General features: G+C 43.0%; 2 protein-coding genes across 3 annotated transcripts; both read left to right on the forward strand.

Moving 5' to 3' along the window:
• Positions 1–16,441: 16,441 nt before the first annotated feature.
• On the forward strand, positions 16,442–85,985 carry DNAI4 (dynein axonemal intermediate chain 4). 2 transcript variants are annotated; one of them, XM_054980787.1, is made up of 18 exons: positions 16,442–16,764; positions 20,531–20,714; positions 21,566–21,759; positions 23,985–24,091; positions 24,248–24,404; positions 34,816–34,955; positions 37,230–37,382; positions 42,249–42,446; positions 61,027–61,265; positions 63,204–63,290; positions 64,362–64,513; positions 66,140–66,297; positions 67,351–67,466; positions 70,262–70,360; positions 76,484–76,710; positions 80,999–81,152; positions 83,308–83,343; positions 85,257–85,985. In XM_054980787.1, exons 1-18 carry the CDS (start codon positions 16,694–16,696, stop codon positions 85,275–85,277), a joined length of 2,493 nt encoding a protein of 830 aa, XP_054836762.1. In that variant the 5' UTR covers positions 16,442–16,693; the 3' UTR covers positions 85,278–85,985. The 2 variants fall into 2 exon arrangements, with proteins under 2 accessions (XP_054836762.1, XP_054836763.1); XM_054980788.1 differs by lacking the exons at positions 80,999–81,152; positions 83,308–83,343; positions 85,257–85,985 and adding an exon at positions 79,561–79,639.
• A 16,781-nt stretch (positions 85,986–102,766) lies between these two features.
• On the forward strand, positions 102,767–103,850 carry INSL5 (insulin like 5). The gene is made up of 2 exons (XM_054979732.1): positions 102,767–102,944; positions 103,615–103,850. Exons 1-2 carry the CDS (start codon positions 102,767–102,769, stop codon positions 103,848–103,850), a joined length of 414 nt encoding a protein of 137 aa, XP_054835707.1.
• Positions 103,851–144,179: the final 40,329 nt, after the last annotated feature.

A 144,179-nucleotide genomic window follows, 5' to 3' on the forward strand; every position in this document is an offset into this window, starting at 1 on the left:
TAACAGATAAGGGGCTTCTAAGCAGGAGTAGGTTTGCCATTATGGCCTTCAGGAGAATAGACAACATGGTGATATGGGGAAGTCAGCATGGATTTGTCCTCAACTGGTTCTGCCAGACCAACCTCATCTCCTTCTATGATCAACTGGATCGCAAGAATACTATTGATGTTGTTTATCTGGATTTCAATAAAGCTTTTGACAAGGTTCCTCATAATGTTCTGATTGGTAAACTAGAGGACTGTGGACTGGACTGTAGGATAGGTGGATAGGGAACTGGTTGGAGAACTGCACTCAAAGAGTAGTTGTCAGTGGCATTTCATCTGAATGGAGGGAGGTGTCCAGTGGGCTCAGTTCTGGGTCTTGTACTTTTCAATATTTTAATAAATGATTTGAATGAGGGTGTGGAGGAGCTACTCATGGGTAGCTCAATCCTAAGCCCCAAGTCAATGCCTCCACTTGTGCATCGACGTAAATGCGGTGCCACTCCACCGGTTCCTATGGACTTGTGCAGGAGAGTCCTGCCGGTACCCAAGCGCAGCAAAGGAGCACCTGCCTGCCGTTCCCCTGACAACCCTGCTCACGCCAGCCAATGGGTACACCCCTCCCCTGACAGGCAGGCAAGGGGCAAGTGGCGGCACAACCAGTTGGGACACCATGATTCCCACTGCCCACTAACAGCCCCCCGTCAGGGAGCAGGGGAGGGCAGCAGAGGCAGTGAAGGTCCAGATTGAACACCCACCCTCTTGCCCCTCCAGCCCCCATTTCCGATGAAGACCAGGCCAGTGGCTGCAGCTCAGTGCACCTGTAAATTCCCCCACCACAGGTTCTGCTCCCTGAAAGGTACGACCAAAACGCCTGCAGTGCTTGGGAGCAGCCCCCCAGGATCCGAAGAGGAAGGTGCGGGGGGCGGGTTCTTTAATGAGTGACAGGAATGCCTATTGAAAACCACGCAAGAGGCCAGAAGGGAGTTCAGTGTACCCACAGACTTGCAGCAGCGCCATTTTAACACATCACTGCATACAATGATGTGAGAATGCGGGTTGGAACTCGAGAGCCACACCCCAGTCCAGGGATGACGCCCCCTGTGGACTGACAGCCCACAGGAGCAGAGAAACTGCTCCGAGGACTGCCATTCACCCCATCCCTGTGCTAGATTTCCCAAGTCCATCCCTGCTTCCACAAACAGCAAAATGGAGGGTGGTCCATCCTCCTGGAGGAGAAACCTTGGAGATCTGAAGATGTCGCTCCACATCCCCCACCTCCTGGCAGTAACTTATCCGACACCAGCAGCTCAGTCTGTCATAGAATGAATGTCCTCAGTGGAGCCTTCCCCCGTCCTGCCAGACATTCATGGGCCACACTTCAATTCCCACCCCACTGCCTGAAGTTACATTGAGAGGAGGGAAGGAGGCAGGGAAGCTGCTCAGGGCACCACTTGACACCTGCTCCTCCTGGCAGCAGAGCCCACCCCACTGATCCCAGCCCCAAGCTAGGAAAAATTTGCGGGGATGTGCGAGAAGATATCCTGACAGGGAGTTGGGGGCGGCGGCAGCTACTATCAATGTCAGGGGAGCAAGCAAACAGACAACAGTTTCTTATTTTTCAACACATTTTATTAAACCACATGATGCATGACCTTCTCGCATGACAGCACTCTGTCTTGGGATGATCTTATCTCATAAGAGAGCACCCTCCAGCAACAGGGTGTTACGAACACCCAGTCAACCCAATCACTGGCCACACTTCCTCCTCTGCTGGGAGGAGCCCCATCTGAGGGAATCTGAACAGAGCACCCACATGGGTAGCCACCTCCCCCCCCAACTGGCTGTGTCAAGAGTAGTTTTCTGGGCAACTGCCTCTGTGGCAGGCAGGGGCTGCCGCCCCTCCCCCGCTGAGCCTCACCTGAAGAGGCTGGTGGTCAGGCGAGTTCAGGTGAGGGGGCAACTGGCACAAATCAGCGAGCCGGGTTAGCCACCACCCCATCTCCTTCTTACCTGCCAGTGCTCCTTCGCTCCTTACCAAGCTGGAACTCCAGAGTCAGATAACCTGCAAGGGGACTTGGGTGGTTATTAATAGTAAGGCTGACATTCTGGACTTTGCCCTTCTTCCTTTGAATGAGTGCAAAGTTCTCCCAGTTTTCCTGCTACATCCCTCCAGCACACTCATGGCCCATCACCGTGAGTACCCACTCTCCTGCCTTGCACACAAAGTTCCCGCAGAAGGAAGCTGTCAGCTAGAGCCTCTGGCCACCACCCACTTACCTGAATTCGTGAGTGGCTCAGCCGGAGGTTTTGTAGGGCGCATGGGCAGGTAATTGGGCACGTGGAGGGGGGCTCACCCACCTCGGAAGCACATAAGGATTGTTCCGCCTGATAGTTGCCATCCTATGCCCTGTTCGGGCTCTGGGCGCCTGTGGGCTATGTCTGCTTTTTTTGTGGTGTAACTTTCTGCCACTGCAGGTGGTGTTTCCAGGCCTGGGGAAGCTTAGGAAGCTGACTAAGTTGTGGCCTGTCCCCTGTCCTGCCCCCCCTCCAGCACCAGCACAGGGACTTGTACCTCACTTATATGTTCATACGGCTGCCCAGTGTGGCCACGGGCAGCAGCCCACCTGCGGTAGCGCGCCTCCCCACCTGCCAGCAGGGCATAAGACTTATGCCTGAACAGGGGCATAGGACAAGATGAAGAATTCAAGGTTTAAAGGTGAAACAGGAGAATTATAAGTTAAGAGCCTTTGCGGATGAGGTGTTGGTTTTGGAGGACCCTTTAAAGGGAATTGAACCCTTAATGACAAGATTGAAAGAATTTGGTGTAGTGACAGGTTTTAAAGTTAATAAATAGAAGACCAAAGTGTTAACTAAATGACCAAATGAAACTGGAGAGCAAAACAGGGTTTAAAATTGAGAAAAGGGTAAAATACGTGGGTATTACTCTGTCAAATATGAATTGTATGTTATTCCAAAATAATTATATTAAGACTTGGAATGAAATTAAAAGGGATATGTTAAGATGAGATAAGATTCAATTATCATTGGGAAGAATTGCTACAATTAAAATTAATGTTTTACCTAGAACGTTATTCCAATTTCAGACAATTCCAGTATTGACAACTGAGGCACCATTTAAGCAATGGCAGAATGACATATCGAGAGTTATATGGCAAGGGTTAAACTTAAGGTTCTACAGGATACAAAGGAAAGAGGAGGTTTGGGTCTACCAGATCTGAGGGTATATTTTGCGGCCAACTGTTTGGTTTGGATGAAGGAATGGATAATGTTAAAAAATAGAAGACAATTGGACCTTGAAGGGCACAACTTAAAATTTGGGGGGGGGGCATGGCTATCTATGGTATGACAAAGTTAAGGCCAAGGCAGAGTTTAATAATCATTATGTAAAGTGTGCCATTTTAAAAAAAAATATTCTTATTATTAAGAAAGAACAATCAAATAATAACCATTACATATATAGCATATAAACCTGTAAACAACAGAAAGTAAACATCATATCCTCTTCAATAACCAGGAGGGTGTCTATTCCTTTGCACCTTTGAACTACTAAGTTAATATAAAGCAAGGTATCCATTATTTGTTATAGATTGTAATACTTTTGATGTAGGTTGTAGGCTGTTCTTTTCAATGTACTCCAAAAATGGAAGCTATTTTTCAATAAAACCATTATTTTCTGTAAATTGTTCTGCATTTTGTAAATCGTTGCTTATCTTTTCTAAAATAAAATGATTCCAAACTTTGGAAAGCCAAGTCTCAAGTGCTGGTGGTCTTTCTGATTTCCATACTGTCTCAATGGTACTTTTGGCTGCTATAAAGAGTGAGGCAATAAGCTCCTTTCTAATTTTAGGAATATGTATATTTTCCCACAGGTCTAAAAAAATTATTTTTGGTTCAAAGGGAAGGTCATAGTTAGTGATATCTTTAATTACTCCTATGATTTCCTTCCAAAATTGTCTAATTAATTTACAGTCCCACCAACAGTGAGCAAAAGTTCCCTCCTCACCACATTTTTTCCAACATTTCAGAGATGATTTGGCTGTAATTAATGATAATTTTTTGGGTGTTAAAGCCATCTGTGGATGATTTTGAATGTTTGCAATTTAGTTACAATGACTTTTGATGTAAATATTCTAGTTGACCATATTTTTTCCCAATTGTCCGATGATTGATCTATTTTACACTCTTTCTATATTTGAATTTTGTCGTACTTGTTATAAGTCAGGCTGCTTTCACAGCCTAGATTTTTACTCTTGGGTAGCCTTTTTCCCCCTCTTCCTCTGACGGGGTGGTGAGGTGTCTACCGAGGCTTCCCTTAAGAGTGGTATTGATTGTGATATAGGATTATTTGTAGTATTGATTGTATAATTCACTTTGTAAGACTTGCTTTAAATACACCTTTTGATACTTTCCTAGTTAGTTGGTCACAGCTTATGTTCTTTCGTTTCTATCACGTGGCTCTCTCCTTTGGGCTTATCCTATAGGGAAACCACCAGCAAGCATGCCTTTCTGCTGCTAAGTCCTCTCTTGATTTAATTTTAACTTGGCTTTGAGAAAATTCCAATAAATCATGATAAGTTAACCATTTAGGTGGACTCACCATTTCCCTTCTAAAATGAGCTTCTTGAGATGACAACCAGAGAGGTATTTTTGAACACAACCTAGGTTTGTATTTATTCCATACTCTCAAAATGGCGCACCTTACTGGCTTTAACTATCCAGATCTCCACCTTTGCCATTCAGCAACAAGACTAGTAAATCTCCTACAATTAACCTCGAGACTATCCCTACCAGAATGGGCCTTTATCATACACTCCCCATTAAAACAAAGTAACTTTAATGATAGAATTTGGAGTAAACAGTGTAACAGACCACAGAACATCAAAAACAGTTTATTTATATCATCTATTCTAAAGTTATGGGACCAAGTCAAAGGCAAAATTGTTCCAAAATTATCCAAAATTATCTAGATTTTCTTCCTTCCTTAATCAAGAGTTATTCGGTGGTTTCCCTATATGCAAATCTCGGAGGGATTTAAATTAGACAAGAGTCGCTATGACTTTGAGCAATCTAAAACTGAATTTGAAATTGCCCTCTGTACAAATGATGGACATGTTATTTCTAAAATGTATAAACTTTTTTAAAGGTTTGAGATGGAAGAAGAGCAAGTAAAAATGTATGATTAATGGGCAAAAAATTGTGGACATGACATATTAATGGAGCAATGGGAAAATATGTAGACAAGGGGGTTGAAATTTACATTAAGCTCTAGTATCAAAGAAAAATTTTATAAGATGATAATATATATCGTTGGTATATGACTCCTGAAAAATTGGCTAGAATGTATAAGGGTGCTTCAAATGTATGTTGGAAATGTGCTAAACAAGAAGGGACATTTTTTCATATGTGGTGGACATGTAAGAAAGCCAAGAGTTTTTGGTTGCAGATACAATCATTGATTCAGAAGATTTTGAAGATTAGAATCCAGTTGAAACCAGAGATTTTGTTGGGAATAATGGACAGCCAGTTGAAAAGAAGCTTTAGAACTCTGTATTTATATTTGATTATGGTGGCAAGAGTAGTCTGTGCACAAAAGTGGAAAACTCCAACATTGCCTACAGTGGAAGAATGATGGATAAAAGTATTGGAGTTTGCATCAATGGCAAAACTTACTTCACTGATTAGGGAAAAGATATTAGTTACATTTTTGACTGAATGGAAACCGTTTATAGACTTTTTACATGAAATGGATAATAAGGACTTGATGACATCTGGATGTATGGATTAAGAACCATGAACAATAGAAAAAAGAGGGCTTTTAAATTTAACTTAGAATAAGTGAGATTCTGAAAATGATTTATATTTGTGGCGGAGAAAATCGGAACTCAATCTGTAGTTTAATTTAAGGGTTTCTTTTTCTTTTTTCTTTTTACATTTGTCTGTGTGTTGCTGGTATGTCTTCCTTTTAGAATGTTTTTTGTCCTCTATGTTTGTTGTCTATAGTTTTTATGTTGTTGTTTGTGGTTTAAATAAAGCTATAACAAAAAAATTGCAAGATCTCATAGGCAGACATGATTACTCTCTTTAAGTATTTGAAGGGCTGTCACTTAGAGGAGGTCAGGAAGCTGTTCCTGTTGGCAGCAGAGAATAGGACTCGCAATAATGGGTTTAAAGGAAGGTGCCAGCTGGATATTAGGAAACATAGTAAGATAGGACTCAGAGAGGTATAATGCCACAGGCACTGACCTCCAATGACAGCATTGTCTCCAAGAGAGATTACATTGCCATATGGTGTTCAGTTGTAATGGAAACAGCTCTCCAGGTGCCACATGGAGGTGTTGATAAACCTACTATGGAGGGATCTCTGTGAGGTATAGTGACAAAGAGGCTACTTTCCAAAACATCTGCTGTCAGAGAGAGCTTTAAAATCTCTTGGTGGTCATTGGAGATCTCCAAATGAGTTGGCAACTACTGTAAGGAGGTATTTCAGACACCGCAGTTGCCAATATCCAATGCCAATGTCTCCAATTTAGGTAAAATAGGTCATATGGAGTTCAGTTAAAATGGAAGGAGGTCTCCAGGTGTGGCAACCCTAATATGGAGGATCCTCAGTGGGGTATAATTCCACAGAAACCATACTCCAAAGCCACCTTTCTATTTGAGATAATTAAAGTCTGTCATTTGAAAGTCATTTGTAAATCTGGGAGTTCTCTAGGTGGGTTTGCATCAATTGTCAGGTGGTAACTTAGTGGACTATAATTCCACATAGGCCAGCCTAAGAAGCCTCCATGTCTCTGAGAATGTTAAAATCTGTCATTTGGAGATCAGCTGTAATTTGTGGAGATCTCCAGGAAGGTTGGCAACTACAGTAGTGTCATCAAGCCATAGCATGGACCTGCCTGCTGCCATGCCTGCCACTGTCTCCCAAAGAACCCCAGGAGCAGAGAAGCCTGGTAAGGGCAGAGGCCTGGACCAAGGATGGATTTGGATGAAGGAATAGAGAGAATGCTTATTACATTTGCAGAGGATACTAAATTGGGAGGGGTAGCAAATATGGTAGAAGACAGAGCCAGGATACAGGATGTTCTTGACAGGATGTAGAACTGGGCTAAAACAAATAAAATGAATTTCAACAGAGATAGATGCAAAATTCTGCATTTAGGTAAGAAAAATCAAAGGCATAATTATAGGATGGGGGAGACTTGTCTTGGCAGTAGAATGTGGGAAAAGAATCTAGGGGTCTTAGTAGACCATACACTGAACGTGAGTCAGCAATGTGATATGGTACCTCAAATGGCAAATGCGATTTGGGGCGGTATCAACAGAAACAGTGTCCAAATCATGCAGTGATGATACCACTCTGCTCTGCTCTGGTTACACCTCACCTAGAGTATTGTGTTCAGTTTTGAGCAACACAATTCCAGAAGGATATAGACAAGTTGGAATATGTCCAGAGGAGGGCAATGAAGGTGGTGAGGAGTCTGGAGACCAAGTCTTATGAGGAAAGGTTGAAGGAGCTCGGTATGTTTAGCCTGGAGCGGAGACGACTGAAAGGTGATATGATAACCATCTTCATGTACTTGAAGGGCTGTCATATAGAGGATGGTGCAGAGTTGTTTTCCACTGCCCCAGAAGATCAGACCAGAACCAACAGGTTGAAATTAAATGCAAAGAGTTTTCAACTAAACAGGAAAAACTTCCTGACAGTTAGAGCAGTCCGTCAGTAGAACAGGCTTCCTTGGGAGGTGGTGGGCTCTCCTTCTCCCCTCAGCCCCAGAGAACAGAGGAGAGGAGGTAGCACCTCAGCTGCCATGGTAAAGGTGTCATCTAACTTGACCATGGCACAGAAAGAGCCTGGCAAGAAGGATGACAAGGAGTGGGGAGGAGGATGGAGGGCTGCGCCAGGTGCTCATCGTGCACCCTGACGGCCAGATGAGGAGGAGAAGGCTGTTGCAGTGTTGAAGGAGGCTGGTTGAGCTTTGCCATTGATGAGGCCTCCTTTTTGAGGCCTAAAGTGGCTTTTACAGCCTGAAATGAAGACTTGGCCAAGAACCAGATCTGTCTCAGCAAGCTGAGAGTCTCCATCTTATCTGACACAGGGAATATAATGGGCAGGCAAGTGTCCACTGCCCATGGAAACGCTATCCATCATTCACAGGAACTAGGTACATCTGGGTCGAATCCACATTCACCCATTACCCGCATGTTTATCGGATATCTTCCGTTTGCCTCCAATTCGCAATTTTTTCCTCTTCGTTCACATTCCGGCTTCCAATCCATCTTTCTCACGCATCCCTCCGGTCACACAGCCGCTCGAAAACCGCTTTTTTGGGCGGGACCTTTTTTCTCCGCCCATTTTTTAAAAATTTTTTGAGCGCACTTTTCCGTTATTTCGATCTTTCCTTATAAAGAAACATCATTGAAGATAATTATGCCTCTCTTTCCCCCACTGACAGCACTGATGGCTCTCTCCCGTTTCTTTTTTGGAAATTTGGAAGCATGTGGGAAGCTTCCATGGGCATTTCCTATGCAGGACAGTTCAGTGCCTGAATTTTACTGAAGTTTCACTTCCTTGGAGTGTCATTATTTCGATATTTCATAATTTCGATATTACAGTAATATAAAATAAAAAAATAAAAACAGTTAAAAAGGAAGTTTCGCGAGTCTGTTCTGAGGATGGATTCACCCCAAAATGATTTTTCAAACTACCAGATTTGATTCAGAAACAGCATAATCAATAAATCCAATGCTATGAAGTCAAAAACAGTCTTTTGCAGACCACGGAGCACTTGCAAGTTGAATCAGCCAATAGGAACTCTCGGAACGGCCGGAGAGACAGGAAGGGGGTGGTTTTTAAAAAAAAACCGTGTAAATTGCGCATTGGCCCGTTCATGACCACCATGAAACTCCCGTTGAAAACTTGTGACCACATATTCGGGAGAAATGCGAGTGAAATGCGTCTGTTTAATGAGGTAATGTGACTGGCACTCGGGATTGCGTGGGGAATGCGGGGAACACGCGACTTAGAATGAGTAATGTGGATTTGACCCTGGTGAGCAGCTGATACAAACGGTCATGTGAGTAAGGACAGAGAGCAATGTTATTTATATGCATTCCTTTATTGTACTCAAAAGTTTTAGTAGTAGATGTTTGTTTCATTTGGTTTCATAGATATCTGCCCTTGAAAAAGCTCAGCGAGTGAAACAGACGGGGCTAGTGGTCTGTTAGGCAAAGCCACCGCCAGCAGCATCCCATCGGCAGAATTACAATCTACAAAAGAACAAGAGACTGATTACATTGAGTTTATGATTACAAAGAGACTTTGACTTACCTTGACACCTGTTGGGAGCTCCTAGTGGAATATAGTCTTTGAACCTGAGAAGAATAGATACAAAAGAACTTGTATATGAATCTGCATGGATTGTACTATTTAATGCCATTGTTAATGTACCTTTAAGTAAGTATTTATATGTATTCTATTTATTGGTATTTATGGTATGTTTTATGAACTATTTATAAGTATTTATTATACTGTATGCACTTTGCACTTTGAACACTTGTACTCTTATTAATAGAAATATTGAAAGCTGATGGACGTTGTAATTTACATATAGTGGGACAAGTTTTGTTATAGCTGTTCAGCATTTTCTCCCAATGGAGCCTCTCATTTGTTGTACATTACCGACTCCAAACAGGTATTTAAGTGCATCTTTAAATAGTCTCTCAGGTGTCTTATAGGAAAGTAATTTTCATGTACCTTATTTGTTCACAGGTATTCTTAGCTGAACGCTATGAAATCTTTTTTGTTAGTCTTTGAGTGTGTTTGCTTGCATATTTACAGCTGATTCAAGTTAATAAGCCTATGAACCATTTTGTGTGTGTGTGTGTTTGTTTCTACATCATCATATTATCTGCTCAAATAAACAAAACATTATAGCAATAATGCTCTCTCTGGAGCACTTTCCTTTAAAAGTTGAGTGAGCCTGTAAACATTGCCTTTCTTATGCATTCTGGATTGTAGCTCCTAAGTTTTAGAATAGTCTTCCTGAATGTGTTGTTGCCAAGTAGGCCCCCTCTCCTGCTTTAAGGCCTGCCATGAACTGTGTTAAAGTTTCCTGCGTTACTGTTTCACTGCTGCACAAAGATTGCTTTGCACGTGTGTGCTCTGATACACGTGTCAGTTTTTTGCCTGCGTGTCAATTGCCTTGCTGCTGTTATAGACTGTGTAGTTTACTGACTCCATGTTTGGATAACTGCACAAAGGACTCTCTTTCTGGGCAGCCCTGCCCTGACCTGTATCTGGAATTCCCAGTGTGTGTTTGGACTCTGTTACAAGTGTGCCCCGTGCCTACATTGCCATCTGCCACGGACCGCGCCTGTTCCCTGCTTTGGACTGTGTTTTAAAGTGTTGTTCCCCCTGCCTCCATGGAAGCCTGCCTCATATGGGCCCAAGCCGCTGCTAGCAGCCGGGCGCCTGCCGGGGAAACCTCCAACGAGCCTGGCTAGGCGCTCCCTGGTCAGTTCCCGCCTGGAGCCTCCCGCGGGCCGGTCCCCGAGCTTGCCCTCGCTACCGGGCAACCTGCAAACCAGCCCCAGCTATGCCCAGCCGGCATCCATGTTCTCAGGCAGCCAGAAGACCCTGAGAGGAAGACTGCTTTGGGAAGCCATTTCGGCGAAGCGGGCACACCACGTCCGCAGCGAGAGCACCTCGCCCCGCTCTGCATATCTTAGGAGCCCCCCCTGAGAAGAACTAAGTGCCGACCATCCCAAGCACTTAGAGAATGCATCTCAAAGAAACCTCCGCATTCCAGAGCTGATGACATCAGGACAAGCCCTGTCCGCTGGAACATCCTTTCAGCCCACTTGGATTTCCCCCTCCCTCTTTTGTCCCCTCTTCCTGAGGTGTCACTTATCACAATCTGATTACCAAAGTGGCCCATCCAAGCCATTCAGTAGCCCATTAGAACCTTTGTTTTAGACTGTGAGAACCACCAAGTATAGAACCAGCCCCAGGGTACGTTTTGGGGTATTTAAGCTGGTCTCCCAGACCACTCGGTGCTTAGGCCATTCCTATCCAGACCCCCCCCCCTTGCTGTCCGTGGCTTAGGCCATTCCCATCCAGACTTCCTTGCTGTCCGTCTGTGGTCCCAGTGCTGGCATTGGGCCACCCTCACTGCTGTGTCTCTGCTTCGCTTCAGGATAAGTGAGTATTTCCCCTATCATCGTTGGGAACCCGCTAATGCGAACGTCTCTGTATTTCCTACGCTGTATTTCTTAGATCTTGTATGTTCTCTCGTATGCTTGTGCAAGTATAGGCTTACGCCACACTAAATACACGTGTTTGGAACCTTATTTGTAGTCTGCCTCTTTTTCACTAGAGTGTCTGGGATCGGGACCTCCGTATACATAGGTTATGATCCGCGCTTAATTTTAAGTTACAGACTGCTATAGCTAATTCCCCATTATAATAAAGAGCAGTTCTGGTAACAGTGTTAGGAAGGCCACCTCTTTTCTAGGCTCTCATAAGCTGTGTAAGGATTGAACCATTTAGAAAGGCCTTCCTATTGAGGCTGAAGGTGATGATGAGATGTATAGATTTTAGGATGTTCTGGATTTATATTTTAGTTATTGTTGTATTATATATTTTTTACAGATAACTTGCAATTGTAATATGCTTTCTCTGTGTGTGAGAGGCTGAGTGAAAGTACTTCAAATAAAAGCAATAAAAACAAAGAATCAAACAATAAACAGCAGCAAATAAGACCCTTAAAGTAACATAAGTTTTTTAAAAAACCAGATGCCTAAGCAAATAAAAATCTTTCTAACTGTTAAGACACAGTCAACTTATGGCGATCCCATAGAGTGGTCAGATGTGGGTTACTTTTGTCTACCTCTGTGTAGTGACCTTGGACTTCCTCGGTGGTCTCTGATCCACGTACTAGTCAGGGCCAATGCTGCTTACTTCCCAGACTGGGCTAACCTGGGCCATGCAGCTCAGGGCTTCTGATACCTAAAAGAAGACAAAGTAGGCATCTGACAAATATACCTGAGAAGGGTATTCCAAAATTTGGGTGCAACAACAAAAGGATACATCTCCAGTGTAGTAAAGTAGCTAGAAATTTCAGATGTGGAAAACAAAGTAGAAATTTGGAAGTAAAGTTTATGTCATCTGTGTATCTGTGAGTAATTGAACTGTGACATTTTCTGAAAGGTTCTATTCTTCCCCACCCAATTTTTGAAGTTAATATCTTGGCAGGTAAAGTGATAGGTCACACATCCAAAAGACCCTCTGCACATGCTCAAAGACATTGTTCTCTCATGTTGTAGCAGTTATGTAATATGTATCTGAGCTAAGCAAGTAGGACTTGCCCTGAAAGTTTCCTACATTAGGCAAAAAATGCCTTGAACAGAAAATGCCTCTGTGTAACGAACTCTGACAGGAAGCTTCTTTGGATGCCCTGACTAACAGAAAACATTTCTAACAGAAAACACCTCCCTGTGGATAAATATGACAGGAGGGTTTTTGATGCACTAATTAATAGAAAATGTGTCCATGTAGCAAAATCTCACAACACATTTTAACTCTATGCCAGTAATCTCTCACATTACTTCTTAAAGCAAGAGAATACAGAGCATGGCCTCAGAAGATGCTGAGATGGAAAGAATTGCTTATAGGGTTATCTCTGGAAAAGTTCATTTGAAAAGTAAAAAGCTAGCAAAGCTCACTGTGGGGAAAAGATTTGTTTTCTTATTGTTCTTGGCATTGGAGTTATGAGATAGAGGCAAGATCTGTTCTGGCTTTAGGCTTGTTGAAAAGTTGTATTTCTCCTAGACAGATGCACTGGCTCTTGCTTGCAGGGTTGGAAAGAAGGTAACAAAGAAATACAAGATAGCTTTAAAAAAAAAACACTAAAAACCTCTTTAAAACTTTAAACACAGGCTTGGATCCAGACAGATGTTTTCAGGGGAGCAAGGGCTTTGGCCAATGGAACACATCCCCTCCCTCCCCCTGTCCCATAGAAGCCCCAAATACTGCCTGAAATCCTGTTCCTTGGGGAGAAGGGATACTCGGGAACAAGATTTCTAGGTAGATTTCAGATGTGTGAGATAGGTAGATAATATTTTTGGAGATGTGGTTGCTGCCTCTGGCATCACCCCTGATATGGGATTAGGTGGTCCTTCAGGTCTCCCAGTCTTAGATTGTTGAGGGTTTTCAGGGTAAAAATTTCATATTTGCTAGAAACAAATTGGTAGCAGCTGAGAACATTAAGCACTGGCGAGATATCAGAACTGTGGGATGGTCAGTAACCTGGCTGCTGCATTTTAAACCAGTCAGTGTTTTCCGTCTTAACAGTCTTTCTGCTATATCTGTGGAACTGATCTTAGATTTAGTGTTGAGTATTGCCAGGCTAGTCAATATGAATATGCCGTCCTAGTCAATATCAAACCAAAGACCTTTTATCAAGAGTGGCTCTGGACTTCATGGCTTCCACAATAATCAAGATACTGTAGCAAACAGTTTGCCCTACGTATGTTGTGGGCCATAATTTGATTTTTTTTCTGTGGATCAGGATGTTGATGCTTTGGGAATTGGAAAGTTCTTTTGGGATCCCTGTAGAATAGATTGCTAACATTTTCCCATCAGCCCCGGTGTTACACCTGCTGCAAGTAGTTTGGGGGGGCCATTGTTACAGATGTCATTCATCAAGATGGTGATCACAAATGTCAGCATTTATATGGTTGTAGATGCCCTGACCTGGATAGCCCAGGTGAGCCTGACCTTGTCAGATCTCAGAAGCTAAACAGGGAAGGCCTTGATTAGTAATCGGATGGGAGGCCTCCAAAGAAGACCAGGGTTGCTATGCAGAGACAGTCAATGGCAAACCATCTCTGTTAATTTCTTGCCTTGAAAATGCCAGCAGAGGTTGTTATAAGTCAGCTATGACTTGACAGCACTCTCCACCACATTTAGGAAAAAACTTCACAGAAACTTCTCTCATTGCATTATTTAAACAAAATAACTATTAATCTTAGTAATTGACAGGTGGTGCTTTTTTCTCCTGAAACTTGTCTAGAATATTATACCATATCTTTAGAGACTCAGCAGAGCAATCCTAAGCTGATCTACTGAGAATCATATTCAGGTCTATTCCATGGAGTTTGCTCCCATTGAAGTGTTAGTGTTTTAGATGCAAATTAAATTGGAAATGCCCATAAATAATATTACGTGTGACTATTGACCACAAGTGTCCTGTATGATTACTGTTAAGTGAGGCTGAAATCTCATTAATATTTATTTTGAGTACAGACACATAAAACTGAGATGCATGAAAGGGAATATGATTGAACACATGGGCAGATACAAAGAAGCATATTGTGAAAATTTAAACAGAAAGACAAGTTATCAATGGGAATACTCCTGAAAATGAAATCCTTATAGTGACTCCTGGTGGGGTTTTCATGGCAAGAGACTAACAGAGGTGGTTTGCCATTGCCTGCTTGGGCAACCCTGGTCTCCCATCCAAGAATTAACCAAGGCTGACCCTGCTTAGTTTCTGAGATCTGACAAGCTCTAACCTGGGTTATCCAGGTCAGGGAAAATACTCTTGTGGATAAACAAAAAAGGTAGAGCAGAAAAATGAGAAGGTATTTTCTGGTGGGTAGCTATGTTGGTCTGCAATAGAAGAGCAAGATTTGAGTCCAATGGCAACTTAAAGATCAACTAGATTTCCAGGGTATGGGCTTTTGAGAGTCAAAGGGAGCTCTGACTCGCAAAAGCTCATACCCTGGAAATCTACTAATTCTTTAAGATGCTACTGAACTTGAGAAGGTGTGAGGCTGATAATTCCATCCTCAACAAAAGACAATGCCAATTGCCAACAATGCAAAAAAGAAATCACCCACACCATCACAGCATAGTGTAGAAAATGACCAAGGCCTTCACACTTAGGAGAACAGGAATCACCTTCTACAAGACAGGCTCAGTTGGGGAAACAACATAATGCCACTAGCTGTCACCTACAGTTCAAATATCTTCAGTGCATAATTAGGGATCTATAGCTGCTCCTAGAAGATTGTCTGTCACTCTTACAGGCCTTAGGAGAGAGACTGATCCTTATTTATGGACAGCCCCCCTACCTGAAGCAACTACCTTCTAGCAGCAATGGACTACACAACACCCAGGGATTAATCCTTGCAACAAATACTGGTACCAAATTGGTCCCCATATTCACTTAAGTGAGATTATCACAGAACCCAACAACATCAGTCATGGCATCAAGGCTCAGCTACACATTCTCCAATGTGATACATATGATGTGTCAGCAGTGCCTTTTGCCATTCATATTGGCCAAATTAGACAATTTATACTCTACACAAGATAATAAATGGACATAAAACAGAAATTAAAATGAAAAACATGGGGGAGCATTTTGACCTCCCCGAACATTCAATAATAAAGGTTGCAGTGTGTCAGCAGAAGAGTTTTAGCGGGTGACTCCAGAGAGAAGCTGCTGAGAAGCTGCTGAGATGGAATTCATATCAAGGTTTAATACGATCAGTCTTGGACTCAGGAAAGAGTAGGGGTGGTTAACTCGCTGCAAAATAGTAATTGTTCCTTATTTATGTACACTATTCACATTCATTCTGCTATGCTTATTCAACAACAGCTGGGCATGGCCCATCCCTGCTCTGTTTGAATAATTTATTCTGTTGACTGGATCTTGTTTTCATCTGTATTGTGTAATATAATATAGCATCTCATGTCCTGGAGAACTAGGCTTCTGTTCTGTCTTCGTAACTCACCCCTCCTCACAATCCCATTCTGATGAGTGTAATATGGGTAAAAATCTCTCTTCAAACTGAGTATGACACGGTTCATGCATGGTTCATGAAAGCTTATGCCACCATAAATTTATTAGCTTGAAAGAGTCTTTGTCATTTTGAGAAGGAAAGTCGCTGGGAAGGAAGTTTGGGAAAGCCTAGCAATAGACTCCCTCACTCATTTTTCTGTCATGGTGGGTTTTGATTTAACCAAACATACAACTGTGAGAATCAAACATAACCTTGAAAGAGAAACTGCAGTTATGAGAGTGTGGCAGAATTTTACATCAGAAGTTCAAATTTACAAATAGGATAGACTGCATGTTCCTTTTCATTTGGTGTGTATGGCAATAAAATATCCTGAACTGAAAAGATTCAGACAGGGGCAAGCATTTCCTGCTGCAGCATCCAGTGCAAAGAAAATATAAATCATTCTTCTCCATCAAGGTCTTGGCTGGAAGCTAATAAAGGAGAGCCAATCTCCCCCCTCCCTCCCTCACACACACACTGTCAGCCAATCACCTGACTGCATGCGGAAGAGTAGCTGCCATGGTTACCAAGTAAACAACTTCTTGTTTGAGCCGCTGAGCAAAGCAAAAACTGTTACAAGAGTTTTTTCCTTCTGAGTTTGGATTTTGAATCAGCATCCCAGAGGCACTGAGCTGGTCCCACTTCTCAGAGGTCTGGGACAGAGGCCCCAAACCTCCACAATATTATCCTCTACTTTAGTGGCGGCAACAGTGACTGCTGCTGCTGCTTCTACTGCTTCAAAGGATCAGAAACGGCTTGTCTTCCTGCTGTTTGCTACTTTGAAATACTGTTTGCTACGTGGAAATATTCTAAACTCAGGACCTACTGCCAGTTCTACCATGTCCAGCAATACCATATCTAATGCCGTCCAGGGAACCAAGGGCAAGAAGCACAGCATTGTCATCAATATGTAAGTGTCATTGAACTGCTACAATGTGGCAGAAACTGGGTACGTGTGTGTGTGTGTGAGGATGAGTGTAACAGGAAAGGCAGAAAGAAGGGCATCCCAAACTGATTATTATTTGAGGGGATAATAACCTTTCTGCTTCTCTTGAATTCAGAGGATACTGCTGAAAATTATGTAGAAAAGAGCAAGAGCCCAGTAGCACTTATAAGACTAACAAAATTTGTGGTAGGGTATGAGCTTTCATGAATGACAGCTCACTTCTTCAGATACAGTCTGCAAATTACAGACTTCACAGTGGCTTCTGAGGAAGCATCTGAGTTCTCTGGAATTGTTCATCATGCTGTTCGTGACCAAAACAAAAACAAAGGGGGATATCTGGGGTTTGATGGAGGAGCTTCTAGTCTAACCCTGTGAATAAACTTTAAATGGTGTACAGTAAGTATTGCAGATTTTAACTGGATTGCACTAAATGAAAAGCAGGCTTTAAGGTGTACCAAAGTCTAGCGGGACAGTGAAGCCATTTTTTCCTGAATCTTGAAACCTGTTTATCACCCAGTGCAATCCAATACCACCTGCGGTACATCCTGTGTTCTGTTTCTATTCTGTACAAACTGTAGAGTGGGGATTCCTCCAGCAAATCCCAGATCATCTCCCCACCCCACCCTTTATTGAGTATGGAAGAGTTCTTATGGTAACTTGGAAGCATGCTCACTGCTTTGTGATATTTTGGTTGCTCCTAATAAAGAAAGAGAAAGAAATGCTAAGTTTCCCTGCTTGCATATTAGTAACTTTTGGTAAGTATCCGCTCAACTGGAAGCTGGGATGAGAGGTAGCTCCAAGTGTTAGTTTCACTTGTAACCTGAAATTCCTGTTGTTCTCTTGTCCTAAAACCTTACTTTAAAATGTGGATGCTGAGCTGGCCTCAGGCAGCACACTCAGATGTGAAGTAGAGAAAGTTGACATACATATCATACAGAATTGTTCTCCAATTACGTATCTAAAGAAGTAGCAAATTTTATTTTATTTACTTAGTTCTATACCTTGTTTTATATCACTACATTATTGCTGTTAAACATGTTAATGTTTATGGCGCTATTCTGAAAGCTCACTGTGGGCTTCAGCAAAGGCAAAGCTCAAGTTAAAAGGCTGGTAAAGGTTTTTCTGAATCTTGAAACCTATCACCCAGTGCAATCCAATACCCTGTGCAAACACCAAGTCATTACTGACCCATTGGGGGATGTCACATCACAACATTGTCTTGGCAGACTTTTTACGGATAGTTTGCCATTGCCTTCCCCAGTCATTTACACTTTACCCCCAGGAAACTGACCTTGGAAGGATGGAAGGCTGAGTTAACCTTGAGCCGGCTACCTGAACCCAGCTTCCACCAGGATCGAACTCAGGTCGTGAGCAGAGCTTGAGCTGCAGTACTGCAGCTTACCACTCTGCACCACAGGGCTCAAGTTATCAAACAAATATTATATTGACAATAAATATTATATAATATTATTTACATGATGTACAGAAGAAACAATCGGATTAAAGAAGATGGCCTTTTGATTGCATTGAACCTCCTCGCCAATCCACACACCCCATCCTGCCAACCTCCAATGTTATTACTCATACAGGAAGGAACCAATGCCTTATTCCCAACTCCCTAGTTCAAAACAACACCATTGGAATGGGGATTCCTGGAACACCCCAACATCCTTTCCAGATGCCCACAATGCCATCATATTTACCATTCTATTTAAAACATTTATCCAAGTACTGCTTTGTAACAATCAGTCTGGTTTTTTAAAAAAGGACATACAATACAGAACATCATCAATAAGAACTCTCTCAAACTATATCTCCAAAGAGATATTAAAATGACTGGTAACCTGAATCAGTTACTTATAGGAGAAGCAGTCCAGGTGGTATCCTCTCAGGGTCAGTAAGTTTAATATGCTTCTTCATTTACTGTAACCATATAATAATAAGTCTATGAAGTCAGGGCCCAAGCATTATTTTTCTGCCCCATTACTTGTGAAATGCCCGCACCCAAACCCAGGTGTCCCTTTATGGCAGGCAACAAACACAACAAACATGCAGAAGGCACAAGGTAAATGCCAGGTCCTCCCCTTCCTGCTGGGGAGGGGGGGCGTATAGGAACCTGGCAACCCTATCCCCATATGGGAAGGAAGGGGACATTTTCCTGGGACCTGCAAGTCTAGAGGGGCCCAGCTAGGGTTGCCAGGTCCCTATACCCTCCTGGTGTGGGGGCGAGGCCTGTTTCCCTGCCTTTCCCCCTCACTGGCCAGGTAAGTGATGGCAGGGGCAGTGGGTGGGAGTCGAGGATCCCCCCCCCACCAGCTGGGGACCTGGCAGCCCTACATGTATATATATTTTGGGACTGCAAATCCTACCAAAAGCAGCAGCATTTTCTCCCACAGCCTTAGGGTGCTTTGCTTTGCCCTTCCCATCAGGTGGCCCTCCCTCCTTGCTCCTGCCTATGCAAAAGGAACTCTGGGATTGGTAGTTCTTGACATGATAGACCCAGGAGGACCTGCAGTTCAGCCTGCTGCTTGAGATTGCTGCTCTAACAATGCTTCTGGTTGGCTCTAGCAAATCTCACAAGATTTGGGCAATAGATAGAATAGATACAAGGAAATAAATTTGTACATACATACAATAGATACAAGGAAATAAGTTGCTATAAATGTCCTCGGGCATCATCTACAGTTTATCCTCATTCCCTCATGGCACTGTCAATTGCAGCCTGGGCTGGGCCTAGTGATTCCAGGTGCCCACCAGTAGCAGGCAACATCCTGGTGGTTTGCCTGCTTGCCTGATGGTTGCTGATGACTAGTGGAAGGTTTCAAGCCACCTGGTGATTGCCAGCCACCAGCAGGCACCCTGGGCACAAGTAGGGATGCCAGCTCCAGGTTGGAAAATTCCTGGAGATGTGGGGGGGGGGGACTTGGAGAGGGTGGGGTTTGAAGAGGAGAGGGACTTCAGCAAGGTATAATGCCATAGAGTCCTCCTTCCAAAGCAGCCATTTTCTCCAGGGGAACTGATCTCTGTCACCTGGAGATCAGTTGTAATTCTGGTTGATTTCCAGCCACCACCTGGAGGCTGGCAACCCTAGGCACAAGCGTGATGCATGCACTCCCAGCAGATGCAACAGTATCACGTCTAGAAGTTATATTATTGTGCCCGCTGCGGGAGTGCTCCTGCACTTCGCTTGGGGCTGATTTTGGCCCCTAAGGGGCCGATTCTCAAAAAACTGGCCTGAGCAAAGTGCAGGAGCATTCCTGTGGCCAGCAATCTTCCAGGGGGGGCGGGTTGCCATGTTTCCCACTGATCACTGGAGATTGGCAGGAGGTGGCAATCCCCCTGGAGATTGTCTGCCACCAACAGGCAATCTGGGAAAGTGCACACTGGAGACATCCCTGGCGAGGCACAATGACTTCACTTCCTGAAATGATGTCATTGCACCATCTGCAGGTGTGCTCCTGCACTTCACTGGGGCCAATTTTGGCCCCAAATGGACCAAATTAGCCCTGCGCAAAGTGCAGGAGCACACCTGTGTCTGGTGTGATGGCATCACTTCTCAGGAGGGCAGGGCTTGGAGAGAGGAACTGATCTCTGAAGTCTGGAGATCTTCCTAATATCCTCCCAAGTATTTTAGCAATTTATAATAGGCATCTACTAGTGAAAATTAACGATGTTTCATTTTGAAACTATTGATCTGTGGCATAACCTCAGAAAGACATTGTTTTATCAGGACTGTAAAAGACCAAAATATGGCAAAGAAGTTAACATCATCAGCATCTTCAGCTAGGCGAATGAGTTACACCAGCACTATGCAAGCCAGCAAGATGGGAACATTGGTTCGAAGGAGCATTCTGATTTCTGATGGGAAGAATGTGGATAAGGGAGCACTTGCAAGTAGTAAACATTCTATCCAGGTAATGAGATGTAATCCTAAGCATGTTTTCACTAGAAGATGTACAAGGGAGACAAAGTTTATTGATGTCATTCCTGAAAAGGACTGAACACATAGAGTGGCATTTCGTACTATACTGTGGTACTGAAAATGATTATGCCACACAAGGGAATCTATCTGGCAACTGTTTTTTGTTATGGTATAAGAAGGTCATTGTTAATAATTTGCAGTTGGTCAAATAAACCCCATTTTCAAGCCAGTAACCCAAATTCAAAAGGAACATTCTGAATTCAAAGCGATACAGTAGTTCTCAATAATGGAAAAGTTTGTATTTTTAAAAAATCAGAATTATGTTTAAGCCTAAGGATGCCAAGCATGGAAATGTAGAATCAGCCCAACAGTTGATAGGAAAGGAGGGATGTTTTTTCCACATTTGTTCATCTTGCAGGGGAAAGGAATTACTACTTAAAATCTGCTATTCACTTGGAGCAATAGTTACTTGCAAGGTTGCTTATTTTTTAAAAAAAGCACAAGAATTCAAATTACAATAAAATAACCGAACAAATCAATAGAATAACTTAAAAAAATAAACCAAAACCATCTTTTAGCCATCCTCAAAGGCTTGGTGAAATAAAAATGTGTTACCCTGCTTCATCAAGAACTGCAGACATACAGAGAAACTTCCCAAGTGAGTGTATCATAGCCAAAAAAGCTCAAAAATATGTTCCATTAAATCCAGTGGAACTTATTTCCATATAAGTGATCAGCTTTAGCCTTAGTTAATTAGCTTAGCTACATATCCCTTAGTGTCTGTTATGGTGGAACCAGAAAGGGTTTCTTTAGTATGGTGCTGTTATTTTATTACTTCAACAGGTTTTTGATGAGCTAGGAAGAGATGTGACGCCTCGTTCCCTTTACCAACCAGAAGCAAGTTCTGCCATGCATCGACAAAGCAAAATCTTATCAGGACATGATTTTGCTGGGGTCACTCAGACAGATTTCTTATCTTCTTTCTCTGTACATCAAACATCTGGAACCAGTATTAGTTTAGCAGGACCATTCTCCAGGTACGATCCAGCATCTCATGCAACCTGTCTGGCCAACACCCTATGGACCTTTGTAATGGCTGTATATACAATGTTCAGAAGTGCTAGAAACAGGACTTGGTGGATGTTTTTGTATGTTTGGGTTATATTTATAGTGCAGTTCTATGCAGAGTTACTCCAACCTAAACCCATTGAACCCACTGGACTCAGACTGGATTAACTGTGCATAGGATTGTACTGTCTGAGTCCTAGATTAGCCCAAGAGGGGAAAGACATTTATTGTGGCCCAACATTTCTGCTGCAATAAATTCATTTGTATTTAAGATGTCATAAGATTCTTTGAAAATATAGAAGTTAATATCTTCAGAATGGTTAAACTGGAAATGAAGTTCTAATATAAGTGTTCCTGGAGCTAATTCTACAAACTATCCCTTTTATCCTGTTAAATCCGGAGGAGTAGCCTCGTTAACCTATTGCAGCCAAAGTAACAATCACTTATATAAAGAATCATCTCTGGTGATAAATGTATATGTTACTGGAATGCAGCTCCTTTTCAGTGGTACAGGGCTCCTATGTATCTTACCTGAAACAAGCCCTCTGAATATGCCCCTATTTGCTTGGGGGAAATCCACAGGAAACCCAGAGTTCTGAGGCTGATTGTGTGTATTTGAGTCCATCCTTAATTACCTAATAATGATTACAGTCTTTGATTATTCTGCTTTCCCCCCTTGTCTTATTTATCATTTTTGTACTGTGCCTTTGCTCCAAGGAACATAGGGCTGCAGATATGGGCATCTTTCATTTGCCATAGCAAGGCCAAAAGGCTGAGGGATGGTGAGGCCAATAAATATTATGGATGAGCAGGGATCTGAGCCGGGGTCCACCCAGTGCAACTCCATTCATTTGTTCATTTTAAAGAAAATTCATATGCTATAGCTCAGCTTTAGGGAATGTGTCTCTACTGCAACAGCTATCGTAGAAAGATGTTATAAGATTTTAAAAAATTAAAATCTTTCCCCACAATGCGTAGCATTAATTGTTTACACGGTCCTACTTGGGTAACATGACTTGGGAGTCTATTCACAGCCAAAACTGAGGGTCAAACTAGATAAGATGTTGGAAGACCCAGCATAGTTTTAAAATTGCTCAATAGCAGCTGTGGAGGCTCCAATTTGGATTGGGACCACAGGATAGGGGAAAGGGAGGTTAATTCTTCCCAACCTCATGTGTGTGCGCATGTGTGCATGCATACCTACATGGGTATACACATACATCATTTATTACCTGTGGTGTTTCTATTTGGAATTATGGTTATAGATGAAAATTATTCCTGCATCAGAGCCCAAGAATTAATACACTTCCTACATAAATAAGCCATATTGTATGGTAACGACTTAGAGCAGTGCTGCTACTAGTCCCCTAAGGACATGCGGCAATAGTGTTGGGGGGGGGGTCACCACATGTTATGTGACCTGCCAACCATCCTAAGAGCGCTTTGCAAGGAGTACATGCCATTGAATAAAATTGGTCTTATTTCTGAGTAGATATTCTTAAGTTTGCGTTCTCATAGAGCCAAATCAAGTGTTAAGAAGACTGTGGTATAATCATGATAAAACCGTACCACTTCAAAATCAATGTGGGGGATTACATGTCTGAATTCTCTCCATGCCAAACTCTCACTGCAAATGCAAAGCTTTCATGTTAAGGAGGCATCTAAGCCTGCATTGTGTAGTGGCTAGAGTGTCAGACTAGGATCTGGGAGACCCAGGTTCAAATCCCCACTCTGCCATTGAAGCTTGCCAGATATCCTTGGGCCAGGCTAGGCTGAGAGGCTCAGCCTAGCCTATCTCAAAGGGTTGTTGTGAGGAGCATAAAATGGCGGAGAGGAGCATAATGTAAGCCACTCTGGGTCCCCATTGAGGAGGAAGGTGGGGTATGAAAGAAGTAAATAACTAGTCTCTCTTATGAGGCAGCTTTGCACATTCAAGGAGATTTCAACACAGAGAAATACGAGATCCCCAACCTCAGTTCTGAAGTGACACAGTCACAAGAGAACCATGTAACTTTTTTTATGTCTCATGAAGACATATGGATTCTTAAAGATGCAGAAGTGATTTTCAGTGACAGCTATGGTGCTTTTGGAATGTATTAATTAGCATCAAGTATTCTTGTTCCAAGTACTTTCATTTACATTCTTTATTTTACTTCCAATGCATGCTAACTTAATTATTTTTGTCAAACTACAGGACTTATGGTAGTATCAGTATTACTAAGTCAACCACTTCTACAGAATCAATGGCAGAAGAAATAGTAGAACCTGGATCTAGACGAGAAACAGCTAGTAGTTTAATAGGTAAACTTACACAATTATATTAACTTTGGATTTTTTCAACATAGTCTTGCTCCTAAAATTATCAAAGTCATTAAATACCTAGGACCTAACTACATGTTATGAGGCTGTGTGGTTGCTGCTGATTTGTATCTTTCACATGATGTATTAATCTGGCAGATGTTCAAGTCAGGCGAGAGGAAGTGCAGGAACCACTGACAAAAGAAGAGCTAGAAAAGGTTGTTGATATTTACCTCACAGAGACAGAAACCATTTGGATATTTGATATGCCAACTGTCATGGTATCTTCAGAATCGGAGGAAGCTGACAAAGTGAGGTAAGCATAACTTTTGTACAATGGGGGTACCTAAGATAGTTTGTGGGTTTAGCTTTCAGGGAAATTTGAGATGATTTCCATCATAGTTCTTTTTTCACCATGGGATTTTTGTCCAAATACTCAATAAATTAAAATAAGGTTCAAAAGATTGTTCATCAATTTAGCAAAAATTCAGGAAAACTATCAGAATCTCTGGGGAGATTCTGTCCATTTTCTTTAAAAGAGAAAAGATGTGCAACACATTCCTATACATGTTTACTCAGAAGAAAGACCTATTGAGTTGAACTGGACTTAATCTTTAGTAAATGTGTTAAATATTGTGTCCTATGAGTTGTAATGTATGGTTTTTTCTTTTTTTTTTTTGTAAAATTTTTATTGGGTTAGAACATTAATATTTTTACATTACATTGCATTCAATTATCCCCTAATTTTTCGTTTCTAACCCCCTCCCTTTCCCCCCCTTTTGTTGACTTCCAACAGCTTTCCCACCCTCTGTCCCTTTTCCCTTACTTCTATTAATTTCCTCTATCTAAAACAAATATATATTCTCCATTATATTAAGCAGTACATCTTTAACTCTTTTACTTACTAAACATCCAAACTATACTTCTTTAGATAAACAATTTATCCCATTTTCCAGTTTTGAATATTTCTGTATGTCATAAACCATAAAAATTTCCCACATTTAAATCAAACAATTTGATTTGTTCTCTCTATATTAATCATTTCTTCTTTTTATAGTATTTCTATATAACTCATCACATAGTCAGTCATTTTAACTCTTCTATACATTCAGTTTGGTGCATATAAGTCTTATCAAGTAAAAAAAAATATTGTTAATTACTCAATCCTCATGTTTAAACCGTTAATTATTCTCTATCAATATTCTATCAATTAACCTTTACATATCTATATATATCTCAATCAATTAATTAATCTAACTGCTTATAAATTCACATTTCTCTTCCTCCCCCGGTAAAGTCACCCCTCTCTTTTATACTTTTATTGTACTTCAGTAGTTCTCAAACTGCCACAGTTTTCCTCCCACCTCCCACTTCTTCTCCAGATATTGTTTCAGCTTCTCCCAGTCTGTGTTAAACTGCCCTGAGTCCAGATCTCTCAGTTTTCTTGTCATCTTGTCCATTTCAGCCATATACAGCAATTTGTAGATCCAATCTTCAATAGTTGGCACTTCTTGTACTTTCCATTTCTGCGCATACAAAAGTCTAGCTGCTGCAGTCATATAAAATATCAACGTCCTGTGGTGGGCTGGGATTCCCTCCATTCCCAAGTTTAGCAGCAGGAGTTCTGGGTTCTTATTTATTTGAAACTGTAAAATTTCACTCATTTCTCTTATTATTTCCCCCCAGAACTGCCTAGCTACCTCACACGACCACCACATATGATAGAGGGAGCCCTCATGCTTTCTACATTTCCAGCATTTATTAGAAGTGTTCAAGTTTCCTAGCGCAATCTTCTTTGGTGTCATGTACCAACGATAGATCATTTTGAAAATGTTCTCTTTAATATTAATACATGTCGTTGTCTTCATTGTAGTTTTCCACAAGTATTCCCATGCCTCCATTGTTATTTCTTTATTAAAATTTATAGCCCATTTCACCATTTGTGTTTTAACTGTCTCATCCTCGGTATACCATTTCAACAGTACTTGGTATACCTTGGATATTCTTTTCTTGTCCTCTTTAAAAAGGGTCTGCTCTAGTTCCGAATTCTCTGTTCGTATACCTCCCTTTACAGAGTCCGAGTTATACAAATCTCTGATCTGTCTATACTGGAACCAATCGTAGTTCGGTGATAGTTCCTCTTGCGTCTTTATTCTAAGTTTAGACACTTCAGTTTTAGTTATTTCTTTGTACGTTAAACATTGTTGTTCATTATCAACAGCTCTCGGATCTATCACCTCGTATGGAACCACCCACAAAGGGGTTCCTTCTTGTAGGTAAATTCTGTACTTCTTCCAGATTGTATATAAACTTCTCCTTACAAAATGATGCAGGAACATCGAGTTGACCTTTACTTTGTCATGCCATAGGTATGCGTGCCATCCAAAAAATTTTTTATATCCCTCTAGGGCTAATAGTTTCTTATTCCTTAATGTCATCCACTCTTTTAACCAAACTAGGCAGATTGCATCATGGTAAAGTCTCAGGTTGGGCAGTTGCATTCCGCCTCTTTCCTTTGCATCTTGTAGAACTTTTACTTTCACTCGAGGCTTCTTGCCTGCCCAAACAAAATCTGATATTTTCCTCTGCCATTTTTCAAATTGTTTAGAGTCTCTGATGATTGGTATTGTCTGTAGCAAAAACATTACTCTTGGTAACACATTCATCTTAACTGCTGCAATCCTGCCCAACCATGACAAATTCAGTCTATTCCATTTGATCAAGTCTCTCTCTATCTGAGTCCATAATTTTTCATAATTATTCTTGAACAAATCTATATTTTTTGCAGTCAGCTCAACTCCCAAATATTTCACCTTACTAGTTACTTCACAGTCCGTTGTTTCCATTAACAATTGTTGTTTCTGCTTAGTCATGTTTTTACATAATATCTTTGACTTCTTTTTGTTAATGAAGAAACCTGCCAAGTCACCAAACTCCTTGATCTTGTCTATCACTTTTGGCATGTTCTCCAATGGATCTTCTACAATTAACATTATGTCATCTGCAAATGCTCTAACCTTGTATGAATAGTCCTTTATTTTTATTCCTCGTATTTCCTCGTCTTGTCGTATTTGTATCATCAGAATCTCCAATACTAAAATGAACAACAATGGAGATAACGGGCAACCTTGTCTTGTTCCTTTACTAATCGTCAATTTCTTGGTCAGTTCATCATTCACTACAATTGCTGCAGTCTGGTCTCTATAAATTTCTTTAATTGCTCTGATGAATCTTTCTCCCAATTGTAGCTTTTCCATAGTGGCAAACAAAAAATCCCAGTTTAAATTGTCAAACGCTTTTTCAGCGTCTACAAAGAAGAAACCAACCTCTTTGTCACAACGCTTATCATAATATTCAATAGCATTAATCACTGTCCTTAAATTGTCTCTTATTTGTCTGTCTGGCAAAAAGCCTGCTTGTTCCTCCTCTATGACTTCCGAGAGCCACCCCTTCAGTCTCTCCGCCAATATCTTCGTAAAAATTTTATAATCATTGTTAAGTAGTGATATAGGTCTGTAATTTTTCACGTTAGTCAAATCTTGGCCCTCTTTTGGGATCAATGATATATTCGCTTCGCTCCAAGTGTCTGGAATTCTTTGATCCCTAAAAACTCCGTTCATCACCTCTTTTAGGAATGGTGCCAGTTCGTTGGCCATTGTCTTATAAAATTTAGCCGTAAGTCCATCTGGCCCTGGCGCCTTTCCTAGATTTGCAGATTGTATTGCCTTACTTATTTCCTCATCAGTTACTTCACTATTCAACTTATTTCTCCAAGCTTCCGAGATCTCTGGAAGTTTGGTTTTCTCCAAATATGATGCTATTGATTCTTTGGTTACTTCTTTTTTATTATACAGCTTAGCATAAAATTTATAAAAGGCTCTACTAATGGTAGTCTGCTCCAGGTACGTTTTATTTTCTTCACAGATTTTATTTATTATTTTCTTTTCCCTTTTCTTCTTCAATTGCCATGCCAAATATTTCCCAGGTTTATTAGCACCCTCAAAAGCTTTTTGATTCAGTCTTTTAAGGTTCCACTCCAATTCTTTATTACTCATTGCTGTTAACTGTTCTTGAAGAATTTTAATTTCCTGATGTATTTTCTTTTTCCCTGGTCTCTTTTTTAACTGTATTTCTTTGGCCTTTATTTTCTCCTCAATCTCTTGTCTTTTCTCCTCTTTCTTTTTCCTTGCTCTGTCATTTAAGTCCATTAGTATGCCCCTTACAACCGCCTTGTACGCATCCCAAACTTTACTGGTTGGTACTTCTTTATTCACGTTATATTGTATAAAAAACTTTGTCTCTCTTCTCAATATTTCCATATTTTCACTTTCCTGTAGCAAGTCCTCATTTATTCTCCAGGCTTTCCTTTTTCTCCTTTTTCCAAATTTCCACATAATTGGATTGTGATCTGAGCCTACCATCGGCATTATTTCTACCTCCTTAGTCCATAACGCTAAGTCCTTTGAGGCCCAGATCATATCAATTCTTGATAATGTAAGATGCCTTGCAGAATAAAAAGTAAACTGTTTGGTTTTAGGATATTCTCTCCTCCATACATCTTCGAGAGTCTCTTGTTGAATCAACTCAAAAAAAAGCTTTGGCAATAGTCCTCTTTTCTTTTGTGTTGTTGTAGTCTTTTTATCTAGTTCCAAATCTGTCACTCCATTAAAATCTCCAGCAAGAATTATCTGGTCATATACAAGATCGTCTAAATGCTTCCTTAAATCCTCAAAGAAGCTTTCCTTTGCACCGTTAGGTGCATAAAGTCCGACTACCAACACTCTCTTTAAATTCCAATTACATTCCACCGCTACAAATCTAGCTTCCACATCTCTCATAACAAATTTTGGCTGCAGCTCCTCTTTTATGTACAACACCACTCCTCTTTTTTTCTTATTAGAGGCCGCTACAAATTCTTTGCCCAATTTTCCAGATTTTAAATATTTTACATCCTGTTTTCTAATATGGGTCTCCTGCAAACAAACAATATCACATTTTTGTTTTAGTAGCCAATGAAAAATATTTTTCCTCTTATTCGGTGAGTTTAGTCCATTTACATTCCAAGATAATACATTACACTCCATATTCATGGTTTTGTTGGTAAGTCTTTTTCATTGTCCTTGATAAATCTCTCCATCTCCCGCTCAGATCTGATGCGTTTTTTTGCCCCTCCAAACTCAAAGGACACTCCTTCCGGTAACTCCCATCTGTATCTGATATTCATGTCCTTCAAAGTTTGAATTAGCACTCTATATTTTTTCCTGTCCAGTAACACTGATCTGGGCAGTTCCTTCATTATGATAATCGTCTTGCCATCAATCTCCAATGGATCTTGAAATTGTTTTGTCACAATCCTCTCTTTCATGTTTCTAGTTGTAAACTGCACAATCACATCCCTTGGTAGTTTCCTCTGGGTTGCAATTCTCGAGTTCACACGGTACGCCACATCTAGGATAGCCACAATTTCCTCCTCCTCCTTCCCCAGGTAATCAGCCAACACCTCAGTCATCTGTTCTTGCGCTGACTTCCCTTCCACTTCTGGCAGACCACGAAAACGAAGCTGCTTCTCCATGTGTTTAGTTTCTGCAACTGACATCCTCCCCTTCACCAGTCTCATCTCTGTTTGTTGCGTTTCTATTAAATTCTCCATCGCGTCTTCTACTGTTTTAACTCTCTGCTGCGTTCCTTGTAATTCACTACTAATCGTTTCCACGCCTTTTTTCACTTCTGACAGCTCCGACTTTACTGTCTGTGTAACTTCTTTGACCTCTTTAATAAGCTCCAATTTCGTGTCCTTAAGTTCTTTCATCATGTCTATAAGCTTTTTGTCCAAATTTTCTATTGCCGATTGCCACTCTTTTTTCGACATCGTGGGGCTTGCTTTAGCTCGCTCCCACGAATCTGCTCTCTTCCTTAGCTCCGTGGCGTATGTTTAAACGTTTTCCTTTTTTTCAAATGTCCCAATCTTTGCCAAAATTAATTTTTTGTATCCAAAATGTCGGGCGTCTTTTCTCTATGGTTTCTCTATGTTATTGTAATCCAAGATGGCCTACTTCCTCTTCCGCTGAAGCCGCGACCCTTCCCTTTTCAAAAATGGCGATTCCCTACTTCCTGTCCGTCGGCAAGGGCCGCTTCCCTCCAGCCACTCTATTGTTGTTACGCACTTCCTGTCTCCCGTCTTCCCACAGCAGGTCTCGTGATGGTGTCTTTTTCCCACAGCTCCAAAACCACAGGTATTCAAAACAATAGTCCGATTTTTGCAATAACTTCTTTAAATTTAGTCTCTTTTAAAATACAACTCCTGCCGAGTCTTCACCTCCTTTTCACTAGTCTGTTGCAGTTTAAAAATCTACTTTCTTTCCTCTCTGTTTTTATCAATCTGTCCCGTTTCAAGAGATAGCGATCTTTACCTTCTCTTCAACTTTCTCGGGTTGTAATCGCTGTTTCGATCTTAAATTCTCCTCTCGACTTCCCTCCCCGATCGAAGCTTGGGTATGTAGGTCTTATGCCAGCCGAATTGGCCCCAGAACTGCCGCAGAGATTATAGCCGACCCGTCGCAAGGTGGGACCTCAAGGATTGGGGGGGAGACTCCTTGAGTAGAGCCCCCCCTCATCCGAGATCTAGCTCACCCTAGGGTCTTGAGCGTTCTTTGCCTGCTCCCCGCCTGAGAGCAGTCGGCCGCGGGTTATTTTCACCCCTCCGGCCGGTTAAAACGGCAGTCCGGTCAGCTCCGCAAATGGAGCTGCGTTAGACCTCCATGAATCCCAAACCGGAAGTCATGTATGGTTTTTTCAATGTAGGCTGCTCAAAGGCAAGTGTTTGACATGTCTAGGGCACTGAAAATTGACTTTAGGAGCTCACGGTTTTCTACAAAGAAAATGCATGGTAAAAAGTCTATGACACAGTCATGTAGTCTGAGACTTTATTAATGGATACAACAGTGTGCTTGAAACCTACAATATGAATGAATATGATATGAAACTGTGAGGAAATTTACCTCCTAGCAGTTTCCTTGCTCATAATAGTACAATCTGTTATAGCGCAGGCCTGGACCCTTGTTTGTTGCTGTTCCACTGCTGTGTAACAGTTCCCCCTAAGAGTGGTGAGACAGGCACCTATCCTTAGGACTATAAAACAAAGCTATTTAAGACAGCTTATGCAGTAGCTTGAAATACTCAGGACCTAACTACATGCTATTTAATGATGTTTTAAAATTATTTTTGTATTGTGTTTATTGTTGCTATACCATCAGGGCTGGCCCATCCATTAAGCACACCTATGTGATTGCCTAAGGCACTAGCCATAGTGCCAACCTGTATGCCTGCAGAATCATGGTCTTCATCCCCAGGCGGCAGACCCCTGGTACTAGTGGGTGGCCTGCAGGGAGCCTGGTCCTTCCCACCCTGTGTTGGGGGACAGGCCCTCTTAGTCTTTCCCTGCCCCATCCATCAGAGGGGCAGTGTCCCGTGCTCTGCAAGCAGGCTGGATCTAGGCTCCTCCTCCTCAGGCTTGGCTGGCTAGGCTTTGGAGCAAGGTCTTGCACTGGAGCACAGAGCTTGCAGCTAGTGGGCCAATTGATCTAACAATGCAGCTTTCCCAAGGCCAGCCTAATAGGTTGAGAGTTAATCTGGCTCAGTTGCACTTGCTGGCAGGTGTGGAGGCTTGTGAGACTCAGCTGTGCTTTGGCCAGGATCCTGTGAAACAGCACCACTCTCAGAGCCCTGTTCTGGATCCAGGCGAGGAATGTGTGCTTAGGGTTCGCAGGTGCACGCCAATGGCAGGCAAACTCCCAGGGGTTTGCCCCACTTCCCACTGATCACTGATGATTGGTGGGAGGTTGCAAGCTGCTTGGAAATCGCTTGCCTCCAGCAGGCAATCCTGGCAAGTAAGCGGTGGGTGTGCTTCTGGCAGGGTGCAATGACATCACTTCCTGAAGTGATGTCATTGCGCTTTGTACAGGAGTGCTCCCGTACATCATGGGGGCCGATTTTGGTCCCAAACAGGCTGATTTAGAATCGGCCCCATGAAAAGTACAAGAGCATTCCCATGCAAAGCATGATCTTCTGGATGTGATGTCATCATTGCATCAGGGCCGGGAACCTGCACGGACTTTGCGCGAGCATGAAAATTGTCCTAACAGAGAGTACCAGGCCCCCACTCTCACCAGAAGGTTATGGGGACCTGGCAGCCCTGTCCTTTGCACTGCCTTGTCTGGGGCCTTCCACTGACATTGCTCTTATGGAGTGGGAACCAGTCCTGAGGGGCTACAGGCCCAGATTTGTGTCCTGGCTGGTGGAGGTCTAGTGGTTATCTCAGAGGCTCGTGGCATGGTCTGTCTTGCAGGTTCTGGCAGGGTGGCCTCTGGTGCTGCTTGAGCATGGTCAGTAGGTGCTGCTGCAGCATCAGGCCCTCTTGGTCCCCTGGCCTTGGCTCCTGAGGCTCTTCCTCTAAGACTCCGAGTCAGAGTCACTGGAATAATCAGAGGGGCTCATGACCGGCAGAGCCATTAGTGGGCCAAGATGGAACCCTTTTCCAAGACATATTTGCCTCCCCAACAGCTTCTGTTGGGAGGTGCGGCACCACAGGAAACTACAATCCTGCTCCTAGGGTTCTCAGAAAGTGACATCATTGCACTGGCCATGGGCATGCTCCTGTGCTTTGTAAGGGCCAATTCTAGCCCATATGGGGCCAGCATTGGTCCCAGCAAAACATGGGAGCACGCTCGTGGCTGGTGCAATGATGTCACTTCGGGAAGTAATGTCGTCGTGCTAGGATCACAACTGGTGCATGCTTTCCTGAGTTGCCGGTTGGTAGTGGGCAATCGCTGGGGGGCTTACCATCTTCCAATGATCATTGGCAGGGTAAATCCCCGGGAGATTGCCCACCACTGACGGGCAACTGGGAAGCCTACCTGGCCCCCATGAGGGCAACGTCAGTTCACCATGGTGTGGGGAGGTGGTCAGGCAGTAGTTTTTCTGCAGTCTTGGTGGTGGGAGAGACAATTTGTTTACATAAGGGTGCCAAAAACCCTCCAGCCAGCCCTGTAACCACCTTGGGTCCCGACTCTATGTTAGCAGAAAGGCAGGATATATAAATGCCACGATTAAACAAATGAAAATACCTTATGGAGACTGATATGGCTGATCAGTCACGTATAGAATGACTCTTGGCATCAATCCAACAATTTTTATCATATCATTGCAAGCCAGCAAAAATAATTATTTGAATTATCATGGTGAAATTAAGAGTTACTGGGGCTGATCATAAATTAAATAAAGATGTAACAGAAGCAGCATAAGCCACAGGTTAAAAAGGGGCATTGTAAGAGTGTGTGCATGAATAGTTTTTAAAAAGATGTGATGAATAATCCCACTGTACACAGTCATAGTGCAGTCTCCATGTGCTTTGGATACCAAGAGGCTACCAGGGACAATTTAGGAGCATCAGTCCCTCACTGGTAAGTCTGCAATGATGCCTCAGAGCTGCCTTGTGGCTAGCTTCACAACTGCTCCCTCTGCTGGCCTCCCCCCTGCACTATTTCTCCAAATTCTGCTAGAGTTTTTCTGGTTGCAAGGGCAGCTTAGACATTACATGCATCAGGCATGTACACAGAAACATAAAGTAAGAAATTCAGCACATACCATGACATATACATGGGTGATAGACTGTTGTGACTGGCTGTTGCTTGTTGTTATGTTACTCTCCGTGGCAAGCCTCAATATGTTGTGTGATGTGTGAATGAGCAACACACCCTAAATGTTTAAAGAAGTATGCACACAATATTCCATGGAAGAGGATAACACTTTGTAAAAGAAGAAGCGGAGGGGTTCAGAATAGCCCCAGCACTGGTTTACTCCAAGCAAGCTATCTCCATCACCTCCTGGTCCTGCAAGGCTCAGCCAAGTGTGTGCCCTATGACCCCTTCTAATTTGTAAGAGGATGCTGGGACTCTTTTGAAGAGTCATGCCACAGAAGCCTCCAAAATATTTCAAGGACATGACGTCCTGCACCTCTTGGACTTCGTGTTCCTTCACAGCACTTTTATTAGTATTTCAGCCAACGAGCTGCATTTTATTTATTTATTAAAAATATTTATATGCTGTTTTTGCAGAGTAACTTATATTCGTTTATTGTAACAAAAATATAACCTAATATAGCACAATAAAATAAAACAAACATGTACTTCACAAAAGAATCCAGATCTGCCTGGAAAGAAAAGCCTTTCTAAGTACTTTTATTTGATTCCTAACCTCTTCAAGAGGGAAATTCATAGAGGCTATGACTGTATACTGAGAAAAGTAATAGACTGCTTCTATTACTGATCCCAAATGCTATGAGGAAGAACAGCTCTCAGTATTTATATGGTAATAACCTGTAATTGTTATAGGTCCTGACCCTATTAGCCTTCTGGGCATTCAAGAAGATGGCATTATTTATTCCCTGAAGGGAATCCTAAAATTTACTGTGTCAGAAAGCAATACCTCATTGTTTGTCTAAAGAACATATATCTGCAATGCAGCATTTTTACAATGTGATTAGAGAAAGGCCAATTTTAGATCTACCCCCATATAGTTCTAAAGAGCTCAGATGTTTATCATTTTTTAAGTGCACCAGCTGCATCACTGAATTCCAGAAAAACGCTATAGATGCATGTTTATTTCTAAGGTTCTTGAAGTAAAACAGTCTGTTTTTTTAAAAAAAAACTACCATGTTTTGTTTTTCAAAGGCAACAGAATATAGAATACATGGAACTCTGTAAAAACAGAGTTGGCAATGACCGCTATACTGACAGAATGATGCAAACACTGAATGGTGCACCAAAGACCAAGGAGGTGCAGTGTGACAAAATTGTCATGGCTGACAAAGGTAAACAATAGCTTGAAAAACAGTTTTGGAGATTACTGGAGAATGTGGAAAGAGCCATGGACTAAACTGGAGCTCCTTTTATGTGGGGGTATAAAGTAACAAAGCCATTTTTTCCACTCCTACCCTTAAACATAAAAGGCAAACCATATTGCTGACGACTCTTTTCTTATCCCCATGCAGGTGCAGTATGCGGGGATAAGAAGCGAGTTGGGGATAAAATGGTTTACCTCCCCTCCTCCTCCTCCTAGCGGCCTCCAGAGGCCCGGAAAGGTCTAGCGTGGCTGCAAGAAGGTCTGCCGCCATGGCACTGGGCCTTCCCACTGCCTTGGGGCTTCCAGAGGCCCAGAGGCCTGGGGCACCATTCACTCCTCTGTTCCATCTTGTAAATAAAATTTCGTTTTTGTTTTGTTTAACCCTGGCTGCTTGAAGTTGTTGTCTGAGGGAAATACCCCACAGAGAGACCTCAATGCTCTGGTCATGCTAAATGGGCCTAGTGAAGTAAATGGTGGCAGCATATACAGGGCAAGTTAACTTCAAGTTCCCTTTCCCCAGTAGCCCTAGGCAGTATTAAGCAGGAAGAATAGGATTGAACTTTGCTTGTGTAGTACAGATGGGAAAATATATGCTAGTTAAGCTTAACAATTAATTAATTATTATATCAATCTCTATTTTAATATTGGTAAAGTTTTGGGTTTTTGAATTCTGTATATTTTAGTAAACTTCATAGCACATAGTCATATATTCATTTTGACTTTCCTCCCCTTCTTACCCTCTTTCTTTCTGTACCCCCATTTTGTTTAAATTAAAAAGTAAAAAAATAAAAATAAAGGGAACGGGCTTCCTGTCTGGTGGATTCTCTGGAAAAGGCGAGAGAGGACCCTTTGAGGATTTGGGTCAACGCTCTCTGCCTGCTAAAGTGGAGGCTAGACAGATGGATGGCATATGGTGACCAGGCCTTACCTGCCTGGGAAGCCCCAAACCTGTGAAGGGATGTTTAGGGTGGGTGGTATGGTGCGTGCAAGGTGGGGTCTGCCCTAAAGTTCCTCCCGTGGGACTATTTCTCCTTGGCCTATTTCTGGTTGGGAAAACAGCGGAGGAGAAAGGCTTAAGCTCCCTTTCAGTGCATGCCATGGTCCTAATTCCAGCCAAGGCACCTCACATCTGGGAATTAGGTTCTGAATACAGAAATTGTAGCTCATGTCTGGTCAACAGGATCCAGAGCAGACAGGGTGGGGTATGAGGAGATACAGGGACAACATATTGTGTAGCTAGGCCCTAATGGTGCTGCTAGAAATGGTGTTTTCTCAGTCCCTCTTGTACTATACAAAGAAAAACAACCTATACAAAAGGAAGAAAGTTCATGGAATAAACCTTTGCTGATTCTCTCATTTCCCTGAAGTTCCCTGCTTTCCTCAAAAAGCTATATCTGAAGGTTGGGGGACTCGCAGAAATGGGGCAGGATGTGACACAGGAATGTTGTGGGAAGAGGAACAGGCAGAAATGCCTCCCTTCCTGCTGCTCTTGCATGGTTTCTTGGCAAAAAAAATTTCTAAAGTGAATTCTGCCACCTTGCAGGCCCAGTGCCATGCCATTCTTGAGGGGCTGAGGAGGAGAACAGACAGCTACACAGGAAAGGAATTTTAATGGTAGTTTGAATTCAAACCATTAGCTCCAAACCAAAACTTAACATGGTATAAAAAATGTAGGGAATGTAAAGTTAGGGATTCTTTGGTTACTCTGGACAAGGCTGTCATCATGACTAAGCAATGCTGAATAGCACCTGGGTTAGTGTTTCTGTCCTCCTTTGCATTGCTTCTCTTTTGCCTTTATCAATTCCCCTTGGCACAGTAAGTGATTTCATACTCACTTGAACTTATTTACTTTCTCTTTCACAATGAGAGGTGTGTTTGGTTGGTTTTGCATAATTAAATAAATTTGCAGCATAGGTTTGTGCAGGAACACTTTGTCCATATGGTGGGGTGCTATACAGTTTCCCATCACTTTAGGAGATTATGAAGCACTGACGTTTTTAGAAGACTGTTTGGAATGTTGGCATATATGGAGTGCTGCTGATGACATGCTTTATAATAAGGATATCCATTTGTAACTATGGAAAGCTATGCATGCATTGAAAGGATTTTATAGGTTCTAATTAGGTTTCCTTAATGCATCTGGTTAAGAGAGACTGCATTTGCTACACAAAGTATAATGATCATTTTCGCTTTTTGTGTAATATAAGAACAAGGTCTACCTAACCATGTCCTTTATTTCTAGAGATAATGGCCACCAACTGGGATTTATATGATTCCTTTAGTGCTTTGGAGGCCGTAGTTGCAGAAAAAACTAGCAGACCAGTAACCGTGACTAGCAGTAAATCGGCTGTCAAAGAACATGATAAAACCACTTCTTCAGTTTCTGAGGACAGAGGTATTTTTTCCTACAACAACATTTAGTTCTTAAGCTGCATTTTATGCTAGCCCTGTAACTTAACAAGTATTACTTGCATGCTATGTAAGTAATTATACAAAAGTATCACTTCTCTCCCCCCAGGGTGGATTTGGTTTAAATCAAACTGATTTAAATCACGATTTAAATCACTAGTCAGTAAGGCTTGATTTAAATCATAGTTTTCTACATAAAGACTCATTTGGGCCACCAGGCCTTGTATTTCTTTGTTGCAGTGTTTGCATTTTGCACGCATGCCTGCCTTACCGATAGGTAAAGGAACTTCATTAAAGTATTCCCAAACTGGGTCTCTTTTACGGCCTGCTGCCATTATAGGTTTTTTCCTCCACGGAAAGAATGTGATAAACCTCAGGTCATACACACAAAAGATCCAAAGACTTGTGCAGTATTGTGCTCAAAAAGTTTCACTTTCATTTTGTACTGCTTGCCCCTCCCTCCTCCCACTTAGTTTCTTCTTGTGCAGATCTATTCCACTCCAAACAATCAGAAAAATATTGTTTCTATTCACTGAACTTCTTGAAACTTAGCACTGAAGGGGTTGATTCTGTCTTCATAGGTTTGTAGAACAATAGGATTAAGGTCTTTTTCTCAACTCTGTTCATGTTATAACATTTTTGCTGTGAAGAAGAGGCATGTGATCTCTGCCGAGCTGACACAAATTCAGTTTTGAGAACTGCAAAACCAAGCATCTGTGATAATATCTTGTAGGCAGAGAAACTGCCCAATAATCTTACAAAAACCTCTCGAAGAGCATGACATTGTGAATGGATTAATGGAATTTATTTACCAAAAAAATTAAACATATACAGCCTTATTCTACATAATTAAAAACTAATCTTTATTTCATGATGGAATAACCTTTGGATGGTAATATATTTTCCTCAAAAAGCATTTTATTTAAAAAAATCCAATTTAAATCAAAAAAATCCGATCAAAAAAATCTGATTTAAATAAAAAAAATCTGATTTTTTTGATTTTTTTAAAAAAATCATTGATTTTTATCCACCCTGTCTCCCCCACTACTGCTAGGCTGTGCCCTCAGAGATGGACTATGGCAAACTGATGCTAGTTTAGCACTAGTACAAGATTAAAGACCAAGTACACAGTTCAGTTTTTTCTGGTGATTTTTAAAAGGCTAAGAGCTGCTATGTGGGCCCATGGCAAGGTGGCAAAGGGTTACTCAACCTATCAGTATGATGAGGTTCAGTTGAACCTTTTTGACTCAGTTAAGAGACATGGGGTAATACTGGATCTAACACTTCTACTAGAGAAGCAAGTCAATGTAACTGTAAGAAAGGCCATCTCCCAATTCAGAATAACCTGGAAGATAGCCCCCTACCTTGACACAGCTGTTCTGGCCACCAGGATCCACACCACAGTAACATCAAGTCTAGTCTACTATAAAGCACTCTGTAGGTCTCCTCTCAAAGTCAAACTCAGAGACTCCAGCTGGAGCGGAATGCTGCACCTCAATTATTATCAGGAGCTGGCATGCATATTACTCCCATTCTGCAGTCACTCAGTTGGCTACCCATCAATCACCAGACTCAGTTCAAAGTTTTGTCTGTCACATACAAAGCCCTTCATGACCTTGGCCTCTCAGATCTGCAGGACTGCTTCTCACCCTATGTTTTGCTACAGTAGTTTTGCTTATCTGAACAGGACCTTCTGCAGATACCACCCTGCAAATGGACTAAATCAACAGCTGCCCATACACATGTATTCTCTGTAGTGACCCCTGCCTTCAGGTTTGCCTGAAGATGCCAGAAAAGTTCCCACTCTCCTTGCTTTCTGCAAACTATGCAAAACTGAATTATTCAGGAGGGCTTTCTAGTCAGATTATAGGGCTGTGCTATAAGAAATGGCAAAGTGATACTTTGGTAAAGGGACAGGGCCTGTAGGCTATACTACTGCATACTGTCCATTGATGTAAATATGCTCCTACTGGGTAATTTCTGCATTGTTTAATCTGTTATGTCAAATTATTTTTTTTAAACATTTTTATTCTTTTTAACATCTAAAACAATAAACTACAAAAAACTACAATAGTACAAGGGAAGGGAAAGAAGGGAGAATAAGAAGAGGGGGAAGGGGGTGGAAAAAAGGGGAAGGCAACTTACAAACACTAAACACTACACTTCAGTGCTTTCCCTTCATACTGCCGTAATTAAAAAATAGCTTAATAAGGTAATGATGGAATGGTTGATCTTACAAAATACAAATTACAATTCAAATTAAATCTTTTCCCCCCCTCTGGGCCTCGGACGCAGTTCTCTCTGAGCAGCTACAGCCGCAGCGCTCGTTGCCTCCCCCCTCCCTTCAGGCTTCAAATCTTCTTCTTTTTGCTTGATGTCTGGCCCAAATTCTGGATTTTTGTCCACAAAATCCCTTAGCTGATCTTCCGAATTAATCTTGTAAGCTTGATCTTTATAACTAAACCCGATTCCTTCCGGAAATAGCCATTTGTACTTTATGTCACGTTCCCTCAAAAGAGCAGCCAGCTTTTTATACTTAAATCTTCTCTTCCGAACTAAAAATGGAACGTCCTTCAGTATCTTGACTTTATTTCCCAGAAAGTCCAACTCCGCATTATATGAGTTATATAGGATATTGTCCCGGACCCTCCTGGATGAGAACTCAATAACGATCTTGCGAGGCAGCTGCCGCTTCATTGCATATTTTGAAGATGCCCGACGGACTCCCAAAATGGCGCTTTTTACTTCTTCTTTAGTTGCCCTCGTGGGTGACGCTAAAAGTTCCGAGGCAAGATCCCACAAATCCTCGTTTTCCTCCTCTTTAACATTCTGGAGACGCAAAATGGTCTGTGTTCGTTCCACTTGCAGCCCAATCAGCTGATTTTCCACCAACTTTAGCTCCTTGTTCGTTGCTCTCATAAGTGACGCATTTTCCCGAGCAGACTTCTCTGCCTCCCCCACTACTTCCTTGATGGCTTTCACATCGCTCTCAATTAAGCCCACCCTTTGATCTGTTTCATTCAGCTTGTCAACAAAGGGTTTTATGGCTTCAGTAACCGATCTTTTCACCAGTTCCTCGAGCGACTTGCCTCTTCCCTGCAGGGCAGCCGAAACTGACTTGCCCAAAGCAGGACTCTGTTTTTTTGCTGCCATTTTAGGGGGGGGGGACCGCCAATCTTCCGAGACTCTGCGAGGGGGGAAAAATCCGAATCTTCTAAGCTTCAGATCCCACCACTCCTTCACATGCGCTTGTAGTAACAGAAGGGATTTGCTTACTTACAGGCTTCCGCCTAATCCTGTTCTTTGCCGTTTTCCTTGGCCCGGCAGCACACAAGGCGCCGCGCACGTCTCCCGGCCTCCATAGGGACAAACGGGCAATTTACCCCCTGCCTCGATCTTCCAGAGGGCTCTTCCCGTCGCATCCCGGACCCAGACTCCCTCCCTGGGAGCCCTGGGGGCTAACCTTTGCAGATCCGCCGCCCGGTCAGGGTGCTCGGCCGCTTCTTCTCGGACCTGCCGAGAGGAGCGTCCGACATGGCCGCGAAAACGAAACAGCTGTTATGTCAAATTAATTATGTTTTGTTTCAGTAATGTTTCAGCTGTGTTTGGCTTTATGCACATCTTCAGATTTCTGCAATCCATACTATATTGTATTGTTTATTGAATGCCCTAGCCGTTGATCATATTGACTAACACTGAGTAATCAGCCTTGAGTCTTTGTGAGAAAGGCAGACTATAAATAAATAATTAAAAATGCTAATAGAAATTACCTTCTCTTTGGCTGACTAATAAGGACTAGGACTAATAACAGCACGGGAATGTGTCAGTTTTTAGTGGTAAACCCCCACCGAGATGGAAGAGTTTGTTCCCCTGTGCTGCAGCCCTAGTGTGAATCAGGACCTGGCGCAGCAGCTAGCACAAGTCTTTAAAAATACTAAGAAGAGTTGATCCCATATCATACCATCTCATCTTGTCAGGACTTTTGAGGGAAAAAACTGACCATCCAATAATTTACTAATTTGCTATTTAAATCAAACAGATCTGAATTTAGTATTTTTTAAAAATGCATTTTCTAATTACTACAATTTCATATAAACACTACAAAATGTATTCAGGATTAGGGTTTTTTAGTTCAAGGTTATATAATCATACAGGGCATGGTATCCAGGGCTTTTAATGCCTGTAAATTTCTAGAGGTTCTCACAGATCCCAAAACATTCTAGACTTAGAATTTTGTGCAGAGGCATGGGGCAGCTGCGATTTAAATACAAAACTGCCAGACCAGAGGAAAGACTGCTTCCCTGAGGTCCAGTAGCAAACCCTGCCCCCCAACCCCCCCCCGGCCACCTCTGATTGGGTGGCCAGGATTTGAATCCCATTGGCTGCTGGCTCACCCAGGGAATGCCAGGCAAGCCAACATGGCGGCCGCCATGCCTTGCCTTGCCTCCCCGCCCGCGGCAGCAAACCATCCGCCCAGTAAGTTGGGTGTCCGCGCTTCCCCAATTCATTTTAATTGGAGGTCTAATTAATCCCATGCCTTTTTAGTGAAATCTTCAGATTGAAAAAAAATGCAATTAAAATGTGGTTTCCATAGAGAAAATAACCCATTTACCTATATGATCGAGTAGTACAGATTGGTGTGAGTAGGTTTACATATTTTGAATACCTTTCTGGGGTTAGTTATAACTCCAAATACACAGAATAGTTATATCATCTGAAACCACACTAAATGCAGATGAGGCAAAATTGGAAGCATTCCTAGATTATGAAAAACATGCTTCCAGTAATTCCTCATGAAAAATATACTGGTTTATTCTCTTAAATCTGCCCATTCTAACATTTGTTTTTTCAGCGAGCATCACATCAAGCTCCATCATTGATCTTGAAAGTGTAATACTCTCCCAGATCCATGAAGAGGAAGAGGACCGCTCAGAAGCTATAATGAAATCTGAAAAATTTCAACAAGATTTATTTTATATGGAGAGAGTTCTAATGGAGAATATTTTTCAGCCTAAACTTGCAGCTTATCGGCAGCTTCCTGTCTTCATAGGTATACTTGTTAGCAGATATTTCATTCTAATCCTAAACCGAGCAACAGCTTTTCATGCTGGTTAAAAGAGATTGCAAATGCCTGTAATTTAAATTGCTTGCTTTCAGGAAACAGGTAGGAAGGAAGGATTTCTTAAGTTCACTACCAATAAATGATTCACTTTGGACCATCTGTATATCAACCTATCTCCACATTTATTGAAATTTGGGTTTCCATTAGTTCCTTAAGCTAATTATTTGGATTCTTTAAAATAGGCTTATAGAGCATTATTTTAAATAATCAGAACAAATGCATATGCTTAGGAGGACACAGATCTTCAGTGGGTGGGTCAAGCCATGTTGACAATGTTTCTGCATTTTCTCTACCACCATTTGAAAGGAGGTAGATTTGGGCCAGCCGTGAATCGTAAACAGACTTAAATTCAGGCCTCCTATTGTGAAGTTCCATATCTATTATAGACTCACCTCAGAACCCCATCTATAAACTGGGAATAGTGGTGACCTATTTTACAGCTTAGTGTAGGGTTGCCAACCACCAGGTGGGCCCTGGCATTGTCCTAGAATCACATCTTTTCTCCAGACTGTGGAGATAGGTTCCCTTGGAGAAAATGGCAGTTTGGAAAGGTAGTCATCACATCTGTTCTAAACTCTGTCTTTCCCCCAAACTTCTACTCTTTCCACTTTCTGCCCCCATATCTCCAGGAATTTCCTAACCTGAAGCTGAGTGAACAAATGCAATACAGCTGGTAAAAACACCACTGCAAATTTAAAGTGTTGTATAAAATTAGCTGTAGCGTTCACATACCGTCTCCTTAAATATCACAGTCATGGTGCTTGCACAGCATCATTTCCTCCTGTTGCTTCATTGGTCTCTCCCTTCTCTTGTATCCCTCTTTCCCCCTTTCCTTCTCTTCCTTATCTCCATCTTTTCTTCAACTTTCTACCCCATACTTTTTTGGTTTCTTTCTCTTCTGTTCTCCTTTTTTTACTGCCTCTTAGTCCCTCAGTTAAGGACACCAGCGCCATGGAAAATGATAAGAAATTAGAATTAAATATTTTCCTTGGAAACATAGTGCCAAATACAGGCACAGCTAACCTCTACAGTTCAGCCATCACTGCACCTAGTAATAAAGTGGCTGGTCCCCATGTAGGTAATGAAAACAATTCAATGAGGCTACCTGCAGCAAAGGTAGGAGTCTCTGCCTACTCAAGGGAATTCCCAGAGAGGCAGAAAAGTATGGCTTGGGAGAGTGGCATACTGTATATGGCATCTTACCCCACCAAGGTCCCACCAATCCCCAATCGCCACCTTCCTTAGGCTCTACCCCCAAATTTCCATGAATTTCCCAGAGTTGGGAGTTGGGCCACAATTCTTTGTGGTGTCCCAGCTCATTTGAATGTTAATACTATTCAACTTGGCATCAACAGTTAACATCCCTGTGGATATGATCCAACCATTACAATTTGGTGAGGTGGGAATGTTTTGGACTGGTCATCATTACTCAGTTCTCCTCAAAATGTGTATGCCAGTTCTGTACTAATTCCTAGCTATAGCTGGTAGTTATTATTTAGTAACTCAAAAAGTCAACTGATTCAAAGAACTGAGTATTTAGTAGTAAGTTAAACCTATTTTTTATTTTGATAAAAGTAACTTCATTTCATTTATGGAAATTGATTCTTATCACCTAGTAAGTTATGGATGGTTCCACACTAATCATTTGATTTGTAATTGCCATTGTTTCTTCACTCAGTTTTAACATGCAGACCAGAAAACATCACTGGCAAACCCATTGCATTTAAGTGTTTTGTGTGTTGTTTTCCCATGATCTTTTCAGATCATCATTATGTTGATTAAAAAAAAAACACTTAAAATGTAACTACAGCAAGAGAGCTACTGAAGTTCTCAGTGTTGCTGCCTCTTTAAATTTCCCTCCCTTCTTTTCATTTTACAGCTTAATTAATCACTTCCCAATTGTTTTGAGGAAGGCCAGTTTTCTCTTGGTGTTCATGAAACAGCTGTAAATCATCCATTCTTCTCAAACTACCATTGTTTCACTTTGTAGACAGTCAAAATCACTGTTCATTTTTAAATTTTATTTTTATGACAATTAATTCATAATGATATAATTGTTCATAAAAATAAAAAATGAGCAGCAACCTTGTACTGCTACTTAAGCCTTCTGAGCTCCAGGGACACGAGATCTGCTCAGAGAGAACAAGAGATAAATAACTAATGAGGTTGAAAGCAGAAGAACCAACAAACCAAAAGATCCTGCCGCAGCACAAATTACAGCCAAATTTCCTCCTGTAACCCCCCCCCCCAACTATTTACATTAAATATGGCACCAGTAGGATCTGGATCTGAGTATAGTTGCTGAAGTTGTGGAAGATGTGAGTAGTAAAAGGGTATACCATGAATAATTAATGAGGCATTACGTCACCGGATGTGACGTAAGCAATGGCGCCCTCCTGTGACGTCACCGGAAATGACGCCATCAAGCCCCGCCGCCGGAAATGACGCCATCAAGCCACGCCACCGGAAATGACGTGGGCAAGCTGCGCCACAACCCCTGACGCCATCGGAAGTGACGCCAGCAGACCACTCCCCCTGCCACATCGCCGGAATTGTCGTAAGCTGGCCACCCCCACCCATGACATCATCGGAAGTGACGGGTATACCATGCATATTAATTAGGCATTTTGCATATTTGCTGTATCATCGGAAGTGACGTGTGCAGGCCACCCCTCCCCTATTACCTCAGCGGAAGTGACATGGGAAGGCCACAACCCCTGCAATGTAACTGGATCTCCTTTCGCAAACACCACCCACTTCCACGTCAGTGAACTTCCGCCTGCTGCACCCCACCCCGGAAATGGGGTAACCACCACAGCTATTGGCTGAGTATGGCCGTGTGACCCCTCTATCAACACGCCCATTCACCCCCAACCAATAGGATGCTCTTAGACACACCCATACAAGGTGGTTTTTAGGAAAGAAGCCATTTTGCGCTAGCAGACACGCGGCTGGGCTCTTGCTGATAACATGGATACTCCTGTGAGGCCCCAGGAATTTAAGACACCGTTGGCACCTAAGATGTATTTTGGAGAGCTCCTCCCTATGTATTGTACTTACCGGATTCGCAACGGGAAGATTGAGGCAGGTGAGCAGGCCAAGTCTCCGGAGCTGGATCTAATTCCCCCCACTATCATAGAAAATCCAATGCTACAAACATGGGGAAACCAGCATGGAACACAGACGGGGTTAACCGGCCCCCCTGCAGATGAAATGGATTTTAGGATACCCAACCCTATGTGGTGTGTTTTCCGGACCCCTGCTGAGGAGTTTGAGGATGTGGCAGAGGACCAGGAGGAGGATGGACCTTTAAATGAATCTATGGACATAGAAAGCACAGTTCAACACTCACAGGTACTGAGGTAAATCAATATTTGTGTTTGTGAATGGGGTGGCTAATGAAGTTGGGTGGGGGGTGGCCTCTGAGGGGCCTTTTCACTGAACTATGCCTTTTTTTATTCTGTTACACCAGTTTGATGAGGACGTTATCCAAGCTTTTGAGAATCTGCACATCGGCAGCCATGTGGATATGAACATCTCCTGCGTGTCATGCTTTTGCCTTAATCAGAGTGAAGAGCAGAAGAGGAGTTAGTTTGTCACAATAAAACATTTTATTTTTTACCCTGAATGGTCATAATTGTGTTAAGCGGGGTGGAGGTAGAGATGTCGGGGGAGGAGGCGATATTAAAGAATATATATTATACACCTGGAGAAACAGGTAGTTTTGGTGGGGTGACCCCTCTCTTCCACGCGGCCAAAAAGCAATCTAAAACTCTAACTCGAAATAATGTTGCTGCCTGGCTTTCAGAGCAAGATGCTTACACATTGCACAAGCAGGCCAGGGTTCATTTTAAGAGAAACAAGACCATAGTTTCTGGTCTGGATGCCCAATGGCAGGCTGATTTAGTGGATATGCAGCAGTTTTCCAAATACAATGAGGGGTACAAGTACATTTTAACAGTGGTGGACATCCTGTCTAAATATGCCTGGGCTTCAGTCCTAAAAGACAAAACAGGGGAGGGGGTGTCAAAAGCCTTTAATGATATTTTCAGGCAAGGTAGAAAGCCCGCCAAGCTTCAGACTGATCGTGGCAAAGAGTTTTTAAACAAGTCTGTAAGCAGTGTGTTAAAGAAGCATGGAGTTCACCACTTTGTCACCAACAGTGAAGTCAAAGCAGCCATTGTGGAACGCTTCAACCGAACTTTAAAAACAAAAATGTGGAGGTATTTTACAGCCAACAATACATTCAGGTATATTGACGTGTTACCTCTGCTCATAAAAACGTATAATCACAGCTTTCACAGGACAATTAGGGCCCGGCCTGCAGATGTAAATTCGGCCAATGCTCAGATGGTCTGGAGAATGGTTTATGGAGACTGTTTTGTGACAAAAGAAAAGGAAGGGGAGAATCCTCTGTTTAAAAAAGGAGACCATGTGCGAGTGTCTAAAAGCAAAGGGCTATTTGTAAAAGGTTATGAACAAAGCTACACAGATGAAATATTCATAGTGGAACAGGTCATCCGTAGAGGGAAGAGGCCTGTATACCAGCTCAAAGATTTTGCTGAAGACCCCGTCATAGGGTCATTCTATCCTGAAGAGTTACAGAAAGTTAAGGCAAAAGCAGACAGGGTGTACAGAATTGAGAAAGTTTTAGCATCAAAAGGCAGGGGGAAGAGAAAGTACTATCTAGTAAAGTGGTTAGGCTGGCCTGATAAATTTAACAGCTGGGTGCTTGCTTCCCGCCTTTGCAATCCCATCTACGAAAAAGAAGATGGATAGTGGGTTCTACGTCACCCTCCCTAGCAATGCTTGCGCAGATGTATTCCCACAGAACACCACTGCTGCTTTCACCATCCGACTAGCTCGGCCATTGGAACTTCTTGGTGCTTGGGAGGTGGCGATGGTTGAAATACATTACCCACACAGCTGGAGAACCATCCCCCAAACTACAACATTTGAAATGGCAAAGGATGGGGAGAAATGGGGCTTCCCTCTGAGACAAGGATATTACAAAGACATGTTTAGCTTGGTTGATGCCATGAACATTGCTATAGAAGAACACCCTAAACCCCCAGGGGCGGTGCTGCGCTATGACCTTGTTTCTCAAAAGGTTAAGATTTATGCTCCAGACCCCCATACTATCTCAGCAAGTGGAGAGCTGGCCCACATATTAGGCTTGGTCCCGAATAAACCTGTCCAAAAAATACCATTTACTGCAGATATTACAGGGGGGTTCAACAGCTTGTACGTTTATACAGACATCGTGGAGTATCAGATAGTGGGGGACTACTACGTCCCCCTACTCCGGTGTGTCCCAGTTCGTGGAGAAAGCAATGAGCGTATTAACATTACTTATGACAAGCCTCATTACGTACCTGTCAGTAAGCACCACATAGACACTATCACTATTGAAATTAAGACGGATCAGAACAAGAACGTGCCATTTCGTCTCGGCAAGGTGATCGTGAAGCTTCACTTTCGTCCTCGGAAAGCCCTGGTCTTTTAAGCACATAAAGATGGTCATCTTAAAAAGCTATGGCGACCCAGATGTTTACAGGCATTACTACAGGAACCAAGCTGGAAACGCCCTTCCTGGATTCCAAGGAGCCCCTGTTATGTATGGGGCAGGTGTTGGGGGCATATTCCGGAGCCTTTTCCGAAAAGCCGTCCCTCTTTTGAGAAGAGGATTTGAGCTCATAAAGCCCCATGTAAAAAATGCAGCTCGAAATATTGCTAAAGATGTAGTGGGGCATGTTTCTGAAGCAGTTCTGAATAAAATGAGCCCACTTACACCACAAGAGGGGTCAGGCCTCATGTATCTTAAAAGGCAACGAGGGCTTAAAAGAAAAGCATCACGTGTTCCATTAACTGGCCCTCCACACCCCTTTAAAAGAAAAGCTGTGAAGCGCCGCGGGCCTCAGAAGCGGAAGGCAAAGAGAAGCGCAGGGAGACAGCCTCCGAGCCCTGGAGACATATTTTAAGCAGCAATGGCTTTTATTCACAGCGGCTCAGAAGAATGCACCAAATCAGAACTAGACCTGTTCCAAATAGCCCCTACGCAAACGAGCATCGAGAGGTGTCTATTTATTGAAGTCCCACCCCTGGCGGCTTTGTCAGAATCAGCACCACTGGACTTTTTCATCGCGGGAAATGGTGAAGACTACATGGATTTAAACAACACTCTACTTTACCTGTGTTGCAGGATCGTGAAAGATGATGGTACAGACCTTGATAGAAATGCAAGGGTAAGTTTGGTGAACTACCCGATTGCCTCTATCTTTAGCCAGCTGGACGTGACTCTGGGAGACCGCCTCATCAGCCAGAGTAACAACTGCTATCCTTACAGAGCCTTTATAGAATCAGTGCTCAATTATAGTGAAGACACACTATCCACCCAATTCTCTGCAGGCCTGTTTTACAAAGATACACCTGGACATCATGAATCAACTGCCCTGGATGGAGATAACAAAGGGTTTGTTAAAAGAGCAGCCCTGACTGCTGAAAGCAGAAAAATCGACCTGCTGGGGCGCCTCCACAGTGATCTGTTTTTTCAAGAGAAGCTGCTGGTAAATGGAGTTGATGTCAAAATTAAACTGACACGCAGCAAAGATGCCTTTTGCCTCATGACAGATGGTCCAAATAGGGGGTGCAAATTACAAATCTTGTCTGCTTCCCTTTTTGTGAAAAAAGTAAGAGTAGCTCCTGGTGTCCGTTTAGGCCACGCAGAGGCGCTCTTTACAGCTAATGCCAAATACCCTGTGGATCGCGTGGGCATGAAAGTGTTTAGCATCCCCGCAGGGAGCCGTGTCAGCAACCAAGAGAATTTGTTTTTGGGGCAATTACCCAAGCTTTTAGTTATAGGACTGGTAGATAACGATTCCTTCAGCGGAGCCCATAATAAAAACCCATTTAACTTTAAGCATTATGACATCAATTTTGTGGCACTGTACCTGGACGGCGAGCAAGTACCTGCTAAACCTCTACAACCCAACTTTGAAGATGGAAACTGTGTGCGGGAATACATGCATCTGGTTCAGGCGGCTGGTAAACATATGAAAGACAGATCTTTGTTAGTTAACCGTGAGGAGTTTGCTCAGGGCTACACGCTGTTTGCATTTGACCTGTCTCCAGATCAGGAATGTGCGGACCACTACTCCTTGATTAAAACTGGTAATCTGCGTGCTGAAATACGTTTTGCCAATGCACTGCCTAACACCGTTAACATGATTGTCTATGGGGTTTTTGACAACGTTATTGAGATAAATCATAGAAGAAACGTTTTATTTGACTATATGTAACATGGATACCCTACAGCTGACATCTGTGTTATCTACAAGCCCTCACACCAAAAAGACTTTCCTTGGAGTGTTTCCAGCTGACTGGCTCCCCAAACAGAGACTGCATCGAAGGCCTGTGAGCCTAGTGGTGAATACCCACCCCCACAACCTCCCTGGAGAACACTGGCTTGCCATATACTTGACACTGGATGGGTGTGGTGAATTTTTTGACTCTTATGGACATCCTCCCGACAGCCCCCTGTTTCCCAAAACCATTGTGAATTTTTTGCGAAAAAATGCCAACAAGACGGCGTTCCAACCCAGACAGCTACAGGCTGACGACTCAGTGGTCTGTGGCTATCACTGCATATTTTTTCTACAGCTGCGCAATAAAGGACTTTCCTTTGATCAGATCCAAGAACTGTATTCTGATGACTTAGCTCAAAATGATCTAATGGTGGAAGAGTTTGTAAAAAAGAAGGGCATGCCCAAACTTGTTCCAAACCTCTTTGTGCAACCCCAGGCATGTGTATCTTGCAACGAATTCCACAATATTGAATTTCAATAAAGCGCCCCCATGTGGGCTTAAAATGTGATTTTTGTCTGTCTGTTTTGTTTAAACAAACAAACAAACACGGTATAAATTTTAAAAGGAATTTTTTTATTTTAAAGCATTACAAATTTATCCATGCAGCTGGCAAGCTGCCTCTTCGTTTTGTAGAAGCTCTACGAAAATGGGCCGGCATCTCTTTGGAGGAGACCGGGTTCTTTAGATGCTCGAAAGCTTGGCGATTAATCGGGTTTCCCACCACAGAAGATGGAACATTCAGCTCAGCCATGGCCTTCATGAAAGCATCCCAGCCTGTGGGTATGCGATGGCTAGGCAGGGTGTGTGTTTGAGTAACCCCCTTCACCAAGTCCAGCATATTGGAGCCTTGGATATTTTCTCCTTTGTACACAAAGACTCCACGGTCATCCCAAGAAGAAACACTTTTGTTTTGTCTCATTTTGTTTAACAGCACTTTTGCATGTTTCTTATATCTAACAGGCAAAGTGTCTATTATTTCTTGGAAGATCGCATCAGGAATTTTAGGGGTTTCTACAGAAGAATCCTCTGGCTGAGGCAGAAACAGGCTCAGTTTAGATTTTTCACTTTCCCCCTGTTTCACATGTGTTAAAAATTTTTGAAGCAGGGCATCGTAATGCTTGGCCTTCTCATATTCTGTCAAGTCACGCCTTTGAAGAATCCCCTTCATTTCAGCATCTAAGGTATACATTGTTGCAGTTCTGATGTTTTCCTCCTTAGGAGGAGGGGGGCCCCTTAATTGTGCTAACTGCTGGCTAGGAACCAAATACATTTTTTCTGCATATTCCATTACTGACTTGTTAAAAGCCCTGTTAAGAGAGGAATAGCAAAGCTTAACAGAGGGGCAATAAACCCACCAGACTGTTTCACCAACTGCTTCTTCCTTTTTAGAGATACTCTTTTGTTACTCAGGTTCTTGATGAAACTTCGCCTTTTCCTCAGTATGCACACCTGCCGAGGTGATAGAGGGATGTTGCCTTTTAAAGTGTTGAGGGCGATTTCTGAGATAGCCGCGACCAGATCATCTGATGCTGAACATAAAATGGCTTTCCTCTGCTGTGGAGTAGCTTTAATGAGTAGTTTTAGGAGTGCCAAATTTCTCTTTATACGCCTGGACATGTTGTCCTTTGAAGGCCACGGGGACAACAGGGGGGTTAGAGCGCAGGCTGCTTTCTTTTGTACCCAGAGGAAGCCGGTTTTGTTTTTAAGACATACACTGCAGGCCACTCTGGTGGGAAAAGTCCTGTTCTTAACCTGTGAGAATCTGGTGTAGAGGCATTTAAATCTACAACCAAATACCCATAAGGGTTTTGTGTGGCATCCTCAAAGGCCTCCAGAAAGAACTGGGACTTCCCCGGGTACATTTGACGGGCCAGTGTTGCAATCTGTAACTTGTCTCTGGGGTTTTTAAACAACACTAGATATTTGGTATTTAAACTGATGGTTCTGTTGCTTTTCCCACGAAAGAAAATATTCTGAGTGATAAATAAGATACTCAGATTCCGATGATGCACGTATTTAGTAAAGGCTTTCTCAATTTCTGGATTTTCACAAGCTGAGTTCATCAAATCATCAACTATGATAAGATTTACTTTATTGGTGGGGAGAAGTTGATCATCATTAAGAGTTTCAGGCAGTCCTTCCACAAATTTTACAAAGGGGTATTTACAGAGGATTTCATCATACAGATTCTGCCAGCAGCTATAAAACCACACAATATTTTCAGGCATGACAGACAGTACATGTTGGGCATTTTCCAAAATGTTTTTTACAAAAAAACTTTTCCCGCAGTTGCTAGGACCAGCCACTACTGCAGAAAATGGATGTTTCCAGCGTACATCCATATTAAAAACCGTATGGTAAAGTTTTGAAATCTTCCACTAGGACCCTCTTATCATAAACGACTTTCAATGTTTTTTTCAGTGGCCCTGTATGGATGAGCCACTGATTTTTGTCTCTTATGATGGAGGGCTGCTGGACTCGGATCTCTTTAGTAGTCTGCTCTGAGCCGTAGTCTAGCACCAGGTCCTTCAGCGTGTCAAAGTTTATTTTTACAGAATTGGAAACATTAAGAGTAATCCCCTTGGCTTTCATACACACCTTTCCCCCAGATAATCTGTAGCCGTATGTCTTTGGCCCAGCCGATGTGAATTCGGTAATATATTGATCTGGTGGGATCTCGCTTGTGAGGTCACCTAAGTAGTCTCCTAAAGGGGGATTCCAGTCCCCGTCTCGACTCAAAAATATGACAGAATCGGTATCATGATACAAACAACGATCTTGCAATTTATCTAGCAGCTCATAAAGTTCCAGCCTTGCGTACGCAGTAGTAAAACAGGCAATCATTACATTAGTATTCCCTGATAATGTGTGCCTGTCTTTAGCGTGCTTCCAGGACACGCTTGCTGTCTCGTCATCAATTACATCAAAGCTGGATACTTCATATGCCGGAGAAAATGCATACTCTAAAAGTTTGGTTGGGTCCCTCACAATGCTAGTGTTCACCAAGTTTGACCTCTGGCCAAACTTGCCCCACAAAGAGTTCAAAAATAATTTTGCAATTTGCCTCTTTGCAGGGTTCTTAGCTATGTGTTCAGCGCGCAACTGAACACCTTCTTTCTCTAGGTAATCCTTAATATATTTCTCCCTTTTTTCCTCATCTGTACACCAGTTAGGGTACCCAGACGCTTCTTGTTTTTGCCGGAGGTGCATTTTAATATATTCTGAGAACAGTTCCTCAGAGCTTTCTTCAAAATGCCACACTTCACTAATAGACATCACACTGTACCCCTTTTCTATAGCCTTAAGTAGCTCTATGGTACACCAGGTCCCTTCTAGGGCCCTTTCCTCAGCTGAATGAGCGCAGCGCGCTTTCAGTTTTGCCTCTGCACATGTGCGGCACAGTGGGAATAGAAGTTTGCTATCCACCTTGAAGGGTAAAACAGGGTAAAGGAGCCCTCGAGGTGGATGCACCTTAACTTTGGCAAGGCCAAAATATTCAGAGAGAGGGGCAAAGTCCTTATAAATAATGATTGGGTGACCAATAGGGTATTTCTTTGTCTTGTTTACGAAAGGGTACAGGCTGGTGAAGTCATAATAGTGTATTTTTTCCCCAGCCTGGGGCTTATAATACAAACAGACAGCATTTGTCCTCCCGCCAAAAAGGGCATCTCTAGGGCATAGAGGTGAGGGCAGTTTCTTTTCCCTTAGAAAAGCACCAAGATCCCTGTCATCCTCCATCATCTCCCTCCACTCATGTTCCCACAGGGTCCTAACTGCAAACCCCTGGCTTTTCAGAAAACTGGCCTTCATCTGTGTGCGGTGGTATAACTCGCCAAACGTAGAATCAGTCAGTGGATTTCTGTCAGTTGGGCTGAAGCAGATGGGGCAGCCGTGGAAAAAACACCCATTAAACTCAAAGGCTGTGGGGGCCCCACCAACTTCTGCAAAACCGTCAAGAAAATAAGGTCCTACTTTTAACTCTCCACCTTTCAGAGCATGCTGTATCTCGATACCTTCTTTATGCTGGACATACAGCATCCACTGTATAGATGGGGTGGAAAATCTTTTGGTCTGTCTGTGGTAATTGTCATGTGGCAGCAGTGCAATTGTGTCTGGTTTTAAAAACATGTGTCTGAACATGGCCATGCAAACACCAGCGAGAGTAATATATTGGAAAGGGTCAATTTTTGAGATGGAAATAATTTCTTCCCTGTATAGGAGGCAGGCCTTTCTCAGGATTTTAACATCCTGCTGGCAATAATAAGACAGCTCTTTTTGCAAGTTGAAAACACTGTCTTGGTTATCCTGGTACCAGGACAGAAATTCCGCTCTCTCACCTGGCATCATATTATCAATGCCATAATCCTCCACCCTAGGCATGGGGCCGACATACGCCCAATTTGCGGCAGTGTTAAAGAAATGGGGGAAGAAGCCCTTGCACCCCTCAAAGCCCATGGCTTGTGGCAATTTTGCAAGCTTCATAGGTAAGAAGTTTAAACTGTCTATAAACCTAATACCAAACTTTTTTGCAGTCACACACATCAGTTTTCCCCCTTGTGTAATGAGGTCTACATCCACCTTTTCAACCAACAACTGCCTAACAATAAAGTAACTATCATATCCTTTTGCGTTATGGGCTAGAAAAGTGTAATCCTTGTACTTTTTGTTGATGAATTTTTTAACAAAGTCTGAAACGCACTTTCCACCCTTAAATTCCCAAGAATCACATTCCTCTAGCCCCATAGCGAAAATGTAATTTGCAATATGTATTCCGGATTCCTGTGTACATTCAAAATCATAAAATATATATTTGCTTGTTATTTTAGTTTCTTTAATTGGGGGCATGTAGCAGCGGTGGCTGTTTATGTCCCCAACGGGCTCTTTGCACTGCTTACACCACCGCACCCTGCATGTGTGCTTCTTTGGAGCATAGGTGCGGCATGAATTGCAAAATATTTTAACTGTGCATGTTGCCAAATTCAAGTGCCTTTCCAAACAGGACCTTGATTTGCAATATATTTTACAAGTAGGGCACCTTTCCTCCTGCTGAACAACACATTTTGTCTCCAAACATAAGCGGCACCGATACTTGCAGGTGTGTGAGTGGCTATAAACATTACCACAAACAGAGCAATAATTTCTCTGGCCAAAGAACCCCTTTATGTTCCTAATGCCGTAGAAGTGATTTTCATAAAGCAGTACAAAGTATGTTTCAGGATGTATGGGATCCCCACTTCTAAAGATTTCCCAACCTTTGCCCCCATTGATAACTACTCCTATATTCACCTTTAAATGTTTCTCAAACATGACCACATCAGATAGTAATATTTTTTTATCCTCTGAAATTCCTAGTTCTCTATACAAATTGCGGGCTCTTTCTGATAATTCCGGAATGGTGAGCATCCTCTTTGACATAACCGCCAAGAGACTACCCCCAAAGCACAAGTTACTATCAGTGTTGCTTAGATCAACTAAGTGCTGTTTTTTCTTATGGATTACCTCACTATAGAGGATAGTGCTTATTACCCGCCTTCCCCTCCCACCCCTGTTTCTAATTACTGTCATGACTAGCCGCAGGCTTCCATGAAGGTGGATTTCCGCATTACTTTGCATAAGATTGGCCATCTGGTTTATGAATTCCTCGGCAGGGAAGTCTCCAACCGGCCTTCTCACTGAGCGAAGAGGGTTACTTAACCCCCCACCCTCAAGATGGAGCTGTACCAAATCACCCTCCTGGACTCTAGCCCTCATCTCATCAAGAAGCCCCTGAATGGATTGACGAATTGCCTCCTGCACAAGTACTGGGTGGTTTAACTGTTCCAAGTTTACAAATCGGAAAAGTTCTCCATATTGATCCATTGGCAAGCGCTGCAATTGTCGTTCCCACTGCCCCACCCTTTCTAAGTAAACTTTGGGTGGATCATTGTTGGGGGACAATTCTTGGGGGCTTTCATCAATGGAGACAGCAGCACTGTCATTTGCCAGTTGGGCGATAGATGGGTGGTTTTCTTGCGGAAGTAATTCCTGAGGGTGTTCTTCAGGGGTGGCCCATATAGGGCTAGCTGCAGTGTCAATTGATGAATGGGGGGTGGCAGGTGGGGATTCTTGTGGAGGTAATTCTAGCGGGTTTTCTTTAGGGGGTGCTGTAGTTCCATTTGCTGAATGGGGGGTAGTTGGCGCCTCCTCTGAGATGAGGCGACAACCACCAGCCATGTGTTGATTTGGCTCTTTAGCCCTCTGTCTTTTACTTATCAGCTTTAAAATGGAAGCACTGCGTTTTGGACGGGAATTAATATGTTTAGCATTATTTAGGAGTTTAAGTATCACTCTTTTCCATAAGTTTTTGAATTTCAAAGATTTGCTTTTCCTCTGGTATGGGGTCAGGTGAGGCTTGACCCGGCCTGCCCCTTTTTGCTTGAACCCCCCTTGCTGCACATTTAGATTTGAGATTTTTAGATCTAATACATTGTCAACTGCGGTAGCCAGTGCCTTGATATCTTTATAACCTAGCCTATCCAAGTTACCATTTAACAGTGCAATGCTACCACATATAGCTTTAACAGCTGCAGTAGTATCAGAGACTTTTAGATCTACTACATTCTCAACTGCGGTAGTCAGTGCCTTGATATCTTTATAACCTAACCTATCCAAATTACCATGTAACAGTGCAATCCTATCACATATAGCTTTAACAGCTGCAGTAGTATCAGAAATGTCAATTTTTGGTTTCTTGCTGGGTGGCATTGAAGACCCCCCCTTTTGTGTCTGTTTAATGTCAGTTTGGTGTACGTGTTTTCTTTTTGATTTACCGCATGCTTCTGGCTTGGTTGGGTTTGCCAATCCTTTCTTGCAGGTTTGCTGTATGGTATGTGGGTTTGAAAGCCTGCTGGCGGGTATCTGCTGCTGGGTCACATTCGTGCGCTGCAACGGGGAGCTCTGCTTTGAGGACCTTTTAGGAGAGTCACGGTCTGTATGGAAAACAAAAGATAACTTTAGTAAACCTTGAGAATAGCATTTCAGAAGCCCCCTAGTTTGTCAAAAAACCTCAAAATTGTGATCATTGTGAATAATTAAATATACCTGCTTGTGGATTTTTATGTTTCATAGTGCTCCAAAGAGTCAGCTGTGGAGCTGTATTTTTTTCTTTAGAATTTCTGCACAAGCATGGCTTTGATGTTTCCTCATCACCTCTTCCACTTTCAGGATGGTTATGCTGAACTAAACAGGAGACATCAAACCATAGAAAATTTCTTTCGTGCTAAGTTATAAAAACCTTTTTTTAAAAAAAAGGATTTATAAGAGCACGCATATTTACACCTGCCCCAGCCCAAGGAAAAAACTTCCCCATACCCCGCCATTGCTTTATGAAAGCACATGGCCTTCAGGCATGACGTGAATACCGCTCATTCCCCTCCCCCTCCCCCTCCAAGACATGCCCAGACATGCCCCAGTAAGGGGGAAAGCTCCATTTTATTGTAAACGATTTCCTCGTCCATAATGTGCTAGTTTGTCAAAAACACCGCAAACCATAGTGCACCACAAATAATAAAATATACCTGCTTGTGTTTTTTTATGTTTCATAGCACCCCAAAGAGTCAGCTGTGGAGCTGTATTTTTTTCTTTAGAATTTCTGCACAAGCATGGCTTCGATGCCCCATCATCATCTCTTCCACTTTCAAGATAGCTATTCTGAACTAAACAGGAGACAACAAACCATGAAAATCTCTTTCGTGCTAAGTTATAAATAACCTTTTTTTAAAAAAAAAGTATTTATAAGAGCATGCATATTTACCATCATTTGGATTGGCCATAGCTGGTCTCTTTTTCCAGTGAACTTATTAGTGATGCTATAAAATTCAAGATGTTGGGAAGGCCTTCACTATCTATGGAGGGACAATTCATTTTAGAAATAAAAGCTTTCCTCGCCAGAAACCTACAATCCCTACATCACAATCTAAATAATTAACACCCCAAAAGAAAAATTGCAGAAATCTGGCTTTAATTTCCCCACTAACATGGCAATCTAAAGCTTAAAACCCAGGACACAGGTTTCAAAGGTCCAAACTTCCAAGAACACCTGGTAAATCTCCCACTCAAATAGCAGCCTATAGAAACATTAAGGTGGTTTTCTCCCACAAAATGGCAATTATTTAAAAAAGCCTCATCTGCCCCAATTTAAGTTACCAACTACCACCCAAAATGCAGCAAGTAATAGAGAAAAACTAGTAGCCCCCCCCCATTTTCCCACATTTTCCCAAACAAAAAAAGGTTGTATAATGGGGGGGGGGTGTCAACTCACCTGGGTAAGGTCAGGCTCTGTCTTGAGTTCCAGGAAAAAGAGGGCAAGGCTAACCTAGCACAGTCTTTATGAAACCTTGGCTCCATTGTGTGTAAAGCACCTCTGTGATTGGCTGTGGCATTCAGGTGGCCCTCAGTACAATGGGGAAACTATGTGCCTGAAGGTGTGTCCCCTCCAGACATTCCAGCCATGCTTTTCTGAAAGCACATGTTGTAGGCTGGATTGAATTGCCCGCCTCCCAGACAAGTTGTAGGTAACTAAGGACCAATGAATTTCAAAAATGGTTCAATAAGGCACCTCTGTGATTGGCTGTGTCCATCAGGTGGTCCCTCAGTGCAATGGGGAAACCATATGGCTGAAGGAAACTACCTCACCCCACCCCCACCTTCTAGCCACGCTTTTCTGAAAAGGATTCCAGTCTTGATTTACTTAGCACCCCCCTCCCCCCTCCCCACCCACAAGTTGCAGTAAAAAAAAGACTACTGGTTTACAGAAAGGTTCATTTTATTTTACATTTTATATTACATAGTCTACAATTTACAGAAATGTCTTGACTTGAATATCAGGTTGTGAATATGTTCTAACACTGTTTATTTCATTTGTTGACGGGCAAAAAATGTTCTGAAATACCTGCCCTTGATTAAGCATTCAATGTGCTGCAACATTCTCTTATCAGACTCTTTCAAAATTTTTTCAAGGGCATTTTGGGAATTTACTGCATTGCCAACTTGGGCTATTAAGGAGTAAACTTCATCCATATTTTCCTGAGTGAAAACCAAGCATTCCAGACAATAGGCAAGTGAACTTATAATTAACAGAGCAGAGCTCGCACATATTTCATCACAAACAAATTTAACTTTCCTGTCCAGCTCATTTTCAGTCCATATTAAGCATTCGTGGTCTCTCTGGCCCGGGGCGTCATTCGTGCAGCCCTCGCAAGACTCAAATAAATATCCATTTATGCAGTGGCTCAGAATCCCATAAACTGCTGCTCTTACAATACTCCTCATGGCGGATTTGCGCTGGCGTGGTGGAATAAAGTCAATATCCCGGTCAATATTCAGCTGAAGAAGGCTTCTCATAGACCTGAGCCTTTCATGTGAGGTTATCATTCCCCCTGCTCCTGCAGATGTGGCCTATAAAGAAGGTTTAAATGCATTTTAGGGTTTTTTCCAAATTATAGCAACATAATTGATCCCCCACATACCCCCTCCCCCAAAAATACTAAAGAATCCATGCCTTACCTGGGAATTCTCTGCTGAAGTTAAATTGTCCTGTGTTTCTTGGTTACCCAAAGGCACAGTGGAAGTCAATTCAGGAAGTTCCAGAACATTGAAGGAAGGCCCCTATAAAACAGTAAAGATCACATTTTATTTTTTTCTTAACAGCTCTGTGCGCCATTTACATTCAGTACCTCTTTTGACCCCGCTACCCCTTCTCCTTCCCACATTCAAATTACCTGTGTTTGAGAGTTCGCTTGTGAAATCAGTTCTTGGAATTCTGGGGACACTTCCATCAGCTCATTCAATATTTGGACCATTTCACTGTCAGTTATGTCTGCGGATGTTCGAGTCTCCTCGTCGTAAACAGGTGCGGAAAACTGAAGCTTGCACGGTACCAGCTCTGTATCGTCATCAGAGCTGGTGCTAATATAACGTCTTTTGAATTTAGGCCTCACCACCGGGGGTGGGCTGATAAGTTCCAGGGGCCTCACAGGAGTATCCATGTTATCAGCAAGAGCCCAGCCGCGTGTGTGCTAGCGCAAAATGGCTTCTTTCCTAAAAACCACCTTGTATGGGTGTGTCTAAGAGCATCCTATTGGTTGGGGTGAATGGGCGTGTTGATAGAGGGGTCACACGGCCATACTCAGCCAATAGCTGTGGTGGTTACCCCATTTCCGGGGTGGGGTGCAGCAGGCGGAAGTTCACTGACGTGGAAGTGGGTGGTGTTTGCGAAAGGAGATCCAGTTACATTGCAGGGGTTGTGGCCTTCCCATGTCACTTCCGCTGAGGTAATAGGGGAGGGGTGGCCTGCACACGTCACTTCCGATGATACAGCAAATATGCAAAATGCCTAATTAATATGCATGGTATACCCGTCACTTCCGATGATGTCATGGGTGGGGGTGGCCAGCTTACGACAATTCCGGCGATGTGGCAGGGGGAGTGGTCTGCTGGCGTCACTTCCGATGGCGTCAGGGGTTGTGGCGCAGCTTGCCCACGTCATTTCCGGTGGCGTGGCTTGATGGCGTCATTTCCGGCGGCGGGGCTTGATGGCGTCATTTCCGGTGACGTCACAGGAGGGCGCCATTGCTTACGTCACATCCGGTGACGTAATGCCTCATTAATTATTCATGGTATACCCTTTTACTACTGATGTGTATACATTCTGGCTCTGTTCAGGAGTTTAGGTGAAAAGTTTTGGAAGGGGCTAAGAAAAGTTTGAAAGAGTCTGGATATTCCCTGTGACTTCTGAATCATGACACCACCACCCTCAATGACTTCATGGGGGTGGTAGGACAGGCTGAATCTATGCTGAAATTGTTATGGTGGAACACCCAATAGAATCACCAGGGATACACTGGGGTGGCCTCCCAGTATCATGTAATTCTCCCAACATAGATGGAATATTCTGCTTAGCAAGAGTGGTGGACTAAGCCACATTAACAGCAGAAGGAAGAAGATCTCGGACCAACCCAGCCACATGAAATACAACCAAGATTGCTGAGCATCACAGGAGCTGTAATTATGAAGATGCTGTCCTAGTTTGATTTTTGGTCTGATTCAATATAGTAATGCCTATTTGGGGATGAAATGATTCCAATTTTTCTCTATCATGTTCTAGAGCCAGATGTCAAATCTGCAACTACTATACTTGATTCTGACGAAGAATTAGAAAAGGAGGAGGAAGAGGAGGAAGCGGTGGAAGAGAGGGAACCTTCAGTTTCTTCCTCCCTGTTGCTAGAACTAGGTGAAGTAGCAAAAGAAATCCCACCTCCCTTTCTGGAACCCTTGTGGTCTTATGGATGTCATCCAACAAAAGGCAACAGTGTGAGCTGCATGGCTTGGAACAAACTGAACCCTGTAAGTGATTCTTATTTACTTTCTTAAGAGCTGGGCAAAGTGGATCTGCCTCAAGGTTCAAATTAAATACGTCCTGAAATTTCCAAAAGGCAGCAGAGCTGCATATTCAAGGAAACTGAATTTGCCACAGTATTCACCCATGGCACATAACTCTTATTAAGGTACATAGAATTTGCCCATGCTTCATCCCAAAATGCTGGAAGTGTGGCCACATAGGTACTTTCTTCAATGGATAATGGGAATGCCCGGTAGTCCGAACCTACAGGGATATTTTTTTCTAAATGAAGCTTAATCCTAAACTACTCCACAGAACTCAAATCTATTCCTGCTATAATCCCTAGATCAGACTCTTCTCTCTGTCTGTACAGAGACCTGTCAACCGTTGGTAACCAAAATATTTGGGGCAAACAAATAGAAAAAACAACCCCTCTCATATGCAAACAATGGATTAAAGTGTGGAAAATGATGATAGTCTATAAATGACTTTGTCATATATGACAAGTCATATATGACTGAGTATTCTTTGCAATTGCCAGGTTCCCTTTCTCAGGAATCTTGACACATTGGCGGAGTGATACAGTCTACCTCAGCAAGACAGGTGCCTTGTTTGCTCATGAACCATTTGGCATTTGCTACCAGTAGCAGTCCAGAACTTCTGTTCTATTTAAATAATATGATCAGATCTAATTGAGCCATTTGTTTCTAAACCTCACTAGTTTTCACCATCGTTGCACACACTATGTTTTCCCTCTTCCTTCCTCCTTCCCTCCTTCTTTTCCTCCTCCCATCCCAATTTCAAATAACTATTATTCCTGTCAGGAATAATTTGACTTCCCTTGGCTAGCCATGGAACCAGACAGAAAAATACTGTTAAAAAAAGATAAGAGTATAAATGAATGCCGGCAGTATTTTTTCCAACATGCACAGGTACCAGCAATACCTTGGTGCCTCACAAGGAGTAGCAGCTGTTCCCCTCCTTTAGGACTGTGTATACAGACAGCTTTGAATGAAATTTGAACAAGGCTAATCCAGCTCATTTCTTATGCTGTCTTTCTTCCTTTAGCTCCCTTGACACTTTGGCAATCCCCCTTACTTGCTCTTATTCTCCCTTCCAGTATCACATATGATCTGTACAGTTTTCCCAGAACCTCTGTTTTCATTCTTTTCTTTGCTCCCTAGCACTGTTCTCAGTGTCTGCCCTTCTTTATAACTGGCTGCCATCTTCTACTTACCCTTTCTTCAAATTGCTGCTGATTCTGCTTTCCTTTTTCAAAATTAACCTGCCTCTGGGCTTGCCATTCCCTGTTTTCTAGTACCACATCTGAATTCCCCAGTCTTTTCCTCTCTTGCCCATCTAGGCTCTCCCTCTCCTTCAAAGCTTTTTCTAGACAAAACCTCTAGACAAAGGTTTTTGTCTTCACTTTCTACATACAGGCTGACATATTTGTAAACATTCTGTTTCTGTTCCCCAATATCTAGAATGTCTGGGACTGGGAGCATTGCATGACTTCACAGCAACTTTAACCAATCATTGCCAAAGATTTCATTACCACTACAAAATCCCTTTAAAACACAGCAGTAGCACCCATGAGAAGAACTAAAGGGGCAAGGCCTAGCTATAAAGATGGCAGACAGGGTAATAAAAAAAAGCAGTGACTTGAACCCTAGCACCAGTTCACAGCCCTCTATGCTTATAGATCCAGAGGAGTTAGCAAAATAGTAGAGTCCAGTAGCACCTTTAAGACTAACTAACTTGACTGTAGCATGAGCTTCGAGAACCACAGTGATGCATCTGATGAAGAGAACGAAGAGAACTCTATGCTTATAGTTCTCTCCCTCCCCATTTTTCAATTGAACTCAAGAGACCTCAAAGACTGTGACTATTTCAATAGTTAATTGCTGTTTAGCAGTGTAATAATTTGTGCTATTTATTTTTAGGATCTTTTGGCTGTTGGTTATGGGCACTTCCGTTTTAAGGAGCAAAAGACAGGCTTGGCTTGCTGCTGGTCGCTGAAGAACCCAATGGTAAACAATATTTTGTGTTCTCCTTCTGCTGGTCATTTTAACTCAAGCAGTGATCTTTACTGTTATTTAGTTCGCTTTTACTCTTAAAATCCTGAGGATTGCCTCTACTGTAACAATCATTTATAAAGCAGTGCCTAATATGTCCTCTGGGAAGCACTATTAGTTTCCTCTGAATATAGAAATTAGCATATGTAGGAATCATGTGGATCAAAATATAGGGATCAAAATAAACTTCTCTTTTCTTGCATGGAAGTAATTTCCATATTTTTGAAACATCCCTGTGTTGTATGCAGATAATGGAAACAATGTGCTTAAGCAGCCTTCAGCTTCATACATGTGTGCTATTTCACAAAATGTACCAGAAGAGTTTAAGAACTACCATCACTGGGCATCTCTTATTAATGGTTGGACCGCCACATGGCAATGCATGTGTGCATTCAGAGCAAGTTATAGTGAATGTATGGACACCCCACGGCAATCTCAACTATGTCTTAGTACATGAGCAAAACCTTGTGAATGGGCACTAATAGCAAAAGCAGCTTATGTGAAATGTTTTCTTGATTTTGTTTCTTGTAATTCTGGCAGCTGGCAGTAACATTCATGCCAGCTGGCAGTAACATGAAGGAGAAAAGGCCATATATTAGAGAGCTTTTAGTATGCATGGGTCTACCTCAGTGTTCAAATTGCGTGTGTCAGTGTTATAGGCACCCTTAATTAATCCTGGCCAAATAATGCCACCCTGTTCTTCTGAGGCAGGGACTAAGTGATCCATCCTGCAATAATATGAATACCAGTATGTCTTCAGTCTACCTTAGTGATTCATTCTGATTTACGTGCAGTTTCAGGGATGAATCACATTCAGAAAGGAAGCTTTCTCATACCATATGTATAGCCATGAGTGACTCATGTAATGCAGTATTTGAAAGCCAGAAGAGAAATTATTAGGAAAAAGTGTTTTTTTCTGACTACTGTATGGGACTAGGGCAGTACTCAAGGGTATTTGAGGTTTTACCATGTATGATGTACAAATGCTCTCTCAGTTAAAATTGTCTTCTCTTTTATTTTGTTCAGTGGCCAGAGCGCATCTATATGTGCAGTTATGGGGTAACTGCCTTGGATTTTTCTGTTGCTAACCCAAACCTTCTAGCAGTTGGGATGTTTAATGGGACAATTGCAGTCTACAATGTCCAGACCCATCATTCTACTTCAGTTTTAGATACCAGGTATGATCAAATATATACTGCTGGACCATCTCCATAACTTGTTTGGGTATTTCCATGTTACAATTGCAAATACAAAATATTTGGAGTGGGATATAGATTGGTTGAACATGCAAAGATATTAAGCAGAAAACTTTCCTGACATGGGTTCTTTTCCTGGCAAAAATGGGACACTGATTGCAGTGCTAAGGAACTTTTTTAGTCATTGGAGGAGAGAATCACTTTCCATCAATTCCAGATGCGGGATTATGCAAAACAGCTGTTCCTGCTGTTGGAATCTTCCAATCCCGGGAAAAGAGGGACAACAATGGAGCTCTGGTCAAACAGCCCACGGAGCACATGGATTTTTCTTTCTTCCCCAACCTTAGCTTTTAGTTAGAAGCCTAGATAGAAACAACAAACAGCAGCAGTCCATTGTGGACATAGCCAAATAATATCTCTTCAAAGTTCTGGGACTTATGCCCTCATCCTAAACATATTTGCTAATTAAGTGTGATGATGGAATATGTCTTTATATATTACAGCGCACTGAAGAATGTAAATGGAGAACTGACAGTTGTTAGTTGGGCAAGAGCAGTTAAAACTGCTAGAGTGGTAGACATAAAACATCTTGTGTATAGTGTTAATAACCTGTCTATCATACAACATTGCAGATAACAAAACAGTAAGTAACGCAGATTTTAAGGGACATACATCCTAGGTCAGAACTACAGCTGAAGTCTTTAACTGGTTTCCCTCCCCCACCCTCCATTAACTTTCCTTTTAAAAGGTAAGAGCTGATGAACAGAAATGTTAGTGGGTCAAGTTTAATGTCTCATCTAGAACTCTCTTTTTTACTGTGGCTTGGCCAGGCAGATGTGCCAAGAAAAATCGCAAGCAGGGCATAACGGAGATGATTATGAGTTGCTTGTCCTCTGGCTCTATGATCTGTGGTATATTGCCTGTATATTTGAAGGTTCCATTTTGGATGAAATTGTGTCAGGAGTATGTTCATACACTAGATGAACACCAGTGTTGGTTTCTTACATACTGCTTGCTTACCCCTCAAATATACTGACGCCCTTTCACGGTATTTTACAAAATATTATGCTGCCTCTCCAAAGATCCTGCCTCAGAGCAGCTTACAAAGTAAAATATAATAAAAATATAAAGCAGCATGAAAGATTTTTTTTTAAAAAAACTATCAACAGTTAAAAAAAACCTATTTAAATTATTAGAAACTCAGCATTTAAAACTCATATAGTGCAGAAAAACAGCGTACAGACTTTCACAACTTAAGACAAGTCTTTAAAAACCATTTCTAGGCTAGAAACAGATTGTGAAACCAGTCTTAAAATATTAACCTCTTAATGAAAAGCCTGAGTAAAAAGGAATGTTTTGGACTGGCTCCTAAAAGAGAATAAGGGGAGGTGCCAGGTGAGCCTCAAGGGGAAAGCAATTCCATAGGCAAGTTGTCACTTTTAGAAAAGCCCTGGCTGTGGTCACACTTGGCTCACCTCTGCAGGATGGGGGCACAGAGACAGCAGGGCTTGGGAGGCTTATCTTGGCTGCTGGGCTAACAGTACTATTACATATTATGCTTTATGAGTGCATACCTTAGTTATGTTTTATGTGATCCTATTTTTTCAGTGAATCTTTTGACAAACACTTAGGCCCAGTGTGGCAGCTGAAGTGGGTAGAGCAGGACCGGGGTACCACAGGAGAAGACAAAGGAGAGATATTAGTGTCCATATCAGCTGATGGCAGAGTGACTAAATGGTTTATTCGGAAAGGTCTCAGCTGCACAGGTAAGTGTGGTCTTCTGACATAAAACGCCCTAAAATAGTCACATTGAGTGATAATTGACAAGTTGATGATGACGCCGAAAAAATACTGAATTAGATGCGTGGACTGGGATCCAGCAGAGTGTGCATGGGATGTGTCTGGCTGCCTGAGTACAGTTCTTGATTGTGACAATTGGTTCTTCCAGGGCCTCAGATAACTTAGATTGCTTACCTTATAACTTGCAATACAACTGTCACGTAAGTCACACCTCATACTTGGGTGTCCTAACCATTCTCCAATGTTTTTCCTTCCATGGCTGTTCATAGGTGGTGACTATCAGTCCAGGCCCCCTCTGAGCTCCTTGTTGTTGGCCAGTCATTTTCAGACCTTCTGTGGAGCAAATGGGAGAGCCAGTGATCTGTCCTCCTTGTGGCCAGACTCTGCTGCTCCTTTTGACTCTCTGGACATGAGCTACTTAACCCAAGCAGGCATAGTATGTACTCCTCCCACCATTACATTCACTCCAAAACAATATCACTTCTGGATTTGGATGAGTCATTTTTGGTGAGGCTTCCAGGGCTCAGCACAGATTTGGATGTTGTTGCTGCAGCATTTTATCACATCTCATGTAAAAACTCCCCATAAATTGATCAGGTGTTTAGCAGAGAGGGGCTAGTGAGAGGAGTCTGAATCCAGTCATTTTCTCCCCTCCTGGAAAGTTTATTGGCAAGAATTTTAAAGGGCTACATAGGCACATCTCCTGAAGCTGGATGGGAAAGGAACCACATGCAAGGCATCCGTTTGTATGCATAGCTCACCATCCTGCTTCTGTATGCCAGAGGGTTCTTGCTGGATTGTGGCTAATGCTTTAATATTGGTAATCTCTTTGTATTTTAAAATGGTAATTCCTTAACAGAAATGGCAGTGAGTAGAGCTGCAGCTTCTATCATCTGCCTCTTAGAGAGGACAAATGGAGTTTGCAGCAATGGTGTGCCTGACCAGAGAGAAACAGTCATTGCACCACTCATAATGAAACTCTAGACATTATATTCTATTTGCATTATTCATCTACACAGATCTAATGAAACTAAAGCGAACAGCAAGTGAAAAGAAAAAAGTAGGAGCAGAAAAGAAAAGTGAAGCACTGATATCTCGACAAGCTCCTGGACTGTGCTTTGACTTCCATCCAACGGTAAATTTATCTTTGCTAATATTCTAGTTCAGCTGGCTTGACATATTTTTTCAGTGTTTGTAAGACATCTTGCCCCCAACAGCAAATGGATTGTTCCTGTCCGGCTAGATGGTTTATCTAGCTTCCTATAGAAAGAAAGATTTTGTAGTTCCCCTTTTCTATTTCACTTATGTATTTATTCAAAATAAAGATTTAATAGTTTATCTATAACAATAGCCTTATCTCTTCAGACTCAAGGTAGCTGAGAAAACAGCAAGAACTGCAAGTACAGGAAAACATCATAAGCAAATGCCAACAAGATAAAAACAATGCACAGTTAAAAATGCAGTCCAAACCATGTATTCCATCCAGTGCCCATCCAATGACCTATGGAACAAAACTACTTTACATCTGTTCTTGAATACATCAAGAGAAAGCACTCTGCACATCCAATCTGGGAGGCCATTCCAGAGGAATGGACCTACCATAGCAAAAGCCCATGACCTAACTGTTGCCACACAGACAATCCTAGGAGAGCGTCCATAAGGAGAAGACTGCCTGAACAGCATAACTGGCACTTGGCAATAAGAGATGTGGTTCAGTAATTGTGAAAGCCCCAGGCCTGCCTTGAAGGTGATAACCAGCAAATTGGGCCCAGAATGATGTTGGTGACCAGAACAGTTGACAAAGTACTGGAGTTGTATTTTCTGAGCAGCTTGCCCCAGACAGTTTCATTCTCACACTTTGTACCCATTGAAGCTTCTGAGATGTATTCAAAGGCAACTCCACATGGAACATATTGCAGTAGTCCAAACTGGAAGTTATGGTTGGCATGACAAAGTAAAGGTCAACTCGATGTTCCTGCATCACTTTGTTCGGAGAAGTTTATACATAATCTGGAAGAAGTACAGAATTTATCTACAAGAAGGAACCCCTTTGTGGGTGGTTCCATATGAGGTGATAGACCCGAGAGCTGTTGATAATGAACAACAATGTTTAACGTATAAAGAAATAACTAAAACTGAAGCATCCAAACTTAGAATAAAGACACAAGAGGAACTATCACCTAACTACGATTGGTTCCAGTATAGACAGATCAGAGACTTATATAATTCGGACTCTGTAAAGGGAGGTATACGAATAGAGAATTCGGAACTAGAGCAGACCCTTCTTAAAGAAGATAAGAAAAGAATATCCAAGGTATACCAAGTACTGTTGAAGTGGTATACCGAGGATGAGATAGTTAAAACACAAATGGTGAAATGGGCTATAAACTTTAATAAAGAAATAACAATGGAGGCATGGGAATACTTGTGGAAAACTACAATGAAGACAACGACATGTATTAATATCAAAGAGAACATTTATAAAATGATCTATCGTTGGTACATGACACCAAAGAAGATTGCGCTAGGGAATTTGAATACTTCTAATAAATGCTGGAAATGTAAGAAGCATGAGGGCTCCCTCTATCATATGTGGTGGTCGTGTGAGGTAGCCAGGCAGCACTGGGGGGAAATAATAAGAGAAATGAGTGAAATTTTACAATTTCAAATTAATAAGAACCCAGAACTCCTGCTACTGAACTTGGGAATGGAGGGAATTCCAGCCCAACACAGGACATTGATATTTTATATGACAGCAGCAGCTAGACTTTTGTATGCGCAAAAATGGAAAGTACAAGAAGTGCCAACTATTGAAGATTGGACTTACAAATTGCTGTATATGGCTGAAATGGACAAGATGACAAGAAAATTGAGAGATCTGGACTCAGGGCAGTTCAACACAGACTGGGAGAAGCTGAAACAATACCTGGAGAAGAAATGGGAGGTGGGAGGAAAACTGTGGCAGTTTGAGAACTACTGAAGTATTGAAGTAGAGGGGGGAGACTTTACCGGGGGGAGAAGAGATAAATGTGAATTAATAAGCAGTCAGATTAATAGATTGACATATATATAGATATATATAGGTTAACAAACAGAACATAGAGAAAATAATTAATTATAAGGACTAAATATAAGGAGCGATTAACTAACAATATTTTCTTTTTTTTCTGACAAGTTTTGTACCAAACTGAATGTCTGAAGATATAGATGGGTCAAATTGATTGACTACGTGAGGAGAGATATATAGAACTATTATAAAAAGATAGAATGAGTAATATATATAGAGAATAAGTCAAATTGTTTGATATAAACGAATGTATGATCTATATGGTTTATGATATATAGAAATACCTGAAATTGAAAAATTGGGATAAATTGTTTATCTAAGATGGAAACAAAGGCTTACAGTTTGGGCATATAATGTTAAAAATAGTTAAGGATGTACTGCTTAGAATAATGGAGAATATATATTTGTTTTAGATAGAGGAAGCTAATAAAAGTAAGGGAAAGGGGACAAAGGGTTGGAAAGCTGTTGGAAGTCAACAAAAAGGGGGGGGAAAGGGAGGGGGTTAGAGATGAAAAATTGGGGAAAATTGAATGTAAATGTGGAAATAATGGATTCTAACCCAATAAAAATTTTTCAAAAAAAAAAAAAACAAACTGGAAGTTATGGTAGCGTGGATCAGTGTGGCTCTGTCGGCAGAGTCTAAATAAAGGACCATATTATGAGCTAGATGTAAGTGAAAGAAGATGCTCCTAAAAGTAGTACTGGCATGTTTAGCAATTGACAGGGCCAGTGTATATTTCTGTATATTTCCCCCCTCCAATAGAATCCTGGAACTCTACAAAGGACAGTGAACTAGCACCTGCAGTGAATATTCTCAAGATGTTGTTCAATATGGAATGTCAAAATGGTTGGTTTTATTTCAGGACACTAATATATACCTGGCTGGAACTGAAGAAGGCTATATTCACAAATGCTCTTGCTCTTACAATGAACAATACCTGGAGACTTATAGAGGACACAAAGTGAGTAAAATTTAACAAAAAGTGGTTGGATTATTATATAGAGGAGAGCTCCTTGCAAAAGTGGGAGAAATTAGCAAAGCAAGGAGCAAGCTTATCAAGAGGTAGGGATCTGCTGCCAACTTTATGGAGTCCTTCTCACAGGGATGCCATCAAGAGGATGGGTGCTTTTTCCAAAAACAAAGGTAGTTTTTATTAAGGAGGAAGGCTATCACACACAAACAGACAAACCAATTGCATACAAGAGCCTAGGATTACAGATTGGAAAGGGGAATAGCAGACGTTAAGAGAAAACATATTTACCTATCAGAGGTCCGCAAAAAGAGTCAACAGCCAGCCTTCTTGGGGAAGGGCTCAGACCAGGAATTGGATCCAGACGTGCACACCCAGATTGGGCCAGAACTGAAACATTTATAGGGTGAAAGGGACCTTGGAATTGAATGTTCCCAGGCACTAAAGACCTTGATGCTGTGAGTGAAAGGAACTTTGATGTATTTTTATCAACATTCTGGCCGGAGACAAGGGATGCAATTGTTTGTTTTAGTTTCCTGCCAATAAAACAATAATTCCTGGGACCAGAGGGGCAGTTGCTTATTCAGGTGCCCAATAAAACTATTATTCACCCACTATCTCTAAAGATTGGTGATATGTTTCAAAGTTTTAATTAAGCCTTCTCTCTCAGGAAGAAGTGAAACTATCAGAGGAGACAAATGACTCCTGATTCATTTGGATAGGGTTGCACCAAACAGGGACGATAAGGGAAGGAATGTCATGGGGTGTCATCCTCCCAAGACTTTTCTTTGTCAAAGAGCTGCAGTTGTGAGGCTTGGGAAGGCAATAAGCTTAATTGCCCTTCATGCCATTTGTTGTGGTCCTGCTGGATGTATTGTGCTGTGATATGAAGTACATCAGACTGAGGGGCATATAACAAATCTTCATATCATAACAAATCTTTTGCAGCAGGGGTTACAGCCTACCACTCACAGGATGGGATAGATCTTTCTCCTTCCCATACAGATAAAACATACTAAGGTATCCTTTACCAGTTCTCCCACATTTCTGAGTCCTGCTTAAGAATATAAGAACCTGGCTGGATCAGACTAGTCGTCTATCCTGCCTAGCATCCTGTTTCATACAGGATACTGGGCAGGATCCAGCTGCTGTGGTAGGATATGAGCTTTTGTGAGCCACAACTCACTTCTTCAGATATGTGAGCCACAGTTCACTTCTTCATATCTGAAGAAGTGAGCTGTGACTCACAAAAGCTCATACCCTACCACAATTTTTTTTAGTTTTATAGGTGCTACTGGACTCTTGCTCTTTTCTACTGCTACAGACAAACATGGCTACCCATCTTGATCTATGTCAGTTATAGTATAGTTGGCTCTAGCTCCAATAATTTGACTGCTGTACTTCAGCCTAAAGCAGGACAGATGTCCTGGATAGCTAACAAACAGAACGTAGAGGCCAAGGCCTTCCCCTCTTGTGCCCCCTAGCATTGATATTAAGAGATTTGCTGTGTCTATATGGAGGTTTTCTTTCTCACTGTTACTAGTAGCTACAGATGGACCTATCCTCTATGAATCTGTCTAACCCCCTTTTAAAGCCATTTATGCTTGTGGCCATCACTACATCTACTGGCAATGACTTCCATTATTTAATTACTCATTGAGTAAACAAGTATTTTCTTTTGTCTATCTTGCCCATCAATTTTATTAGGGATCCCCAAGTTATAATATGGTAGGAAACGCTCTATTCACTTTCTCCACCCTATGCATAATTTTACAAACCTCTATTGTATCCCCTCTTCGATCCAAACTACCTGAGATGCCAGACACATGTTCTTCACATGTTCTCCTGCAAGATTCCCTGGATAGTGTAGTCTCACAAAGAACAACCGCTCAATGCGGTTCTCTGCCTGTGAAAGAGTGGTGGGAGGGATTCTGTCTCTCTCTTTCAAAAAGCCTTGCCTCGTCTTTTCCTCCGGGAGCTTGGGACGGGGGGGGGGGGGGAGGCAGGAAATCCAGGGTAGCTTTTTGCAAGAGAGAGAGAATCCCCCCACCGGTCTTCTTCCCGGTGGAGAATTGCATCATAGATTCTCTCTCTCTCCCTCTTGCAAAAAGCCGCCCTGGATTTCCTGCCTGCTGTTACATCCCGTTCCCCCGCCCCACTGAACTCCCAGAGGAAAACCCGAGCTGAGGCTTTTTGAAAGAGAGAGAATCCCTCCCATTGCTCTCCCCCTGGCAGAAAATTGCATTGAGCGGCTGTTCTTTGTAAGACTACACTACCCAGGGAACCTTGTGGGTCCCAATACGCACCCAGGAGTCTCATATAGTTTTCCTCTTAGCTGCCTTTTTTTAAAATTGAAAAGTCTCAGGCTCTCCAGCCTTTCCTTATAGGAAGTTGCTCCGGTCCCTTAATCTTTATTGCCTTCTATACTTTTTCCAGCTCTGCGATATCCTTTCTGAGATACAGCTACCAGAACTAAACAGAGCATTCCAAATTGTGCTACACCATAGCGTTACATGAGGGCATTACAATGTATGTCATTTATTTTCAGTCTCTTTCCTAATCAATCCCAACATGGAATTTGCTTTTTTTGCTTCTGTTGCACAAGTCGACATTTTCATCAAACTTTCCACTACAACTCCCTGATCTTACAATGTCAGTGTCATCCAGTTCTGACCTCATCAGCATATATTTAAAATAATTTTTTTTGTTTCACTGTGCACTGCAGCACTTACACTTGCCCACATTGAACTTTATTTGCCTCATGGTTGCCCATTCACCTAATTTAGAGACCCTCCTGTAGCTCTTCACAGTCCACCTTGGTTTTTACTATCCTCAATAATTTGGTATCATCTTCAGACTTGGCTACTATTCTGATAACCCTCAATTTTAATCATATATGAAAAAATTAAATAGGACCAGTCCCTGTATTGATCCTTGTGGGACCTCCACTGCTCACTTCCCCCTGTTGCAAGAACTGTCCATTTATTCCTACTCTTCCTGTAATTTAACCAATTTTTAAACCATAAGAGGACCTGTCCTCTTGTCCCATAATTGCTAAGCTTTGGTGAGGTACCATGTCAAAAGCCAAGTATATAATGTCAGCCAGATAATCCTTAACTACATGCTTGTTAACCTGCTAAAAGAACTCCAAAAGGTTGGTAAGGCAAGATTTTCTTTTGCAGAGGACATGCTGATTTTCCTTCAGTGTGTTTAAAGTGTGCTTTGTTCCTCAGTGTACTTAATTGTCATGGACCAGATTATGGTCTCCTCCTTGTCAGGCAAACAGGCTGAAAATTCAAAGGAGGAGGCAGCTGGGCATCTAAAGCTGCACAGGAGGAGGCAGTTTAGACACCCCCAGGAATCTCCTTTGATGTGCCAGAGGAGCCCAAGTCAGCGTGTTCACCCTGGGATACAGCCCTGCCTTCTGATTCAGACTTGGACTCTGAACCCTCCACTGCAGAGCCTGCTGCTGAACCAGAAGCCTCTTCCCCAACTAGAGATGGGCACGAACAGCAATATGAACTAAAAAAAGCCACGAACAGCCCAATCAGCTGTTCGCAAACAAGCTGTTTGTGAGGCCCCATTCTAAACCAACAGGTGGTCGTTGCAAGCATCCTTCGTTGCTGTTTGTCAAGCTAGACAGCCTGACACCTGCAATCAATTCCCTTGGCAGCCAGAGGCAGGGACTGCCTGAACTGTGTCTGAACTCCTGCTGTTGCTCTGGAAACCCCAATCTATGCCCAATTTAGCTTGATAGGCAGGTCTTCCTTTCAAGTGTAGAACTCCAAATTTGTTACAAGGAAGCAAAGAGCAGGGGGGAGGGGGGCTCTCATCTCTGGTTTTGCAGACAGTGTGGGAGAGACAGTTGCTGTTGGCATTTTGAAAGAGAGACAGGGAGAGTGAATTGGAGCTTGAATTTTCTTTGTGTGTGGTGAGATAGGTGGTTGAACCCTTCAGGTTCCAGGGCTGCTGCCAGGCTCTGGGCCAAGCTATTATTTATTGCTGGTACCTTTCCTGCTGCTTGCTCAGGTAGGGTTTCTGGGAGAGGTGTGGTAGGGATCTTGATGGCCTGCTGGCCCCCACAAACAACAGACAATGAACATGTTCATGAACAGGTCATGTTCGTCAAAGTTCGTTGTTCGTAGTTCGTGGATGGCAATGAACAATGAACACCATGTTCGGGGTTTTTTTCTGTTCGTGCCCATGTCTATCCCCAACCAACCCCTCAAGCTCCTCAAAGCTCTGAACCACCTCAACCCCATTGCAGTACTTGCTGCCATAACCATGCATGGCACATTTACATACTGGTCATCTGCTCATGGAGGCCTGTATCTCCTTGAAAGAGTATTTAAGACCTTATTTCACCTCAACCTTTGCTGAATCAACATACATGATACATTGTCAGCTCCAGATACTGTACCTTGACTCTTGCCTTGACTTCTAGACTGCAGCCTCAAACAGGACAGTAATAATTCTGTCTCTAATAACAGTTTCTACTCATTAACCTGGAACAGATGTTAGGCTAACTGGCCTGTAGTTCCCTGGATCTCCTCTGGGCCCTCTAAAAATTGGTGTAACATTTGCTTCTTTTCAGTCATCGAGCACTGATGTTACAAGTTACATATACTGTTTAGTAGACCAACAATTTCATGTTTGAGTTCCTTAAGAACCCTTGGGTGTATGCTATTTGAACCCAGAGACTTAGTTTTCAGTTTGCCTAGTAGTCCTATCCTAGAACTTCATCTCTCGTCACCTCAGTTTAACTCATGCTTATCCACGATGAGTTCCCTGCAAGGCTGGAAGAATGTTTGAATGACCCAACCATAGCTGTTGATTTCATAGGAAGACCCATACCACTGGACCCATCTTAGCCCAATGGAAAATATCATAGATTAGCAACTCCCACTGGGTTGGAGAACAGTTAAAGACCCCCTGAAAAAATACATTTAAATGTTTTATTTCTTATCACTAGAGCATGATTCCCCAACCTGGAGGCAGTGTTGGAGGTAGTGGACACCAAAACAAAATGGGGGCTGGGTCCAATCACAAAGCTTTGGGAGATGCCACAACGTTAGGAGATTCCAAGCAGGCATCTTCATATGATGAAAGCAGCTGATTCCACATGGGTGATCCCTGAAGACACAAAGACAATGCCTTCTTGACTCTTTTGCATTACCTCTTACTCCAACGGAATGAAGGCCAGGACACTCTGCTTTGATGGAAAAGCAAGTGGGTGCTAGGAATTGCACTGTGGAATGCCATGTCACCCATAGGCACCACATTGGTGCCACTGGACTAGAGTGTGCTCAGTATCAGTTCCCAAATGTGACAATCTGCCACCTGTCTTCTTAATTATAAGAAAATTTATAAACTTAACAGAATTTAAAATGAGCATACAATGACCATGTGCTCGGAAATAGTGGATCAGCATCCCACAGTAGGTGGTGGTCATCAGCAATCTAACCATCAGTAACAGAACCAGCCCTGTACACCTTGAGCCAGATGTGCCTATGAACCTCTGTAGTTGACAGACATGCACTTAATATTTAGCATTGTTGTGCTTTCGGTGCTCTAAGTGCTTCAAATAATTAATTTTGCTGCAATCGTTGCAACAGCTTTGTAACTGGGCAGGCATTATTAGCCCCATATGGCAGATGCAAGGGCTAAGAGAGGGGAACTTGCCTAAGGCCATTTGTGTCTCTGTGCCAGAAGCTGCTCTAAACTGCACTTCTCAGGTCACATTAAGTTTAAAATGTTATGTTGCATTGAAGCCTATTGTGATCCCCAAGAGCTAAGTGTACACATTCATGATGTATGGGCATGATGGCTTTTTCTGCAGCCTTCAGAGCTGAATTCTTATTCAGTTCAAAGAAAGCTACTTACCTTATCAGCTGGCACAGTAGTTATAGCTTGGATTATGACCAATGGCAGTGGCTACACTGGTTTATTGCCTTCACTACTTATCACATGATGCATGGAGAAATCCTCCAAAACCTTCATGGGGATTTATTTCAGTGCAGTAGCACTTTGCTGGCATTTTTATGCATGCTTCTTAGTATGTTTTGCCAATTAGCGGCTTTACAATGAAGCATCTCTCTCTCTCTCCATATTAAGGGTCCCGTGTACAAGATAGCATGGAATCCATTCAGCACTGAAGTTTTTCTCAGTTGCTCTGCAGACTGGAATATTATGTTGTGGCGCCAAGATTCCATTCGCCCCATTTTAAGTTTCAGTTCCACAGCCAATGTTATTTATGATATCATGTGGTCTCCCAATTCAGCATTTGTGTTTGCAGCAGTGAACGAAATTAGAGTGGAAATCTGGGATCTTAGTGTCAGCACGTAAGTATCTGCATTTCTTAAAGAAAATTTGGAAATGGATGGTTGCTGTAAATAGCATGTTGCGTATATGGAATAACACCTAACTGCACCCCAAAATATTCTCAGTTGTCTATAATTTTGAAGCTATGGTAAGTGGGTAGCCCAGGAATGTCTGATCTTGACAGATCTCAGAAGCTAGGTGAATCGGCTTTGATTAGTAACTGGATGGCAGGCCTCCAAAGAAGACTAGGATTGCTATGCAGAGACAGGCAATAGCAAGCCACCTCTGTTCGTCTCTTGCCTTGAAAACTCCAGCGGGGGGCGGGGGGGCGGGGTGTCATCATAAGTCAGCTATGACTTGAGGGCACTTTCCACCTCCATGGTAATTTTGCTTGGTTGCTGATAAAGCTCTCCCACAGGAGTAAATTGATTCCTTACTTATAAACTAGACTGCTGCCAGCCGGTGATCAAAAGGGGAACCGAAAATATGTCTTACAATGTCAGCATTCTCTGATAATTCCAGGGATGGAAGCAGACGAGGGGACAAAAAAAAGGTTACTATGGAAAGGGGTCTGTGGCTTACTTATTCAGGGATAGCACCACTCCCATTGACAGCACTCATTTTCAGTTGCAAACTGATTCAAGTCCATACGTTTTCTCTGAGGTTGCAGGACAGAATGGGATTTATCACAGAGTGCCGAGAGTATTTTAGAAGTGGTTATTATAGCAGGCATGGCTGCTGCCTGAAGTGGTAGCCCCACATTGCCTCCACTTCTCTCTCTTTCCTGTAATATATAGTAATTCTGTGAAACAAAACCAATGCTGTGATAACACTGTTCTACAAGTTTCACAGCCCCTGTATTGCCAGCTCATCATTAGATCCTGCCGACCTACTCAATTACCGACCGGTTTCTAACCTCCCATTTTTGGGTAAGGTGATTGAGCGGGCGGCAGAGAAGCAACTGCAGAATTTCCTGAATGAGACCTCGGCCCTAGATCCCTTCCAGTCCAGTTTCCGCCCAGGACATGGGGTCGAGACACTGCTGGTCGCCCTCACAGATGATCTCCACAGACATCTGGATCAGGGCAGATCAGCCCTGCTGATTTTACTGAAAAATAGTCCAGTAGCACCTTTATTGTAGCATAAGCTTTTGAGAATCACAGTTCTCTTCGTCTTTTTGATTTTGCTACTACAGACTAACACGGCTAACTCCTCTGGATCTATGACCATGGAAAGTGCTGATTTTACTGGATCAGTCAGCAGCGTTTGATACGGTCGATTACGAGCTCTTGACCCACCGCCTTGCCGATGTGGGGATTCAGGGGACAGCACTGCAGTGGCTGGTCTCCTTTCTCCATGATCGGGGACAGAGGGTGGCATTTGGAGAGAGAATATCACCTCGTAGGCCACTAGTGTGTGGTGTGCCACAGGGAGCGATACTCTCTCCATTATTATTTAATATCTATATGCACCTCCTTGCCCGGCTGGTGTAGAGTTTCGGGCTTGGGTGTCACCAATATGCGGATGACACCCAGCTTTATCTGTTGATGGACGGGCGGCCTGGATTGCCCCTGGTGTCCTGGAGCATGCTTTTGAAGCTGTGGCTGGTTGGTTGCGGCAAAGTCGGCTGAAATTGAATCCCACAAAGACGGAGATCCTGTACCTGAGTCATGGGGTGGGGTGTGTGGCTGCGGGACCCTGTCTTCCTACACTTGATGGGGCAGTGCTTACCCTGGCCCCAAGAGTGAGGAGCCTGGGGGTGATTCTGGATTCCTCCTTGAAGACGGACCAGATCACTGCAGTTGCCAGGTCCTCCTTTTATTATCTTTGGCAGGCCAGACAACTTGCCCCCTATTTATCTCCCTGCAACTTGGCTACAGTGGTCCAAGCAATGGTCACCTCTAGGCTGTACTACTGTAACACGCTCTACGCTGGGCTTCCCATGGGCCTGATCCGGTGGTTACAGCTGGTACAGAATGCAGCGGCACGGGTCATTGCTGGAGCACTGGTGTGGGAGCATATAATGCCAGTGCTACGCCAGCTGCATTGGTTGCCAGTGGAGTACCGAATCAGATTCAAGATTTTGGTGTTAACCTACAAAGCCCTATGCGGACTGGGACCGACGTATCTACGGGACCGTCTCTCACCATATGAGCCCTGGAGGACTCTTCGGTCAAGTGGGAAGTATCTTTTAAGGGTCCCTGGCCCTAGGGAAGCCTGCCTGGCGTTGACCAGGGCCAGGGCTTTTTTGGTCCTGACCCCGGCCTGGTGGAATGCTCTGTCTTGTGAGACCAGGGCCCGGCAAGATTTTTTAGCATTTTGCCGGGCCTGTAAGACAGAGCTATTCCACCAGGCATATGGCTGACACCGGGCGGTGCTCTGTGGAGGGGAGGATCAAACCATATGCCTTCCTATGCGGATGCAGATATTATTATTATTGTCCACACTTGATACTGTACATAGTTGCTCTGGAAAAACCGCTGTATGGAGCATCAAATCTCAATTATGTGTTGCTTTTATCTATTTGTATGTAAATATATGACATTTATATACATAGCTGTAATTTTAATGATTAGATATAGTGTTTTTTAATGTTTTTAATGGTATTAACATTTGTATTTTTGTTATTCGCCCTGAGCCCACAAAAGCGGGGAGGGCGGAATATAAATGTAATAAATTAAATTAAATTAAATTAAATTGGGAAGTGAGTAAACTCTGAAGGCAACTATAATACATCATTCATTTTAAAATAGTAGTTTGTACTTGGGGAACAAAGACAATCCAATGCCTGAGTGCTGTTTTCAGTGTGCTTTCCATAATGTCTAGCTCACGCTTATGGAGAAGTAAGCTGCATCTCCTTTCAATTACAGACATGGGCTGTCTTGATTTCTTCACCTGACTGTACCAAGGGGTGGCTCTGCCTAGCTCATCACTTCCATCTCAAGAAGCCTCTCCTGGCATGAGAGTCAAAGAAGATAAATGTTTGCTTAGCCAAAATAAATGTTGCTCTGGAAGATCCATGAGTACAGCCCTGAACCAAACAGCAGTCCCATGTACACAATACTGCTATTTAAAAACATGGGATAGATTCATACATTGATCTCCCAGAGTCAGATCTGTTTTCTCCCTTCTATAGACAACTAAAATGCCTTTCCTGATCACAAGACCATAGCTAACTAGAGTGTATAATAGTGATAATGTATCATTGGTGTTTCACTTTCAACAACTATAATTGTATTTTAACTGTGTAAATTGGATGTTTTTAGAATTGTTAACTATAATAACTGTTTTATATATTTTAACCTTTATGTATTTTGTAATCCGCCCTGAGCCTGCTGGAAATGTGGGGAGGGCGAACTAAAAATAGAAAATAAATAAAATAAATAAAAATTTATTATGCTGGACCTTGATTATAAACATGCTTCACATATTACTTTCCCCTCGCATGTAGATTAGAGATGGGCACGAACAGCAATACAAACAAAAAAAGCCACAAACAGCCCAATCTGCTGTTCGCGAACAAGCTGTTCGTGAGGCCCCATTCTAAATGAACAGGTGGTCATTGCAAGCCTCGTTCGTTGCTGTTCGTCAAGCCAAACAGTCTGGCACCTGCAATCAAATCCCTTGGCAACTTAGGCAGGGATTGTCTGAACTCTATCTGAACTCCTGCTGTTGCCCTGGAAACCTCCATCTAAGCTCAATTTAGCTTGATAGGCCAGTCTTCCTTTCAAGTGTGGAGCTCCAAATTTGTTATAAGGGAGAAAAGACCAGGTGGGAGGGGGGCTCCCAGCTCTGGCTTTGCAGACAGTGAAGAGGGAGAGAGACAGCTGCTGTTGGCATTTTGATAGAGTGCATTGGAGCTTGAATTTTCTTTGTGTGTGGTGGGATAGGGATCTACCCCTTCAGGTTCCAGGACTGTTGCCAGGCTCTGGGGCCAAGCTATTATTTATTATTGGTACCATTCCTGGTGCCTGCTCAGGTCAGGTTTCTGGGAGTGGTGCAGTAGGGATCTTGACCAAACTTGGATGATGGCTGGAGGAGAGCCTGCTGGCTCCCATGAACATCCAACCACGGACATGTTCTTGAACAGGTCATGCTCATAAGTGTTTATGAGTCCCTGTTTGTCATCATGTTTGTTTGTTTTTTCTGTTCGTGCCCATCTCTAATGTATATTCAAGTTTTTGTTTATTGGTAAAATTGAGCAACCGTAAGAATGAATAGCACAGTAAACCTTATCCCACAGCAGGATGCTCCAAATAATTCTCCAATTTCAGTTGTATGTTCCATATTTTATCATTTTGCATGCAGACTAGATCCCCTGATTGTGAATCCTGCCATTGGAAATTTGAAATTTACAACTGTACTTTTCGCTAAGAATGCGGATTGTGTTCTGATTGGGGACAGTGAAGGATTAGTCACTGTGTATGCGCTAAGAAATTTGATTGCCTCAGATAGCAAGAAGGTATGTTTCACTACATAAAGATAAATTAATTTAGCCCTGTAGGTTCTGATGCCAGCAAATTAGTCTCCTTATTCCTAGTCAGCACCCAATGGTCTATTTGGGCTCTGGGCCTATGTACTTAGTAGTGAAATTAATATTTATATTTTGTGGTCATCATATTGAACCTCTGCTTCACACTGGAATTGGTGTTGTGTGGCTATGGATGTTATGGCAACATGGTGGAACCATCCAGGAACAGGATCAGTCTAGACCAGGGGTCCCCAACCTTTTGGAGCTTGTGTGCAGCTTTGGACTTCTAAGAGCGATGCTACAAGTGACAAATATCACGTGTTTGACACGTGAAATGACTTGCACGTGTTCCCCCCCTTCTTTCATGTGCACAGAGTGGTGGGTGCAACCACAAAACAGCTGCTGCGGGAAGTGGAGCCAACCACAGAATGTCAGGGAGTCAGGTTATGCTTAGCTTTAATAGTAAATATTCAACATTTCAGGCAGAAGCACTGTTTAACAGGATGCTTTAAAAAATAAATATATTGGTTTAAACCAGGTTTTTTTCATATACACAGCTTACCTTCAGTCATGCAGTGTGGTGTGGTGGCACTTGTTCCCAAAATAACTTTTTTAAAAAATCTGCATGGCCAATCAGGTCTCCTGTGGCCAATCAGAAACCCTGCTGAGCAAAAAGTCTTACCTGGCCCAACTTGCTTTTTAAAAACACATTGGGAACCCCTGGTCTAGATTCCTCCCACTCGTTCATTGCCTTCTTTCTGCTTGATGAGATGAAATTATGTTAGAAGAGTTTCCTACACAAGGATTAGCCATTCATGAACAGCCACTGCTTAAACTTTATGCTGCGTTGTTTTCCCCATATACAAACTGTGAGTGATATTCCTCAGCACAGCAATGGTGATTTTTTAAAAAAAAGGATATTCACATCTGGCTTAGATGTAACATTGCTTGATGATAGAAATAGCTTTCTGTAATGTTTGATTAGCAAAATACACTTTTGATCTGAACAGCATGGGATGTTAGCTAGCTACAGTGGCAAAGACTTTGTTGGTCTGTTGCATAACAGGGAGAGTTATGTGTCTTGATTATTGTACATATTGAAACACATTTTGCTGCAAGTTGATACCATTTTTTTTCTAAAGATGCAAGCAGTTCTTTAGAAAGATAGCTATGAGGTTAAAGTGCTTTTCCATTCAGGGTGTGTAGTCACATTTAAGTTATACCAAGAACACAGTTTTTTCCCAGGAAGTTGTCACCTGTGAAAATTGTCAGCGTGAGAGATAAAGATCAGTCCCTTGCTTAATTAGATGTATATTCTACTATGTGTAGCATTTTAAAAATTCAGTCTACAGGTATGGGAAATGCAAAACCTTTTTTAAAGGATCACCTGAAAAAATGGGCTGATCAGCTGTTGTCTTGCAATTCCCTTACATGCCAGTCATAAACATCACTACTACTGTGTTAGGCTGTAATGCTGGTGTCACATCACCATAATGCCAGTGTAATAATGTTTGAATGTATGGCATTGTGATGGCATTGCTGTAGTGAGTCCCATCCTAAGAGTTCATAAGCAAGGGCTGTCAGATTTAGGACTGGGCTGTTTATAGCTGATTTCAAATTTTCCATTCATTAACAGCTTATTGTTGATAATTTAAAGGCAATACTAGAAAGAGAGATACTAGACAAAACAGAGATACAGGAAGAACATGATATGGTGTAATATTCAGGGCTTTTTTTCAGCTGGAACGCGGTGGAATGGAGTTCTGGAACCTCTTGAAAATGGTCGCATGGCTGGTGGCCCCGCCCCCTGATCTCCAGACAGAGGGGAGTTTAGATTTCCCTCCACACTGCTGGCACAGAGGGCAATCTAAACTCCCCTCTGTCTGGAGATCAGGGGGCGGGGCCACCAGCCATGTGACCATTTTCTCTGAGGGCAACCCACTGAGTTCCACCACCTCTTTTCCCAGAAAAAAAGCCCTGGTAATATTGGATGTTCTTATTTATAATATTAGATCCATAACACCTCCTTTCTCCAGGACTTATTAGGCCTTTTGTAATATGCAGAGCCTTTCTGCATTTTTAACAAAGTTGCCTGTGAATAATTGTATTTTTAACTCCTATGTAAGCATGTTTTTATCTTTTTCAGGTGGACGCTTTGCATGATGTCATTGGCTCTAATCTGGTCAGTCAGTAGTTTTCATTTACAATAATATTAAGTGAACAAAGGAAATAATACTCAGTAGCTAACATTGACTTATGCACCACTGAAATACATGATTATTATACAATTAAATGTATGTGTGAAAAGAAATGATTTGGAAATCTTTTTTGAAACTCCATGGCTTTTCTTTCTGATTCACCCAGTTCCCCTCCATCTCTATGAGTTATCCATTTAATGGGATGTTGATGATCTATTCTCAGTATAACAGGCATAAGTAAGATAGGATTGAGATACCTGTTAAAAGAAAGTCAGCAGTTTCTGTAAATTAGAACAGTTTACCATCAGTTTTAACAAAGCTAAAATAATGATGTTTGGGAGAAGGTTACGACATCATAAGTGACTGGACAGGTTTAAGACAGGAGAAGTCCAAATTTCCATGTCTATGGTATTCTCTTTAACAAACGGACTGTGGAATAAAAGGTGGCTGGAGCAAGCCTGAGCCTAGCTTGTTTTCTGCACAGGTCTTTCTGAGGCCTTTTCTGCACACCGAACTTAAACCAGTGCTGCTCAGTATTTGTGCTGATCAGGGCTGATTCGGGTTGGGCTTCCTGCATTCTTCATTGTATGACGCCAAACTGATTTGGCACCTGGTTTTTCATTCTAGACATGTTGAAATGAATTGGTGTGGAGCTGGGTTTTCGAGGGATTGCAGTCTACATCACCTTTTTTCTTATAATTTTTGTGCATGCATTGTAAGTTACAATGTTGTAACCCAGTGTGACCAACATTCTCCTCCCTCTCCTCATTCCTTTAGTCACTGATTAGACACTCCTGCACCTGCCAATCTAGTTTTTGAAGTGTGGAGAGGTGGTTGGTTGAGGAATTTGGAGGGAAACCTAAAAAGTGCTTTTGCACAATTGTTCCACTCACAAACTTTTCTTGCAGCCGTTGTAGTTGTTAGCAATTGCTCTGGTGTGTTTTGAATTGTCTGCTTGAAGCTTTGTGGGAATCATGAGGATTCTGAAAGCTGCCATGCTGGCCTTGATCCAGGTAATTCTGCTGTCTTTGAGGCATTCGATGGATGCCTGTTATACTTACTTGAGGAAAGTGTCTTCCAGAAAGCATGCATTGAGAGCTTCCATGCAACTTTCAGGCATCAAACCTGTTTCTTTGAGTTGCAACAGGCGTTTTCACACAGCATGACAAAGATGGCTTCTCTTGCAAGAATGCCTGTTCCCCACTGCTGCTGGGTCTATCTGAGAAGCAGCGACTGGTGGGACACCTTTGTTCTAATGATGTGGAATGACCAACAGTGGCTGGAGAACTTCCAGACTATTTCCCAAACATTCAAGGAATTGATGGCATCCATAAGAAGAAGGTTACTGTGGCAGTCAACCACCATACGGGAACCCTTCCCAGTGGAAAAATGGGTGGCAACTGCACTGTGGTACCTCGCTAACACCAATATCTACCATGAATGTAAGAATCAATTTGGAGTTGGATATCAACAGTGGAGGAGCTAAGTCTGGAAGTCTGCTTTGAGATGGACAGAAGTAGGCAAGATAGCACACTCCATTGCTTTCTTATCATCTTTTCTCAGTGCAGTTCAATGGTGATTACAACAACTATCTATGCAAAACCCTGCCTTTGTGTTATGTGATCCTTATCTTTTTATTTCCATACATTTATCCTTTCCTGTTTTTTCTACTTCTGGCTCCCTATCACTTGTGGAAGGCTTCTAATTCCTCTGCAGTACTGTACTGCATGAATTTTTAATTTTTTAAAAAACTAACAGTAACATTACAGTACTGCTATACCTTTTGCTTCCAGTTCTGGGATTACCATGCTTATTATAAAAGGCAATACAATATGGTTGGTGTTTGTTTGCCTGTGTCTAAAGTAATATGCATCTTCCCTTTTTCATCTCCTTCCAGATTATGGATAACTTCCTGTGACTCAACTTTCCACACTGTATATATAGGTGTAGTGGACAAGACACACATTCAGATTTGGTGACCTAAGGGAAGACGTGACCAGTACAGCAGTAGGAAAAAGTATAGCTCCATTCTTCTTCAGGGAACAGTTGGCCGTGCTAGCTGCTTTATAGATGCAGAAGTGGGCAAGAGTGGCAGAAACCACAATGCCTTTGTGTTTGCAAAGTCCGCACTCTGCATGGCAATGGACACTGGTGTGTTTGTGCCCAGCAATCCCACTTCGACTCTGGACAGAGTGAGTGTTCCACCACTGATTGTGGTGGAACACAGTGCTGCCTACCCAATAAGGAGATGGCCTATGAAGCCTTACAGTAGACCCAGGAACCATCAGGAGAGGCACTTCAATTATGCACTGAGCAGGGCATGGAATGTGCTGGAATGAGCCTCCAGTTGGTTGAAAGCTCATTGGTACTGCCTCTCCTCCAGGCTGACTGTATTTGAGAAGAACATTACCAGTGTGATTACAGCCTGTGCTATCTTGCACAATGTATGCAAGATCAAGGATCATGCCATGCTTCAAGACTGCTTCCAGTCATAGTCACTGTTCATGCCAATTAATTCTAATATGAAACAGGTGATAAGAAGCACTTGGATGCTGGCAAAGAAGCGTGGGATGTTCTTGCTAGGTATTTAGAAATAAACTTACCGGATGTCGGTGTGGGAAGAAAGGGGGGGGTAAGATTTCCAGTTTTACTTGCCTGTTTATGGTTTACAATAAAAACAATTTGTTGTTATTAAATCTCTGTTTCCTGGTTATTATTGCCAAACAGTGGGTGGAGGGAGGATATGATGGTGCTTGCACTGGTCTTTCTTTTTCACATACTCTTGCTTTGACAAAACAAAGCAAAAAACCCCAAACCCTACATTTCATGGCTTGTAATAGCTTTGGACTTTAAGCCTACTCCCAAGCAGTACATTGCCACATGCTTTTAGCAGTGCACTGACAGTGCCTAGAATAGCACCAGATACCTCTTACAGTCCTCCCCAGATCAGTATATAAAATGGGCAGGAAAGCAAGGAACAAGGAAGCCTACTTCCCAACAATGTAGCAACATAGTTGATTTTTAAATTGGCAAATGGAACTGAGTGTGTGTGTGTGTGTGTGTGTGGATACACATTATGGCCAAGCAGACTGTCTTCCAAAGGATCATGATGACAGGGGACCGCCAATCAATAACTGATAATTGATTGACAGGGCACATTGTTATATAAGCAGGGATGCTGCTGCATTGCAATATCTGGACAGTAGCCTCATTGATGCTGCCAACAAGAAGCAGGGGCACCTTTCGGCAGGATGAAGAGGTGTCTCTTCCTCTGAAAATCATTCTGCAGTCATGGCATGCAAGGGAATTGATGGCAAGTACCTTTCAGAAGAGCCCAATTTAGTCAGATCTCAGAAGCTAAGCAGGGTTGGCCTTGGTTAGTAATTGGATGGGAGACCTCCAAGGAAGACCATGGTTGAAGAAGCAGGCAATGGCAAACCAACTCTTTTAGTCTCTTTTCATGAAAATCCCAGCAGGGGTCGCTGTAAGTCAGCTATGACTTGATGGCACTCTCCACCACCACTTATCAGAAGAACCAGGCAATCTATAGGTCTGTCACCAAGGAGCTCTCTAAAGACCCGCTTGGCTGACAGTGTTGGACAAAATTCAAGCAGGTGAAATGCGGCTTCATGGACTTTCTGGAGGCATGGCAGTGGATTGCCCCACAGAAGCCCCCCCCCTGCCCACACACACACTCCATGATGTGGCTTTGGGGAGCTGTAGGTTGCCCATGCTGAATCCCCGTCATGAAAGTAATGTTACTATGCTTTGATAAGTTTTGCTGATTACATTAATTCCAAGGGCCAGAATACCTATGGATTGTAACAGGGATATTTCACTACTGCACGAAACTCCACAAACTATAAAGTCTGCAAAGGTTAGAGGAACAGAAAGGTAATCTTTCACTCATATTCCATAGTTAAACTTCTGAGGGGCACAAGATGGGGCATTGCAGCACAAGAAACATGTGATGAGGGTTCTTAAGGCGTAAGAAAAGGAAACTGCGCCCCCAATGATTTCCCCATTTGTCATCAAATCCACAATGTATAACACATAACTACATATGTAGAAGGTAATGGTTCTTGTATTTAATTTTTTCCTACAGTGCTGCTACTTTGAACCCATAATGGTGTAATGGCATCCCAGTTTATTGTTGTTATTATTTTGATTTATAGCCCTCCCTCCCACAGGTGGGCTCAGGGCGGGTTACAGCAATGTAATGATACAAAAATATAATAATACAATATAGTAATACAAAAATAGATATTTAAATACATTAAAACCAGAGTCATCAATATATATACAATCAAAATCTCAAGGAGGTAGCCGCCTTCACTCTTTCCCAACCAAAATGTAAACAAGGGGGGAGGGGTACAAACTGGTGTTGCCACTGTGACTTCGCTTATGAGGGGGCAGATGATTATGTAGCCCCCCCCCTTGATGGAAGACTAGTAGGGAGGCATTTCTAAGAAACCTTAGGCTGACCCCAGCCATATGCCTTGTGAAACATCTTTGTCTTATAAGCTTACCAAAAAAATATAAGGTCTCGGTGGGCCCGAGTATCCTCCAACAGAAAGTGCCACCAGGTTGGGGCCAGGACTGAAAAGATCCTGGCCCTGGTCGAGGCCAGCCGAGCCTCCCTGGGGCTGGGGACCACCAGTAGATGTTTTCCTGTTGATCAGAGCACTCTCTGAGGTATATACGAGGAGAGGCAGTCCTTCATGTGTGTTGGTCCCAGTCCATTTAGGAGTTTAAAGGTTAAGACCAAAACCTTGAACCTGACCTGGAACTCCACAGAGAGCCAGTGCAGCTGCAGCAAGATCTTAGTAATATGTGCCCTGTATGGTATATTCATCAGGACACATGCAGCAGCATTCTGGACCTGCTGTAATTTCTGGGTCAGACCCTGGGGAAACCCTGTGTAGAGCTTCTAATCTGGAGGTGACAGTTGCATGGATCACTGTGGCTAGGTCATGGGTAGACAGATAGGGTGCAAGCTGCCTGGCCTGGTGAAGATGAAAGAATGCAGACTGGGCAACTGCTGAGACCTGGCCCTCCATTTACCTGGAAGAGTCCAGCATCACTTCGAGACTCCTGACTGAAGGAATGGGCACAAGAGGTGCCCCATCAAAGGTTGGGAGCCAGATTCCCAAATCCAACAGCCCATGACTCAGGTACAGGACCTCCATATTTCCAGATGCAGCTTCAGCTGGCTCTGCTTCACCCATCCAGACATGGCCTCTAAAGCTCTCACCAGGACATCCGGGGCAGAGTCAGGCCAACCATCCATCAACAGGTACAACTGGGTGTCCTCTGCATATTGGTGACAACCTAGTCTGAAACTTTGTACCAACTGGGCGAGGGGGCAAATATAAAGATTGAACAGCAAGGGGGAGAGTATCACCCCTTGCGGGATGCCACACACTAATGGTTGGTGTGCCACCTCTCCCCAAGTGCCACCTTTTGTCCCCAACCATGGATAAAAGAGACAAGCCACAGCAAGGCAGTCCCTCAAATCCCCACATCAATGGTAGAATAGCTACCACTGTTCTAGCAAAAGGCAGCATAACTTTCAGAATCCACATTGGGGAGGATAGCCAAAGATCTACTTCATCTTGTTCCAGCACAGCAACTCTTTAAAATCGCTGACTTTAGTTTGTAGGAATCTTTTTCACCTTTTGCAAACCAGTTAGTAATTGCGCAAGGTTTGCTATTAAGGAAGATATTACATTAAGCTGCACATCAGTATCAATGGATCAAGTGAAATCACTTCTTGGAGCCTTCTTAGGTTGTTAGCATAGAAATTGCAGATTGACAAACAATGTGACAGGCTATGCCCCACCCCCTGCCACTAGATTTGTGACACTTTGTAATGTTGGCTCTCCCATAGGTTTGTCTTTGTTAACTTTAGGAGAAATGTTATGTGGTGTTGCAGACTATTGCTGTAGAAATGTTACACTTAAATGAGGGAATAACGTACACAGAATTGTTTGCATATGCAGCAGCACTTCTTCTGTGCTCAGGATGATGCAATTGATTTTCATACAACCACCCCTTGCTTCTGCACAGCAGCGCCATGCCAGACAGAGATGGTCTGCGCCAGGAGGAGGAGGAGGAGAAGAAGGTGGTGTGGATAGCCCATGAGGAGGACCCCTGCATAGACCTCAAAGAAGAACCAACTGGAGGTTGGTGAAGAAGAAGATGATGATGATGATGAAGATGATGATGAGTCTGGTCGATTACGCTTCAAAACTGAGTGGAAGGAAGGAACAATCATTAGGCTGTCAGAAGTCACAAGAGAATGAAGAAACATCCCAGAAACCTTGGAACTTTCTGCAGAAGCCAAAGCAGCATTACTTGAATTTGAAGAGGGGGGAACAGCAGCTTAAACAGGGATGCTATGGCTCAAGAAGAGGATGAAGAGGGCCTTTAGTGTGTCATGGAATGGGGGAGCAAAGAAGAGAAAAGGAAAGGGGGAGACTGAAGGATCACCAGCCTGCTCTGCTGTCAATCTATGCAACTGTTATGTCTCATTCACAAAGGATATTTCCTCATCAGCAACCCATTAGGAATCTGTTCCAGCAGCAGCAACCAGAGTTGCAGGGCCTGCTGCCTATTCCCCCTCAGCGTCCTACACCACCACCTCCCCCTCAAGCGATTCTTATGCCATCGCAACTCAAAACACCAAGAATACTGATGACTCCTCTTCCTCCAGTGACATCTCAGCAGCCAAAGAACATACACATTAACCCACACTTCAAAGGGACTGTAGTAACTGGAGGTGTCTGCGAAGGACATCAGTGCTGACCAGCCACCTGAGCCCTTTTAGAAAACGGTTTTGAAAACTGCATCCAAGGTGGGATTACACATACACTTAAATAGCTATGTCACACCTTTTGCTGGTTCTGTCCCGGGGACATTTACAGCACAAGTGGAAAGGAGCAGCACTTCTTATGGGTCGGATTTGGGCGTACCTCCAACCTTCACCAGCAACCTGGAAGCCCTTTTGACTATTGTGCAGACCACCTTTGGAAGTTGCCTTAGTACCTATGAGTATTTCCTGCTGATAAACACACAGGGCAATGAATGTAATAACTCCACCTTTTAAAAAAGCATTTTCTCTCTATAGTGCACAAAACCAATGTCTTCATGAGTTCATTTAGAGTCCCTCTGCAAAAAATTGAAAGAAGGAGAATAAAGTTTTGCAAAGGGACTTGGACAGAGTACTGGCAGCTTCTTCAGGGGTTAGACCTTCTACATCTGCAGGTGGGGGGGATGTAAATGTTGTATATAGTTCTGCTCTTGTATATAATTATTCTATCATCCAACTTGTACAGTTTGAAATCTAAATTTTGCTGTTTTACAGAAAAATAAGTTTGTTGTTTGGTAAACTTTTGCATCTTTATTAAAAGAAGAAACTGGGGATTCCCTCTTCAGCAACCTCTAGAATACATTCTCAGTAGTCCCAAAAAAAGAATAGAGAAGAAGAGCCTTAAATGAAAATATATAAACACTGTGGGAGGTCATATCAATTTCTTTCAACCAGCACAGGGACATTTCGGTGGCAGTTCCTTGGTAGGGAAATGTTCCTGGACTGATGGACGGGTTACAGCAGTTTGAGGTTGGCCCTGTGGTTCTTGCTGCTGCTGCTCTGCCATCCGTTCTGCCAGGATGGTAAATGCTTTGGCAACAGAGAGCAAAACATCTATGTTTTGCTGCATGGCGTCCTGGAAGAACTTGCAGTCCTCTCTGGCCTCCTGAAGCAGCTCGTTGTGACATCATCTTTCCTCCTCCAGCAGCTGTGTGTGCCACCTTTGCTCCTCTGACAACTTTTCTTTGTGTAGCTGGTTTGCTTTCTGCTCCTCAGTAAAGCACCATGTCAGCATATGCGCAGCAAGGTGTTGCTTCCTGTGACCATCATTAGATAAACTCATTGCAGGTGACATTCTGGAGTTGTTCATTTTGGGAGGGAGTTAAGAGTTGGTTAGAAAAAAAAGGATGCGTGGGTGTTTGACATTGTACATGATATATGTAATGCACCTCTCCTAACTGTGGGGCCAATGCTTTCTGTGCACATCCATATATAACCTGTTAGCAGTGAATCAATGAAGAGAGAAAACTTCAGAGATCCAACATCCATTATTTAGCTGGAACACTGATAGTTGGGCAGAGGCGGGTGGGGAATAAACATTTCAATTTGTAGTCTGTATGATACAGATCATAGAGATAGGTGGAAGCCAAGAGTCATCCTTTCTGCATCCAACCTCAAAGATAGGTACTTCCTAACTCTCCACAGCAGGCTCCATAGGACTCCACCACAAACTGCTCCCCTTGCTGGTGTTTTTCCTCCCTCCATGCCCATACTAACAAATAGTACAGGTTGAGGGATCTTTTGCAAATGGGAGCCAGTTGCAACTGTCCTTTTTTCTTCTCCTGCTTGCAGGTTGGATGGAGCCTCGAGCAACCTCTGTCCACTGCCAAACTGAAGCCCAGAGAGACCTCCCTCTATCCTATCTGTAAGTTGGGCCATCAGAATGAAAGGAAGGCACAAGTGCACTACAGCCCAAAGTGGCACCTCTGCCCTATCCTGTTTATGAGGTGGTGGGTAGGACACTTCAGAGAACCAACACCCAAAGATTATCTGGAACATCATTGTGTGGGTGGAGAGGGTGGTGTGGCCATGTAAACTATGGGATGGATTTCTTTCCATGTTAACCTTATCTCAGGTTTTTAGAGCTTGTGCCTTACCTGCCTGCTCACTGTTTTTGCAGTTACTTCCTAGTCAACCTCCATTTCGTGTGTAGGATCTGGTTGAGAACATTCTGCATCAGAAGGGAAAGTGGAAAAACAGGAACACATTATTGTAAGGGGAAGAAACCTACTAAGGAACCTACTGCTCCATCTCAACAGGCAAGTATCAATAGGTGTATTTGGAAAAAGATGGTTTTCTTTCTCCTAAGAATAGGTATGTTGATGACCCATTTCAAATGAAGCTGTATTTCTGGAGACCATGCTGTCCACATGGCTGTGGGTAAGTGCCCTGAAAAGGGGAGAACCATTCTGTGGTGCAATTAACGTGGAAATACTGTATCAGGCAAAGATGGTGTTTGATAGGAATCAACAATATAGTTGCCCATCAAAAAAGTGGGTAAGCAAGTGAGAGCTGATCAAGGGCAGATCATGCAATCAAAAGAAGAGCCTAGAATCATAGGTGCTTTGCAGTTTGAAGGCTGTTTAAACAAGGCATGCCAACTTACAATTTCTCTGCATTCTCTCCTAGGCAATGTGAACCATCATCACACACAGGAACACTCTTGTGACCAGCTGACGATCTGGGGAGGATCCTGGAAAATGGAGTGGGGAGGAATACTGTGACTACAGAAACAAAAAAAGGAGGGGGTGACTGCAGAGCATCCCTTTTTTGCAATGGACACCTTTACATTATCTGCCCCCTTCCCCATACCTGCTGCCACATAACTTGCGCTCAGTATTTGAAGGTAGTGGATGTAGAAACCAGCAAATAGCACACTAATCACCTAGATCTGAGGGACAGAGGAGCTGATGTTCTGCAGGTTGATGGTGACAGCATCATGGCTGAAGAGTTCTTCAGACCCCTCTATAACATTGTCTGGCTGTCCGTGCCCCACATCCACAGATTGGAAGGAAAGGCTCCTGGCTGCCCAATGCAGTTTGATGCTTGCATCTCCTCAGAATACAGTGCAGCTGGTAGTAAAAGGGAAAGGATACAGGAGAGTTCCCAGAGCAGCCATTGTCTATGACCACCCTTTTATGTTCTTGCTGCAGTGCTTTTTGTTTTTGTTCTGCACTCCAAGGCTGTCCTGGTATATCTCCTTGCCACCATCTTCTCCACTATTTGCTTGAAGATATCAATGTTGATATCAATGTTCCTGTGGGAGACAGCCAGAGCCTCCTGCACCTTTCCTCCCCACCATAGTCCCAGGAGATCCAGCGTCTCCTGCTTGCACCATGAAACACCTTGGCCACCAGCAGCCTTTTGAGCAGCCATCTTGCAAGGATGACACTAGTTCGAAGGTACAGTGGAAAATGGTGCTTCACTGTCAGTTCAAAATGTACAAAATTTGCCACCCAGACAAGCTTCCTTCTCATTGGGCTTCTCACATGTTGTGGTCATGTTGGAGGTTGGGGAGAATGGTTTCATGTGACAACACAATCCTCCTCCCCTGCCCCAGCATTTAGTGCTTCATTGTGCCTGAATCTTTGCAATAAAGAAAAAAATAGAAATGTGGTCCTAAGAAACAAAGTCTAAACAGTGAATGAATGTGGAACACCATCACAACATGAATGTACATTTTATTTAACAGGTTGAATGTAGCAACATTATAACCCTTCTCTTTTTTTTAAAAAAAAAAGGGCGTGTGTGACTGGCTGTTTGGAAGGCAAATGAATTGTTCATGAAAAATATTTTTGCAAGCACTAGTTCAGCATGGGCTGTTACTTGATTCCCCATTTGAAGACAGCCATCTTTACTATGCAATGACATCCCGACATTACTGCCATTTCTTCTTTACAAAAAATAAAAGGGGAGAGTTGCAGAGAAGATGGGATGGTAGGAGTGGTTTCTAGTTAGTGGCCAACCAGTCAGTGCCCATAGAAAGGAAAGGGGACAGGGAGAAGTCTTACTGGAGAATGCTTTAACTAACACTGGCTTAACACTGGCTTTTAAACAAATTTGGGTCTAGGCACAGGGAGAAAAGTCAGGCAAAAGCTGGAAAAAAATTGATTCTGCCTCTCATGCCACCTTTCCATGTGTGAAATTCTGGAGATCAGGAACAGCAGAATGGAATCTGAATCAGTGTCATATGACCATGTGGAAAGGGCCTGGATTTCTCATGACAGAAAGGAGGCAGTCAAGGCTATCAGAATCTCTCAGGAAAATAGTTTATCAGATACTATATGCAGCTGGCATATGGGAATGTTGAGATCTATCTGCAGTAGAACAAAGGTTGTGAACCTTTTCATTAATGAGAGAGCTACTTTTGAGTAACAAAAATACCCCAAGCTACTGCCCCCCTCCCCCCGCAAGTTACCAAGGCTGCTTCCATATGGGGATTTTTCCATAGGTAGGACCAGGGGTTTTTTTCTGGGAAAAGAGGTGGTGGAACTCAGTGGTGGAACTCAAGACCGCACAATGAAGTTACTTTGGGTCAGCTGGAACAAGGTGGGAGTTTTTTAAAGTTTAAATTGCCCTCGATGAAAATGGTCACATGGCCGGTGGCCCTGCCCCCTGATCTCCAGACAGAAGGGAGTGTAGATTCCCCTCCGCGGAGGGCAATCTAAACTCCCCTCTTTCTGGAGATCAGGGGGCGGAACCACCAGCCATGTGACCATTTTTAAGAGGTGCCAGAACTCCGTTCCACCACGTTCCCACTGAAAAAAAGCCCTGGGTAGGGCAGAGCGTGCTCCTTCTTGTCTGGGGAGTTTTCAGATGGCAATGTGCTCTTTCTGAGCATAACATATGGAGCTTGCAGGGATTTTCCCTTTTCTGCGAGAGCAAAGAGAAACTTCCTTTGCTCCAATTTAAGAGGGAAAGGGTACAACAGCTGCAGACAGAGCCTGCGATGGAAAGCTCTGCCCACAGCCAGTCTGTGGAGGGACAGAACTCTCAAAATGGCAGTGCTAAGCTCCTCCCTTTTAACCCTTTAACAGGGGCTTTTCTTGTTTAACAACTGAGCTGTGGCTCAGCTTTAGAGGCATTTAATATCCAGCAGATTCCAGAATAACTCCAGCCTTGATTCAAAGAGGCATGACTGAACATAAAACAGATTATATGAATAGAAGGGATTCTCTGCTAGTAGTAAAATAGCTGGGTCTTGTGGTCTAGTTTTAGAATTACACAGGGGTAATTGTGAAAGTTAAAACACTGTAGTTCTCAAGCCACTCCAGTGAACTGAAAAAAGAAGAGTCACCAAAGGCTATCCAAGATATAGAAGTTAAACTTTCACATGTTCCGGGTTAGGAAATACCTTTGTAGATGCAAAGGTACCTTCAGAAGTTACTGAGAAAAGTATGACTGTTATCCAGCTTGCAGCCCGTAATCTGCAACCAAACTTTAGAAACAGTTCTATCCGTAGTCTTGCATTCAAATGCTCTGCCTCCTTTCAGCAGCTTGCTATTGGCTCCACAGGTCCAATGGCCCAAATGGGACTAGGCACAACCAGGCTGGAAGCAACACAATGCCAGTAGAGAAGGTCTCACTCCCTCACCTCCCAATTAAATATAAAGGCATCTAGAGAGGCTGGTAGGGATCACATGGGAAGCAGCCACCAGACCTCTCACTGGGCTCACATCTAGAACAATTGTACCTATTGTACCTCTCTCTTCGGATGGAAATCTGATCAGCCTCTCTATATGAGCCACCTCTTTAGAGGGGTGGCAGGCACACAATTGCCTGCTGTTCTCTTAGGTAGATGCCAGACCTAGGCCCCTTTCACACTCGTATTTACAGCGCATTCACTACCTGTTTTGTGTCCCATGTTTGTCTGCCTTTTACACTTCCAAGGTGGTCATGTGACGCAGCACTGGGCTGTGTCCAGTTTTCTCCACTATAACTGGCTGTGGACATATGGCAACTTTTTTTGAATCAGCTGCTGACTCACGCTTTGCCCAGTGTAAGTCTGTGTGAATGGTTTTGCCTCTCTTAACCACACCCCCTATCTTACTGTAAGTTGATTGGTCGAAGTAGATTTAATCACACGCACCCTCATCAACTCCCCTAACACTTCTTTCACCATTGTATTTCTAAAGTTCGTCAGTGCCAGTATGGTGAAGCATCTTCTGCCCCCCCCTCCCGGCTTGCTGGCAGTGAAGAGCCCGGTGCCCACCTGGCCTGGCCTGAGCAGGGAAAGCAGAGTGCAGAGTGGGTCCTGGGGCTCATGTATGTGCGCTTGCCCTCTGCGCCCAGGCGCCTCCATCTGAGTGAAGCCTTCATGGAACTGGGGCTTGATTAGCAGGCAGCAGGGGGTGGGTGGGCTTCAGCTGTGCAGCACATGAGGCGCTCAGTGCTCTGGCATCTCTGTCTGAGCAAAGTCCCCCAAGCCCCCCACCTGAGCAAAGCCCCCCAAGCAAAGCCCCCTGAGGAACTGTGGCTTGGATAAGTAGGCAGCCCAGGGGGGAGGGCTTTGGATGTGCAGTGCACGAGGCACTTGGTGCGTGGTAGAGGGGGCTGAGCTGACTGTAATCTTCACTTGGCTGCCTCTTGCCCTTGCCAAATCCTGGTGAGTTTGGGGATTATGAGCTGTTATCTGGGGCCCTGGAGTGAAGGAGGATTGGAGCCTAGGAATGAGCAAGGGGCACGGGGCTCTCCCTCTGGTCATGTCTCCGGTCATGTCTCCGCTTAGCCTCTCCTCTCTTCTGGCTCCCCAGAATCCCGCTTCCATGGCTTCCTCTCCCTTTCAAGCTACCTCATCACATTTGAACTTTTTGCTGCTCTGCACCCCATCCTCCTCAGCTCCCCGTCACTTTTCCCTTATTTTTTTTAATTTCTGAAGGGCAGTAACATTTCAACATTGTGAATTTATGCACAAATACATTTAGCACTGTTAAACATAAGCGTGGGCATTTAACAGTCCTTGTTATGTGGGACTGAATGAGAGTACAGAACCTACAGAACAATGGCTTGCTCAGGAAGGGAGCTTTCCCCACCACAAAGCAAGGTCATTTTCTTGCAAGCATCCAATAGGCTCATGGTTAAACAGAGTGGTGCCCCCTGCCCCATCCCCCTCCTGTCACCTTCAAGCTGCGTGGAACTCACCTGCTTTTATTACTCTTCTCTGATTGCAGAGAATAGTAATAAAAGGGGGGGGGAGAGGAGAGAAAGTTGAAGTTCTTTCAGAAAATCAAGTTGGCAATCAAGGGAGAAAGCATGGGTTGATGTTAATTGCACTTTAGTTGGTCCAATCCTGGTGGTAACCCATCCTTCTTGCAAGTAAAAAGGCTCAGGCAGGACGGCACTTTGAATAGAGAGCTGAATGCACACCTGCCTCTCCCCACGTTCTCCAGCTGCCTTGCTCCCAATTAATTTCAACACACTTTCTCCCGTCTCTCTCTGTGCCCACCGCCTCCATAGATTCCCATGCTGGGCAGAGGTGCTACTTTCAAAAGTGTAAAGTTGGGGCATGAAAATGGCCGCACAGAGATGCAGAATTCATGTGCATAAGGAGCGGGATGAGTTTCTTAGTCTAACAAAGAGGTGATGTCACAACATTACAACACAGGCACACACTTAAAAAAAAAGTGATGTGAATTCCAAAGCTCACAAAGCCCACAGCTGAACTGGTGCCTGATATCGAGTATAAAATGAACAACAGGACACCAAATGGAATTGGTAGCGGGCAGTGTAAAACGCCTGGGTGCAAAGCAGAAGCCATTGCAATCGTGGTGACTACTCAGAAATGGTGATTTTAACCATTTCTGTGAAATGGTCCCTAACTGCTGACTGGAATGGACAGATTCACTTGTTAGCAGATCGACTTGTTGTGACATGTGCCAACAATCCACCTTAAATCCCAAGCTGTTGATGAGTCCAAATCATTAAAATGCCTTTGAAGAAAACTTAGGGACCAAGCCAGCTTTCCTTACTGGCTCTAAGACTCTTCTACCCACCCTCCCCAAACCTGTCATAAATCTAAGCCCTATATAATGATGGACAGTTGATATACAAGGACATGATCATTTTAATAGTACAAAAATGATAAATTGGCTTCATCACCTTAGCAGCAAACACTGAACATTTAAACACTTCAAAATTATAGATCATTAAGAACAGACTCCAAAATTATAGGCCATTATAGACCATGAAGAAGGGCAATAAAAGACATTTTTATGAAGAAATTACAAACATGACAGAACTATTTCCTGTATGTTTCTAAAGATGGTATCCATTAGAGGAAACAAATAAATCATTATCCAAAAATGCAGGAAAATGACCTATCCATTTATTTGATGAGTACAAATAGTTATTTACTTTGCCAGAGAACAGAACTGGTCTTTCTCATGTATTTGAAGACTATAATATATAGTACAAGTGGAGGACATGAAAGGACTTGCAGGGAGCATCTCATTTTCTTCTTCCCCACTATTACCTTTTTTACTTTTCCGCAAATCCCAGTAGCCTCTCCCCTTTGCCTGCTTCTTTCTCTTCTTCCAATGTACCTTTATCTGCCTGCCATATTCTGCTTTCCCTCCTTCCCCCCCTCCCCCCAGCACCCTCTCCCTGGACAAAGTCTGGTTCAGTTGCATGATGCTGGTCAGGACTGGGCCTAGTTACACAGTTGGGAACCTACAAGTACTTGTAAGGGGTACTTCACTTTTCCATGTATCCTCCTCCGCATACTATTTCCTCTTTCCCTCCTCTTGGCAGCCCCAATATCCTCTCCCTTTTCCCTTGCTTCCTTGTCTCCTTCCCACTCAATCTTTTATCACCCCCCATCTTCAGCTATATGTTTGCTTCATTTATACCCTACCATTCTCCCCAATGGAGACCCAAAGCAGCTTACATCATTCTCCTCTCTTCTATTTTTTCTTCACAGCAGCCCTTTGAGGTAGGTTAGGATGACAGCATGTGTGGGACTAGCCTGAAATTACCACGAGTTTCCACATCAAAGTGGGCATTTTAACATAGGTTTCCCAGATCATAATTTGAATCACTACACAGCACTGTTTTTTGTGGGGTGGCTGCTGTGGGAGACCAGGGGCCAGGGACGGGGGGGGGGGGGGGGTTGCTAGTTGCAACAGCATGACATCACTGCCAGGAAAACTCAGACATAATGTCATGCCTTTCTAGAAATTGCTGAAAACTCTGGCAATTTTTAGAGAGGCGTGACACAATATTCAATTTCCCCCAGAGGTGACATCTTTCTGTTGGTCCAGCAGCCATTTTTCCCTGGGGGGCTGAACCCTAGTCCTCCCCCAATGGCTAAAGTACCCTAGGAAGGGTACTGCCCCATCCCCCCTGCCTTTTATCGACAAAAATCAACCTTGATCCCTGGTAATACTGTTGTGGTGATTGTCTAGCAATGGCCACTGAAGGCACTTGTTTCTTAAAGCTACAGGTGCTGCTTCTATCATCTTGGAGAGTATTTTTTTAAAAAAAACACTTAAAAAATGTTTCAGATTTTTCTGCAAACCTGGAGCTTTTCTCAGGTCTGTAGTAAGATCTTTGTCTGTCCATGCCCCTAGACTGTGGATTTAAGTATCCCTAGAGGGGGGCATGTTTAGAATTAGATATATTGCTTATGCACAAAAGCAAATATTAGTTAATATTTAATGTGTTAGTGCTAGAAAATATGGCTAAAGTTCAGAATCAGTAGTGATCTTTTTTAGTAATTTCTATTATTTGCTTCAATTTGTACATTGGAGAACTTCTAATCTCTGGCCCTTTTCACACTCAGACTTTAAAGCGTTTCAGTATCTGTTCTGCTTCCCATGTTTGCAGGAGTTTCACACTTGCAAGGTAGTCATAGGACGCAGTACCAATGTTTGCCCTTGTATCCCTGATTTTTTCTCCATGAGAACATAACATGATGTTATTTTAAAGCCACTGCTGAGCTGCTGCTGGCACAATTAATGTCAGTGTGAACTCTATACTCCCCTTTTGCTTCTCTTCCCCCCACCTTTTCCCAGGAAACTGATTGGTCCGTGCAGAATTAACCACGCCCACCCTCCTCAGCTCTCTGAACTCCTTTTCCATCATTTTTTTCAATAAAGCAAGGTAAGGGTCATGAGGCTGCTTCTCCGTTGGTTTCCTTCCTCCTGGGTATGCACACACACTCTTATTTTTTTTCCAAAGTCAGGAACCATTCCTAACCTTGCTGCTTATTCCCTTTAAAAGCCAGGAAAGGGTTAAATGGCTGTTTTCCCCTTCCCTCCTCTAGGGCATATGCACTCTCTCTCTCTCTCTCTCTCTCTCTCTCTCTCTCTCTCTCAAGCCAGGGATAATTTGTAATGATGCTATGTTGAAACGTTACTGCTTATTCTTTCTTGGCTTTAAAAGGAAAGGGTTAAATGGATGCTTTCCTCTTCCTCCCTCAGTGGTATGAGCACACTCTTTTATTTATTTTTTTCAAAGCTAGGAAAGTGTTGTAACATTACTCCTCATTTCTCCTGGAAAGCCAGTTAAGGGTTAAATGGCTGCTTTCCCCTCCCTCCCTGGTGTGTTCTGCACAGCCCTTTGCAAATCAAAGCAGCAGGGAGGGAAAGAAGCAGCAGCATTTTAACCCTTTCCTGTCTTGGCTTAAAAAAAAATAGAGTGGTACATTTCCCCCTAGAACTTTGCCACCAATTGCCTCAGTGGGCAGGGGACAGCCAAATCAGCAAAAGTGGGGGTGGGGGATGGGTTCCAACTTTGCAATGTTACTACACATGCTCAAAGTTAAAAGAAAAAATGTGATGTGAATTGTAAAGGCCGGAAAGTCTGAAACTGCACTGAGGCTTCAAAGCCAGTCTAAAATGAAAAACAAGATGTGAAATCAAAACTGCATTGGACAGTGCAGAACATGGGAGTACCATGCCGAAACCACTGTGGTTGAGGCGAATGCTCATAAATGGTGGTTTAAACTGTAAGTGTGAAAAGGACCTGTATTGCTCAATACATTAGAAATGAAATTAGTCCAAAACTATTTCACTAACTTATCTGCCTCTGAGGTAATGCAGCAGTCCTTCACATCACTGTGCTGGGAATAGATAGGAAGTGGGCCACAGATGGTCTGCCTATCATAGCATCCTCATACTGACAAACCCTTAAGAAGCAAGGGAAAAGCAGCACAACGTACATGAAATAGGGTACTCACTCAGGTTACTGCCCTTAGATTCACACAGAGGAGACAGCTATGTTAAAAAACCCATCCATTTATTAGCAAGAAGATACAGTGATTGGGAACAACTAGTTACAGGGCAAAGGAACTCATGTAGTCTACAGTTCTAAATAACAAACAGAACTAACCAGCAGAAACTCTATTCAATGAGACTAAACAAAGCAAATTTCAGAGGGCAGAACAGAGCATTCCATTGTAATGTATATAAAAATACACCACAACCTATGCCAGTCTCTCCTAGGATTTTTTCCACATGGATAGGCTTGTGTGGTTTCCCTGCTGTGGCTGCCAGTACAGCACAGGGGCAATGGGGCTTCCACATGGCAACTACTTGTCAGAGCAGGGCTCAGTCCACTTATGCAGTGGGGCTGGATCAGGCCCCGTGATGTGGTGATGGCAGCCGTCTCCAGGCAGAGATGGACTGGGCCCACTAGCACAGTAGCCACTGCTGCCAGACCCAGTTGTGTGGGTATTGAGTCCCCCAAGGTAACTGCTGAGCCTGTCCCTAACAAGTCCTCCTCCTTTAGGTGATACGATAGGGGAAGGAGGGCAGGACACTTCCAGGGCTGTTTTGGCTTCTGAGTTACTAAAATCAAGCCTCGGAAGGCTCAGAAATATTGTGATTGCCTGGCAACCTCCAAAATGGCCACTGGGCATTCTTTCCCCACAGCTACAGGTATTGTTTCTGTTATTTTTGGAGTTTTAGTTTCCTTTTATTTTTTTAGATGTCAGATTTTTCTGCAAACCTGGGACTTCCCTCAGACTTTTAGAGAAATCTCCCTTATGCCTCTGGTGCCATTTTGTGGAAGTATTGGTCCATACTCTATGGTCCAGTTCAGAATTAGCTATATGATGTCACTCCTGCACTGAAAATGCTTCTCTCAAAAAACTTTTGGCAGAGGCCATCTCTTAGAGCAAACTTCTGCAAAACCAACCAACCAACCAACCAGGTATCTGTTACTTTTTATTCAATCATTAAGAATGGACAGCAGCAGAATTGCCTTCAAATTGTTAAAGCATGCAATTATAAATTTCATGAAAATAATTATAACAGCCCTTGAAAAGGCACAAATGTGGTCAAAACAAGTCTCACTTTGGCTGAAAGCACGTAAAATCACAGCAGGCAGGGGTTTCTTCAAATATATTGGATGGGCGTCTTCTATCAAAAAAGCGATATGGACTCCACAGATAATTGTAATAACTGAAACTTGCAATAAATCTTTTTTTCTGGTATCAGATGCACATTTGCAGTATTGACTTAAGGTCTAAAGTTCTATAAATATGTGAGGCTACTCATGTGTGGTTATTGATGGCCAACATAGCTAGTAGCTAACTATAACCTTAATTAGTCTCTGAGAACAATCCAAGCACAAATCCGAAAGCACTTAAAATGTAGAGAAAATATTTGACAACCATTAGAGCATTTCCAAATCTGTCATGTGACTAACAGAAGAGATGAATGTTTTGTATAAATAGATCGGCGTTCTTAGCTTCTAATTTAAGTGGCCTTCTTCCTTCTTTCCTGCTCCTACTCATCAGGTACCACTTCTGCAAAATGAGGGGAGTATTGCTAGGCTTGCTTTTACTCTCTGTCTTCATGGCTATCTCTGAAGTAAAAAGTGAAGAGAGATTTGTTAAGCTTTGTGGAAGAGATTTTGTAAGAGCTGTTGTTTTCATTTGTGGAGGATCTCGCTGGAGAAGACATCTTGCTAACAATGCAGAAGGCTTCTTTGGTAAGAGTTTGAATTATACTATGTCCAAATATTCTACTCTTTTTGGAGGCTAAATACTTGTTCAGTTAAATAATTAATGGCAGTGTCATGCATAATATAGTACAATTCTAGTTATTTTTGTTTTGCTGTAAGTTATTCCATAGTACTGGGAATTGTAAGATTGTGGTATGCCAAATAAATAAATGCAGTATTAGACCTTAGCATTTTTACATATTCCTGCAACCTTGGTATGCAATCTTTAAAAAGCCTCTTTGAAAATGTATTCTGATATTGAACAAACCTCAGGTCCACCAGGATGGCTTGTGAGGAGATAATCCCTGTGTTCTTGGACATATAATTACCATCTTGATTAGTCAGAACAATCTGGGGAGGAATTGATTATTCTTGCTTTCTCTCCCAAAACATATACTTGACTTTTAAGGGCATATTTATTTCACCATAGCTGGAATATCTTTATTGGGAAAAATTATGCTTTAATACTGAAACACACTACTTTGAAAACAAGTGCAATTGAAACCTATGCAACATTTTCAAGGGTTGCACACTAGGCTATCAGTGTATGGAGTAATAATTAAAGCAAAATTAAAATAAACCATGTTTTAAGTTGGCAACATTCAAAATTTATTATGGTTTGCATGTCCTCTTCATCTTTACCATTTCCATTCAACAGGTGAAAAAAGCCACCCACACATTTCACTTGATGTAAGTGCTTCAGCCACTGAAAATAATATCCAGAAGCCAGAATCCCAAAGTGAAGAATTCATCCAGGCCTTGTCTCAGTCCAAAGGAAATGTGTGGAGCAAGCAGCAAAGGTCTATACTTAAGAGGAGTGAGGAAGTCACACAACTCACAAACTCTTGCTGCAGTAGTGGCTGTCATGAAAGCAGTATACGTTCACTGTGCTAAAATGTATCAGATGCTGGTACAGAGTCTAATCTATAGCTGCTGTACATTAGGAAATAAAATGATTTGTGTTTAGAAACAGGTAGCTTTGATAACTTCTCTACCACATGTTATAGTTCAATGTTCATACCAGCTTTGTACCGTTTCATTTGAAATATTGTTCAAACTGGCAAAAATTTCACTTCTGAGTTTCTAACATGTAACAATACCTGCTCTTTTGGCTTTTCTTTTTAAAATAAATGTCCAGTTCACTATGTTGCTTCCACTGTTTCTTGCCAGAGCATATAAGCATACATTTTTTAAAAACAAATTCTGGAATTGAACAAGTTGTGTTTCCCAAGGGAGTCACCAGAACCAAAACCAGTTTGATAAAAAACAAAACCAGTCCAGGATTACTACTTCATGGATGATTTCAAGGTGATCTAGTACATTTGCTCCCAGGATAACATAAAGGGAACAGATATTCAGTGGGCTCAGTGGAGCAAGAGCTGCCAGGCATCTGCCCAGAAGACTGCTATTTAGTGCCAAACCAAGCATGATACTAGTTATACAAATGGAACTTCAAGCATTTATTATTATTTAAATGGATACACTGGGACTCAATTAGGATTAGAACTGGGAGATCAGTAAGCTTCCCCTCTTCTCCATTTTCCTGACCTGAAATGATCTCTTGCAGCTCTTTTTGCTCCATTGGAAGACACACACTGGTGCAGTAGTAGTAGTTTATTTTCCACGGCCGGTGACCAGCAATTTACAAAAACACCAATAAAAGGTACCACAGAACATCAATAAAACCATTCACAATACCTGGGTAAAATCATTCATGATACAATACAAGTTTATGCAATAGTGATACAAGTTTATACAATAGTATAAACTTTAAAATTCTCAGTGGTACAATAAAATCATTCACTTAGACACTAATGATTTCCTGATCCTTGAAGCAATCCAACCAAATCTGGCCACCTGAAATGTGATCTTAGGATGTCTATCTGAAAAGAAACCCCTCAGAGTGCATATCCTTTGGCTACGGGTAAGGGGCAAAGTTGAAAAAAGAGGAAGAGATTTGCGAAGATTGTTATACACCTTGCAATCAAATATGTGTTCTAATGATTCTATCCCTTCCTCACAGAAGGGACAAATCCTTTCCTCATAAGGGATTTTTTTAAACTTCCCTTCGAGGACAGCCGAGGGAAAAACATCCAGTCGCATTAGTGTGAAAATTCGTCTGTACTCCTGATTTGATAGGTTGAGGAGATAAGGCATAGGTGTTACCCTATTGGGGGGCTCCAAAAGATCTCACCATTTCTCTATTCTGATTATATCATGTTGCCTTGCAATATCTAATATCCTCTGTTTTACTATGTCTTTAGCTTTTTTGTAACCCATAGAGCACAGGTATTGTTTAGAAAGACCGTATGAAAGTAACTTCTTATCCAGCACCCTGAGCCATGGGGGGGGGGGGCAAAGGGATCCAATATTATTAGACTTGTGAGCCCTTTGGGACAGAAAACTAATTTTAGCCAGTACAGGGTTACTGCAATCCACAACCTTGCCTCTACTGTAATCATGCCAGTTTCAATTCTGATAAGTGCATTTGGGACACCATGGGGCACTTGTAAGATTGTTCTCAGGAATTTAGATTGAACTGTGTCCAGCTTCTTTAAATTTGAGGTGACATTTATTGGGGCTCCATAGGTAAGCTGAGAGAGGGATTTAGCCTTGAATAGTCTGAGGGCCGCAGTCAGGCATTTACCTCCTTTATACCAATAGAATTTTTGAATTGCCCCTGAGCTTCTTTTGGCATCTAAGATGACAGAATTTATATTAGCCGTTCTTTGGCTATTAGCCTGGAAAAAGACACCTAAGTACTTGAAATATGAAACTTGTTCGATAGGAATGGAATTTAAAGACCAGTGATAAATTTTTGGGGTCTTGTTTTTTGCAAAGGCCATAACTTTTGTTTTGGAATAGTTGACCTCTAAGTTGTTTTGTTGACAGTACTGGGCAAAAGAGCCCATAGCTCTCCTAAGACCAACTGGAATCCTGGAGAGCAGAACAGCATCATCAGCATAAAGAAGCACCCCTATGTGTTTGTCCCCTAACCTAGGGGGATGGAACTCAGGTCTATTTATGTGTGTAACCAAATCATTGGTGTAAAAACTGAAAAGGAGGGGAACAAGAAGGCATCCTTGTTTGACCCCCCTGTTGGTTCTGATGGAGTCTGTAAGGTGACCTTGGGAGGTGCACTTGACCCTTATGGATGTATGATTGTACAGAGCCTGAATTAGAAACAGTAAACGCTTGTCAATGCTTGTGGACCTTAGTTTATCCCATAACATAGCTCTTGAAACTGAATCAAAAGCTGATTTCAGGTCCAGAAAGGCAGCAAAGAGTGACACACTTGAGTTGGAAGAGTATTTTGCAATCAGATGGTCTAGCAACATACACTGATCTAAGGTGGAGCGACCCTCCCTGAAACCAGCCTGTTCTTCTGCTAAATAAGATTCGTCTTCCAGCCAATCTCTAAATTTCCATAAAAGATGTCCTGCATAGAGTTTGCTAACTATACTAAGCAAACTGATTGGCCTATAGTTATTCGGGTCATCTTTGTTACCTTTTTTGTACAAAGGGATTATGACAGCAACCCCCCAGTCCTTCGAGATTTTCCCAGATTGATCAATTTGAGTGAATAGTGAGGCCAAGACAGGAGCCCACTATACTGCATTCTGTTTTATCAGCTCCGGGGGGATTAGATCTATGCCAGGGGCCTTCCCAGACTTCAAAGTACGGATAAGCTGTAGCACCTCCTTGGGCTTCACTGGAGGCCAAGATGGTAGGCTTTTCAAATAATCAGAAATAGATTTTTTGGTAATTGTGTCCCCATATAGGCTTTTATAGTAGTTCTCCCAAGTGCCAGGTAAGATGGAGTTATTTATTATAGTTGGAGGACTGCCTGGAAGATATGAAACCAGTCTCCAAAATAAGGCTGAGTTCTTCTCCTTTACTGCCTTTCTGAGTTCTTCCCAGGCTGACTGGATCGCTTCCTGTTTCTTCCTCCTAATAAGGGACTTGTACTGGGCTTTTTGCCATTTCAGAGCCAGCAGGGATACTGCCTCTGAATTGGCCCTGTATCTGGCGTAATTCATATTGAGGGATTTCTTTGCATTTATGCACTCTTTATCAAACCAAGATCTATGGTTGTCTGGTCCAGGTCCTGGCGGCCCAGCTCTGGAAGACTGCAAAACCCTTTGGAGCTCCTCCAGGATCAGTTCGTATTCTCCAAGGCAGGAATCTATATTATCTGCTGCCACTAATCTGTAAGAAATGGCTTTTGTTGCCTCTGATTGCAGGGTTTTGGCCAGAGTTTTTTCCAATAAGGGTTTCCATCTGGGCCGACAATATTTGACACTTTCTGTGGTGCCAACATAGGGGTCAGTGGGTCTAGCCACACAGAAATCAGCCTTTTGCATGTCTATTTTCAGCAAAAGGGGGAGATGATCGCTGTCACAGAATGGAGCCACCTCAAAAGACTCTATGTATTGGACCATATCTTCAGACACCATAATATAGTCGATAGTGCTCATCCTAACACCTGACCAGTATGTGAACTCAGCGGGGTGGTCATTTGGGAGGGCCCCATTCAGTACAAAGAGATTTGTTCTGCTTATTATTTGACTTAACAGTTGACCTGCAAAATTAATCTTTGAGTCCTTTGAGAGCCTTTTTAAAAGTAGAGCTGTACCATTAACTTTAGGTGGGCCATAACTGCTCTCATTATGTGGGCTATGATGCTCAGAACCAAACCAAGCATTGAAATCACCTCCCACAATAACGTGAGCTGCAGGATAAGTCGATATTAAATGCTGTAAATAAGATTCAAACCCAAGCAGAATTGCCTGAGTTTGCTCTTTTGTTCTAGCAGGGGGCGAGTAGACATTAACAATTAGCAAGTACATATCCTGAAACTGAAGTAGCAGAGCCATCGCGAACTGCTCATAATGTGGGAGCTCCACTATCGTTGTTTTCAATGAGGTGGAGATTAAAATGCAGAGCCCACCTTTGGCTCTCCCATGTGGGAGAGCCTCAGCTGGTAAGACAAATGGTTTATAGCCATTCAGTGAGAGCTCCTCCGTACACCAAGTTTCCCGCCCAAAGAATATATCAGATTTGCGAATAAAATCAATTGCACTGCCCCCCCTCATTCTACACCACCACCCCCTTAGATTCCATGAGAATAATAAGAGGCCTTGCCTATTGGTAGGCAAACCCTGTACCTTGTAAAGGGCTTTTTTATCTACCTGGCTACTAATGGGTGTGCCCTGTACATTGTAGGGGACTGGATAATTTAGTCATGCTACTGGCAATAATGTGTCCAAAAACCCCTCCTTATCCAGAAAGACGCACCCATTGTTTCTGGTCGTCACCATTGGTGGAGAAGCCTTGGGAATCTCAGGCTTCTTGTTTGCTACTGAGGTCTGATGCTCTCCTAGGTTGGCCTCCTGTTGACTCACAGTTGGTTCTATCTCAAGAGGGATCTCCCTGCCAACTGGTATTTCAGATGTTAAGAAGAAATTGTCCGGTAGAACAGTTGTTACAGAGTTCCTTTTGCCCAATGTGGTTGCCGGAACAACTTGTGATGGCAAGGGAGCTTTTGTTTTCAACAATTTCATTCTCAGGTCCTCCAACCTATTTGTGATCTTCAGTTGGGCCTCTTGAGAGAGGCTTTTGAAGGAGCTTATGAGGTCTGTTTCTATTGAGGTCTGTTTCTATTGAGTTGTCAAGTTGAGAGGACTCAAGCTGGGAGACCTCTGATTCAAGTTGGGAGACCTCCATTGGAAGACACACACTGGTATATATTCCCAATGGAGAAATAAGCAGCTCCATGAGTAATTTCAGATTGGGAAATGACATAGGAGGGAAAGATTAACCCCTTGTGCTCAGTCCAAATCAGAACTGGGGTCCTGTTCATTTGCTTTGAAAAAACAGCTCCTCTCATAAGAGTTTAAGCATAATAATGTAAAATTAGGAGTTTGCATTGATAAAGCCTATTACACAGAGATATGCTGGACTAAGACTGTGAAGAGCTTCATATGTAATAGCCAATACCTTGAATTGAGCACAGTAACTGATAGGTAGCCAGCAGAGGGACTGCTGAATGGGAGTGATATACATGCTCCTGATAGCTTCTGATAACCAAGCTACAGTGTTCTGCACCAACTGGAGTCTCTGAGTTAACTTAGAGGGGAGACCTGTGAATAGTACATAATAGTAGTCACATCTCAATGTTACCATGACATGGATCCAGGGGGCCATATTGGCCATATTGAGGAAGGGGGTTATCTTCCAGGCTAGACTGAGGTAGTAGAAAGCATTTTTTGCAGCTGCCTTAACTTGCTTTTCTAGTAGTAGTGCTGGATCCAGTATAATCCCTAGGCCTTTAACAGAGTCTGCAAAGGTCGGACAAATTCCATCAAAAGTGGGAAGTACTATTTCCTTCAAGATCTCTGCCTTCCCATCACTTCAGTCTTGTTTAGGTTCAATTTCAATTTGTTTGCTTTCAGCCACAGCTGTCAGGCAGTGACCCAAGTCTTCTACTACATCCTGTGATGATTTGGATAGTGAGATATAGATTTGGATGTCATCCGCATACTGATGACATACAATTCCTTAGCTATGAATGAATTCTCCTAAGGGCTTTACATAGAGGTTGAATAACATGGGAGATGAGATTGTGCCATGTGGAACCCTGCAAGATAATTCTCACTCTTGAGATAGCTGATCTCCAACAGCAACTTTTGAGTCCAGTCCAAGAAATATCCTTTGATACCCACTTCTGCCCCCAACATGATGGCATGGTCTATTGTATCAAAGGCTGCAGCTAGATCCAGGAGAAGCATGGCTTTTTATTTATATTCAGACAGAGATCATCCACTACAACTATTACAGCCATCTCTATCCCATGATCTGGCCTGAATCCCGATTTTAAAAGACCCAAAGCACTAGAGTTATTCAAGAAAACCTGGAGCTGGTCAACTACTGCTTTCTCAATCACTTTGCCCAAGAGCAGATTAGAGACTGGGCGATAATTAGCTACACCATTTTTGTCTGGGGATTTTTAAAGTAGCAGGTGGATTACCGTTTGAGTGGCCAGAAGAAAGTGCAAAGTTAGCGATTGACTTACAATAGACTGCAATGGCTAATTTATGTGATCCTTACTTGATTTTAACTGCCAAAATAGGCAAGGATTCAGTGCACAAGTAGCGGCTTTCATGGATGCCAGAATCTTGTCTAGATTCCTCATTGTAACTGGTTCAAAGTGGTCTATATGTGAATCAGATGGCATATTAAACATTTTTCTGTCTCATCTGACCTACAGCTGACATCCAGATGAATGTATTCATGCTATTTTATCAGCAAAAAACTTTGCAAAGGCCTCACAGCGAATTTTCTGTTTTTGAGACTGTAAAGGTTCAGATTTAGGAGTTAGAAAATGTCATGATACTTTGAACATAAGGGATGGATGTGAACTGGTGGATGAAATGGTTGCAGAGAAATGATGTTTCTTTGCTGCTTTAATCACTGCTTCATAGGTCCTCCAATGGGCTCTGTACTAACACTATCAGTTTCGGTGCGAGTTTTCTGCCAGCGTCTTTCTAGTCATCTTCTAGGTCACCCAGCTCTGTGGTAAACCACGGAGCTTGGCCTCTGTCCCAAGGGTGGGAGAAGTTGGAGAGAAGCAATGTTAGCTTGAAAGAGGTTAAGGTACATTACATAAGCAGTTTTTAACCAGTAGTATGTGTACTATCAAAGGGACACAGAAATAGCATAGGTTTTTTAAAATAACAATTACTAAGATTTCACTGTTCCTCCATCCCCATGTCCACCTGCAAGTGTTACATGCTGTCTGTTGCCAATCCTACCTACCACTATGGATTATCCATCTGTGGCACGCTAGTAGTAATGCCGGACATGCAGTGTTTGTTTTGATCCTGTTTTCTCTGCCCATCAGCAAATGTTTTGATGCACCACTGCCTGCTGACCTACCAGCCATAGATTATCCATTGTACTTCTGCCCCTCCCCATACATTTTAGTTATAGCAGCAAAAATTATACTCAAAGGTAATATTACAATTTTCAACTACTAATAGAATTTTTAATTTTTTTTGTTTTAGACCTATAGCAAAATTTTTTACTCCCAACAATCCTACTGCATTTTTTATCTCCTTAAAACTTACTATGGTCATAGATCCAGAGGAGTTAGCTATGTTAGTCTGTAGTAGCAAAATAGTAAAGAGTCCAGTAGCACCTTTAAAACTAACCAACTTTACTGTAGCATAAGCTTTTGAGAACCACAGCTTATGCTCTTCTAATGAAAAGAACTGTGGTTCTAGAAAGCTTATGCTACAGTAAAGTTGGTTAGTCTTAAAGGTGCTACTGGACTTACTATTTTAAAACTTACGGTAAATGATAAATAGAACAAGCTAGGCCTTGCAGAGGTCATCTCTTTTCATCTTCCCCCACCATGTCCTCTTTCCATTCCCTGCTCCCCAGAGCCTCTCCTCTTTTCCTGCTTCCTTCTCTCCTTCCCACCCACCTTTGTCTGCCTTCTGCCTACACCTTTCCTCCTCCCCCCAGCAGCATCTCCTTTATGGTTCAGTTGCATGGTGCTGAGCCAGGCCTAGTTTCATGTACGTCTTCACTTTTCACTGTATTGCCTTCCCCATACTATTCCCTTTCCCCCTCCTCCTGGCAGCCTCCATAAGCTCTCTTTTCCCTGCTTCCTTCTCTCCTTCAAATCCACTAAACAACTTACCTTTTATCTACCTCCCATCTTCATCTATATTTATTTATTTACTTCATTTATATACTGTCTTTTTACAAAATGGAGACCTAAAGCTTACATCATTCTCCTTGCCTCTATATTATCCTCACAACAACCCTGAGAGGTAGGTTAGGCTGAGCGTGTGTGACTGGATCAAAGACAGCCAGTGAGCTTCTATAGCAGGGTGGTGATTTGAACCTAGGTATCACAAATCCTTCTCTAAAACTCAAAATACTACACTACACTGGCTTGGAGGGGAGACATTGCTTTTGAACAGTAGCAAGCAGTCTGGCCTAGGTTAATCACGCAAGTCATGTGGCATCAAGTTGTCAAGTGGTTGCATCTGGGCTTAGCTCTATTAAAAGACAAAATGGCCCTTGAAATGGCCTTGCCCCCTCCCTCTGCCTTTTATTGTCAGAAACCAAACCTTGAACACTGGCTAAACTGTTATGGCTGCCTGGCAACAGCCACTCACGATATCTGGTTAGGCGCTCCTTTTATTATTTGGGTTTTTTCAACCCCCCCCCCCCATTTTCTTTTTAGATTTTAATAATTTCCTCACATATAGTTTTTGACAAATAAGAGGGATTGCCTGATCTATAATGTCCATACCGATTGATATGAACAAGTAAAAATGGATCAAATTTTGCCACTAGTTCTAAAAGACCAAGATAATTGTCATTATTTGGAGATCCAAAGTGTTCATTGTCTCCTCTGAATGGTAAGCTTCATTCTACAAGAGTGCATATTACAGCAATAATTCTCTCCATGACATGCCACCAGTACTGCTGTTATGCTTTTATTTGTTCCTCTAGCTTGGAAGTTAACATTTGCCCTCGCTTCCTTGTTAGGTAGGCCAACATGGCATTCCTATGCTTCTCTGAGTTTTCATGAGTTTGGATAAGATGGCGGTTTTGCCAGTCATCAAACCCTTCAGTAGCTAAAGCTGTGGATGAAGATGCAAGGTTTGGAAAGAGTTTACAAACAAAGCAATAAATCCAGCCTTTTGAGGGAGAATATACAAGCCATTCTCAGCTATATGTTTCCCCATTTGCTTTTGTTGAATAAAAAAGAGCTTTTGTGCAAAACCTGGACTGCTTTTTGTACACTCACTTGGAATTTAAAAATGGTCCACAATGATGCAGAACTTGAGAGGGACCCCTCTCTATCCAATAGGATACTTCCTCATGTGATAATTCTGACCACAACCCAACATCTGTTACAGTAGATCTATGTGTGGCATTATCTTTATCTGCATCTGGAACACTTTGGACTTGGCCTATCTTACCAGGTGTGAACTGCAAAATCTGACTATTTACATTATTTTCTTGTGGCTCTTTAGCCTCTCCCTGTCCAGTAAGTGACTCTTGAATTAGTTCTATATTTTCAGTTTGAGCCAGGATCATGGCTGCTTCCTCATAATCAGCTTGCTGTTCCACATCCTGCTTCACTGTTTCTCTTTCAGGGAGGTTTTTGTCTGGTTGCATGCTAGTAGTTGGCTCAGGCTGGATAGCTTCACTGCTGGCTCTTGTTGCTTCAATGAGTGGTTGATGCACGAAAGCAGTGATTGGTCTTAACTTCATTACCATAGCATTTTCAAGTCTCTGTCTCTTGTGCTTGCTAGCACCTCTTTCAAATCTTTTACTCATGCTCAGATTAGAATCTAAAAATTAAAATTAATCTTCAACTGGATAAACACATGGATCAGAGGTCCATCAGTGGCTATTGGCACAAGGTATAGATTGTTGCTGCTGAAGGTTTACAGAATTCAGTTTGGCACCTGTATATTTTTGGGCTTTTTCCCTCTCAGGACCCTTCTTAAGGCACTGGTAGCAGGCAGAGCAGGGGAAACTCCGTGGTCAAAGCACCAGACTGGGGTTTTAAACAAAAAACAAAGATTTTATTGCTATTTACAAGTAACAGGATTTTAAACACAAAAAGGCACTTTAGATCAAACACAGAAAAGAAAACATCACCGGGCACAAATAAAATAAGATAAAACGCAGTTCCTCTGTCCCTGAACTGATCCCTATACTTATTTCCCTTGGGATGAGGTTCAGTTACCAACCTGCAGCCTGGCTTCCTGCCTTCTACAGGTAGTTCTGGATCCCTCCAAGGATCCCTTCCCACTGCTGCCTTCCGTGATCCCCAAGGCCTCTCTCTGCCTGTGGGCAATCTGCAGCAAAAGCCTCCTGGCCTCTCTGACGGTTGCAGGATGACTCCCCCCTCCCAGGCTAGCTGGAGCATTTATATCTTCTTACTCTGCCTCCTGGCTTTCCTGCACTTTTTGGTCATAGAGGCATCTGGGATTTGTAGGCCTACCCTGGAGTTTTGCCGAACTTCCCAGGGTGGGTGGCCATTTTAACTTAACTAAACAACCTAAATTAAAGCAAACACAAAATGCAGTCTATTCTGTCACATCCAACAAGCCAACCCTATAGCACAACATCATTTTCCCATTCGAAACATTTTCAGAAGTTTATAAACTCCCAAAATTGCCAAAAGGATTCAAAATAATTTTCTCCAAGACACATGTATTTAGGAGGCTTGAAAATGATGCAAAAACATAGGTTAATAATTAACTATAATTTCTCATCTAATAATTCCAGCAGCAGCAAACACCAGGCTCCCATCCAACAAACAATACTACCCATTTAAAAGAGCCAACTGCCAAAAAATGTTGTATAAAATAAATATGTAAAACTTTGATTAGATTCTGCAATGGCTTTAGAACAATTTATCTATTATTAATGTATGAAGCAGTATTGTTTGGATTTATTGGCATGACAATTGACACCATCAATATTTCTTTTCATATCCAAGAAGTTCTGAGAAAGGGGTTGCAAGTGCATGTTGCAGGCAGGGCTCTGTGAAGTGTGAAAGATAGACTTCCCTGCCTGGGAGGGGTGAGGCCAGTGCCAGTCACATGTACTTGCCTTGCTCTGTTCAAGCCAAGGAGGAGGGAAGGAATGGAGGGGACTTGGGAGAGCTTGCTTGCCTGGTCTATCTGCCCCAGCTGCCCCCCCCCCACTTGCACTCTCCCACTAATTAAAGTGCAGCACATACCACTACTGATCTGACCCTTGAGCTGGGGAAGGCTGTGCAGCTGGTTGTTGACTCTGGGCTGCTGGCTCTGGAGTCCTGGAGTCTGTACTCTGAATAGTGGCATCAGGGACCTAAAAGGGGCAGGGCTTGTCAGTCCAACCCCTGCACAGTCTCATCAGGGCTAGCCTTAAGGCCCCCTCCTAAGGGGGCCCCCACACCGAGGCAATCTAGATGGATTTTATTTATATCTCTAAGATTCTGCAGACTTTGGCTGTGAACGGGGCCCCACAAAAAAAATTCAAGTCCTGGACCCATTCGAGTCTGGCTTCCGTCCTGGCCATGGGACGGAGATGGCCTTGGTTGCCCGCACAGATGACCTTCGCAGGCATCTGGATCGAGGTGGGTCGGCACTGCGTGTGTTACTCGATCTTACAGCAGCGTTTGACATGGTCAACTATGATTTGTTGGCCAGCCGCCTCACCAACGTAGGGATTAGGGGGACAGCCTTACAGTGGCTGATCTCCTTTCTCCAGGGTCGGGGACAGAGGGTGGCACTCGGGGGAGATCTATCACCCCATCACTCTTTGGTGTGCGGGGTTCTGCAAAGGGCAATACTCTCCCCGATGTTATTTAACATCTACATGCGCCCCCTCACCCAGTTGGCACGGTTTGGGCTGCACTGTCATCAATACACGGATGACACCCAGCTTTTTCTGTTGATGGACGGCCGGCCAGACATGGCCCCAGACAATCTGGCCAGAGCTCTGGAGGCTGTGATGGCATAGTTGAAACAGAGCAGGCTGAAACTGAACCCGGTGAAGACAAAGGTCCTGCAGCTGGGACGGGGGCTGCCAGATGTTGGGATCCAGCTCCCTGCCCTGGATGGGGCACCGCTGGCAACTTTGCCAGTGGTGAAGAGTCTGGGCGTGCTCCTGGATGCCTCCCTGTCAATGGAGGCCCAGGCCACTGCGGTTGCCAAGTCTGCATTTTTCCATCTTCGTCAGATCAGGCAACTTGCCCCCTACCTGATACCCTAGGACCTGGCTACAGTGACCCATGCAATGGTCACCTCCAGGCTAGATTACTGTAACTCACTCTATGCTGGGCTACCCCTGGGCCTGATCTGGAAACTACAACTGGTCCAGAATGTGGCGGCACAGGTCCTGACTGGTATATCCTACCAGTCGCATATCACACCTGTCCTGCGCCAGCTGCACTGGCTTCCGGTTGAATTCCAAATCAGGTTCAAGGTATTGGTTCTTACCTTTAAAGCCCTGAGTGGGTTGGGACTGGCATATCTTCGGGACTGCCTCTCCCTGTACGTTCCCTGGAGACCTCTTCGATCAGCGGATAAATGTTTACTGGTGGTCCCCAGCCCTAAGGAAGCCCGCCTCGCTTCAACCAGGGCCAGGGCCTTTTCAGTCCTGGCCCCAGCCTGGTGGAACACTCTGTCAATGGAGACCCGGGCCCAGCGGGACATATTATTGTTCTGCCAGGCCTGTAAGACAGAGCTGTTCTGCCAGGTGTTCGGTGGTTGAAGGGGGCGGTGCCATGTCAGCCTCCCACCTTTGGGGTGGGGGGGTTCTCCCCACCATTGCACTTGGTTAATTTATTTCATTATTGTTTTGTATGTTGATTTTAGTATTGTTGTGTTCTTGTTTTTATTGATTTTAACTTGTTCACCTCCCAGAGCCCCTGAGGATGGGCAGTATATAAACTGAAATATAAAATAAAAAAAACATAAATATAAAGATGTGCCCCAGAGTTTCAAATTGGGCCCCACTGGCTGGCCCTGAGTCTCATAGTTGCTGGGCCCAAGTTGCCGGCCCCTGCCCTCAAATGAAGTCTTGGGTTTGCAATTTTGGGAGAGGGGAGACTGCCCACTTTGGGGGGCAGGGCTGTGGAGGCCCCCTAGTTTTAGAGGCCCTAGGTTTCAGCCTACTTAGCCTATACATAAATCCGGCACTGCAGCCAGGCCCTCTGCCGCGAGCCTGGCTGGCTTTCTCCCCGGGCAGCCTAGAACACTAAAGGGGTGAAAAAGCTGACAGGAAGCTTTGAAAGTTCAAAGTTGCTCTTTTGAAAAGTGCAGCTTTAGGCTTTCAAAGCTTCCTTCTCCTCCCTTCTTGATGGTGGGGGGGAGGAGGGGGTTCCCTCCCCCCCTACAATTAGGTGAAATAAGTGGCTGGAGCTTCCTGGCTTCAGCTGGGAGGGGGGACTCCCCCTCCTCTCAGCTGAAGTTTAAAGTCTGTTTGGGGCTTCCCCAGCTTCAGCTGGGAGGGGGTAATCCCTCTCCTCTCAGATGAAGTTTAAATCCCATTTGGGGCTTCCCTGGCTTCAGCTGGGAGGGGGTAATCCCCCTCCTCTCAGCTGAAGTTTGAAGAGGTGCCAGAACACTGTTCTGCCATGTTCCGGCTGAAAAAAAAGTCCTGCCTCTAAACATACAAATTTCATTCTCACAAAATGAGATTTTTTGTTCTGTCATAGTCAGACCCAAGTTCTTTGACAGAGTAATTGGTGTGATGTAAGATATGAAATGGTTGTTGTGGATTTTCCGGGCTGTATAGCCGTGGTCTTGGCATTGTAGTTCCTGACGTTTCGCCAGCAGCTGTGGCTGGCATCTTCAGAGGTGTAGCACCAAAAGACAGAGATGTCTCAGTGTCACAGTGAGACAGTGAGACTGTGACACTGAGAGATCTTTGTCTTTTGGTGCTACACCTCTGAAGATGCCAGCCACAGCTGCTGGCGAAATGTCAGGAACTACAATGCCAAGACCATGGCTATACAGCCCAGAAAATCCACAACAACCATTGTTCTCCGGCCGTGAAAGCCTTCGACAATATAAGATATGAAAGTTTGAGAACCACTGCATTACAAGATATATCTAATTCCAAACTAAGCCATAGAGAGCTAGAGACAGATTGAGGGGTGGGGGAGCAGTGCATGAATGAAACCCCAGTTTTTCACAAAAATCCGAAATCTTTAAAAAAAAAACCCTTGGGGAAATTAAATCTAAAAAAAAAAATAGAGACAGTGCCTGCTGCGTTGAGGAAACTGTGGCCATTGAGCTCTCAGTGGCCATTTTGCAGATTACTCGGCAACCAGAATAATACTACAGAGCCTTCGAAGCCTTAGTTTCTGTGAAGTGAGCTACAGAGGAAGGAGAGGTAGACTTAGACAAAACAGCCCTTGCAAGGGTCCTGTTCTCTCACCTCATGTGCCCTGATGGAGAAAGACTCATTGCGGCCAGGCCCAGAGGCAACCACCAGAGACTTACTACCCACATCACTCAGCCAGGCCGAGCCATGCTGCAGCAATCACCATGCAACTGGGTCAAGGAGAGGCTGCCAGGAGAACAGAAGGAGAGAAAGCTGAAGAGAGGAAAGCAAATAAAGATAGGTCGGCTAGTGGGTAGGTCGGCTAGTGGGCAGGCGGGGCGGGGGGCGTCGGGGGGAGCGGCGCAGCCGCGACCCCCGGGGGCCCCCGGCCCGCCGCAGGCGGGGCGGGGGGCGTCGGGGGGAGCGGCGCAGCCGCGACCCCCGGGGGCCTGGCTGTCTTTGTCTTTGTCTTTGTCTTTGTCTTTGTCTTTGTCTTTCGTCTTCCGTCTTCCGTCTTCCGTCTTCCGTCTTCCGTCTTCCGTCTTCCGTCTTCCGTCTTCCGTCTTCCGTCTTCCGTCTTCCGTCTTCCGTCTTCCGTCTCCCGTCTCCCGTCTCCCGTCTCCCGTCTCCCGTCTCCCGTCTCCCGTCTCCCGTCTCCCGTCTTCGTCTCCCGTCTTCGTCTCCCGTCTCCCGTCTCCCGTCTCCCGTCTCCCGTCTCCCGTCTCCCGTCTCCCGTCTCCCGCCCTCCGCCCTCCGCCCTCCGCCCTCCGCCCTCCGCCCTCCGCCCTCCGCCCTCCGCCCTCCGCCCTCCGCCCTCCGCCCTCCGCCCTCCGCCAGGGGGATGGGGAATTTTATTTTTGGCAACCTCTTCTACAAGCAAAACTTTTTTGGTACAAAGTTGTAATGTTATAAAATGGTAAAAATTTCATAAAATTGTAAATTTACTAACAATCCATCTCAAATAAGTATATAGATAATTCAAACAGTATTGCTTCTATAATCATATTAGACATAAATATTAAACATAACTTTTAAACATTAAGTAAAAAGTATTAAATACTCGGTAGAGATGGGTTGAAGGTTTTATCTTAAATCCTGAGCAGCTTGAAACCTTCAAGTGAGAACTGAAAACACGTTTCTCTGTTTTAGAGAAACTGTTTTTCAGTACAAAATAAATGGGATGTATGTTTTTTTTTGCACTCTCCCAACCAGGAGACAGACTCCTCCTAAGAGTTTAATGGCTTCTTTCATTAACAAACACTAGTTGTTTTCATTAAGTGAGGTATCAAAATATCAATGTTCATTTAAATGAAACAGAAAAATAGAACAGATGAACACAACAAGAATTAAGTTTCCTAACATTTCTTAATGAAATCTAACTCAGTCAGATTAACGATGAAATGCATTCAAGTTACCGTAGCACATATTACAAGGGTAAGTTTCCTGCCTAGATCTTCATGAGATTTCTTTTGGCCAAAACCCTGATCTGCTATTTGGATTACCATTTTTATATATTATCTTATGCAGAAATCTAACATCTTTTTATATGATAACATAGATAAATATCAAACCACTATTTACTATTTCCAATCATGTGACATTCTACCTAGCCAAAAGTACCACTATGCCCAGCTGCAAGATAAGAGATATAGATAGTAAAAATGACAGGAAAAGTTACATGACCAGATCATCCTTGGTCTCTGCTAACAATTACAGAACATGTATTTGATACTGTTCACTATTTTTAATTGGCTGTCAAAGATAAAGAAGCATCAGTTTTACACCATACTAGAAAAAGAACTACAGTGAAGTTCATACAGCGTTATTTAGAATGCATATGTTTCACTAAGTATGTGTTCTAAACCATAATCAGCAGTCTACTGGTTTGAATCCCACTACTGACATGAGCTCAGTAGGTGGCCTTGGGTCAGCCACTCCTCTCAGCCCCAGCTGAGAGGAGTGGGGATAAGAATAACACTAACTTGTTCACTGCTCTGGGTGAGGCGCTAATATGTGTAAAAGAGCGGTATATAAGCACAGTTATTATTATTATTTATATTTCCATGACACCATCCCTTGACCTGTGAAATTAAGTATTTTGATAAATATGAAAGTGATACAAAATATAAATGCATTGCATAATGTGTGAGTGTACATATACAAACTTTAAAAATTGTATTGGATAATACCACAAAGCATGATTACTGAGAAAGCTGCTTTCACTGCTTTCAGTGTGGAGAGCTGCTTGTAGATCAAAACAACCTGGCGAGCTGTCTTCATGTAGAGTGCACTTGATTCTCTTGGCTTTCAATTCTGCTTTCGTTCAGCATGGGTAAATCAATGTGTCAGCAGTAAACATTTGTATCACTCCTCTCTGAATGATCTTTTTAAATTTTACTGCCTATTATGTCAAAGCAATTAAAATTAACAATACAGTTACTAAGCTGCTAAGATCAATTAATGGCTCTTAGGCTTTATCTATTGATCTAGTGACATCTTCAAAACCCACTGGTAACAGACTATACATACTTCTCTTCTATCCACAATATATACACAAGGATTGATTACATATTCTTATCTTCTAAATTACATATTTAAATGACATATTCTTATCTCCTAAATTAATTAGTCAAACTCTTACATCAAGGATTGGTGACAAGTTGTGGACAGACTATGCTTGGACAGAATGTACACTGAGAATAAATGACATCGAACAAATTGGAAACTAAATAAATCACTTTTATTTAACAAATAAATTTCTTCTGAAGTCTCTTTAGAAATTAAACAATAGAAACAAACTATGTGGCATTCCTCAAATCCATGTGTAGGATGCTATGGAAGTGGTACTTAGAGGGAAATTAATCTCCATTGCCTCCTGTCATGAAGAGCAAAAAGAAAGCATTAGAAATGAAATGATATCTAGAATAAGAAAACTAGAATATGAACACAAAAAAGGCCACCCAATCTATAAACTTACTTGCATAAAATTAGAGGGAAAAACCTCCTCACATTCTATACAAGCTATTAAAGGCACCCAGGAAAAACTCAAACTAATTCTGTAAAATTAGCCGATGTATTTGCTGAATACTACCAAACCATTTGTACATCAGACAATCCTGACACTAATTATATTTTAATTTTTTTATCATCACAGGAAATTTGGAAAAAAACTCACAAGAACATAAACAATATCTGGACCAGCCAGTCACAACAGAAGATGTTACAGTCACTATCAAATCCTTGAAAAAAATAACAAAGCTTCAGACAGGGATGGATTCCCTGCCAAATTTTTACAAAAAAATACATTCACCTACTTTCAACTCTACTAACTGCCACATGCAGCTCTGTTATGATAGGAGGTAGCATCCCTCTATCTTGGTCAGAGGCTGAAATAGTAGTTACTCCAAAAAAGGACAACGATATTACAAATACTAAATCTTCTCAACCAATACCCTTACTGAATCAAGACCAAAAGATCTTTACAAGCATATTTGCCAAAACATTGTCTAAATTTAAATAACCAACTACATTCACCTTGACCAGACTGGCTTTATGCCAATAAGGAATCTTTTTGACAATACATGTAACACTTTAACTATAATTAATTTCTGTGTAGCATACAAAACCCCTGCATTACTTCTGACCTTTGATATAGAGAAGGCATTTGATTAAGTGGAAATACCATATCTAAAACTTTTACTTCAAAAAATGGGTTTTGGCGACCAATTCTAAAATGCCATTAATGCTCCTTATCTTTCTCCAAAAGCTACAGTTAGGACTAACAATGTACATTCGATAGATATCCATATAGCAAGGGGAACTAGACAAGGCTGTCCCCTTTCCCCATTTCTGTCTGCCATAACTATAGACAGGGCCGGTGCTACCATTAGACCAACTAGGCAGCCGCCTTAGGCACAGACCTCAAGAGGGGCATAGTTTTATACAGATTACTTTCTTGAAAAAAATGCAACTGAGAAAACCTAATGAGCACCCCCTAAATGGTCCTGTCCACAGACATCAAGCAGCTCAAAAGCTCACCGTAAATTTATTTATTTATTTCTTTGATGTATACCCTGCCCTCCCCACAGATGGGCTAAGGGTGGCTAACAACATTAAAAAATACATTAAAATCACAGAAACATAAAATCAATAATATTTTTTTAAAAATGATTAAAATAGCCCAGGAGCAGGCTATTTAAACAAATATTGGGAGTCTGTATACAGGCGTGGCAGATGGCTGAGGGCAGCTCCGGAAGAAATGGTGGTCTTAGATGGAAGAAGAAGGACACTCGCTGGCACTCAGCCAAAGGCCCAGCAGAACATCTCCATTTTACAAGCCCTGCAAAACTGTAACAGGTCCCACAGGGTCCAGATCTCCAGCAGGAGAGCATTCCACCAGGCCAGGGCCAGGGCAGAAAAAGCACTCACCCTGGTTGAGGCCAGATGGATGTCCTTTGGGCCAGGGACCACCAGGAGTTGCTTGTCTGCAGAGCACAACACCCTGCAGGGGACGTAATGGAAGAGGCGGTCCCACAGGTATGGAGGTCCCAGTCCATGAAGGGCTTTAAATACCAAGGTTAACACCTTGAACCAGATCTGGAACTCCACTGGAAGCCAGTGCAGCTGGCACAGCACATGATGAATGTGCGCTTCGATGGGCGTTCCGGTAAGGATGCGTGCCGCTGCATTCTGGATCAGCTGTAACTTCCAGGTCAGGCCCAAGGGCAGACCAGGATAGAGTGAGTTGCAGTAGTCTAGCCTGGAGGTGACCGTTGCATGGATTACTGTGGCCAGGTCCTGTGGTGAAAGATAGGGCGCCAGTTGCCTGCCCTGTCGAAGATGGAAAAAGGCAGACCTGGCAACAGTCATGACCTGGGTCTCCATTGAAAGTGTAGCATCCAAGGTCACACCCAGACTCCTCACCATCAGGGAAGGTTTCAATTGTACCCCATCAATGGCTGGGAGCCGGTTCCCAGCTCGATTGCCCCATGATCCAGACACAAAACCTCTGTCTTCAGGGGATTCAATTTCAGGCGACTCTGATGTAACCATACCGTCACAGCCTCAAGACCCTTGACCAAGGAATCCAAAGCAAGATCGGACTGGCCATCTGTAATGATTCCAAGTAAATGTGTGCATATATCTTTAAATGCTTGATGAGATAGGTGAAGAGTGGGGGGGTGAAGGAGATGGATGAGTGAGTGATATGTGTCAGGCTATGGCATTCCAGACTTGATAGTCTGTTTCACTCCCTTCTGCAAGAAGACGAGGTCTTTTGATTTCAAAAGGTTTATTGTGAAAGACAGCATTCAAGCCCAGATGTGCATATTCCAGGATTAGAGATCCTGGCCGAGCAAAGCGTTGCTAGGAATGAATCATAGAGTAAAGGTTGTTACATTTCACACTCCCGGAGCCCAGCCTCCCCCCTGAGTTCATACAGCAAAACTTCACAGAGGTGTGCTGAGCTGGCCAAGGTCGAAACAGCAGATAAGACAGGATCCTTTCCCATGGAATTGGCTCCTTGCAGGTGTTGCCTGGAGGGAAAGAAGTCTAAACGCTACACAATTAAATATGGCGTTACTTAGGTTAAAACAGTTTCTGACAATATGATTGGTTGAGGACTGAGAGGGTGGGTGGAGTGAATGCAGTTTGAGACTGAGAGTAGAGAGAAAATTTTTAGTCAGAAGAAAGCAGGCTAGCTGTGTGCTGCCTGAATATGTTGAAGTGTTTATGAGAGAAATATAACTTGTGTGGAACCTGAACTGAGCATGTTTGTGAAAGGACATTCAGTCAGGGAAAGAGAGGCCAGCTGTGTGAATGAGAGTAAATGAAGTAACTTTAAGAACCGAGAACTACGTTTATGAAACCGATACGCTTCTCGACTAAATAAAAATTTATTTTTGTTTTGCTATATCCCAGTGTAGCTGTCATTGCTATATCCCATTCCTATCTTCAGGGCCACATAGAACCACGAAGGAGCCTGACACTTAGGAACGTTACTAAAGGGAAAATTTAAATAAAATATCTTGGAATAAAATATTCCTGGTGGCAGCAGACTACCCAGAGAGTTAAGGGATAGATTAAAAGAAAAATCTACCCTAAAGAAAAGGTCATAACACCATCCATCAGCAGATAGAGCTGAGTGTCATCCAGGTATACCTGCAGCTGTTCCACTACCGCCCTCTCAATTACCTTACCCAGGAACGGAATATTCGAAACTGGGTGATAATTGGCTGGATCAGCAGGATCCAGTGATGGTTTCTTTAATAAGCACCGCACCACTGCCTCTTTCAGTGAGTCTGGAAAAAACCCAGAACTCAGAGAAAGATTAATGATGTCAGCTAATGGTGCGCAAATCCCATCACCACCACTTTTCACCAGCCATGATGGGCACGGGTCCAGTGGGCACGTGGTAGGTTTCACAGCATGCAGGACCCTGCCCACCTCCTCCTGGGAGAGTGGCCTGAATTGATCTAATGTCAACCCTGAGGACGACCAAGGGGCCTCCAGTACACATACTGCATCAACTGTGGTGGACAGATCCTGGCGGAGTGACAAGATATTATCTGCAAAATAGTCTCCAAAAGCCTCACAGCTTATTACCGAATTTACATTTTTATTTGTCCCATGTGTGAGGGACGTTAAAGACCAAATCACTCTGGAAAGTTGTGCTTGGCGAGAACTAGTGGACGCAGTGGAAGCTGCATAGTAGTCTCTGCAGCTTTCAGTGCCATCTCATAGGCCTTCATAAACGTCCTATAAGATGCTCTTGTCGCTTCATCATAGAGTCGCCGCCACACTTGCTCTAGCCGTCTCAGCTCCCATTTGATTTGTCGTAGCTCATCAGTATACCAAGGAGCTACTCTAGTTTGGGGGCGGAGAGAGCAATCTCATCAATAGCTTCAGAGAAATGGGCATTCCAGTCCTCTATCAGCTCATCCAATGAGCCACCAGGGGGCATCAGATCCTGCAGAGCGTTCTGCAATTCAATTGGATCCATTTGACTCCATGGGCGAGCATAAATCAGCTCATCGCCCAAGCAGGAGGGGGTCATGGTGCCCAGACAAGCCCTCAGGATGAGGTGGTCTGACCATGGCACTGCTACAGCTTCATCCAGATCCACCTGTATCCCGAACCCAAAGATCAAATCCAGTGTGTGTCCTGCTCGATGTGTGGGCATTGATACAAACTGGGAGAGTCCTAATGCTGCCATGGAGGCTATCATGTCCATGGCCTGTGAGGAGGTAGCATCATCGGCATGGACATTGATGTCCCCTAAGACCAGAAGCCTGGGGTACTCCAAGGCCCAGCCAGCCACCACCTCTAACAGGCCAGGCACAGCATCTGCTGGTGCGCTGGGCGATCGGTACACCAGACAGATGGCTATACTCTCCTCAGCATCCCACACCAGGCCCAGACAATCAATGCCAGCAATCTTTGGCAAGGGGAGCAGCCTGATGGAGAAAGACTCTCGAATGAGCACCACTACCCCAACAAGACATTTCCCAATATGTAAAACAAATAGGAGAAACCTGTACCATAAATGTGTTGGAATATATGTGTGTTGCAAGGTCTGAGATTCAGTCATTATGAGGTTAATGTGTTTACCTACCATGCTATTGTTTAGATTGACCTGGAAGGGGAACCTGGCTCAAAGCCAATAATCTGCAAGCCCGGGAAACTTGAGAGTGTTTGTAAACTGTTATTGGTCAACAGGTCAGGTTATTTTCTTTCAGGGTCAAGAAGACAGAGGAAGAAGAAGATTCTCCATTCAGTTATCACAGCTCCTTGTTTGTAACCAGTAGTGAGAATGTAGCTCCAGGCATTTGTTATTTTGTAGGCAATCCTGTTAACCTTTTTTCCTTTAGAAGTAAATGATTTTAAAAGCTAAACTCGTGTGCTGACTCTCTATTGATTCAAAATCCATTGCACCTCTGAAGAAAAGCTATTTTTTAACCTTTTCCCCCAACAAAGTGGACCAGTTGAAGTAATTATTAAGGTGAAAAAGATGCTAGAGATTCATGTATATTGTTCTTTGAATAACAGCAGTATGGTATGGCTTTGGATAGGCAATATGAGATCATTAACTCTCGAAAAAGGCAAACCTTATGAGTTATATCATCCTGTGTATTGTCGAAGGCTTTCACGGCCGGAGAACGATGGTTGTTTTGGGTTTTCCGGGCTGTATTGCCGTGGTCTTGGCATTGTAGTTCCTGACGTTTCACCAGCAACTGTGGCTGGCATCTTCAGAGGTGTAGCACCAAAAGACAGAGATCTCTCAGTGAGATCTCTGAGAGATCTCTGTCTTTTGGTGCTACACCTCTGAAGATGCCAGCCACAGCTGCTGGCGAAACGTCAGGAACTACAATGCCAAGACCACGGCAATACAGCCCGGAAAACCCACAACAACCATATATCATCCTGCTTTCAGATAATACTGCCAGTCATTGCTGCATCTCAAAATAGTCTAGGAGACTCAAAGTTATCTCAGAAGTCTCAGTCAACTTGAGAGGAACAATCCTTACTGAAACTACTCCTTTTTAGCTCTCCAGAGAGCCAGCTAAAAAGAAGAAAGCAAACAAACTAAGTAACTGCAGACAAAAGTATCTCCTTTTCAAGTACAACATAATTCTCTCTCTCATTGTTTCACAGCAAACATGAGAAGGGGGTGGGAGTAGAAGACACTCTGTTGTGCCAACCAGGAAAAAGGTGGGGAAATAGCTTCCAATGCTACAAAAAGAAACTTTTCAGCAACTTGAGGAAGCCAAGCAAGAAGTGAGAAGGAAAACAAAAGGGAAAAGGTGGGAAACTGCCTCCAGAGTGAAGAAAAAAACCCACTTCATAGAGCAAACTGTATCCCAGCAACACCAAGAGAAGCGGCAGAGTGGAAAACACTAAAATCTTCACAGCTATTCTGCTGTGTCTGGAAAGAAATGGGCAGAAAGTCAGCTTCATGACTGCAATAAAAGGGAGGAAAGTAGGGAAATTCTGCTGTAGCAATGCGCAGAGCATACTTGCTGCAGAGGAACAAGTGCAGGGAAAAATACCTCTGCACTAGAACCTACAACTATATAGTCAAGCTTTTAAGGTTTCCTCAAAATCTGAAAATCCTTTAAAGAGTTATGATGACCTCGTCCAATCCTTAAGGCCACTTTTGGTAGGTGCTCGAGAGGGAAAACTGGTCAAGACCAATTTGTCATCTAAACCTTGGTTTGATCAAAGCTGTATTTGTGCTAAAAATGCTTTAATCTATGCCTATAAGCTAGCACTGAGAGCTGATGAAAAGACCAGACAGGATGCATATCGTTCTCTTTCATTTTTAAAAAAGAAATATAGATCACTGGTTGCCCGCTGTAAGAAAGAACATACCAGAAAATTGTGGGCCAATATAATTGAAGCAGCTACGAGCAAAAACTCAGTGGTGTTCTGGAAACTAGTGTCAAACCACGCCTCCACAGCCGCCTCCCCCTTGGCTTCCTGTATCCCCCCAGATAAATGGACTTTTCCCCCAAAAAATGTATGATGATCTTATTCAACCCCCTCCTGCCCTAACAATAGAAAATCTGGCCAAATGCCCCCCAGTTCATGCCAAAGAGGTAAAAGCTTATATTAGCCAGTTAAAGAATGCAAACCCCCCTGGGCTTGATGGAATATCTCCAGAATTACTAAAAACAAATAAGGACTGGTGGGCAACTTTCCTAGCCTCCCTATTTACTTATATTGATTAAACCGGCTACATCCCCAATGATTGGGGAATGGCTATAGTAGTCCCCTTCCATAAGAAGGGAAAGAAGGAGGATCCATCCAATTATAGACCAATCAGCTTACTAAGCATTGTAAGCAAGTTGTCTACAAAACATCTGCTGGAGAAATTTTTAGACTGGCTAGAACAGGAGGATATAATTGCTGATGAGCAAGCTGGGTTTATGTGCTGGCAGGTCAACAATAGATCACTGCCTAGTAATGCAACACCTTATAGAGAAATACGCTACAGGAGACCAAGCATCACTTTACCGGGCATTTGTTGATTTTGACACAGTCTCTAGAAATAGACTTTGGAGGAAACTGCAGGCCTCCTCTACTGATAGGCGACTGCTGTTCCTTTTTGGGGCTATGCACAAGCAAACTGCCCTGAGTAAGGTGCAGCCAAATTGGGCATTTGACTGACCCCATTCAAACTTACGGGCAGGTGTGCCTTCTAGCCCCCTTTCTGTTTATCTTCTACATCAACAATTTCGTAAACCTTTTGAATGACCCTGGATTGCACCCTCCCAAATTAGCAAATAGGCACATTCACGTACTGCTCTATGCAGATGATGCTGTATTACTTTCTAGGACCCCCATAGGGCTGAAACGAGCTCTAAAAAAATTCTCCCAATTCTGTGATACTGAACACTTTCTAACTAATTACCAAAAAACTAAGATCCTGGCTTTCGGTAAAAATCCAAAGATCAGACGATGGGAGCTTCAGGGGCATCAGTTAGAACAACTTACCAGCTTCAAATATTTGGGTGTAGTTTTGCAAGCCTCAGGTACCAAAACAACACATAGCAGCTTCATTGCTGATGTGGGAGAAAAAACAGCACACGGTATACTGAAATTCTATCGATCACAAGGGGGGCAGTATGTACCGGCTGCACTCAGATTGTTTAAAGCCAAACCATTGGCCCAATTACTATACGGATCATTCTTGGGGCTGCCATCCTCCTCTTTCTCTCAACTTGAGAGAGTGCAGTCCAAATTCCTTAGAGCCCTATTACAAGTGCCCAAATGCATGCCTAACTCATGGGTTAGACTGGAAACAGGAATGTTAAGGGTAGAGGCCAGAATCACCATCCTTTCAATTTTCAAAAGGCTGTCAGGACGTCTAAACCCGCAACGTCTGCTACCTCTGTTATTCCAAGACAGATTTCAATCTAATTGGCAAAAGGCGACTCTGAAATCCCTGGGAAAATTGGGTCTTTTCCCTCAAAGTTTGCGAGTCATGGGGTTAGACCGAGCAAAATCACTCATTAAGCAGAGAGTGACAGATATTGAAAGACAAACATTTTCTTAGAGCACCAGGTTTTATTTCTTCAGATACTACTAAATATATTGCCGCTCCTGCAGCCTATTTTTACTTTCTTGAATCCAGTAACTCCAGAAGGGCATTTGCTTTAGCTAGAAGTTCAACTCTACCCTCTGCCGTCCTGGAAGGAAAGTTTAAAGCTGTCCATTACTCTCTTAGGCTTTGCTCCTATCCCCTAAGAGAAATTGACTCAATGGAGCACATCTTCTTCAACTGCCCAAGTCATAGTAAAATTAGAGCAGAAACCATCAGTCCATTAGTAGAAAGATTCCTTGGAAGTTCAAAAAAAATCAAATCTTTTGTCTGATCGGAATCGCCAGACACCACATCAAGTAGCAAGATTCTGTGCCCAGGTCTACAAACAACGTAAATCGCATAAGGCAGCTTAAACTACTAATTTATGATGATCTTATTTTTTTACTCTTATATTTATTCATCGTTCTTCCCCAGTATCCAGTCTTGACTGTTTTTAAACTGATTTGCAAATGGTTTTATATGTACTGGTCGCAGACTGTAATAATAAACTTGACTTGACTAAGAACAGCAGAAATACCTGAACCTACTTCATGGGGTGAATTATCCTAGCTACCACCAGAAGAAGCTGAGAAATGGAGAAAAGCAGAGGGTGTGGTGTCGGTGTTGAAGAGAATGATAGCACATTGAAAGAGCTCCGTCTCTCCCATGACTGAAATTTAAAATTTATGTTGGAAGGGTAAAGTAAAAATATTTACACTTCCAACGTAAAGATACACTAAGAGATCCGAAAGGCAGATTCATATTTATTAAAGGCACTATAGAAAACCAAACTTACACATTTGGCTCAATTTATGCCCCAAACCAAGACAGCCTAATGAAATTCTAAAACAAAGTTCATTAGAATACACATGTATCACTTAGTATAATGTGCTCTAAACCATATTTTCATGACAAACCCACAGAAACAGCAGCAACATAATCTAAGAGTATAATGGAGAGCAACAAAAGGATTAAAATTATCCTGCTCACCAGGTTGAAGGCAAGTTCTGACGACAACAGGGCCAACAACAAAGATTCTCAGGTCAAACTCCATGGTCAAGTAACAGATTCCCAAATCAAAGACTGTGACCCACCAAGGCTCAGGCAGCCAGAACCAAAGAGCTCACCAACAGCCAAATCCAGAATACCACAATTGTGACTAGCTAATCCCATGCTAGCTGTGGCCTTATAAAGGGAGTTTCTCCTACAGGTGAGGCTGGGTTCATTAAGCTTCTTGCTCCAAGCTGGCTCATCACTGCTACTCAGGAGGAGTAGATCAGATCCTGTACTGGCCCTCCTGACATTTCCTCAGCAGGGGGAAGGCCGTGGGCTGCCAGGCATGCGCTCCTGTGCTTGGTCCATGCCTCAGCCCTTACCCTCAGCCTTCGCTGCTCCTGGGGTTCTTTGGGAGACAGTGGCAGTTCTGGCAGCAGGCAAGTCCATGCTAAGGCAGCCTGGCTTGATGACATTGTGGTTGCCAATCCTCCTGGAGATCCCCACAAATTACAACTGATCTCCAAATGACAGGTTTTAACATTCTCTGAGACGTGGAGGCTTCTTAGGCTGGCCTATGTGGAATTATACCCCACATAGGTACTACCTGACAATTGATGCCAACCCACCTAGAGAACTCCGAGAGTTACAAATTATACCCCACTGAGGACCCTCCATATTATGATTACCGTACCTGGAGATCTCCTTCCATTTCAGCTGAACGCCATATGTCCTATTTTACCTAAATGGGAGACAATGGTGGTATTGGGTATTGGCAACTGAGTGTCTGAAGCACCTCCTTACAGTAGTTGCCAACTTGGGGTTTCAGGGGGCTTATATTTTCACCACTTCCTTATTCAAAGCCAAGTCTAATACAGGGTGCTTGGAGGGAGGCCACATTCGAGGCCTTAGGTCCAGAATGAGAGACTGGATCAGCACCACCACACGTCCTCTTGTAGCGGACAGTCTCTGGAGTTCAGGGGTGTGTGATTTGGGGTGATCCAAAGATTGTTTTGGGTTTCAGAGAGCTTATATTTTCACCACTTCCTTATTCAAAGCCATGTCTAATACAGGGTGCTTGGAGGGAGGCCACATTCAAGGTCTTACATCCAGAACCAGAGAATGGATCAGCACCAGCACATGTCCTCTTGTTACGTGCAAAATTTTGCACCTTTGTGGTTCGTTCTCCCTTTTCTGACCAACCACAATAAAAATTAAAATAAAATCCAGGAGTCCTTCTTGAATTGAAGCAAAACAGATGGTTTTTATTTACCCAGTGGATGAGCCCTTTTTCTTACACAGAAGTAGACAGTCTCCTTGTGTGTAAAGGTTCAACCCCTTACAATAGAAGCGTAGAGCAATTAATACTTTCAGATAATCATAACAATATTACAATATTCTAATATTTGTTATCTTATTGGCTCATAAAGTATCTAGGGTTAGTTCTTTTTTTTTTTTTTTGAAAATTTTTTATTGGGTTAGAATCCATTATTTCCACATTTACATTCAATTTTCCCCAATTTTTTCATCTCTAACCCCCTCCCTTTCCCCCCCCTTTTTGTTGACTTCCAACAGCTTTCCAACCCTTTGTCCCCTTTCCCTTACTTTTATTAGCTTCCTCTATCTAAAACAAATATATATTCTCCATTATTCTAAGCAGTACATCCTTAACTATTTTTAACATTATATGCCCAAACTGTAAGCCTTTGTTTCCATCTTAGATAAACAATTTATCCCAATTTTTCAATTTCAGGTATTTCTATATATCATAAACCATATAGATCATACGTTCGTTTATATCAAACAATTTGACTTATTCTCTATATATATTACTCATTCTATCTTTTTATAATAGTTCTATATATCTCTCCTCACGTAGTCAATCAATTTGACCCATCTATATCTTCAGACATTCAGTTTGGTACAAAACTTGTCAGAAAAAAAAGAAAATATTGTTAGTTAATCGCTCCTTATATTTAGTCCTTATAATTAATTATTTTCTCTATGTTCTGTTTGTTAACCTATATATATCTATATATATGTCAATCTATTAATCTGACTGCTTATTAATTCACATTTATCTCTTCTCCCCCCGGTAAAGTCTCCCCCCTCTACTTCAATACTTCAGTAGTTCTCAAACTGCCACAGTTTTCCTCCCACCTCCCATTTCTTCTCCAGGTATTGTTTCAGCTTCTCCCAGTCTGTGTTGAACTGCCCTGAGTCCAGATCTCTCAATTTTCTTGTCATCTTGTCCATTTCAGCCATATACAGCAATTTGTAAGTCCAATCTTCAATAGTTGGCACTTCTTGTACTTTCCATTTTTGCGCATACAAAAGTCTAGCTGCTGCTGTCATATAAAATATCAACGTCCTGTGTTGGGCTGGAATTCCCTCCATTCCCAAGTTCAGTAGCAGGAGTTCTGGGTTCTTATTAATTTGAAATTGTAAAATTTCACTCATTTCTCTTATTATTTCCCCCCAGTACTGCCTGGCTACCTCACACGACCACCACATATGATAGAGGGAGCCCTCATGCTTCTTACATTTCCAGCATTTATTAGAAGTATTCAAATTCCCTAGCGCAATCTTCTTTGGTGTCATGTACCAACGATAGATCATTTTATAAATGTTCTCTTTGATATTAATACATGTCGTTGTCTTCATTGTAGTTTTCCACAAGTATTCCCATGCCTCCATTGTTATTTCTTTATTAAAGTTTATAGCCCATTTCACCATTTGTGTTTTAACTATCTCATCCTCGGTATACCACTTCAACAGTACTTGGTATACCTTGGATATTCTTTTCTTATCTTCTTTAAGAAGGGTCTGCTCTAGTTCCGAATTCTCTATTCGTATACCTCCCTTTACAGAGTCCGAATTATATAAGTCTCTGATCTGTCTATACTGGAACCAATCGTAGTTAGGTGATAGTTCCTCTTGTGTCTTTATTCTAAGTTTGGATGCTTCAGTTTTAGTTATTTCTTTATACGTTAAACATTGTTGTTCATTATCAACAGCTCTCGGGTCTATCACCTCATATGGAACCACCCACAAAGGGGTTCCTTCTTGTAGATAAATTCTGTACTTCTTCCAGATTATGTATAGACTTCTCCGAACAAAGTGATGCAGGAACATCGAGTTGACCTTTACTTTGTCATGCCATAAATATGCATGCCATCCAAATATTTTTTTATATCCCTCTAGGGCTAATAGTTTCTTGTTCTTTAATGTCATCCATTCTTTCAACCAAACTAGGCAGATTGCATCATGATAAAGTCTCAGATTGGGCAGTTGCATTCCGCCTCTTTCCTTTGCATCTTGTAAAACTTTCACTTTCACTCGAGGCTTCTTGCCTGCCCAAACAAAATCTGATATTTTCCTCTGCCATTTTTCAAATTGTTTGGAGTCTCTGATGATTGGTATTGTCTGTAGCAAAAACATTACTCTTGGTAACACATTCATCTTAACTGCTGCAATCCTGCCCAACCATGACAAATTCAATCTATTCCATTTAATCAAGTCTCTCTCTATCTGAGTCCATAGTTTTTCATAATTGTTTTTGAATAGATCTATGTTCTTTGCAGTTAATTCGACTCCCAAATATTTCACTTTACTTGTTACTTCGCAATCCGTTGTTTCCATTAACAATTGTTGTTTCTGCTTAGTCATATTTTTGCATAATATCTTTGACTTCTTTTTGTTAATGAAGAAACCTGCCAAGTCTCCAAACTCCTTGATCTTATCTATCACTCTTGGCATGTTCTCCAATGGGTCCTCTACAATTAACATTATGTCATCCGCAAATGCTCTGACCTTATATGAATAGTCCTTTATTTTTATTCCACGAATTTCATCATCTTGACGTATTTGTATCATCAGAATCTCCAATACTAAAATGAACAACAATGGAGATAACGGGCAACCTTGTCTTGTTCCTTTACTTATCGTCAATTTCTTGGTCAATTCATCATTCACCACAATTGCTGCAGTCTGGTCTCTATAAATTTCCTTAATTGCTCTGATGAATCTTTCTCCCAATTGTAGCTTTTCCATAGTGGCAAACATAAAGTCCCAGTTTAAATTGTCAAACGCTTTTTCAGCGTCAACAAAGAAGAAACCAACCTCTTTGTCACAACGCTTGTCATAATATTCAATAGCATTGATCACTGTCCTTAAGTTGTCTCTTATTTGTCTGTCTGGCAAAAAGCCTGCTTGTTCCTCCTCTATGACTTCCGAGAGCCACCCCTTCAATCTCTCCGCCAATATCTTCGCAAAAATTTTATAGTCATTGTTGAGTAGCGATATAGGTCTATAATTTTTCACATTAGTCAGGTCTTGGCCCTCTTTTGGGATCAATGATATATTCGCTTCACTCCAAGTTTCTGGAATCCTTTGATCCCTTAAAACCCCATTCATCACCTCTTTTAGGAATGGTGCCAGTTCATTAGCCATTGTCTTATAGAATTTAGCCGTAAGTCCATCTGGCCCTGGCGCCTTTCCTAGATTTGCAGATTGTATTGCCTTACTTATTTCCTCGTCAGTTACTTCACTATTCAACTTATTTCTCCAAGCTTCCGAGATTTCTGGAAGTTTGGTTTTCTCCAAATATGACGCTATTGATTCTTTGTTTACTTCTTTTTTATTATACAGCTTAGCGTAAAATTTATAAAAGGCTCTACTAATGGTAGCCTGCTCCAAATACGTTTTGTTATCTTCGCAAATTTTATTTATTATCTTCTTTTCCCTTTTCTTCTTCAATTGCCATGCCAGGTACTTCCCAGGTTTATTAGCACCCTCAAACGCTTTTTGATTCAGTCTTTTGAGATTCCACTCCAATTCTTTATTGCTCATTGCTGTTAGCTGTTCTTGAAGTATTTTAATTTCCTGGCATACCTTCTTTTTCCCTGGTCTCTTTTTTAGCTGTATTTCTTTGGCTTTTATTTTCTCCTCAATCTCTTGTCTTTTCTCCTCTTTCTTCTTTCTTGCTCTACCATTTAAGTCCATTAGTATGCCCCTTACAACCGCCTTGTAAGCATCCCAAACTTTATTGGTTGGTACTTCTTTATTCACGTTGTATTGTATAAAAAACTTTGTCTCTCTTCTCAGTATTTCCATATTCTCTCTTTCCTGTAACAAGTCCTCATTTATTCTCCATGCTTTCCTTTTTCTCTTTTTTCCAAATTTCCACATAATTGGGTTGTGATCTGAGCCTACCATAGGCATTATTTCTACCTCCTTAGTCCATAATGCTAAGTCTTTTGAGGCCCAGATCATATCAATTCTTGATAATGTAGAATGCCTTGCAGAATAAAAAGTAAACTGTCTGCTTTTAGGATATTCTCTCCTCCATACATCTTCAAGAGTCTCTTGTTGAATCAACTCAAAAAAAAGCTTTGGTAATAGTCCTCTTTTCTTTTGTGCCGTTGTAGTCTTTTTGTCTAGTTCCAAGTCTGTCACTCCATTGAAGTCTCCAGCAAGAATTATCTGGTCGTATGCAAGATCGTCTAAATGCTTCCTTAAATCCTCAAAGAAGCTTTCTTTTGCACCGTTAGGTGCATAAAGTCCGACTACCAACACTCTCTTTAAATTCCAAATACATTCCACTGCTACAAATCTAGCTTCCACATCTCTCATAACAAATTTTGGCTGTAGCTCCTCTTTTATGTACAACACCACTCCTCTTTTTTTCTTGTTGGAGGCCGCTACATGTTCTTTGCCCAATTTTCCAGATTTTAAATATTTTACATCCTGCTTTCTGATATGGGTCTCTTGCAAACAAACAATGTCACATTTTTGTTTTAGTAGCCAGTGAAAAGTATTTTTCCTCTTATTCGGTGAGTTTAGTCCATTTACATTCCAAGATAATACTTTACACTCCATACTCATGATCTTGTTGGTAAGTCTTTTTCATTGTCCTTAATAAATCGCTCCATCTCTCGCTCAGATCTGATGCGTTTTTTGGCCCCTCCAAACTCAAAGGACACTCCTTCCGGTAACTCCCATCTGTACCTGATTTTCATGTCCTTCAAAATCTGAATTAGCACTTTATATTTTTTCCGGTCCAGTAACACTGATCTGGGCAGTTCCTTCTTTATAATAATCGTCTTGCCATCAATCTCCAATGGATCTTGAAACTGTTTTGTCACAATCCTCTCTTTCATATTTCGTGTTGTAAACTGCACAATCACATCTCTTGGTAGTTTCCTCTGGGTTGCTATTCTCGAATTCACACGGTATGCCACATCTAGGATAGCCACAACTTCCTCCTCCTCCTTCCCCAGGTACTCAGCCAACACCTCAGTCATCTGTTCTTGCGCTGACTTTCCTTCCACTTCTGGCAAGCCACGAAAACGTAGCTGCTTCTCCATATGTTTAGTTTCTGCAACTGACATTCTCCCCTTCACCAATCTCATCTCTGTTTGTTGCGTGTCTGCTAAATTCTCCATCGCGTCTTCTACTGTTTTAACTCTCTGCTGCGTTCCTTGTAATTCACTTCGTATTGTTTCCATACCTTTTTTCACTTCTGACAGCTCCGATTTTACTGTCTGTGTAACCTCTTTAACCTCTTTTATCAGCTCCAATTTCGTGTCCTTAAGTTCTTTAATCATATCTAAAAGTTTTTTGTCCAGGTTTTTATCCAGGTTTTCTATTGCCGATTGCCACTCTTTTTTTGACATCGTGGGGCTTGCTTTAGCTCGCTCCCACGAATCCGCTCTCTTCCTTAACTCCGTGGCGTAAAATTTAACGTTTTTCTATTTTAAATGTCCCGGTCTTCTTATAGAAATTAAATTTTAAAGAGTCCAAAATGTTGGGCGTCTTTTCTCTATGGTTTCTCTATGATTTTGTAATCCAAGATGGCCTACTTCCTCTTCCGCTGAAGCCGCGACCCTTCCCCTTTCAAAAATGGCGATTCCCTACTTCCTGCCCTCCAGCAAGGGCCGCTTCTCTCCAGCCACTCTATTGTTATTACGCACTTCCTGTCTCCCGTCTTCCCACAGCAGATCTCGCGATGGTGTCTTTTTCTCACAGCTCCAAAGCCACAGGTATTCAAAACAATAGTCCCATTTCTTTAATAACTTCTTTAAACTTAGTCTCTTTTTAAATTCAATTCCTGCCGAGTCTTCCCCTCCTTTTCACTAGTCTGTTGCAGTTTAAAAATCTACTTTTTTTCCTCTCTGTTTTTATCAATCTGTCCCGTCTCAGAAGATAATGATCTCTACCTTCTCTTCACTTTTCTCGGGTTGTAATCGCTGTTTCGATTTTAAGTTCTCCTCTCAGCTTCTTCCCCCAATCGATGCTTGGGTATGTAGGTCTTATGCCAGCCGAATTGGCCCCAAAACTGCCGCAGAGATTATAGCCGACCCGTCGCAAGGTGGGACCTCAAGGATCGGGGGGAGACTCGTTGTATAGAGCCCCCCCTCGTCCGAGATCTAGCTCACCCTAGGGTCTTGAGCGTTCTTTGCCTGCTCCCCGCCTGAGAGCAGTCGGCCGCGGGCTATTTTCACCCAGCCGGCCGGTTAAAACGGCAGTCCGGTCAGCTCCGCAAGTGGAGCTGCGTTAGACCTCCATGGATCCCAAACAGGAAGTCCCGTATCTAGGGTTAGTTCTGATTTGAAGATGCAATTCTGGGTTGGCTCTTCTACTTGGGGGAATTCCAAATCCCGCAACCCCTTATCTTGTCCTCAATTTAGAAGGACACCCTCTAACCTCTTACCTACTTTCTTCTGGGCATAATACTTTCAATAGCGCCAATGTGTCTCAGTCTAGCAGCCTTGATACCCTCTGATAACTGAAGTCTGTTGGTAAGGGATGTTTTTTTCTCTGTGCCCTTTCCCCCAGTTCCTTCTCAGCCTTAAGGAAGATAGGCCACAGGTGGCCAAAACCAGCTTGCTGCATCAAATCAGTTTTCTACAAAAGGCTCCCTGGTACTGATTCCTATTGGAATCTTATAGAATAATATAACATGTGCATAATATTTTATAAGTGCAGCTCTACAAGCAGTATATTATTAGTTCTCAGTTCTTGCAGAGTTTCAGCATACTTCTCTTGGTCTTCTTGTTTCAAGTGTCATATTCTTACAGGTTGCATTACAAGTACTACATTGGCTCCTGAACGTAGGAAGAAAGTGCAAGGCATATAAGTAGGGGTGTGCAAGGAAAAAACTTTCGGCTAAAGCCGAAAGCCGAAAGCCGAAAGAAGAATCTCTTTCGAATAAGCCGAAAGCCGAAACAAGAATCTCTTTCGGCTTTCGGCTTTCTTTCGGCTTTCTTTCGGCTTTTTCTATGGGAAAATGCCTCCATCTTCCAGGACGCCTGGAGGAGGCATTTTACCACCGAATAAGCCCAAAATAGGTGGGGATCTTCCTCTAACCCTTCTCTAACAACCACCCAAGTTTCATACAGATTGGACTTTGGGGGGCCATGTTATGGCCCCCCAAAGCAGGTCCCCCCATCCTCCCATAAGAAAGCGAAGGAGCAGCATATTGTTAGCATGCTGCTGCTAATCTTTCTTCATTATTTCCTATGGGGAAAAAATGAAGAGGCAGGCTTCCTTTGCCAGGGGTGGCATTTTGCATGCAAAATGCCCCCCAGCCCTCAGGGGCCCTTCTCCCACCCCTCCTCCCACCCCCACCAAGGCTCAGCCTGCTCCCACTTGGGGGGGCCATTTCATGGCCTCCCCAAGTAGGTGCTCTAATCTCTACCACTGACAGCTGGGGGAGGCTTGTCTTGCCAGGGGTGGCATTTTGCATGCAAAATGCCCCCCCAGCCCTCAGGGGCCCTTCTCCCACCCCTCCTCCCACCCCCCACCAAGGCTCAGCCTGCTCCCACTTGGGGGGGCCATTTCATGGCCTCCCCAAGTAGGTGCTCTAATCTCTACCACTGACAGCTGGGGGAGGCTTGTCTTGCCAGGGGTGGCATTTTGCATGCAAAATGCCCCCCCAGCCCTCAGGGGCCCTTCTCCCACCCTTCCTTACACCCCCCACCAAGGCTCAGACTGCTCCCACTTGGGGGGGCCATTTCATGGCCTCCCCAAGTAGGTCCCCTCAGCCCCCAAAGTCCACCCCTCACAGCCCCACACAAACCCAATTCCCCCCCAGCTGCCACACACAGACCCAAATCCCCCCAGTAGCCCCTCACAGACCCAAATCAACCCCCACCTGCCCCACACCCACCATAACCCCAGGAACAGGCTGGCCTGCCCTCCCCTTTTGGGAACCCCTAAACTCTCTTTCCCAGGGCAATTCCGCACAGACAAGGGGTGCCACAATGGTGGCAGTGCCAAATCATCCCTGGGAAAGAGCACCTGCCCTGGCACACAGACAACCACCCCCCTGACCCCCCCACCACCTGCAGAGAAGGCTGGCCAGCCTGCCCCATTGTTCCCTATGCTGGGAACCAACCTCCCATCAAAGAAGGGAACACACACACAATGATTAAGTTTAAAAAACCTTTATTTTATAATTTTCAAATTACAAGTGGTCAACAAATCACAACATATTACACTTATTGTCCCTCACAGCACAACACAACACAATTAACTACACATCAGAGAATCTTAAAAACAATTTTTCTTTTGAAATGGACAATCTGTAAGGTTTTGAACATTTCCACAGGTTACATAGTAAGCGGGCACAACAGGGCATGGAAACAGAAGCCCACACTAGACAAGATGATCATAATAACTACCAGCCTAATACAACTCTCCCTCCATAAAACGACTTAAAGGGGGGGGAACCACTGCAACAAAATCCCCCCCAACCCTCTGGGGCCCTTCTCCCACCCTTCCTCCCACCCCCCACCAAGGCTCAGCTTGCTCCCACTTGGGGGGGGCATTTCATGGCCTCCCCAAGTAGGTGCTCTGCTCTCATCTCTACCACTGACAGCTGGGGGAGGCTTGTCTTGCCAGGGGTGGCATTTTGCATGCCAAATGCCACCCTTACCCTCAGGGGCCCTTCTCCCACCCTTCCTACCACCCCCCACCACATGCATTCCTTGACAATCCAGAAATCTGGAGTTAAATGTAATGTGCATGTAAGTCCCTCAAAGACAGAAGCAATATGGAGGTACCCATTTGATTTCCACAACTTCAGACACAATTAGGGATCCGTTTCCCCTTGGTGGGGAATCCCCCACTCTCACCTATCGCCCCCTGTCACTGCTTACCTGGCTGGAAGGGGGAAAGTCAGGGAATGAGCCTTCAAGGTACGCTCCTGGTGCTGCTGCCGTGATGTCACTGATGTCATCTGGCTGCCCTGAGAGTATTCCTGTGCTTTGCAGTGGGCTGATTTGGGCCCTACAGGCCAAAGCAGGATCCCTTGTGGCCCAAATCTGCCTGCTGTGAATTGTGCGTGCTCCCCAGCCTTGTGTGATGATCACATCACTTCCTAGAACAGACATCATCATGCCAGAGCATTGCCATGAAATGATCATGCGTGTGTGAACAGACCCTAAGTATCCTGTAAGCTTCAGTGATGGTATAGTCTGTCAGCAATGTTTTCACACACATTATATATATATATATAGAGAGAGAGAGAAGGGGGGGAGGCACTGAACCTAGATTATTTCTTCTATTTTACTGTCCCCTTCCAAAGCCAGGGTGGCATTGGCACAATGCCCCCCTCCCCCCGGCCAGAGCCTTAGTAACAGTATGCATTGACAGGCCCATGCATCATAGTCCTTTTTGAGACCCAGCCAAGTTGTGTGCCTTTTGGAGAAAAATGTTCAAGTTGCTGGTGGGGGTATGAACAATTTTTAGATATCCACTGTAGTGCAATGGCTAGAGTGTTGGTCTAGAATCTGGCAGACTCTGATTCTGTGCCTTGTAGGCTTGATGGATGTTCTTGGCTCAGCCTAAGTAAACAATTGTGTTGTGTTTTCCAGAGGCAGTCTAGGTGATTTTGGGGCCCTGGACAAATGTTCTGGACGGGGCCCCAGAACCAGTGCCGCCCCACCACTGGCTCCTTGCCAAGGCCAAGCAATTTGGTCACCTAGGCCCCAGATAGAGTGGGCTGGAGTGCGTTGTTTCCTTCCTCCCCCCCCTCCAACAACTAAGAAGGCCATCGGTGGATGTAGTCACTCCCAATGTGAGGCATGGAGCAGCTGTCTATTGTTAGCCTGGTTGTGATGACGGTGAAACAAATCAAGGGAGAACAGCAATGTGTAAACCACTATAGGTTCCCATGGGGGAGAAAACCGGGGCATAAGATAAACCTTTAATTTGGTGGGGAGGGGGTATATACATTTTATGTGTATGTGTCTGTATGTTTTATGTATTCAAATCACTTATGTTGTACTTTAGAATTATATTGAGCTCCAAAATATCCCAAAAACCTTGTCCATGTATTGCAAACCGAAGTCAATCTACCACATCTAGGGTATTCTTCTTTTCCCTACTGCCTTCAATTTTTCCTAGCATTATTGTCTTTTCTAGTGAACCTTGTCTTCTCATGATGTGACATAAGCACTATCATCAATTGATATCTTCAAGGGAGAAAGCAGGCCTGATTTGGTCTGGATGCCACTTACATGTCTTTTTCGGAGTCCATGGTACATGTAAATTAAAACTTTCTTCCCACTTCACAGTATGAATGCGTTTTCTTCCTATGAGCTTTGTCTAAATTTTACTGTACTGATACTGCTCATTTGGCCAAAAGGCCTGCCCTTGAGCAATGCCACATTAAATACTTCATAATAAAAATATGTTTTTAAAACGATGTATTGTCGAAGGCTTTCACGGCCGGAGAACGATGGTTGTTGTGGGTTTTCCGGGCTGTATTGCCGTGGTCTTGGCATTGTAGTTCCTGACGTTTCGCCAGCAGTTGTGGCTGGCATCTTCAGAGGTGTAGCACCAAAAGACAGAGATCTCTCAGTGTCACAGTCTCACTGTCTCACTGTGACACTGAGACATCTCTGTCTTTTGGTGCTACACCTCTGAAGATGCCAGCCACAGCTGCTGGCGAAACGTCAGGAACTACAATGCCAAGACCACGGCTATACAGCCCGGAAAACCCACAACAACCATTGTTTTTAAAACCATTTAAAAGTGTCTTTAAGTGCCATACGCTGATTTAAAAAAACATAAGCTAAATGTTTGGGTACACAACCAGATATGTGAATGACTGAAATGCATCCCAATCCCACTGCTACTTAAAATCCATTTTTGATGGAGGTCTGGATTGTCTTACATTGGTGTCATTGAGCTTGGAATCATGAACCTGGAAGTGTTCCATGGGGGCTACAACTTTCATGCCAAGGCTAAGAGGGTGGGAACAGGATCTCTCTGGGGTGGCAAACTCTGGCCTTGGAAGTTACTGGCAATTTGGGGGTGGGACTTGTGGAAAGGGAAATCTGAGTAGGGATCTCCCCCAGAATCCATGGTCCACATTTGCCCTCTAAAGAGATTGCCCTTGGAAGCAGCCAGTTTCTCTAGGGAACTACTCTCTCTAACCTGAACTCAAGCCCAACCAGGAGTTTGGCAGCCCTAGCGAAATTTCTGAAAAAGATGGCAAAGGAGGGCCAGCAACTGATAGAGGCATGGAAGCCCACACCAGGACAGTAGCAGGGGCCTACTTGGGCACAAAGGACGACCAGTGCTCTCATCCCCCATAGTCCACTCCTTACAGCCCCACACAAACCCAGTTCCCCCACCCCAGCTGCCACACACAGACCCAAATCCTCCACTCAGCCCCTCTCAGAACCAAAACCACCCTCAGCTGCCCCACACCCAGTACCCCAGGAACAGGCTGGCCAGCCTGCCCCATTGTTCCCTATGCTGGGAACCAACCTCCCATCAAAGAAGGGAACACAGACACACAATGATTAAGTTTAAAAAAAACTTTATTTTATCATTTTCAAATTACAAGTGGTCAACAAATCACACAACATATTACACTTATTGTCCCTCACAGCACAACACAATACAATTAACTACACATCAGAGAATCTTAAAAACATTTTTTCTTTTGAAATGGACAATCTGTAAAGTTTTGAACATTTCCACAGGGTACATAGTGAGCGGGCACAACAGGGCATGGAAACAGAAGCCCACACTAGACAAGATGATCATAATAACTACCAGCCTAATACAACTCTCCCTCCATAAAACAACTTAATGGGGGGCAACCACTGCAACAGGGTCCAGCAGAACCTATGTCATTTCCTGTGGCTGTGCTTTCAGTTCAGACACAAAAAGCTGAACTGGGCACTTCCAAGGCACTGGACAATGGTATTTCTGGAGCAGTTCTGCAGAGGTCTCCCCCCACCCCCACACCAGCCTCAGAATTTACCTGGGAACATCTGCGAGAGATCATCATTGGCCGGTGCCCATCCACCACTCTTCCCGCATCCCCCAACCATGCAAACCCAACATTAACATCAACAATTTTTTTTTGGTTTTTTTTTTTTAAACGTGAACATTCAATCAACTTTTAAAAAACATAATCACAACATTTTTGGGGGGGTTTTTTTCTTTTTTTTACATGAACAGCACATCAACTTTTAAAAAACAGTACAACAATTCTTCTTCATTTTTTTTTACAAAGATTTCAGCTGATAAAAACACCTAAGCAATCCCTATCTAACCTGTTTCTCCCTCCAGTAGCAATCCATGTTTCTGGGGCATTATTTTTCATAATAAATTTGGTCCCATAGGGTCTGTCTCAGTGATGGGAGATGTTTTGAATACCCTGGGGGGGGCTTTCAAATTGCTGGGTGTTTTCCCTTTGCCACTGGTTCCTAACCACCCTCCCTCTACTGGCCGGTTTTAACTGTATATACAGGGTTTTATACAGGGGAGAGCGCGATTCCAAAGGATTGGACTCACAGAGGATGCAGGCCACAAGTTGGGCTCACCTCAGTCACTCTGGAAGTCCAGTCCTGAGAAATCGAAGAGGCGAGAGTTGACCTTCAGGAAGGTCAACTGCTCGACTCTCCATGGGAGAAGGCGAGTGCGATGTGGGCCGACAATGTCGCCCGCATGTGAAAAGACGCGCTCGCTCTCCACGCTCGTCGGAGGGCATGAGAGCAGCCGCTGCGCCTCGAGGGAGAGGTCCGGCCAGACCGACTCCTTCCTGGCCCAGTAGCTGAGCGGATCGGTGGAGAGCGACTCGCAGGGCTCCGCGAGGTAGTCCCTGACCATCGCCTCCGCCGGATCCTCTCTCACGGTCCTCACGACCCCAGAGGGGACGAGGGCCCACCGGAGCATCTCCATCTCCATCGGCACTCCGGTGGTGGCCGCGGGGGGGGCCTGCGCAGAGGGGGCGTCAGAGGGACCCGCACGGCAGGGCCCCTCTT

Source organism: Eublepharis macularius, chromosome 5 (assembly GCF_028583425.1).
Source record: "Eublepharis macularius isolate TG4126 chromosome 5, MPM_Emac_v1.0, whole genome shotgun sequence".
In the NCBI taxonomy this organism is placed as follows: domain Eukaryota; kingdom Metazoa; phylum Chordata; class Lepidosauria; order Squamata; family Eublepharidae; genus Eublepharis; species Eublepharis macularius.

What these genes read in the sequence shown, in the direction of transcription:
- DNAI4 (XM_054980787.1), top strand. Translation starts at nt 16,694, where the DNA reads ATGTCCAGCAATACCATATCTAATGCCGTCCAGGGAACCAAGGGCAAG. An exon ending in AACAGCTAGTAGTTTAATAG is followed by an intron (nt 24,092 to 24,247) that starts GTAAACTTACAC and finishes TTAATCTGGCAG; the next exon opens with ATGTTCAAGTCAGGCGAGAG. An exon ending in TTCAGTTTCTGAGGACAGAG is followed by an intron (nt 37,383 to 42,248) that starts GTATTTTTTCCT and finishes TTGTTTTTTCAG; the next exon opens with CGAGCATCACATCAAGCTCC.
- INSL5 (XM_054979732.1), top strand. Translation starts at nt 102,767, where the DNA reads ATGAGGGGAGTATTGCTAGGCTTGCTTTTACTCTCTGTCTTCATGGCT. An exon ending in CAATGCAGAAGGCTTCTTTG is followed by an intron (nt 102,945 to 103,614) that starts GTAAGAGTTTGA and finishes TCCATTCAACAG; the next exon opens with GTGAAAAAAGCCACCCACAC.